The sequence below is a fragment of the Cryptomeria japonica genome, chromosome 2 (genome assembly GCF_030272615.1).
Source record: "Cryptomeria japonica chromosome 2, Sugi_1.0, whole genome shotgun sequence".
Taxonomy (NCBI): Eukaryota; Viridiplantae; Streptophyta; class Pinopsida; order Cupressales; family Cupressaceae; genus Cryptomeria; species Cryptomeria japonica.
Genome location: NC_081406.1, coordinates 32987026 through 33131204, shown reverse-complemented (window position 1 = coordinate 33131204; position 144179 = coordinate 32987026). Strand labels below are relative to the sequence as shown.

General features: G+C 37.6%; 2 protein-coding genes across 3 annotated transcripts; both read left to right on the top strand.

Annotated features, from left to right (window-relative positions):
- The first annotated feature begins 31890 nt into the window (after window positions 1-31890).
- Window positions 31891-120024, top strand: LOC131047405 (pumilio homolog 5). Of its 2 annotated transcripts, none has more exons than XM_057981290.2 (11): window positions 31891-32096; window positions 33439-33527; window positions 33642-34366; window positions 38953-40571; window positions 40683-40824; window positions 41088-41195; window positions 44421-44633; window positions 44729-44839; window positions 57500-57694; window positions 58556-58730; window positions 119283-120024. In XM_057981290.2, exons 3-11 carry the CDS (start codon window positions 33725-33727, stop codon window positions 119303-119305), a joined length of 3228 nt encoding a protein of 1075 aa, XP_057837273.1. In that variant the 5' UTR covers window positions 31891-32096; window positions 33439-33527; window positions 33642-33724; the 3' UTR covers window positions 119306-120024. The 2 variants fall into 2 exon arrangements, with proteins under 2 accessions (XP_057837273.1, XP_057837274.1); XM_057981291.2 differs by having other exon boundaries at window positions 33435-33527.
- Window positions 107695-108948, top strand: LOC131047406 (uncharacterized). Its single transcript, XM_057981293.2, has 2 exons — window positions 107695-108389; window positions 108481-108948. Exons 1-2 carry the CDS (start codon window positions 108069-108071, stop codon window positions 108859-108861), a joined length of 702 nt encoding a protein of 233 aa, XP_057837276.1. The 5' UTR covers window positions 107695-108068; the 3' UTR covers window positions 108862-108948.
- Window positions 120025-144179: the final 24155 nt, after the last annotated feature.

The window sequence follows — 144179 nt, the reverse complement described above, 5'->3', positions numbered from 1 at the left end:
TAGCTATTTTCTCCTTCAAGGTTTCAAAACCTTTGTTTGCTGCTTCATCCCACTGAAACTTGGCCTTCATACCACCTCTAATGGTATCTAGCATTAGGGCACATATAGCACTGAATTGCCTAATAAACTTCCTATAATACTAAGCTAATGATAGTTCTGATACTTAAAGATAAGTACAAATGCCTAGCTAATAAGATGAGAGGGGGGAGGGTAAATCATACAAACTTAATCTTCCATAATGACATCAGATTCAACCTCGGTAACATATACTTCAGTAATATAACCAAAACTGCTAAACATGCAAACTCAAAAGCATATAAACATCATAACACTCATAACACTAGATTTAACGTGGAAACCCAAATAGGGAAAAACCACTATGGGATTTCAGACCCACTAAGAAATATACTCTTCTAGAGTATGCTCGATTAAAAGCAAATCCTGTTAAAGATTACAAAACACATTGCTAGATGTGACCCGGTTAAGGGATTTCCCTCAGATCTGTTAGGATCTTCACCTTGTTAGAAGTGACCTTGTTAAAGGATTTCAAACACTCAATCAGAATGTCACCTTCCTAGAGGGTTTTACAAATAAGACTGTTAAGTCCACTCGGTTAAGAGATTTTCTGTTACTTCACTAAATAATAGTAATAAAAATCTATCTGCAACTTCACATCTAAAATGCTAAAGCAGATTCTTATTTGCTTAATACAATATAGACATAGAACTAATCTTGTCCATCTGCTGGGCTCTATACTCTGTTATTCAAAATAGATCTCCAAGCTTCTATGCTCGGTATCACTATGTAGCATCCATGTGCATACACTTGCCCGCATACATTGTTTATCAACAGTTCCCTATTTATAAACAATTTGCCAACCGCTTAATCTCCTTGATCACATTTCCCATGATCAATCATAGCCATCGGATCTTCAAACTTTGTCCAAGTTCAATGTATCTTTTGACCTAAAAACATTTTACCCTGCCTCGGAACTTGCATACATTTCTTGGAACTTGTGCTAGGGTATTGCGGTTCAATCTAAGCTATAGATCTTCCTATCGATTTTCCTTTGCCATAGATTCTTTAACAAACTTCATTCACGACATACCAATCATTTAATCATAGCCAGCTCATCAGCTTCCTTCATTAAATAATGCATGTAATCATTTAATGTATTCTGTTATTACTCAGTTGCAACTCGATAAATACTAAACTTCACTTGGTAGACATTCTGCCTTCATTAACCGATAGCAATAACCTTAGGGTTTACCGACTAGGTCCCTTAGGGTTTACCGACTAGGTTCTTTGCTCGGTAACATAGTATAGTATTAACCTTTCAATCAATAACATATGTAGGATATCAAAACAATCTAATCATCATGATCTCATCATTGTCTAACTCAGTAATAGTTTCCCATTGAATAACTTATTTCTCCCCTTATTCATCATATTCTTTTTGTGTCTTTTACCGACATCTTTATACTCATCAAATCATACTTCTCAAGATATGGCAACATCATACTGAATTAGAAAATCAATTTCTTGACATCAATGACAAAATAATAATATTAAGACAGTAAACATCCTTAATCAGTTATATCCATAATCATCAACAACCTTCTCAATATCCTTATTGAAATGCTAACAATCTCTCCTTGTCTGTTATAATGCCAAATGCCAACAATCTCCCCCTTTGGCATTGATGGCAAAACCAATTGATTTGACCTAGTTGATTCGGATTGTTGTGAGATTCTGGAATGCTGAAATGCTCTCCTTCTGTCATCAGAATTCTCCCCCATACATTAGTCTTCTCCTCTTCTCCAGTCTTGCTTTTCTGCTTTTCTCCAGTCTTCTCCAGTCTTCTCCCCCTTTGACAACAATGCCAAAAAGTAAAGAACTTAAAACATAATGTCTTCCTGTATGAAGTGATTTTCTGTTGTTATGTGTCAACTTTAATCTCGGTCAGAGCATTTATGTCTTCAATTCCTGTTCCCTATATTATTTCTTGTACACCTTTAGAAAACATCCTAAATTGTGTAAATCAGCATCAACTCCTAAAAGATATTTTGTAGAGTCATCGAATTGATGCTTTCACCGAACTCGGTCAGTGAGTAGAAGATAGGGGTAGGACCCCTAACTTACCTCTAAGATACTCAAAAGTGTCCCTTGGTAGTGGCTTGGTGAAGATATTTGCTATTTGTTCATTTGTGCTAACATACTCCAACACCACTTTCTTCTCTTGAGCTTCTTCTCTAAGATAATGATATTTGATAGAGATGTGCTTTGTCTTAGATTACATAACAAGATTCTTTGAAATGTTAATGGCACTAGTATTGTCACAGAATATAGTTACTGGCTCGGTAACTTTCTCATTTATACCTTCTAGCAATTGCTTGATCCATGCTATGTTGGTACAATTTAAGGCTGCAGCAATGTATTCAGCTTCTACTGTTGACTGCGAAACACATCCTTGTTTCTTGCTAAGCCAACTCACTAGTCTTTCTCCTAAAAAGAAAGTTCCTCCACTTGTGCTTTTTCTGTCATCAATGTTGCCTGCCCAATCAGCATCAGTATAAACTTTTAAATCAAAATCATTCCTTTTCTGATATACTAAGCCATAATCCTCAGTGCCTTTCAAGTATCTAAAAATTCTCTTGATTGTTGTCATGTGTGTTTCCTTAGGATCTACAGAGAATCTTGCAACTATACCTACTGCATGTGCTATATCTGACCTGCTATGAACAACATATTGCAACTTTCCAATCATGTATCGGTAAAGTGTCTCATCAACAGATGCAAATTCATCATTCTTTGATAGTTTATAGTTGGTAGTCATAGGCGTACTTACTGGTTTTGAATCCGACATTCCAAATTTCTGTAAGATTTCCTTTATGTACTTGGATTGAGTAATGAAAATCTCATCTTTCATTTGTAGTATCTGTAAACCTATAAAATACTTTATCTCACCGATTAATGACATCTCAAATTCTTTGCTATTTCATTTCCAAAGTTCTTACATAGAGAGTCATTCCCACAAAATATAATATCATCAACAAATATGGCTGAGATCGGTATTACATTTTCATCATTCTTCATGTAAATATTGTTGTTTTCACTTGTTCTTATAAAACCAATCTTGATTAAATAAGAGTGCAATCTTTCATACCATGCTCTCGGTGCTTGTTTCAGACCATATAAAGCTTTGTTCAATTTACATACCTGATCTTTATTATTGTCTTCAGCAAATCCTTCAGGTTGTTCAATAAAAACTTCTTCTAATATACCATTCAGAAATGCAGATTTGACATCCATTTGTTATACCTTGAAATTCTTGTAAGCAGCATATGCCAACAATGTAGTCTTGCTACAGGTGCAAAAGTTTCACCATAATCAATTCCTTCTTCCTGGGCATAACCTTTGCAAACTAGTCTTGCTTTATTTCGAATGACCTCTCCTTTTTCATTCAGCTTGTTTCTGAAAATCCATTTTGTACTGATTACATTTTTGTCCTTTGGTCTTGGGACCAATGTCCATGTGTCATTCTTCTTGATTTGATCAATCTCTTCTGTCATAGCATTTATCCAATCTTCACTGTTAAATGCCTCTTTCACTATTCTCAGTTCAAATTCAGATATCAGACATGTGTTCTGTCTCAGTTTGTTCCTTGTCATCATTGGATCATCCTTATCTCCTATAATCTAACTTGGTACATGATGTCTTTTGACATATTTGGCTAATACAGGCTCGGTAGACTCTGTATGTTCTTCTTCATCACTCGGTAACTGGATATTTTCTTCATTTCCTTTTGTAGGTTTCTCGGTAGGACTTGTCAGTTGAACATAGACAAATTCATCATAATCTTCTGGTTCCTTGGAATTTCCTTCATCATTTCTTTCTCCAAATTCATCAATTTTCACATTTGCACTTTCTAATATTTTGTTAGATGATTTGATTAGACATTTAAATGCTTTATTTCTAGAAGAATAACCAAGAAATGTTCCTTCTTAAATTTTCTGATCAAACTTGCCATTTCTATCATCCTTGTGTACATAGCATCTACTTCCAAAGATTTTAAAATAACTTACATTAGGTTTCTTGTCATACCAGATTTCATATGGTGTCTTCAAAGTACCTTTTTTCAGTTGTACTCGGTTCAGGGTGTAAACTGCAGTGCTTATTGCTTCTCTCCAAAATGTTTGTGGCACTTTCTTTTCAATCATCACGGTTCTAGCACAATCCACAATAGATCTGTTTCTTCTCTCAGCTATTCCATTTTGTTGTGGAGTTCTCGGTGCAGAGACTTGTCTTTTTATACCATGATCATTGCAGAATAAGTTGAACTCATTAGATGTGAACTCTCCTCCTCTATCTGATCTAAGACATTTCAGTTGTCTTCCTATTTCATTTTCAACTCTTGCCTTGTACCATTTAAACATTTGAAAAGCTTCTGATTTTTCTTTTAAAAACATTACTGACATCATCCTTGAGTAATCATCCACAAATAATATAAAGTATTTATCACCATAATAACTTTGAACTTTCATAGGACCACAAAGATCAGTGTGCACAAGATCTAAAATTCCCTTAGAAATGTAAGACTTACTTGTAAAGCTTGATCTTGTCATTTTACCCATCTGGCATGCTCGGCACATAGCATTCTCAGGTTTTTCCAAACTCGGTAGACCTCTTACTCGGTGCTTCTTGCTTATTTTGATCAGATTATCAAAATTTACATGACAAAACCTTTTATGCCATAACTAGGTATCATCTATCTTTGCATACAAACATTTATTCCGAGTTGAGTCTGTTGGCAATATTGCATTATAACAGACAATGAAAGATTGTTGACATTTCATAAGGATATTGAGAAGGTTGTTGATGATTATGGATATAACTAATTAAAGATGTTTTACTATCTTGATATTATTATTTTGTCATTGATGTCAAGAAATTGATTTTCTAATTTAGTATGATGTTGCCATATCTTGAGAAGTATGATATGAAGATTATAAAGATTTCGGTAAAAGACACAGGAAAGAATATGATGAATAAGGGGATGAATAAGGTATTCAATGGGCAACTACTATCGAGTCAAACAATGATGAGATCATGATGTTTTAGATTGTTTTAACATCATAAATATGTTGTAGATTGTAAAGGTTAATACTATACTATGTTATCAAGCAAGGAACCTAGTCAGTAAACCCTAAGGAACCTAGTCGGTAAACCCTAAGGTTATCGCTATCAGTTAATGAAGGCGAAATATCTACCGAGTGGAGTTTAGTATTCACCGAGTTGTTACCAAGTTGTAACTGAGCTATAACAGAATGCATTAAATGTTTACATACGGTATTTAATGAAGGAAGTTGATGAGCTGGAGTGTATTAAATGATTGGTAAGCTGTGAATGAAGTTTGTTAACGAATCTAAGGCAATGAAAAGTCGGCATGAAAATCTATAGCTCAGATTGAACCGCAATACCCTGGTGCAAGTTCCAAGACTATTATGCAAGTTCCAAGGCAGGGTAAAACATTTTCAGATCGAAAGATGCATTGAACCTGGACAAGATTGAAGATCTGATGGCTATGATTGATCATGGGAAATGTGATCAAGGAGATTAAGCGGTTATCTAATTGTTTATAAATAGGAAACTATTGATAAACAATGTATGTGGGCAAGTGTATGCATAGGGATGCTACATAGTGACTACCGAGCACAGAAGCTTGAAGACCTGTTAGAATAAAAGAGTATAGAAGCCCAACAGATAGACAAGATTAGTTCTATGTCTAGATTGTATTGAACAAATAGGAATCTGCTTTAGCATTTTAGATGTGAAGTTGCAGATAGATTTTTATTACTGTTATTTTGTGAAAGTGACAGAAAATCTCTTGATCGAGTGGACTTAACAGTCTTATATGTAAACCCTCTAGCAAGGTGACATTCTGATTGAGTGTTTGAAATCCTTTAACAAGGTCACTTCTAACAAAGTGAAGATCCTAATAGATCTGAGGGAAATCTCTTAATCGGGTCACATCTAACAATGTGTTTGTAATCTTTAACAGGATTTGCTTTTAACCGAGCATACTCTAGAAGAGTATATTTCTTAGTGGGTCCGAAATCCCACAGTGGTTTTTCCCTATTTGGGTTTCCACATTAAATCTGGTGTTATGAGGTTTATATTGTTCATATGCTTTTGAGTTTGTATGTTTAACAGTTTTGGTTATATTACTGATATATATGTTACCGAGGTTGAATCTGATGTTTTTATGGATGATTAAGTTTGTATGATTCACCCCCCTCTCTCATCTTGTTGGCTATTGGATCTATACTTATGTTAAGTATTAGAACTATCAGAGTCAAGGTGAAATGTGTTACCTTTTGTTTGTGTCCCGGTAGCAGCTAGCTTTCCATGCTTGTCATGAACTTTGACAATTCCTTTCTGAAATTCTATTCGGTATCTTGTATTGTTTAGTTGTGCTACACTCAACAAATTGTATTTCAAACCTTCAACCCAATAAACATCATTGCATCTTGCATTGTCAAGAAGTGTTATGGATCCTTTACCTCTTACAGGACATGGTGCATCATTACCAAATCTTACATAGCCTCCATCATAGTATTTTAACATAACAAACTTGTGTTTATCACCTGTCATGTGATGTGAGCATCCACTATCTATGATCCAAGAATCATTAGTATTTATGTGAGATATAAGGGCTTTTTCTTCATACCTTTCTTCATCTGATCCATCTTTGATAGCCACATAAACTACTTCCTTTGTATTAGTTTCATCTGATTTATCATCATTGGATTCCTCATCAGCTATTAAGCATGACTTTCTATCTCTTCTTCTGAAGTCTCGGTGTCCTCTGTAATGATTATCTTTCTGTCTATCATCTCGGTAATCTCTCTTTTCAGTAGAATCTTTGTCAGGATAGTTAGAAGCCATATGTCGTATCTTATCACAATTGAAACATTTCAAAGGTAGTTTTCCTTTATACTTACCTTTGCCTCTCAGTAACCTTCTAGCTAATAGTGCTTTAAACTCTTCTTGCTTTCTGATTTCCTCATACAGTTTGTTTACTTCCTCCATGTTATTGCGAAATTTTTCACTTGCTCCACTGTGATCCCCTTTAGTGTACTTACTCATTCTATCATTGTAATCATCAGATTCACCAATATGAAAAGAACTAAATGTAGATTCAACTTTATTTACCGATGACCCACTATTATCAAAGTTACTTAACTCAAATGCATGTAGCTTACCAATAGTAGCATCTAAAGAAACTGGCATATTAGGTACAGACCTCAATTCATTGATTGCAGAGACTCGGATTGCATAAGCTAGTAGAAGGGTTCTTAACAACTTACTTGTTATATCCTTTTCTTCAATAGTTCCACCTGCTCCTTTGATTTGATTGACAATCTCTTTTGGTCTTGTACTATACTAGGTTATGTTCTCACTTCATTCATCCTCATAGATTCAAGTTGTCCTCTTAGATTATCCAATTTTGCTCTTTGAACATGTTTATCTCCTCCATACACAGATATGAGCTTGTCCCACATTGCCTTTGCATCATTGCAGCCTTCTAGATCATTAAACTCTGAATCGGTCAATGCAGATGTTATTTCAATCATTGCTTGGATATGTTCTTGCTTTGCTTTTATCCCTTCCATAGTCAATGGATAGGTTCTCAATGTGATGAAATCATTCTCCAGATAATATACAACATATTCTCCAACTCCCGATAGGTGCAGCTTCATCCTTTTCTACCATGTAGAGAAACTTGACTTGTTCAGCTTCGGTGCATCCCTCTTATACATCTTTGGATCTTTTCCTCAAGTACCTTTAAACTTTTCCTTATGGAGTCCAAAGATCTGATACCAATTGATAGTTCTGATACTTATAGATAAGTACAGATGCCTAGCTAATAAGATGAGAGGGGGGGGGGGGGGTGAAACATACAAACTTAATCTTCCATAATGACATCAGATTCAACCTTGGTAACATATACTTCAGTAATATAACCAAAACTGCTAAACATGCAAACTCAAAAGCATATAAACATCATAACACTCATAACACCAGATTTAACGTGGAAACCCAAATAGGGAAAAACCACTGTGGGATTTCGGACCCACTAAGAAATATACTCTTCTAGAGTATGCTCGGTTAAAAACAAATCCTGTTAAAGATTACAAAACACATTGCTAGATGTGACCCGGTTAAGGGATTTCCCTCAGATTTGTTAGGATCTTCACCTTGTTAGAAGTGACCTTGTTAAAGGATTTCAAACACTCAATCAGAATGTCACCTTGCTAGAGGGTTTTATAAATAAGACTGTTAAGTCCACTCGGTTAAGAGATTTTTTGTTACTTCACTAAATAACAGTAATAAAAATCTATCTGCAACTTCACATCTAAAATGCTAAAGCAGATTCTTATTTGCTCAATACAATATAGACATAGAACTAATCTTGTCCATCTGCTGGGCTCTATACTCTATTATTCAAAACAGATCTCCAAGCTTCTGTGCTCGGTAATCACTATGTAGCATCCTTGTGCATACACTTGCCTGCATACATTATTTATCAATAGTTCCCTATTTATAAACAATTTGCCAACCGCTTAATCTCCTTGATCACATTTCTCATGATCAATCATAGCCATCAGATCTTCAAACTTTGTCCAGGTTCAATTTATCTTTTGATCTGAAAACGTTTTACCCTGCCTCGGAACTTGCATACATTTCTTGGAACTTGTGCTAGGGTATTGCGGTTCAATCTAAGCTGTAGATCTTCCTGCCGATTTTCCTTTGCCATAGATTCTTTAACAAACTTCATTCATGGCATACCAATCATTTAATCATAGCCAGCTCATCATCTTCCTTCATTAAATAATGCATGTAATCATTTAATGTATTCTGTTATTACTTGGTTGCAACTCGGTAAATACTAAACTTCACTCGGTAGACATTCTGCCTTCATTAACCGATAGCGATAACCTTAGGGTTTACCGACTAGGTTCCTTAGGGTTTACCGACTAGGTTCTTTGCTCGGTAACATAGTATAGTATTAACCTTTCAATCAATAACATATGTAGGATATCAAAACAATCTAATCATCATTGTCTAACTCGGTAATAGTTGCCCATTGAATAACTTATTTCTCCCCTTATTCATCATATTCTTTCTGTGTCTTTTACCGACATCTTTATACTCATCAAATCATACTTCTCAAGATATGGCAACATCATACTGAATTAGAAAATCAATTTCTTGACATCAATGACAAAATAATAATATTAAGACAGTAAACATCCTTAATCAGTTATATCCATAATCATCAACAACCTTCTCAATATCCTTATTGAAATGCCAACAATCTCTCCGTGTCTGTTATAATGCCAAATGCCAACAGCTAATCCATGAAAGCTTCTCACCTTTGTTGTTGATCTAGGAGTGGGCCAATTCACTATGGCTTCAACCTTGCCGAGATCCATCTTGAGGTTTCCTTGAGATAACACAAAACCAAGGTAAACCAATTCCTACTTAACAAACTCACATTTCTCCAAATTCATGGTTAGTTTTTTATCATATAACCTTTTTAATACACTTTCCAAATGGCTAAGATGTGTTGCTCTATATTTACTGAAAACGAGAATATCATCTAAGTAAACCACCACAAATTTACCTATGAAGTCCTTCATCACCTCATTCATGAGCCTCATGAAGGTGCTTGGAGCATTGGACAAGCCAAATGGCATTACAAGCCATTCATAAAGAACTTATGTTGTTTTGAATGTTGTCTTCCATTCATCACCCTCCTTGATTCTGATTTGGTGGTATCCACTTTTGAGATCTATCTTGGTAAAGAACTTGGCTTCCCCTAAACAATCCATTAGGTCTTCTATTCTATGAATAGGGAACATATATAAGATGGTGATCCTATTTATGGCTCTAGAATCAATACACAACCTCCAAGTACCACCTTTTTTTGGTGCTAACATAGTAGGGACAGCACAAGGGCTAATGCTTTTCCTAATTAGGCCTTGATCTAAAAGCTCTTGGATTTGTTTGGCAATCTCACTATTTTGTTGGGGAGTCATTTTGTAGGCTGCTTTATTAGGTAAGGATGCTCCAGGAATGAAATCTATTTGGTGGCTTATGGCTCTTTTGGGAGGTTATGCGGCTGGCAGCCCATCACTTACAATGCCTTTGAACTTCTCCAACAAATCTTGCACTTCTTTTGGTAGAACTTGTTGGCATTATAACAGACAATAAGAGATTGTTGGCATTTCAATTAGGATATTGAGAAGGTTGTTGATAATTATGGATATAACTGATTAAGATTGTTTACTATCTTCACAATATTATTTTGTCATTGATGTCAAGGAATTGATTTTCTGATTTAGTATGATGTTCCCATATCTTAAGAAGTATGTTTTGAAGAGAATTAAGATGTCGATAAAAGACACAGAAAGAATGTGATGAATAAGGGGAGGAATAAGTTATTCAATGGGCAACTATTACCGAGTTAGACAATGATGAGATCATGTTGTTTAGATTATTTTGATATCCTACATATGCTATTGTTTGTAAGGTTAATACTATACTATGTTACTGAGCAAGGAACCTAGTCAGTAAACCCTAAGGTTATCGCTATCGGTTAATGAAGGCAGAATGTCTACCGAGTGAAGTTTAATATTTATCGAATTGCAACTGAGTAATAACAGAATGCATTGGATGTATACATGCATTATTTAATGATGGAAGTTGATGAGCTGGTTATGATTAAATGATTGATACAACGTGTATGAAGTTTGTTAAGGATCTATGGCAATGGAAGATCGGCAGGAAGATCTACAACTCAGATTGAACCGCACTACCCTAGCACAAGTTCCAAGAAACGTATGCAAGTTCCAAGGCAAGGTAAAATGTTTTCCGATCGAAGGATACATTGAACCTAGTCAAGATTGAAGATCTAATGGCTATGATTGATCATGGGAAATGTGATCAAAGAGATTAAGCGGTTAGCAAATTGTTTATAAATAAGGAACTGTTGATAAACAATGTATGCAGGAAAGTGTAAGCACAGGGATGCTACATAGTGATTACCGAGCACAGAAGCTTGAAGACTTGTTTGAATAACAGAGTAAGGAGCCCAGCAGAGGGACAAGATAAGTCCTATGACTAGATTGTATTGAGCAAATAAGAATCTGCTTTAGCATTTTAGATGCAAAGTTGCAGACATACTCATTACTATTATTTATTTGTAGGTGATAGAAAATCTCTTAACCGAATGGACTTAATAGTTTTATTTGTAAATCCTCTATCAAGGTGACATTCTGATTGAGTGTTTGAAACCCTTTAACAAGGTCACCTCTAACAAGGTGAAGATCCTCACAGATCTGAGGGAAATCCCTTAACCGGGTCACATCTAACAATGTGTTTGTAATCTTTAACAGGATTTGCTTTTAACCGAGCATACTCTAGAAGAGTATATTTCTTAGTGGGTCCAAAATCCCACAGTGGTTTTTCCCTATTTGGGTTTCCACATTAAATATGGTGTTATGAGTGTTGTTATGATTATGTGTTCTTAAGTTTGCATGTTTTACAGTTTTGGTTACATATATCTGTTAAAGCCATCGAGGTTGAATCTGTTGAATATATTGAAGATTAAGTTTGTATGATTCACCCCCCCCCCTCTCATCTTATTAACAATTGGCATCAGAGTTATCAGAACTTGTTGCTCTTTCTTGCCTTCCTCTTTAGGCTTCATCACTAGTGCAAACCCTACACCTTCACCTTCCTCAAGTGTCTTCAAGAACTGCTTTTCACTCACCAAAAGGACATTGGGACCTGCTACCTTTTTTCCACCTACCTCAAGGATAGACTGAATCTTGAATGTGACTCCATCTTTCTTGAATGAGTATGCATTCTTGGCTCCATCATGGATAGCTTGTCTATCAAATTGCCATGGTCTTCCTAATAGAAGATGGCATGGGTAGGACATCACATAGTACCTTATCCTTATACCTTCCAATGGCAAAATCCACCCATGCTTGCTCATTAACCAGAACATGTTGGCCTTTGTTCAACCAAGTGACTCTATAAGGATCGTTGTGAGGAATCCTTTGAAATCTGAGCTTACTCATTGCCTCTTCTGACACTATGTTGTATGTGGATCTTGAATCAATGATTACTTTGCATACCTTGTCCATTATTTTGCATTTGATCCTAAATAAGGACCTTCTTTGGCTTGGTTCTTCACTGACCGGTTCCTTGATCAAGGTTCTTCTTATCATCAAGTTGTCACCTACCTCTGACTCTAAGGAAAATTCTGATGTCTTGCTCCTTGAAGACTCTTTCTGAAGATAACTCACTCTTCTCTCACCACCTTGTGACTTCTCTGGACACCTATAAGCTAGATGACCAAGTTGGTTACAATGGTAACACTTCATTGTTGCAAAGTATGAGGAACCTCTACCTTGGCCATTGGATCTTCCTCTAGAACCACTGCTTGATCCCCTTCCTCTATTGTGTCCCCCTCTACTAGTGCCACTCTCTTGTTGCTCTGTGATTTTAGACTCTCCTTGTGTTCTTTGTTCGGAACTCCTTCCTCCAAAGCCTCCCCTATGGCCTCTATTATCCTTTCCTCTACCCCTGCCCCTATTACTGCCCGAATCATGTCTTCTTTTTAGTTTCTCCTCCACCTTAAGGGAAAGTTGAAAGGTTTGATGGACTATTTTTGGACTCATCAAACTGATTTCTTCTTGGATGTACCACCGTAGTCCATTGAGATACCTAGCAACCTTGAGACTTTCTTCCTCAACCACTTGAGATCTAAGACTAATTTTTTGGAATTCCTCCATATAGATGCTAACATCAAGGTCTTTTTGTCTTAGGTTTTGTCTCTTCCTATGGATTTGTACTTCATTATCTTCGGGGAGATAGACTTCTTTGATTTTAACTAGCATCCCCTTCCAAGAGGAGATAGGTTCCTTGCCTATTTTCTTCCTCTCATCTTGCACAAAATTCCACCATGTGAGAGAAGTGCCTCTCATCCTAGATTTGGCCACCTTGACCTTTTGTGCCTCAGTTATACCTTCACATTCAAAATGGTTCTCCATGCCTTCTATCCATTCTAGGACCACTTCCACTTCCATCTTGCCAATGAACAATGGTATTCCTTATAGTGACATCCCACTCAGGGCCTTCAATGCTCTGATGAAGGGTTATTGCTCCAAAATAGGATCAGGTGTGGGTACCTTATCAACCTCAGCCACCTCCTTTCCCTTCCCTTCTACTCCTTCCACTTTTACATACACTTCTTCTGCCTTGGCCTCAATATCACCAAGCTTACTCTCCAATCTTTCCAATTTTTCCTTCAGGAGCTTGTTCTCTTCCTCCTGATCTTCCACTTTCCTTGCCAATTCAGCATTGGTCACCATGTTGTCTCCAAATGACTCTCCTGACAACAAGGACATCAACCTTACTAGCCCAAATCTTGTAGGCTCTAATACCAATTTGATAGGATTCACCTAGCCTGCTCAACACTTCACTAAGTTGATGTTGCTCAATTCCACCAACTCACCAGGCCTAGTTGTTGTCTAGACCTACAATTCCTTCTCAATATCTTATAGGGCTTAGCTCTTACTCACTCCAAGGTGTTTGTTTCAAGTGGCCTTGCTAGAAACCCTACCAATTCGCTATGTTCCCCTTATGCTCCATGATGGCTTCTTGGCTCAAATTCATCAAACTGCCCTCCAAAGGTCTTGAAATGTTGCAGAGGTGTAGAGGGTTCTTCTCTCATATTTTTAGATGGTTTTAAGGTCTATTTTTTGTTTTCAATCCAAAGTTTTCTTATCAATTTCAAAAATTGGTCTAGAAAAGGGCTGCAAGGGAAAGAACCCCAATTAGGCCCCCTAGAACCGGTTTTGAGGTCTTGTGCTAAAATGATCCAAAGGACCCCCAAACAAGAGTGGATTTTCTTCAATGATTCACTCAACCCCAAGGGATTTCAGTGGTTTTAAGCTTCCAACCCTTCTTTGCATACACAAACCCCAAAATGAGAATTTCAAGGGCTTCTAGGCACTTGACTGGCAACAACAAGTAAAACTTATTTTTGGACCTTCAAATGGAACTCTTGAGGCTTCCTCCTGCACAAGAAAATCTTTATAATCCTATTACAACTTCCCAAAAGCTTGGGACTTTCATTTACATTCACCCCTGCAGTTTGTGCTATCTTTTCATCTTGCCTTCTCTAGCCTAGTTTCTCCTAGACTCACCTAGGGCAAGACGCTAAAAATATCAAATGACACTTTTAGACCTCCTCCATCCATATGTACACTATACAATGGGTTTCCTACCATTTCCCAATAGGCCGTGATGAACACACAGTGGGATTTTATGGGGCACCCATTTTAGCAAAAACTGGCTATTTGTGAAACAAAACACCACAATAGTAGTAAATGTTAAGTAAAAATATTGAAATTGAAAGTACTAGCCTGGAACACACTACCAAACTTCAATCCATCATTGGATTCATGGATTAAATCCATTAAACCTTCAAGAAATGCAAAATTTGACAAAAATAAGGAAAAGTGCAGTCCAAAATCTTGTGTCTCAATTATTGCTTCCAAAATCCAAGTACACCAACCTTGGTAAACATGCAAGAGAGGGTTTATATAGCCTTCCCACATGTGGATTCCTTCCATGAAATTGGGAAAGCCCTAGCTTCAATGCTAACCCAATTCAGGACAAAAGTTGTCATGACAACTTTTTTTTGCAACTTTGTGTTTTTTCCACTTTTGATCTCTCCAGCCTAAGAGACCTATGTCCAGTCATCACATGTGACATTCCAAACATTCCTAAGACCTATTTGACCCTCTCTAAGGCTTTTGACAATATTTGACACTTTTGACCAGCCAAAAGGCCAAAAGCCTTCTTAAACACACTATTTACACAAAAATGCAAACCTAGGTTAAATGAACTCCACCTAGGCCTATATTGACAAATACTCACTCTTGGACCCTCTTGGAGTCCTTATTTACTACTGACTTGGATAGGGTCAGTACAAGCCAAAAAATTGTAAAGACAAGAAAACTAGGACCTAGGTGCTCTTGCACCAGTTCCCAGCCGGTAGGGGTTACGCCCTACAATTGATCAGATAAATTTGATCAAACGGGTTTACGGGGAGACATAGTGTCAGTATGAACTAATCAACACATGTTACCTATGGCTTTCACCATGGATACAATTGTTTATAGTGGTTCGAAAGAGGATGGCTTTTCCTCGCTACCACTTGGGTCGTCCTCTCCTCACTAGTAGTCCTAATGACCACACGGGGAGACAGGCCCTCTAGAGATTAAACAAACAGAGACTATTGCTCAAGACACAAAATACACTGGTTCAATTTTAGTGCACCAATTGAAGTGTTTGGTAATATATGAAAACAAGGCACACAATAAAGATCAAAAGAAAACCCTTGTCAATGTCCTGCAGCAAAGATTTGTTAGTAGTTTGGATTGTTTCAAATGAACACCCCTTCTTGCAAGCACACAAGTTAGGTAAATTTTATATCCAAAAAGACTTTGTGAAATAGGGGCCTTCGACAAAATGATTTGCTTTCAAGACAAGCTGCACCAATTTTGTTAGCTAGATCACGAGATGTTAGCCCGAAACAAACCAGATTTGAAACTCAAATGACGAAATAAAGCCTCAAAACTGGATCAAAACTAAAAATACAAAATCTGAGACACAAACAGGGTTAAACCTAATGCAGGCACGACAGAAAATCGCAAACGCGTCTAATTTCATTGCAGACGCGCCTAAATCACACAGATGTGGGTCCCGAACGCAAACGCGACTGAGATATTCACACACGCGGTTTGAAATCACAAACGCAACCCTGTAATCTGCAAAATAAGACAAAATGATGCTGAATGCGAACGTGATTATGAAGATCATAGACTCGGAATAAAAACAAAAACACGGTTATAGGATGCTCATACGCAGAAATGTTGAAAGTTGTCGGAAACGTCAGATCTGTAACTTCAAAAACACAAAATCTACAACAACAAAAAATGTCAAATGCAAAAGGGACAAGTGTCCCATCAGGCATGCTAAAATGTTTATGGTAAAAATGGAAACAACAATATTGAAAGACTAAATAAATTCAACCACAAAAACCCTAGCCCAACAACAACAAAGATCCACCATAACATATGAAGATTACCTAAGACATTGCCAAATCAAATAAATCACAAAGATTATACCATCACATGTCCAATAGGTTTGGATCTCCATTCTTCCTATCTCCATTGATCTTGTTTGATATATTTTCTCTCAGATTTTATGTGTGCACAAGAGCTCGACAAAGAACGGAAATGTGGTTGCAAGTAGGCTTGATCGCATATGAAAATTTGAAAGCGTAGTCGGGGTTGATTAGGTGATTAGGGTTGATAATGAAGGAAGCATCTCCTTATATAGAAGACACTATAAGAAATGGAGGGATAAGATTAAGAGGTATAAAAGATAAATGGTCGGCTAGGATTAGAGGGTAGGTAGAGAAAATAAGAAAATAATGAGAGGGTGGGTAGTGTAGGAATTAAGAGATGAATGACATGTATCATGAGTAGAAAAGGTTAATAAATTAATTAAATAAATAAAGATTTATTTAATTAATAGAAGAAGTGGGATCAATTAAATAAATAAAATATTTATTTAATTTAGATAAAGGAAATTTAAATAAATAAATGTATTTATTTAAATGAGAAATAAGGCTAGAACAGGATAAATGAATTAATTAAATAAATAAAGATTTATTTAATTAATAGAAGAATTAGGCTTAAAATAATTAAATAAATAAATATATTTATTTAATTAGACAAAACAATTTTAGGTGTCTACAGTCCTAATAGGTCCTAAGGGGTGCACATGTGTCGCAAGGGGCCTTAAGTGGTCCTAAGGGGTCACGCATGTGTTAGAACACATGTGTGACCCCTTAGGATCACATATGATCCCTTGCGAAACCATTTGGTCTTATGTGGTCCTAATAGGTCCTAAGGGGTGCACATGTGTCACAAGGGGGCTTAAGTAGTCCTAAGGGGTCACGCATGTGTTAGAACACATGCGTGACCCTTAGGACCACATATGACCCCTTGCGACAACATTTGGTCTTTTGAGGTCCTAAGGGTTGCACATGTGTCGCAAGGGGCCTCAAGTGGTCCTAGGGGTCACACATGTGTTAGAACACATGTGTGACCCCTTGGGACCACTTAAGGACCTTAAAAGACCAAATGTTGTCGCAAGGGGTCATATGTGGTCCTAAGGGGTCACGCATGTGTTCTAACACATGCGTGACCCCTTAGGACCACATATGACCCCTTGCGAAACCATTTGGTCTTATGTGGTCCTAATAGGTCCTAAGGGGTGCACATGTGTCACAAGGGGCCTTAAGTAGTCCTAAGGGGTCACGCATGTGTTAGAACACATGCGTGACCCCTTAGGACCACATATGACCCCTTGCGACAACATTTGGTCTTTTGAGGTCCTAAGGGGTGCACATGTGTCGCAAGGGGCCTTAAGTGGTCCTAAGGGGTCACACATGATGTGTTAGAACACATGCGTGACCCCTTAGGACCACATATGACCCCTTGTGACAACATTTGGTCTTTTAAGCTCCCAAGGGGTGCACATATGTCGCAAGGGGCCTTAAGTGGTCCTAAGGGGTCACGCATGTGTTAGGACCACTTAAGGCCCCTTGCGATACATGTGCACCCCTTGGGACCTCAAAAGACCAAATGTTGTCACAAGGGGTCATATGTGGTCCTAAGGGGTCATGCATGTGTTCTAACACATGTGTGACCCCTTTGGACCACTTAAGGCCCCTTGTGACACATGTGCACCCCTTAGGACCTATTAGGACCACATATGACCCCTTGCGACAACATTTGGTCTTTTGTGGTCCTAATAGGTCCTAAGGGGTGCACATGTGTCGCAAGGAGCCTTAAGTGGTCCTAAGGGGTCACACATGTATTCTAACACATGTGTGACCCCTTAGGACCACATATGACCCCTTGTGACAACATTTGGTCCTATGTGGTCCTAATAGGTCATAAGGGGTGGACATGTGTCGCAAGGGGCCTTAAGTGGTTCTAAGGGGTCACGCATGTGTTGGAACACATGCGTGACCCCTTAGGACCACATATGACCCCTTGCGAAACCATTTGATCTTATGTGGTCATAATAGGTCTTAAGGGGTGCATATGTGTAGCAAGGGGCCTTTAGTGGTCCTAAGGGGTCATATAAAATACTTATATACTCCTTAGGATGTATACATACACATACATACATACACCTCAGGACATGCTATGAGGGGTCGTGTGTGGTCCTGAGGGGTCACACATGTCTTGAGGTGTATGTATGTCCTAAAGCATATATAATTATTTTGTGTATTTATGTATGTATGTGTATGTACATGTATGTGTGTATGTATGTATGTAGACATAGGTATGCATGTGTATGTATATTTATGTATGTGTATGTCCTAAGATGTACATATAATTATTTTATATCTATGTATGTACATGTATGTAGGTAGGTATGTATGTTTGTGTATGTTTGTATGTAGGTTTGTATGTAGGTGTATGTAAGTGTATGTATGTATGTGTACGTATGTATGTGGGTTTGTATGTATGTATGTATGTATGTGTGTGTATGTATTTACATATGTATGTGTGTATTTATTTTGTAATATTCTAAACTAATATGATAGAATATATACAAAAATATATATATATATATATATATGTATTTTAAAAACTTAAAAAAAACTAATTTTCTATTAAAAACGATTTAAAAAAATAATAATAAAAATTAATATGTTAAAATAAATACATTTAAAAAAAAAGAAGGTACTTACCGCTGAAACCCTTCCGGCTGGATCTCTGAGACTTTTTGTGCCCTCTTGCTTAACTCCAAGCCGCTCAATGCAAAATGAGCGGCTTGGGCGGATTTTGGCACCTATATAGGGCAAGGGGTTTCCGACCAGAAACCCCTTGCCACGAGAGCGCAGCGTGGCTGTCGAATGGGGCCACATTGGTCCGACCGGAACACTTCCGACCGTAATAGGCATTGTTAGCCTAAAGTGCGACACAGATCCGTACGATCACCCTATAACAGAGCATTAAATTAGAACTTTACATCAAACTTTCTCCCCCAAAGGAGTATTTTGCACCTTCATGAATCCTTAGTGAAAAATAAACATGAAATCCACAAGATTGATGGATCTCCATCATTCTAGTTCTTCCGGTGTAGGGGTCTAACCCCTAGTTTACCTCTAAGAAACTAAAAGGTAGCCTTCAGTAAGGGCTTAGTAAAGATATTAGCTAACTGATCTTTACTCTTCACATATTCCATCTTCACCTCTTTTTCTTTAACTATTTCCCTTAGGAAGTGATACTTCAATTCAATGTGCTTGGTTCTAGCATGAAGTACAAGATTCTTAGAAATGTTTATTGCACTTGTATTATCACAATAGATAGTCACCAGTTCTGACATATCTATCTTGAATCCTTCTAGCACATGTCTCATCTATATTTCCTACGTGCAATTCATGGATGCAGCTACATACTCAACTTCAGCTATAGATTGAGAAACACAAGTTTGTTTCTTGCTCTTCCATGCCACTAATCTTCCTCCAAGTAGAAAAGCTCCACCGGTTGTGCTTTTCTGATCATCCACATTACCTGCCCAATCAAAATCAGTAAAGACATCCAAAGTAAAATCACCTTTATAGGGATACCATAAACCATAATCTATTATGCCTTTGAGATACCAAAAAATTCTTTTCACAGCCACCATGTGACTCTCTTTAGGCTCTTTTTGAAATCTAGCCACTAATCCAACAACATGCGCAATGTCTGGTCTACTATGGACAACATAGAGTGTAGCTTGCCAATCATAGATCTATACTCTTTTTCACTAACAGCAGGGGAATCATCTTCCTTTGACAACTTGCAACCAGTCATCATCGGTGTTCCTACCGGTTTGCAGTATTCTATGCCGAAAGTCTTCAACACCTCTTTGATATAGTTGGACTGACAAATAAAGATACCACCATCCAATTGTTGAACCTGTAAGCCAATAAAGAACTTAATTTCACTTATTAGAGACATTTCAAATTCATTTTTCATTATATCGGGAAATTCCATACACATGTCATCATTTCCACCAAAAATTATGTCATCAACACATACTTCTGCTATCAACATCTTGTCTCCATCAGTTTTCAGATAAATGTTGTTATCCTCACTGGTATGTTGGAATCCAATCTTAATCGAATGTGCATGTAATCTCTCATACCATGCTCTCGGTGCCTGCTTAAGACCATAAAGTGCTTTGTGCAATTTACACATCATGTCTTTATCAACGGTCAAGGAAAATCCATTTGACTGTTCAATGTATACTTCTTTTTCTAGAATCCCATTTAGAAAGGCTGACTTGACATCCATTTGGTAGAATTTGAATCCCTTATATACAACAAATGCCAACAACATCCTTACACCTTCTAATCTAGCAACAGGTGCAAATGTTTCACCATAATCCTCACCTTCCTCTTGAGCATACCCTTTGTAGACTAACCTTGCCTTGTTTCTTACAATCCTTCCTTCTTCATCCAATTTATTCCTAAAGACCCATTTTGTTCCAATTACATTCTTATCCTCTAATCTAGGAACAAGTGACCATGTCTTATTCTTCTCAATTTCATCTAATTCCTCATTCATTGCCTTAACCCAATCATCATCCTTTAGTGCTTCCTTAACTGTCTTGGGTTCAATTGTAGATATCAAACATGAGTTCTCTTGGATATTTCTCCTAGTTTGCACACCTGCATTCTTATCACCGATTATCTACTCTTGTGAATAATTTAATCTGACATATCTAGGTATTGCCTGTGCTAGTTCTGCATCTTCTTCATCAGGTTCTTCATCTTCTTCCTCTTTCTCATTGCTTACCGGTTGAGCACCTAGTTCTGCATTTGCTGGTTCTTCATTATTCTTTGCTTCTAGTTCAATGATCACAAACTTTTCCTCATTATCATCCTTTTTCAGGTTTAGATCTGCTTGTACCTTTAGACTTATCAAATAGATCATTAACTTTTACATTAGCACTTTCAACAATTTTCTTAGTTCTCTTATTGTAGCATTTATATGCTTTACTCTTATAAGAGTAACCAAGAAAAATTCCCTCATCAGATTTTGCATCAAACTTCTCAGTGTAGTTATCTCTCTTAATAAAACATTGACTTTCAAAGACTTTAAAATAACTTACACAAGGAGTTTTTCCATACCATAGCTCATAGGGTGTCTTACTTTTACTTCTCTTTACCAATACCTGGTTTAAAGTGTATACAACAGTACTAACCGCTTCTCTCCAAAACATTTTGAATACATTACCCTGCAATAACATGGTTCTTGCAACTTCAACTATTGTTCCGTTCATCCTTTCTGCTATGCCATTATGTTGTGGTGTCCTCGAAGCAAACATTTGTCTCTTTATACCCTATTCATTACAATACTTAACAAATTCATCAGATGTGAATTCACCTTCTCGGTCTGATCTTAAACATTTCAAGTTCTTTCCAGTTTCCTTCTCAACTGGAGCTTTAAATGATTTATATTTTTTAAATGCTTCTGATTTCTCCTTAAAAAATGTTACCCACATCATTTTAGAATAGTCATCGGTGAAGATCATGAAATATCTATCACCATAATAACTCTTTGTTCTCATAGGGCCACAAAGATCAATATGTACCAAATCTAAAACATTCTTAGAAATACCATTCTTTTTCTTGAAAGAAATAGAGGTCCTCTTACCGATTTGACAATCTTTGCATATCACACTATCCGGTTTGACAAGTTGGGTTAATCCTCTTACAATACTTGACTTGCTTATCTTAACCAAATTATCAAAATTAACATGAAAACATCTTTTATTCTATAACCAACTGTCTTCCATTCTTGCAACCAGACAATTATTAATATTACTATTCAAATGGAATAAGTTACCTCTAGTTTGCTTCCCGGTAGCAATCAGTTCACCATTACCTCCAAGAATTTTGCAGACTCCACTCTTAAACTTAAGCAAATAACCTTTATCATTGAGCTGACCAACACTTAAAAGATTTTGCATAAGACCATCAACCCAAAATACATCATCAACATTACTCTTTCCATTTAGAGATATTGAACCTTTACCTTTCACCATGCAAGGAGAGTTGTTTCCAAATCTAACAACACCTCCATCAAATTCGTTAAGGGTTATGAACTTACTTTTGTCTCTGGTCATGTGGTGTGAGCAACCACTGTCTATAATCCACTCATCACTATTCTCCATATGAGATACTAGTGCCTTTTCATCTGACAGTTCCTCCTTCATGGCTACAAACACAATTTCTTCATTGTCATCTTCTTCTTCCGACTCCTCGTCGGTCACACCTTCATCTACTGCAACATAATAATGTTTCTTGCCCTTTCCTTCGAATCTTCCAAACTTCTCTTTCTTATCGGTGTTAGGGCAATTAGCAGTAATATGACCAATTTTACTACAAGAGAAACACTTCAAGGGTCGCTTTCCTTTATACTTACCAGTGCCTCAAGTTCCATCACTTGATCTTCATTGTCTTCGTTTCCCCAGTTACTTCCATGACTTGTCTTGCACTCATGATTTTGACATATATATTTTCCTTTTCTAGCAGAAGAATCGATAACAGAAGCTTTAAAGGCAAATTTAGTATATTTTGTCACACTATTGTCAAAACTATTTAACTCAAAAGTTGTAAGCTTACCAATCAATGAATCAACTGTTACCTTATCCTTTGAAATAGATCTAAGTTTTTGGATTGTCGATACTCTTATAGCATACTGAGGTTGAAGAGTTATGAGAATCTTACTTACTATTGTATCATCTTTTATTTTGCCTCCAACACTATTTATGTCGCCAACAACTTCTTTGATTCTCTAACCATACTGTGCAATATTCTCTCCTTCAAGCATTCTCATGTCATAGAACTTTCCTCTCAAACTTTCCTCTTTGTCTCTTTGAACATGCTAATCTCCTCCATAGATTGTCTCTAAATTTTCCCAAACCTCACCTGCAGTTTCCAATCCTCGAACATCAATATATTCTAAATCAGATAAAGTACTTACAATAGCTTCTAAGGCTTGCATGTTATTTTGTTGTTCTCTGAGTTCATCCGGTGTCAAGGGAGTAGTAGTAGGAGCAACATATGTTGTTTCAACTTGCTTCCAATATTGTGCACCAAGACCTTTGATGTAGATCTTCATTCTGTCTTTCCAGATCTTGTAGTTATCCTTGTTGAACTTAGGACCCTCTTTCTTCATCATCTTGAATTCCTCATAATCTTTTCCTCAAGCAGTTAGGCTTTCTGCAAACAAAGGACCAAATCTCTGATACCAATTGTTAATCCTATGAGGATTCCATTAATACTGAGAGGGGGGGTGAATCAGTATTAAGACCAATTGAAACTTTAACTCAAAATCAAACTTATCTTAGATTTGAAACCATTTAACAAATTTCTCAACTTCTTTAATCAGATCTGATAACCTCTTTATCAGAATTGCATAACACATTAATCAAATCATTTACCACATCAATCAATACTTTCACCACCAAAGCAATCATATAAACTTGATCATTTACCAACTCATTAACCTTATCAATCAGATCAAATACTTTCTCAAACAACTTCTTATCAGTACTGGTAACCGCTGATAAACTTATGATAAAACATCATAACCGACGTCTCAGGAATAATGCATGAAATGAAACATAAACAAGAACATCACATGAAAAACATTCCACACATGAACACCATAAGTTTTTGATGTGGAAATCCAAATAGGGAAAAACCACGGTGGGAGTTGGCACCCACAAATATTTGTACTCTTTCGAAGTATGCCCTATTAGGTGCTTAGCCCTATTAGGAGCTTACAATACTCCCGGTTACGAGCAGACCCTGTTAGGAGTCACCCGGTTAGGGGATTTGCCTTGCAACCCGGTTAGGAGCTTGATGATATGTTAGGATCAACCTCATGAGAGGATTTAACACTTTTTTGAGAGATGCCCTATTAGGAGACTTAAACATTTAAGGCTTGTTAGAACCTACCTAGTTAAGGGATTTAACCTGCTGCAAATGTTAGGGAACAACAGTGAAAGAATGATTTGTTACTTGCACTTCTACTTGCTTGATCAGATCTAGTTATACACAACACTCTGCAACTCTCAGGCAGATCTCACACTTCACTTGGACGACTTAACACGTTCTCGAAGACCACCAACACAATAAACATCAATTGTGTCATCTTAAATAGCCATCTTAACTAGGTCGTCCATAAAACCTAATTACATCATGAATTTATAATTCAAATCATAAGAGATCATCATAGATCATTATACAGATCATTACAACAAATTACAATGCAATATCAACCATTGGTTGATCATAACCCATCACAAAAATACAATCTGTATCCTCAAAATACTCTACTAAGCGTTTCATTGATTCCCAAGAAAATATTCCTTGAATCACGCCAAAACAACAATTAAATCTTTCACGTGGGTTGTGCCATGTTACCAACTTCATGTAGACTCGTCGTCGATCATCGTCATAACAAAATCATTACCGGTTTGATGATTTATTCACGGTCCTTAAACCCTACTAAAACCTTAGCAAAACTTCATCAGAAATTTGAAACATGCCTTCCGGTAATCTTCACAAGTTCCGATTCCGGTCATATACATATTTCCATGATACAATTTCACCATCCAAACCACAAATCACCAATCATTGCCGATCAACCGATCCAATCATAACAACTCTGCTTTACTGGTTAAAGTCCTATTTCACAGACTTTAGTTCACTGCCAGTAAACCCTGTCTTCCGGTAAACCAAATCACTAAGATGAAAAAAACAAGACATCAGGAAAATCAGTTGACATGAGTTGCCAGCAATGACAACACAAATAACTGATCATGTCATCTATTCATAGAATCTCAATCTCTTCATCACAAATAGACTTCTATCCTTTACCGGTGCAGTCATCCATTTTCAACTACATCACTTGCATCTGTATCAGTTATGCCAAATACCAATAGGCATAGCTTTGTCCATCTACACAACAAGAAAGAGTTTCACCAAAAGATGAAATTACACCGAAAAGGAATTGGTAAAGGTTTTCGAGTAAATATAATTAGCAGGTGTAAACCTAAAACTCTGCCAACCCTACATAGTAAGGAAGCGATGAAAGATGAACAAGACATATATACAAAATATGGAAAGGAATAGATGCAGCAGGCATAATATATGTAATCTCATAGAGTGCAACTATTATAGCAATACACAAAATGAATATGGTAGAAACCTTCGAGTAAAAACAATTGAAAGTCTAAAGCTAAGATTATACAACTTTGCTCGTATCCTCTTGGCCTGCATATACCAAAATGAAAGCCTCCACTAGAGTCGTATATGGGAGTCCGTGGAAGGTGTTGGTCCTCGCAATTGGAATAGCAACTAGGTTCTAAAAACTCAACTCAGGGATTGGACATCCTTACTGAGCAGCTACCTCTCCTGTAGCAAAGGTTCATGTACTTTATCGACCAGGGACGTAAACCTGAAATGGGTCGGCACTGTATGTGCACTAAGCTCAAATTGCAACCATTCTATCCTACTGCTGGAAAAGGAAATTCTTTGAAACAAATATGCAAAAACATGATGACTTAACACTTTATTAAAACTCACAATTGAAAGTAACTTAAGAAAATGCTACTAATGACAACGTTCTGGTCAGTGGACAAGAACTACTCTGCCTGTTTTGGCCACAGGAACAGACACAAGAACTATTTTCAGTGGCTGCAGGAACGGTTGAATACCAAAATAACAACTATAACAAAACATAAATTAACTGAAAAACACACAGGGACTACTCACTAAGTGGGCTCACTTGAGTGAGTATATCCAGAACTCAGATAACAACTGATAAGCTCAAAATATCATCATCTTCTTTATTTCAAATTGATTGCACATACATAAGTCTGAAAACTGAATACTACTAACTCTATGGTCATTTTGTCTACTCTCGTGAGGAGATAGAGACCTTTATTTATAAGAAAACTTATAACAAACTCCTAATTGATGAAACCACGTCCTAGAGGAATAGGTGAGCATGACTTATTACATTAGAAGAAGAAGTCAACACATGAATGCAGAACAACAACAACTGTCCTGCTACTGAGAAAATATAGTGCAACCTCCTTCCTAGATTTATGTTCCATCATGAACAATCATGAGTGCTCCACAAATTGCTCTGCTGAGGAAGCGGTCAATTGGTTATGACCTTCTTCAATGCTGCTCCACTTTGACTGGGTCTACATCCAGCGACACGTTGATGTGTCTTTTAACTGCAAGCTTAGTCATCCTTTCATCTTGGCCGACCTTGCATCATGGCGTTAATGTGCACAAAAGCGTGCGTATCCATTGATGTTAACATAACATAAATTAAACCATATTTTAAGATTAATTCAGATAATTTGCATAGATTGACTGTATGAAGATCATTAGATAACAAACTTAGGTCTAGGATAAATCTGGTCCAAAAATACTAAAAAGACATCAACCAGGAAAGTCCTATGACCCATACATTACCCAAACATATGACCAAAGCAAGAGTTCTATGACAAAATTTGACAAAATGGAGCCATTATTTTGGCTCATCAAAGGCACCAAGCTTGGACGACTTTTGTCAGATGGTACCATTGATGCACGTGAAATACATATGGAAGCATACACACAACATGCAAATTGATTAACAAAGATGTTTCAATGAAATGTGGTCTCACATATTTGTTATGATCGCAAGATATGCAGAAGACGGATGTACTAAGAAAGCCTTGCACACTTACGAATCTATACAAATACACTGATGAGCTTTTTAAAACATTAAGAATTGAGGGGTTTTGTTGAATGTCATAGTCACAGACAACCTCACAGAGATCATGGAAAGCAAAGACAACATAACTGTGATGTTCACCACATCCTTGCAAAGATATCTAATGGATTGCAATAACACACTACACAAAATGGATTTGTTGAAAAGGTTTTAGAAACTTCGTCTACCACCATCCTCCCGGTCCACACCAAGATGATAGCATTGGAATTAGTATGGACACTCACTAAAGCATTAGGGAAAGAAGAATTATGGAGAGTGGTTATGGTCGACGTGGACAAAATGCCGAAGCATGGCACGTGAATTGTTTGAGGTGATGCCCTAAAGAGATGTCACCACGCGAAATACAATATATGTAAATAAATGTTTTGATTCAGGCAAAGGGCGATTGATAGATGTGAACCGTAATCCACCATCTTTGCCACCATTTTCTCCATACGTGTTGCGATGGGAACAATAAATCTAGGATACGTCTAGAATGGATCGATTGGAGAAGCTGTTAAGCGAAAATTATAAGGCGGGAAATCTACAAACTTTGCTAATACAATAGCATTAGAATAAGGTATCGATAGGGGTCAGAGCATTATAAAGGGAAACTTTGCAGTTTAGAATACTCTTGTATTAATGAACACGGAATGTAAGAGCATACGTATTGTGTGAGAGTTTTTCACAATGTCTTAGGGAAACATTGAATCATAGTTAAGACAGCAGTGAAGTTGTGACTACAACTGCCTTAATAAATGCGCATACAAAATTCAGAATCATAGCCATCATATATAAAATGTTTCACAGTCACACACAAAATATAGAACTATAGATAAAAGTGTGAACCATAAAGGAACAATACATTTTTGAAAAAGGCTTATTGGAGATCTTTGATGGGTAAAAGGGGAATGCACATATTTAAATATTTAAACGGTTTAGAGTTTGCATTAGAAATAAAGTAAAAGGATCAAACAATAGGTAGGTGAAAAATGAGGGAAGAATTTTCCCAAGCAAGATAATTCAGCGAAATATGGAGGTTGGCATCCAGTATATACATTGAAATGAAATTAATCATCACAAGGGAAGGAGGAATTTATTCAAGAAGACCAAAATATATCTCACAAAATAAGACACGAGAAGGAGTGATAGTCATTGCCAAATATTAAAGTTATAAAATGATTTAGTCATAAAGTATTATTCACTAAAAATACAAATCAAAGAGTGATTGAAAAGGCATAAAGAATTGTGGAGCCATTTTTGGAAGATACAACCAGAAGATCACCATCGCAGCCTTCTGCTATTATTTTGAAGATTAAAGTAATTAAAATTAAATATTTTAGCCACATTAATTAAATGTAAAATGTGAAAGGTCACAACCCTAAAAGTATAATGTATATATGTAAGAAACAAAAAGGAAAGATGGGGTGGGGTAGATCAAATTTTTGTAATGTAACCAATTATCAATAATATTATTACTCTTTCTGCTTATATACTGTATTCAGATTATTGTGGGTTACCTTTTGAATCTCTTGCTATTTCGATACTGAGAAGATCGAAGGCTGCATTAAAAGTTCTTTCTGTATACTGTTACTATCTTGCTATTTTCATTTCGTGAACAAGAAGGTATATATTCTTGGATAAGTTACTGTGTGAGCTTGATTGAATTCACCATATAGTAACTATCATAATAAGATTAATATGTGTAGGAAGACCAACAGTGGATAGTTATGTAAAACTTTCTAGTAAGGAGACAAAAAGAAAGGAAGCTCCATAAGACTTAGTACCCAATTAAGAGAAAGACACTGGTCTATATTGCATGTCCAACATTGCATTTCATAAAAATTAAAAGAACACAATTCCATTTCAATTTTCAATAAAATAGGAAGTAAGATCTCATTTCAATTCTAGTTTTGTAAAGTAGGAGTAGAAGATATAAATACAAAGTCATTCTCACTTTCATGCCATTTGAGATTGACCTAAGATAGGAATATTGTAATATAATCTGCCTAGATATCACTGGCTGATTGTAACACATATAAGGTGAAGTTGGTGATAAGGTACACTCGCCTCGGTTCGGTAGAACCAAAAGTGAAGGGAATTAAGATCGAATTGATCATTCCATTAGTTGGCCAAAATCAATTGCTGATTCAGATCATAGAAAGTGGCATATTCTTAGGGATCATCAAACTAGTGATTTTGAGCTTCAACATGTCGCATTACATAAAAATCTCACCTACAAATAGTAATGAAATAAAATATAAATTTTTGTACATTTGTACCTTTTAATATTAATATAAATACTTTTTTTCTATTATTATTATTATTAAAAGGGTAATCGAATGCATAATCATAGCTCTTATTTCCAAATAAATCTATGTTAATGGAGTAATACAATCTTAAAAAAAACAAACTTAAATGCAAATTTCCTTTTTAAAACCCCAAGGCACTCTATATAACTTTTTCCAAGTGCCTACCTATAGGTACTTCGATTGGGGTCCCAAAATAATAACAACACAAAAATTTTTACCTTGAGTTTCCCCTTATATTAGGATAATCATTCACATACTTAGCATAACACAATCTAACTTAATTATTTACGTAAGCATCATGATGACATTCATAGGATTAACATAATTGTCTTAAAAATTGACACAATTAAGCAACAAGTGGAACTTCCAATTTAACTATAAACATATATAAAACAACAATCATAAAAGTCTATAACCATGTTTTGGTATTTATACAAGACATAATAAGTTTTACACTAAAGGGAGAATCAAGTAATAACTATGCAAAATATTATAACAAATAAAAATTCAAAATATAAAGTATAATATACAAAATATTTATAAGGTTCATTCAAGGCTTGATGTTGTTGAAGGTATATTAGGACAAGAGTAACAAGGTTCACAAAAAAATTTCAACTAGTTAGTAACATCAAGGCCAATTTAAGGAAAGGTACCACAAAAACCACATTCAAAGTTGGTCCTTAAACTATTAATGTTCCTTTGGTGTATTTACCGCCTGAAGATTTAGAATTCAATTATCCTAATTATTAATAATGACTTATGAAAGAGATTGCAAAGGTTACAAATAAAGTGGAACTATTTAATGTAGAAATCTTTAATTTTATCTAATAGGGCAAAAAATTCTCAATTTTGGATTGTTGTATATTGGTACTAAAGTTCTAAAATAATTAGAGGTGAGGATGCTTGATAGGAGCTTTTTAAGTAGTACAATTTCTCCCAACATCAAGAATTTGTGAAATGTTTTGTAATTATATCTATCAAATACCAAAGAGATTTAAAAGAGTGAATAACAAAGGGAACATAAGGGTTTTCATTGTGGCTTGCAATAATCCGGGATTGAAGATAATTATATGCTCCAATCTGGATCAACTTTGAGTTTGTTAGAAAAATCATTTAGTATTGACATAATTGTTTGGTATTCCTCTACAATTGCATGCATAAAAATTTAAGGCTTTAAATTTTCACATTCATAGGCTTTAATATTGATCAATCACATCACATACAACTCAACATTTTCATCTACTAAAGTTGTTTGATGGCCCTTTGAAGTATAGTATGTTACCTATGTTTTGAAAGATAATAACATATAAATCTCATACCTACAACGTGCATCTTTAAATAAAATCTGTTGGTGTTCATTTTTCATGATTAGATTTTTCTTAGAAATGTAAGAAAAGTTTATACTATTTTGAGGGAGCCATTGAGAAGGTGGTGATTCTTCTCAAGCCTTTGCCTCCCAATCTTGTCCCCAAAAATCATTTATTTAGAGCAAGAATCCTTCTATCTAAGATTGTCAAACAAGTAGTCATGCTCGTCTATTATACATGTATAATCGATTTCCTATTTTAAACCAAATTAAAGTTGTTATAGAACATTCTTTTAATTGATTATAAAAAATGTATATAATTATATTTCAATTAGCACCTTGAGACACATGTTTCTCTTCATTATTAATGTAATCTACAAAGGAGGATTTTCTATACACAATTCAAATTGCACTTTCTAATAGATTAACTTACACGTTTTTCTATCAGTGCCATAATTGCACCCATTCTTATGCATGTACTAGTTTATATACACTTTATAAAAGATTAAGATTAATTGTTAACCACAATTTTAAAAATTACTTTTCATAATTTTAAGTTAAACTCAAATTAAAATATGATTTTTAAAAGTTGAAGTTATTTTACAAAGAGCAAGAAAATTCCTAGAATAGGACGAGTTGGCAAAAGGGGAGGCAAATGGAATGAATTTAAAGTGAAATAATAAAATGTATCCCTTGTCTAGCATGCCTAAAGAAATCATGGTCATCCTCATGACACATTCGATTCTATTAGAAAACGAAAGCTTATGGATAAGAATAGCAAATATTACTCCTTCTAGATAAATTTATGATAAAACGGAGACCTTCGAAATCTCTACCAAATCTAGAGTTGGTGTAAATTAAAATTTTCCCAAAAATGAAAATAAATCCATGCATGAAATTTTCATTCAAAAACTATTACCACGAACTTAAAATTAAAAAAAAGCTATTAAACCCACCATCCCAAAACAACTCTTTCCGGCATCTCGGCCGGCCGGCGGCGAAGTCACTACGCGATAAACCCAAATTTCCGTCATGTCCACGGAATCTCGTTCTTATACCAAAGATTCTGCCACGTAAGCATGATCGTACGGTTGATGTAAATCGTATCTTATACATGTGACGTGTACGTATATACGGGTAATGTATTCTGATGTGGGCCTTTTTTATTTTTCAGCAAAATAGCCCTAACATTAAGACTAACTGGAAAATAAAAGTTATAACTTCGAGCAAGATCTGGGCCGTCAGATATTCTAATCGGGCGGCTGGGAATCATATTCTGCGTTTCTTGGCGACTAGACTTGTTTGTAAGAGACACCCTTGTTTCTCTCACCATGTCTGACTTTTTTCTGTGAATTTTCACGGCAGTCGGCAGCTGCCCGGAATGTGCAGAAGCGGCCGGAATTTGCTCAATTTTCATGGCGATTTCCCAGCGGCGGCGACCGGAATAGTGAGAATGGAGTTCTCGCCGTAATTTTCTACGCCTTCTCAACATTGTTTTGTGCTCAAAATGACCAATTTATTTTAAGGAAATTAAAAAAGGAAAAAAACCAATTTACTTTTTATAGATATTTTGTGTTGATTGTTTTTCTTTTAACTAGACATGCATTAAGATTATAACAGACTGCAGCAGGTGTCTATATTTTGATAGAATATTCAGTGTTGAAATCATAATTCCTTGATCACTTGCGGCGCCAGTAAAATTTCGTCTGTGGACTTTTTTGGTGAATTATCTTTCTTGTTCTTTACTTTGTTTTTTTTCCTAAATTGAAATTTCACGGAAATTCACTATTTTATGAGCAGGGAGGGCGAATTTAGGAGGTCTTGATGTGTTTTGATGTTAATTTTTTTTGTGTTTGCAGTTTTTAGGTAAACTATTTTTGCCTTATTAAACTTTCGTTTTGTCGGAAGAGTGAAATTTGACCTTAAAAATTGTAATTTGTTCTTTAAAGAGTGAGGAGGGTAAATTGCTTTGCTTTTCTTTAGTGTTTTTCGTTTTCTGTGAACTGGAATTGTGACCGATACTATACCAGTTGGAGGTTGAAAATTAGGTCTGGATAAGGTGGGCAGTTGAATTTTTATGTTTGAAGTTTGTAGGTAAATTATTTCATTTTCTCTTTTTTTCGTTTGAATTTCACCGGTACAACAAAATTTTACAGTCTTAAAACTTCGAAGTTGGAAATTAGGTTTGGATCGATTTGGTTGTTAAATTTCCATTCTTGGAGTTGTTAGATGAATTATCTCTTTCTCTTTTGTTTTATTTTGTTTGTGAATGAGAAGAGCGAAACATTGTCCACAATATTTACCTGCAACTCACAACAATTTTTTTTGCATTTTGGGGCTTTGAACTAAAAAATCTGGCGGATATTAAAATTTGAGCTGAGCATTCCAACATTAAAATGTAGATGATTAGCTTAGATATTCTAAGAATCAAGACGTACATATTTTGCTAAATGTTTTGAAGTTGGATGGTTATTTTAATTATTTAAATATTTTATAGGCTTCAAAGTGGGCACACTATAATGGTTTGACACATTCTTTTGAGTTTGAGGTTGAAAATTAGAAGGTTTGTGTAATTTTTGCCATTAAATTTCCATGTTTAGAGTTCGTAGTTGGAAATTTCTGCACAAAATTGGGGATTTCGTTCCAGTTCTGCTGGTGTGTTGGCGCACATATTCTACCGGGTCTTTTATAAAAATAATTTTATTTTATACGCTGTCTTATGGAAGCTTGTTTGGAGTCTAGAATCTTAAGACTCTAATTTGTTTTGTGGCAGCCATTTTCTAATTATACACTGTTTTATGGCAGCCAGTTTGGAGCTTGGGTTCTTTTTAAGGAAGACCTCTGCCACCATTTGTAGTCTGCTTTTTATTTTTGGAATAAAGTAATAAACAGTTTCAGGTCAGTACAAGTCTTGGAACCCTGCCGCAATTCACATTTTAACTGAGGTGAATAATCAATGGTCTTAACTATTTAACTTTTGACTGACAACTAAAGTTTGCGTTTCTTTTTTAGCCAAACTATGTGATAGATAGTAAAGGAATTTGAGCCCTTGAACATAATAGAATCAAAGACAATCTAACAGATATATAGTTACAATGGCCACTGAAAATCCTATGAGATTGATTAGTGGTGGAGATGGAGCGAGGAACTGGTCTACAAGGAGTGAGAATTTAAGGTTTGCATCATTTGGTGATGGAGCAGAGGAGGAATTAGGTTCGTTACTGAAAGGGCAGAAGTTTGGTAACAACAGACAAGTGATTCCAAATCGAAGTGGAAGTGCACCGCCGACTGTTGAGGGATCACTGACATCCTTAGGGGGCCTTTTTCCTCATCAAAACTCAAGCTTTGAATCAAATTGGGATGGAGTTGGTGATGCTGTTGAAAACTTGCAGTTGGAAGATAAACTTCGAGGAGATCCAGGATACTTAGCCTATCATTATTCGCATAACTTAAATCCAAGACTTCCAAGGGGAGAGAATCGCCGTTTAGCACATAATCTAGGTGCTTTAGGTAACAAACAGAAGTTGAGATCTTTTGATGACAGTAACAGCAGGTCATTGTTCTCATCTCGACCTGTTCTTCCCACACATAAAGAGGAACCTGAGGAGGAAAGGTATCCTGGTGTTAATCCCAGGCAATTCTCCACTGAGTGGTTGGAAATGGGTTCTGATTATTTTTCTGGTACATCTTCATCATTGTTGGGAGGCCGCCCTAAAAGCTTAGTAGATTTGATTCAGGTAATTTTTTTTCTGCTTATTCAAGAATAATTTTTTGGAAACTTGTCATTTGACTGCATTTGTTTCCGATGGGTTACTATTGTAACTTCCATAGTTATTTTCATATGCAAGTATCGGTGATGTGATAAATATTCTGTAGCACTTTGAACTTTGAAAAGCAATGATAACTTCTGAACTCAAATTTATTCTGATAACATTATTGTATTGCCTCAGCCCTCATTGCAGATTGAGGTGTGAACTTGAAAGGCTTCAGCCTTACCTATGCTATAGCTACTCAAGTTTTGTAGTTCAGCTAACATGTGGTTGAATGCAGATATATATTTATGATGTATTCTTTGTGGTGCTGGGCTGTCTCTATATGTTCTGTATCTTGTTAGCTTGTTCATCTATGTTGTGCTGATTTATGTTTCTCTATTTTATTTTTCATAGATTAACCTTTTCTACATATGATGCTGTATATTTCTGTACAGCAGCATTTACTGTTTTATTAGAGTTCAGCTTGGTTTGTTTGAGATGTTAACAAGGAAGACAGTTACCAACATCTAAAAGAGCTTCTCACTAAGATTTAGTTTGTTGGAGGAAATTGGTTCAACTTTTCTTAGGAAGTCGTGCCTCTGTATTGACTTTAATTTCATAATATTTATATTGACAGTGACTCTGAAGCGCGGGTTTCAGTAATCCATGGTCACTCTAAAGTTACTGTAGCAGTCTCTAATTGGTATATGTTTGTGGAGTTTAGTGGAGTTCTTATTACAGGCCTAAATTTTAATAGATCATGTTGAGGAACTTAAGTAGTCAAATATACAAGTTTGCACTACAGTTTCGTTTCCTACCATAGGATTACTGTGAAAGTCGAGAGACATAAGCCAACTTTTCAGTTCCCTACTCAGTTTGGTGGAGTTGAGGTTTTTAGTTCTATTTTACTCTACTTGTCAAAGGCAAGCTTGCTTTTTTCTGTAAGGCCTTGTGAGGTGCAGCTTCAGATGTAAACTTTATTGCATTTAAAAGGATATATTTTTTATAACACTGTTGCAAGAATGAGAATCAGGATACACAGAGTAAAATAAAAATATGACAAGAAGTGGAGTTTGGAGTCGGTTGCACGTAAGGAATGGCCTAGCAACAACTGTTTGCATATGTTTTTATTGTAAATTTCTGAGACCTGAAGCAATATTGCAACACCTGAGATGACTTAGAAATGATAAAAAAATAAAAAAATAAAAAACAGGCCACAACTACTGTTGAAATGCTGTTGTTGCTGTGGGAAAACAAGAATGCTGCAGCAGCCAAAGAAGCAGCTGTTTGGATTGTGATCACAATTAAGGCTATTTTAATGCACAACAACATTGCATTTCATGCGACATAGGTTTCCCAAAAATGGGTAAATCCAATTGTTCTAAAAATCAAGACATTACAAAAATACATGCCCCAGCTTGGCAAATTTACTGAGGGTAGAAAAGATACACTAGTTATTGGTGTCAGATGAGAATCTGTGTAATCATCAACATGGAGTAGACCTTCCTGGATTTAGTATAAACTATAAAGAATAAACCAACAGTGAATGTCAGAGAACAGTGGAGATCTTAGTGATAAAATCCTAACTTGTGAAATGTGAAGGCTTATTAGAGATTTTACTGATGGCCTTGGAACTACTTATATTTGGGACAATCGCTCTTTTTGCTGTCTAATTGGTTTAGGCCTACACGATCATCCCCAAATTGTCCAGGTAAAGTGAGATTGAATATATTATTATGTGTTTAACTTCACAGTAGTTTTGGGTTAGATTACCATTATATAGGAACTGGAAATGGGGATTTTATGGGGACCTTGTGTACGGTTCTTGTCTTGGAATTTTCTACATTAAATTTAAATAAAATTAAAGACTTCAATATTGTGTGCATAATTGGCATTAAATGTTTAAAGGTTAAGGGTTAGGTTCGGAGGTGGGTGGGGAGTGGGGTGGGCTGTTGGAGATGATTAGAAATAGGCTAGGTTAGTTTACCTTAAATTTCTCTATTTTCTTTTTCCTAATTTTTTAATATTTTCTTTAAATTTCAGAAGAGTCATAACAGTTATGTTTGGGAATGGCCAGGTCCTTACATGGTGGTCTCAAAGAACCTGGTACATTTCCGAGGGGAATCAAACCTGGGGTCAGGGCTAGACGTGGACTTTTTTGGGTACAGGGGTAGATCCGAAGAATTCTAAAATGTAGCTTTTGGAAGGTATTGGGATAAGCTTGGGTAGGATATTTGAATTTCTAAAAGTTTTTTGGTGATTTTGTTTTATTTTAAAAGAGAGTCTGTGGTGGCCTTATTTGCAAGAAAATGTTTACCATTTTGTGGATTTTATGGTCAAATGATACATATATAACTTAAGGATTTTGTGGCAGGGCTTCTAAGCTTAATTTGATTTGGCTGGGCTTGAGTTTTGGATAACAATTACCATTTGCAAACTCAATTGATTTTCCATCAAAGTAGTTTACAGGCTATAATATTTAGTATTATTCCAAGACTTATACTATATTAATTCTTTCTATGCCAAATAGTAGGAGACCACGTAGCTGAAGAAAGATCTGTATGGTAAATTTTGAATGAACTTATTCCAAGGACACTACTTGTATTGTAGCTGCCACTTTTCTGTTGTCTTTTTGTAAGTATCAAATATGAAAAACTCTTAATCGGCAATAAATCTTTTGGCCGAAATTTTATAAAAAATCGGGAATCGGCAAAAAATCGGGTAAAAAATCGGCAATAAATCGGCAAAATTATCGAACATTTGAAAATATATGATTTCTTAAAATATTCTAAAAAAACACAATACATTTGAAATTTTTACCATTTCTTAGCAATTTCTTTCCCAAGTCGCAATACATTTAAATTTTTACCATTTCTTAGCAATTTTAAATTTTAAATAGCCTTATAGAAAATGCGTTGAGTGGCTAAATACACTTCTGATTAAATACATTGCCATGAGTGCAATACATTCAATGAAATAGCTACAATTTTGAGTTAAATGTAATAGCTAAATACATGTCTGATTAAATACATTAGCCACTTAGGTTAATGTATTGATTTTAAATTTTCATGCACTTCTGCTTCGATGTTGATGGCAAATCGAGGCAAACCCGTCGGGTGTCGACCGTCGGGGAGGAGGGAAGCCGCAGTGCCGCAGTGCCGCAGTCGCACCTTTCGATTTACCCGAAAATGAAATTGTTTTTTTTAAAAATTTCGCCCGACCCTTTTTACATTTTAGGGTTTGCAACTTTTTTTTTAACTCGCTTCTATAAACGCTGATTTTCTGTGTTTTAGTTGCAATTTAATCGCTATTTTTTGTGTCTGAGAATCATGATTAAATCGTCTGGGCGAATGACTCGTGAAAAATCGCGGTTTAACCGATTTTTTGACAATTTTTACATCCATGATCACTAATTATAATGATTGCAAAAATCCTTATAAGTGATCTAGGTTGCCAGAAAAGCTTAGGGGTCTGGGATTTTACAGTTGCTCTCTAAAAGGGGTGATCATAATGTCATCCATCCTTTTCTTGTATTTTTGCCCATGCTTTGTACTATAAGTTGCTTTTACTTGCCCATTTTAGCTAATTCCTGCTTTTTAAAAAAATTGCCGAGGCACAAAAATGCAAATACATTGTAAGATCCGAGATCTGAAATAATATGATTCTTGATCAAAAGAAGTATTCAGTGATCTTCGAATTGATTTGGAGTCAGCAATTAATGTAGCACTAGGGGGTGAGAGTGGCAGTTACTTTCCTGAAGGAAGTCTCTCTATCTCCAATATTTGTGAAGATCCTGCAGACTTCAATTATGTAGCACTTCAACATGATCATGAATGTGTACTATTAGATGGTTAGGCATCCATTTAGTGTATGGTAGGACCTCAATTATGTGGCAGTTCAAGATGATCATGAACATGTATTCTTAGATGGTTAGGTATCCATTCAGTGAGTATGATACATTGATATGTATTTGAATATCTAAAACTACATTTCTAGATTGTTGAAGTAATCTATATAGCTTTATGTACTTTGAATTCATCAAAATAACGCTTTCCAGTCTTTATTTGCAAAAAATGTATATACTTATACATTATTATTTAACATTGTATATATTTTTCTCGTCTTATATAATTTTTATATGGATAGTTCTATATTCTATCGTATCTGGGGGTTCTCAAGACTTCTGTATCTTGGTTTCCATTTCTGTTGTGAGTGATATAGTTTACAATGAATCCTAATAGTTAGAATGTCAGATGATGAAATTTTAAACATATGAAAAGCATGGTGAGCATTTTCCAAAGTTATATGTAATGAGTTGGAAGAACTGTAATATCTGATATGTGTGAAGAATGTTTGGCTGACATTTTACATTCGCTAAAAGTCTAAAGATAATGAAGTGGGATATCACTAAAAGTTTAATTAAAGATAAAGATTTGTTTTGTATCCTTATTTTTCTATGATATTTTATTTGTGGCATGGAAACAAGTTTGATGAGGACCTACCATTCCTTGGTTCAATTTCATTCAGAAATCATTTTATTTAAATACTAACTAGTGCTTTTTCTTTTAAAGGAGGACTTTCCTCGAACGCCCTCCCCTGTATATACACTTTCTCGTTCCTCCAGTCGTGCAGCAAATGATGAAGGAATTGATGCTAATTCTTCTCTGGAAGCTCTTATGTATATTAGAGAATCTGCCATGTCTTCTGTTAAGGGGTCTGAACTCTCATCTACACGTCCGGGGTCCCGTTCAGCAACACCTACTCCTAGTGGAATACACATCCTCAGCGTTGGTTCAACTAGTGATTCTCATCCTGCTGCTCCAGTTGCAAGAATTCCATCCCCAGATTCACCAATGGGAAGCACAAAGTCTGGCAGCCAAGGAGAAGCTTTGATAGATGAGATTGCAGGTTTAACAGGTGGTTCTATTGTTGGTAACTCAGAGTTAAAAAATACAATGTTTAGTGCTGCGAGCACATCTGAGGTATCAAACCTTGCGGAGACATTACAAGGCTTCAATATTGCTGATGTGCATAATGTAGAAGACAATTCTCAGAAAAAACAGCAGCAATTGCAACAGGAGCATGATGAGGATCAGCCTCATCATTATAATTTGGCACAAGAACAATATCAGCGTCAGCAGCGGGTTCTTCACGTTCCTTTGGTTCAAGGCCAAGTTCAATCCCAGGCTTCAACACAAGTTCATCAACAACATCAACATCATTCTGGCATTGATCATGCTGTGCGGAATCAATCTAAATTTGGTGCACCAAATATGATGCAAGGTTCAGCTGTGGGGCTTCAACCAACATTTCAACCAAGTACACCACCTGCAGCGCATCTGTATCCAGCTGCTTATTTGGCCTCTGGAAATCCATATTACCAAAATGTACAATCTGCTTTCTATGCTCCACAGTATGGCATAAGTGGTTACCCAATGAATGCCACCGTTTTTCCTTCAATGATTTCGGGATATCCTCATGGTTCTATGCCAATGGCATTCGATAATACAGCTGCCGCTGTTGCTGCAAGCATGAATGCACGGGCAGCTGCCACAGCTTCGCCTGGTGGAGGGATGGGGATTGGTGTAGATATGCAGCAACTTTATAAATTCAATGGCCAACTTGGAGCAACATTGCAACCATCCTTTACAGACCCTACATACCTACAGTATATGCAGCGATCATCCGAGGATGCATACAATTCTTCAATGCTTGGTGATTCTTTAGCAGGGAGAGGATTCATTGGTGGAAGTCAGATGGATGCCCTCGAGCTACACAAAGCCTCAATACTTGGCTTTGCTAATGAACATAAATCTCAGTTCACAAGAAATGGAGCATTGGGTGTACCAATTGCTGGTAGGAGTGGTTCTGTAAGTCCTGCTTATTATGGGAGTCCTCCTAATCTGGGCTTTTTAATGCAATATCCTAGTTCACCATCAGCAAGTCCAGTACTTCCAGGATCTCCAGTAATAGCAGCAAGCCTTCTGGCAAGACCAAATGAGAGGAACCTTCGCCTTCCACTAGGAGCAAATAGGGTAGCAACAATGGGAGCTTATTCTGGATGGCAGTCACAAAGGGGAAATGAAAAATTAGATGACGTCAAATGCTCTTCATTTCTTGAGGAACTAAAGAATAACAAAACTCACAGATTTGAGTTATCAGATATTGCTGGACACATTGTTGAGTTCAGGCGAGTCTTTAGTATGTTATGAGTTATATATTATTTTATTTGTCAATCTGATTTTATTAGCAAGGCTTTACATTTCTATTGAAAAATACAATATTTCATGTTTGGTATCAGTGCTGATCAACAAGGAAGCCGGTTCATACAGCAAAAACTAGAAACTAGCAACTCTGAAGAGAAAGCATTAGTTTTCCAAGAGGTGTTGCCACAAGCATCTACACTGATGACAGATGTGTTTGGTAACTATGTCATACAAAAGGTAATGGGCTAATGGCCTTGTTGAACAAAGCTTTTCTGGTTTAGAGATTCAATTTTTCTTTAGATAATGCTTGAAACTGTCTAGCTAGTTGTGAAATATTTATTTTCAATCAGTGAGGCATGTTTTTGCACATTTTCAAAATTTGGAAGTTACCTGCAAGTTATTGGATTTTAATTATTGAAGAAAACTATTTGCTTATAAATTTCAAATGTAGGCATCGATGAGTTGGTTGATTTAATCTTAAGGTACACATTTTCCTGCAGTTTTTTGAGCATGGTACAGATCAACAAAGACAGGAGCTTGCGAATCAGCTTGTTGGTCATGTCCTGACTTTAAGTCTTCAAATGTATGGTTGTCGCGTAGTACAGAAGGTAAGCCAAATGCCATCAATTTTTATGATAAGCTATAAACTCTGAATCATATAGGTTTTCACCATTTACATTCTAATTAGAAAAGTTAATTTACTCGTGGTTGCATGTTTGTCTTTCTAGAAATTACGGAGTCTTGAGGAATGCAAAGAATCAATGCGTGTTTTCTGTTTTATTGTTTTAAAATCAGCTAATTATTAGCTCTTGAAGAAAAACATTCTTCCCAACTTCAAGTGTAGTAAATCATGTAATGAAAGAAACAGCTTTTTAGATTGCATAATTTTTTTATTCCAAAAGAACAATGGTTTTGGAATCTAACAAGACAATAGATAGACTATCCTTATAAACATGTAGCTGAAAAGGACAATATGGAAATCTGGTGGTGCACCCACCTCACTCATCTCTCTTCCCTGCCTCCACACCAACATTATGTGTAAAAGTTAATACAGACGGAGCTTCTCATGGTAATCTTGGTTTTGCTGGTGTTGCTGCTTTATGTTGGAAGATGAATGGTGATTTAGTCTCCTACTTTTGTTGGGCTTTGGTTGGGACTACTCAAATATTTTGAGGCTTGTCTATATGATGTGCTTTTGGGCTTGCAGTTTCTTATTGTTTTATGAGGATCATCATTAAATCAGATTCTCAAATCCTTGCTACTTCTCTCCTTTTGAATAAGAACATAAGGGTTTGGAAGTTAAAATAGGAAATCTTTGATATTTGTTGGCTCTTCGATCCACATGGCATCCTGGGTCATCTAAGTGGCAGTTTTGGACAGAATTATGAAAATTCCCGATTATCTACATTTTCATTTTTTTTGTTTTTAGAACCCTTCAGTGTATAATTTGGCGAGGTACCAGTTGGAGCATGTTTACACTATGCTCCCAGATTAATTAGTTTGTGGTCTAAGCTTTTCAGTGCATGTATGAATTTTGAATTTCGAGTAACATGCTAGTAGTTATGACCCCAACAAGGAGGCTACCAAAATAAAATTACTCCAGAAAACATTCTCAGATTTCTAAAAAGTTCTCTTATCTGATTGCCCATTTGAACTTCCAAGGAGGACATGTGTCACTTCCAATTTTGGCAAAACTTCTGATCTTACCAAGAACCTTATTTACTATTTTTAGTAAGTTTTCTGTTTTTTGTATTGTACACAGTACAGCTATATAATAGCTGAATTTGAAGCTTATAATGGCGAAGAAGACATGCATATCAGAATTTTACCCATTCTGTATGTGCTTTCAGTTAAAATAAAGATCATTCAATTTATCTATTAAGTAATTATTAGTTTGATGGATATTATTCAATTGCTGCTTATAATATATTAATTTCCTCAATTAGTGTATTGTACCCTGAATTACTAGCTTAATTCAGATCACTATTTGAAAGATAACGTAGAATTGCACATGCTGCATATTGTGGGAGGCAAACAGAGCCATGGGCATCTTAATCAAGAAGGTGACGTCTCTTGATTCAGGTCTAGATTTATTTTTTGAATTGGTGATGCTCAAGAATTTTCTTTTTTGAGCTGGCAACACTCTAGACTTAATGCTTTCACCTGCGTTGGAATGGGATAACTTAGAATTGCACATTCTGCATTTCGTGGGAGGCAAACAGAGCCATGGGCATCTTAATCAAGAAGGTGACGTCTCTTGAGTCAGGTCTAGATTTATTTTTTGAATTGGTGATGCTCAAGAATTTTCTTTTTCGAGCTGGCAACACTCGAGACTTATATGCTTGCACCTTCTTTGGAATGGGTTGGCAAAGTTTAGTATCTTCCTAGCAAGTCTTTTTAGTATTATTAATGAAGGAAGTAAATAGACTAATAGTTCTATTTTGGATGTAGGGGATCTCCTCTAAGCTTCCTTGTTACAGAATTTATAGAATACATGCCCTAGGTTCATGGGGTGGCTTGTCTCCCATGTCCTTCATGTCTCATTATAGCATTGTAATCACTCCTTCCTTGTTCTTGCATGCCATCCCCACTTCTATCATCACTATCTTGCTGTTTTGTCATTTGTGACAATCTAGGAAGCTTATGTGTGAAGCACATTCCTTTGTGGCAGGTCATCTCTAGATTTTTTATTTTCAACATTCCATCTCTGATGCCTTACTGTTGTTCAGTGGCTATTGTGTGTTGGTGGTCTGTTGCAATGGTCCGCTGTTCCTTTGGATGGTGAGCAACAGCTATGGTGTGTTGATCTGTCACAATGGGCTACCCTTGCTGCGAATGTTGATTGCGGGTCTTTTGAAAAACTGGAGAGCCTTCCAGTACAATGCTTTTGAAAGGAAAGAGGTAGATATCAGATTGTGGCTTTTTCCTGCTTATGCATTAGTTCAGGTTGGCCTTTCAACTTCTTGTTTCTCAAGCCTTTTCTTTTCAAATCATTTCTCTCCATTTGCGTTATTGGGACGTTCCTCCTCATGGGATGCCCTGATCCACTGGTGGGTAATAAAATTAGTGCTTCTAAGGATGTTAATTCTGTCAAAACCTGTGCCAAGGTCCATGTTTGTACTTCCAAATCTTTGGTAACTAATCTGCTGGGGCCTCTGCTAATTGTACCAAGAAGAACAGACTTAATATTAAGGGACATTTCCAAAAATGGCGGGAAACACACCATTTTGCCCCCCTTGCTCTTGGTAATAACGATATTGAAAACGTGGATGTTCTTGGATTGTATAAGCATTCCAAAAAGCCCATTGCTCTCAATGTGTCTGTAATGCTTATCTTTGTTTTGAATTTTCATGCCACAAGGTAATATGATCTCTATGAGCTTTGTTTAAATGTTAACAGTAAAATAATAGGACAATTCTCTTAGTAGTGTTGGCCTAGCTAGCATCTTAAAGCATTTAAGGTTATGGTTATAATCAGTATTTTTGGTTTTGTGCCGGTGATGATCACAGGACAAATAGTTTTCCACTTTGGGCTATTTGGGTTTACCTAAAAACTTGGATTTGTGTTTCTGCAACCTGTTGGAAGGCTGCTAGACTGCTATTCTGATTTTGTATGGTTTGTAGCTTTGTACTGAATAGGTGATCTTCTTCCTGTTTCAATAAAAAGAGAAGACAGCAGGCAGATTGAAATTGTTTTTTCTCCTCAATTATTTTTTTGAAAACTTAGAATAGCCATGTCTCAGCACAGTTAGTACATGCAGAATCTGAAATCTTTTTTTTAGAGTAATTGTTTTATTTCTAATCATATCTTGATATTACTGAATTTTGAGCCAGGCACTCGAAGTAGTTGATGTAGATATGCAGACGCAGCTTGTTTCAGAACTTGATGGAAATGTCATGCGATGTGTGCGAGATCAGAATGGAAACCATGTCATACAAAAATGTATTGAAAGTGTGCCTACAGACAGAATACAATTTATTATTTCCTCATTTTATGGTCAAGTTGTAAATCTTTCTATGCATCCCTATGGTTGCCGTGTTATACAGGTGATCCACTTTATATGATATATTTTCCATTGACCATTTATTTCATTCCATCTCAAAATGATATGGAGTGTACTTGTTTGTATGACTGTAAACAGAGGGTCTTAGAACACTGTACAGAGGAGCAAAAAGATCACGGGATAATGGAAGAGATTTTGCAAGCTGCTTGTAGCCTTGCTCAAGATCAATATGGAAATTATGTGGCACAGGTATTTCAGATTCAGTGGCTGGCAACTGCTTTCTAAATTTTTTCCCATTTTAATACTCATCAGTAATCTTATTTTAATATTTAGTTTAGATTAGTTGCGATGGTGGTAATAATGAAGGAATCTATATCTTCTGTATCCTATGAATAAGTTTGTGCATATGATCTTCACTGGACTATAGATGTTGTATATACCACGGATGAGCATTTTCGACTGTACAGGAAGATGAGTTCCTGAAATTGAAATGAGAACTAGCTCGAATCTTTATTTTCATTCTTTTTTGGAAGCAGAATGATTTGGAAATTTTCCTTTGGCATAAGTTTCTGCAATGTAAATTATCATACAATTGTGTATATTCATAAAAACCAAATTTAACATTCCACTGTTACATACCACAGCTTGATTCATGTCTGTAAAATTTATGTTTTTTTTGTTTTGAAGTTCAAACTATTACAATCTTGCCCTGTTTCTTTGTTATGTTTCATTGGGGTTATCCTTTATATCTTGCCCTGTTTCTTTGTGGTACTTGGGCATCTTTTGTAAAATGGTAGTTGATTTTAGTTTTTCATTTACATTTTATTTTCAATCATTTCTTTTCAAATTAGGTTTGCTTTTCCTTTCACCCTTTGATAACTGTTTTTCTTTACTTTTGAACTTATGTAGTTACTATAATGTTTATAAATCATTTAGGTCCCAGTAAATGTAACTTAATATAATGAACATTTTCTGAAATTAATTTCATATCTTTGCATTCCTGTACTCAAAATCATGGCATGGTTCAGAAAGACTGAAAGAAATGAGTATTATTTCTACTACATATATTTGATAGTAAAGATCAATAAGACTTGAAGAGTACATTCAATTACAGTAGAAGAAGTACAAGGGTAAAAGTGATCCGTCAATTTGGATCTTGACACAACTGAAAGGCCAGTTTCTTTCACTATCAGCCAAGAAAGTGTTTAAGAACCTAGATAACTCAAAATGGCAGTTTTATATGGTTTGTCTTATTTGGAAGAGCAACAGTTGCAAATGTGGTCTCTTCCACTTACAAGCAGATTTTATGATGAAACATTTCTATTGTGACTTGTTAAAGTTTTAAAATTTATAAAGGTCATTTGGAAAGGGCCTTGGCTCATGATTTTACCTTCCTAAGCATTCAAAGAGAGAGTTGCAGGCTGATATAAGGAGTTTTCACTCTTGCTGCAGTTTTTTTTCCTTTAAAGGTTTTTCCAGGTCTATGCATATGTTCAATCACATTTTCACTCTTGTTTTTTTGTTATTTCTGTGTCGTTATAGTCATTTTTCAGTAGTTAAAAGCTGCAGGATTTGTTTCCTTTTGAATTATGCAAGTTTATTGGTCAAATGAAGGTTTTGTGAAGCTCGAGGAAATATAATCTATAATTGTTGAACTTTGAGGTGGAATCTTTATTTTAGTTTACAGATCAGATTGGTATTGGAGCAAGGTTCACTTTCCTTCCAAAGCTCGTGTGTTTAAAAGTAGACAAAGGAGACAACTTGCAGGTTAAGCTAGTAATTAGATCATTCAACCATTTGATGTTCAGGTACATGCACCGAAGCTAGATCATTGGATAGCTCAGTTGGTAGTCTATGTCAGGTTGCCACTAATTTCTAAGTAGGAAGAGTTCGAAGTGCTGCTCAAGCAGGAATTTTAGCCAATATGCTATGAAAAAGTGAGGCTCAGCCAATGGTTCTTCTATAGGTAAAACAAGGCCAAAGGGTGCAAGATTATACAAGTAAATTATGAAAGAAGGCGTTTCAACTTGGGAAAGATATGATGGATTTTGAAGTTCTAATGGAATACATTGGTGGGATGTTTGGGCACTTGAAGAGGCCTGTCTTGATGGCCAATGAGGTTTGTGCTCAAGTTCATTATTTGGAGACAGTCAAGAAGAAAAATGCGTTTTATTCCTCTCTTAAATCACAAAAAGTGTGAAGTGGCAAAGGAAAGGGGAATGGAAAGTTGAGGAAGAAGAAGAATGCCATAACCATAATTACTTCGAAGTGCAACGAGAAGCATTATAGCATATGCTCAAGAATAACAACAAAAAGACTTCATTTGTGAGTAAAATTTGATTGCAGCCTCGAAGTAGATGATTGGTTGTTATGTGCCACAATAGGAAAGGTTTGTGTGTTGGTAGTAGTGGGTCTCAAGAGGAGGGTGAGTTGAAAAAGATTTTTCATATTAAGATAAAACTCAAAGAAAGGAATATAAATGTTGTATTTGATGCACGTCCTCAAGCTAATCTTATCTTCCAAAAGATAGTGGTTGAGCTTGGCTTGAAGACAAAGAATCATCCAAATCCAGGTTCATTGGGTTGGCCGAGATGAGGGATGGACATCCTAGTCACTAAGAAATTTAAAATCAGATTTGGGCTCAACTCAGAGTCATGGGCAAAGTGCTGGTATATGTCATTCCATTGGATGTTTGTGGGGTCATCTTTGGCAGTCCATATTTATATATCTGAGATGCTATATCCAATATGAGGGATTAGCTATCATTTACCTTAGCCTATTATTTTATTTTCTGTAGGTTAAAGGGAAATAATTTAAAATAATTAACTTAAGTTGTCTTAATGACATTATGTTATCTTTATTAAAAAGACAACTTATGTTTATTTTGAAAAATTTCCAAATTATTAGCCTAAACTGTCATTAGGGAAGGGGGCGTAAAGTAAAGCTTATTTAAATGGTCTTTCTAGACAGTTCTAAGATTAAGTTTTGGAGGGAAAAGGGAAGAACAATTTAATATTCATTTATTTTCCTCAAAGAGTCTATTGGGTCTTGAAACCACTGCTCCAAATCCCTAGAACATGATTTCTCTTTCAAGGCCAGGGGTTGTCATCATGAAAGTAAAACCAAGGTTCATCCATAGATTATGAAGGTTTAAAGGCCAATTGATGGAAGTGGGTAATCTCTTTTACACTTCGATTTCAACTTGTCCTCGAGAGGGTGTTCCTAGAGGCAACTTAATAGGTATTTAAATCAAACAAAATGGACAACCAGAACAACAAACAATAGCTATACTCAAATTGCATACTTGACCCCCATTTTTGTCAATAGGTCGAGATTGACTACCTGGAAAGACCTCTTTTATAACCCATTCGATATATTGCACGTTTTTGTAGATAATAACAGTGTTATAAGCTCCTGAGATAAGTATGGATATATTGAAAATGATTCTTTGAGAATGTAACAGTTAGGTTTTGCTTAAGATTTTCCTTGGTTTATGTTGTTGACCTTTGAGTAGCATATGTTAATCCTACTCTGCTTCTCACGACTACCTATGAATGATCTTTGTTGTTTTAAATATAGGTGGAGGGTCAAGCTTGTCAAGGCCAGTGCCTTATTGGGTAGAGTTATACTCAGCCATGAAAATATCAATTAAGAAAAAACAGCAAAGATATGACATTGTGTAATCAAGTCTACCTAATTATCCTTCTCCAATTTTGAAATCATTCACATGTAGCATGAAAGAGGTCAATACAAGCAACAATTCTGTATTGAACTTAAAGTGCTACAACATTTATCCGATTCACATTACAATCATACCAGGAAATATGGTCAGGGAGAGATACAAACAGTGAGGAACCTGTCACTCCTTTCTACTTAGAACTTTCCAAAATACCTTCAACAAGCCAAGGAGACACAAGACTACAAATATCTGCTCCAGTATATATCTTTCTGCGACCTCTTAGATGAACTGCCAGATGGTGAATTGATATACATCTTGTTGATATCTTAGAATAATTATTCATCCCTGTATGGCTTGAGAAAATTGAAATTGATAAAGTCCCTTTAAAATATGAATAAACTTGTCAAGTATACCAATTAGGTGAAAATTTCAAATCGTAGCACTATAGTAGGCCAAGATCGACAGCCTTAGACAAATACTTCTCAAAATCAATGGAGCAGATCAAAGTAGCACGTTGGGGGTTGTTCAGAAATAACTCATATTCACGGTGAATGCATTCATGTAGGTGGAACATGAACAATAATGCACGACCTATTCCGTTCCTTCTATGTGGCATTTTGCATGGTTAAAAAATATAAAAATATTCTCCACATTTATTTGGGCACCTTGGGCTCTTTACAAACCTTGAAAATTATTATTACAATATTTGCTTTTAATATTATTGAGACCCTTAGTATGTTCATCACTGTTGCCTCACTTTTTCCCTCTCTATTGGCACTTGAACCAGGTCTGGGGAGCCAATAAACACACAAACTGCCCTAAATGACTAACACTTAGATTTGTTAGGATTTTATGATTAAAGTCAAATTCTCTCAATGTCAAAGGAGGGCAAAACTAGGGCAAAAACACAACATGAGCCAAGATACGAAAAGATTTTACAATTTTTTTGAAAAGTCCCAATGGAGTATGTGAAAGGAGAAGTTGGGGACTGGAAAGACAATGTATTGTGTTGTTGCCAAAACCCATTTCTCGAAGATCGAGCACCTGGTGTAAAACCCTCATAGTTTCTGGATTGGATTTGGGGACAAAAACCCTCATATCCATTATGAAAAATAAATTGAATGAATGATTCAATAATCGGATAATCTATTCAACAATATAAAGCGTATATATAGAGATTACAAGATGACGTTCTAAATTAAGAACAAGTCGTTTAAAGTGAACTACTAAAAAGCTAAACGCTAAATAAAGCTTAAAAGCTAATTAACTAAAAAGAAAAAGCTAAATGCTAAATAAAGCTTAAAAGCTAATTAACTAAAAAGCTAAATGATCATTAAACAAGGAACTAAATATAGGTGACTAAAATATAATTAAATATTCTAATACCCTCCCTTAATGGTCATTCTATCTACTAACTACCCTACAGAAGACACTGCAGGTCTTTTGATCACAAATGAAAAGAACACTCTGTTGCAGTGGAGACCCTCCTTGGATCTGAAAAGTGTTAATGACCAAGAATACCAGAATCCATCCAACCTAACGTTGGGTAACCAAACTGAAAACTGAAACCATGATTTTGAGGAAAATCGGCAAACCCTTTTGCAGAAGAGTATCAACTCCACAACTGACTGCAAGATACCACGGTTGCAGATGTTCGCCCTGGCAGGTGCGACCCAAACTAACTGAAACAAAGCACGATTTTGAGGAAAAAACCGTCAAACCTTCAAATAGGAACCCTCGAAAAGAGAATTTACGATTTTGAGGAGAAAATCGAAAAACCAAGAAATCTGAGGTTACAAATCATCGTTTTTGTGGAAAAAAACGGTAAAACCCAGATAACTAAAATCTTACGCGAATATCGCGGATTACAGATGAGATAATTTTTAAGGGAAAATTATAAACCCTGCGAACAATTTTTGAGGCAAAAATCATGAAAACACTCCCATGATTTTTTGTGGAAAAAATTAGTAAACCGACAGACAATATTTCAGGAAAAAATTGTGAAAACCCTGGGACCTGTAAGATGAGGTCTGGCCTAAATCAATCTGATCAAGGCAACGATATTCAGATATCGTGAACATGCACTGTTTCCAGGTGTTGTGACAGTTGTTGAACTTCTATCTGTGTTCCAACATGATGTTAGTCAAAGATGCCATCACAAAAATGGAGGTTGAACGAGGTCAACCTAGTGAAAGCATGAGACAGAAAAATCTGATTAAAAAATCAGAATAGAAGCAGCTGCACAAAAAATCTAAAACCCTGGAGGTGAATTTTGACACAAATTCCAAGGTGCAAATTTCAAGGTTTGAAAGAAACCCAGAAATTAAAATTTTCTGCACACTTAAAACAGCATAAATGGTGCCCAAAAAACAGCAAAAATCCCAACGTCCACAGAAATAGCAGAAATTGTGAACTGTTTTTAAATTCCAAGGCAAATTTGCTGGCACAAAAATCGAGGCACGGAAAACGAGGCACCCAGAAAAATCTGAGACCAACCCAAAAAAGCTCTCGAAAAACCCACCAAGAATCTGAAAACAAAATGCAGATCTGACGGCTCAAAAATTGAGGCACGGAAAACGGTGCAACCAGAAAAATCTGACGACGACCTAGTTGAGCTCTTGAAAAACCCACCAAGAATCTGCAACCAAAATAAAATTTCGACTTGAACAAAAGGGTCAAAACCCTAGTCGAAAATTGCAGAAACCCTAGGAAAATTTTCAACCTGCAAAAAAAAACTGCCCAGGAAGAGAAAAAAATCTGTTTTTTAAAAAAAATCTCTTCGGTAAAACTTCGAAAAATTTTAATAACAAAAATTTTCAAAATTTTTAATTTCCATGTTCTGATACCATGAAAAATAAATTGAATGAATGATTCAATAATCGGATAATCTATTCAACAATATACAAGCGTATATATAGAGATTACAAGACGATGTTCTAAATTAAGAACAAGTCGTTTAAGGTGAACTACTAAAAAGCTAAACGCTAAATAAAGCTTAAAAGCTAATTAACTAAAAAGAAAAAGCTAAATGCTAAATAAAGCTTAAAAGCTAATTAACTAAAAAGCTAAATGACCATTAAACAAGGAACTAAATATAGGTGACTAAAATATAATTAAATATTCTAATACATTAGACACGATTCCATTCAAGGATTGCATATGGGTAGAAAGATTATATTAGGAGCATATTGAAGATTTCAGAAGTTGTGTGTTCAGGTGTGCCAATGTGTTTTCACTCAGTGTTTAGTGTGTGTGTATATTAGTTTGGTTCTAAGAGTTTTAGATTTCAGCATTGTAATTCCTGATGAATGTTCATATTTATATAAATAGTGCTATTGATATTCCAGCAATAATATGTTTACTTTTGTACTTGCGAAGATGTTTTTAGATATTAAATTATAATATTTCTGGCACTAGTCAGAAATTATATTATAATATTTATTTTGGAGAACTTTAATGTGAATCACAGCCCCTAGAAGATTTAGACTGCTGTAAATGTTTGGGAACTTGCCATACTAATGATTTGTATTGAAATTGTTAGTAAGTGTCTAAGTCACAGGTTACGGCGATTTTCATGGATGAGGTTCGAATTTAATCGAATTTCAAACTTCTATAAAAAAATTCGAATTTCATCGAATTTCCTCTATAAAGCACTGCTATCTGCCTCTAAACACAACTCAGCTGGTCATGGGTATTCTTTGTATATCTTTTTTATCTATTGGGTCATGGGTGTCTGCAACTGCTGGGTCGCCCTCGGATTTTCTCCAACAAGGGTCGCTATTCTGATAATTTATTAAAGTATACATATATTTAAAAATAAACAAAATTATAGAAGGCGAATTTTATCCGAATTTTTTTTCGAGTTTTTCCCTTGTCGAATTTCATCCGAATTTCATGGCTGTCGAATTTGAATTCGAATTCGAACCTTGTGACTTAGGTAAGTGTTATAGTCCCTTGGAGATGCCATATAGGAGACAAAGTTTGATGCATTTACCTTTTGGTTTGCTGTACTATTTCTATTCTAGTTGTAGCGATTCAAGTTTTGCATTTTCAAGCTGCCATACAGCATTGAAAGACATTCATTGGAAAACAATGAGGACCCATACATAACATAGAAGTAATTTGTTTGTTTGTTGTAAATGTGCAAATCACAAAACAAAGTAGTAATTTAAGGAATAGCATCATCACTTGCTGCCATACAAAATCTGTTGGCTGTGCTTCATATGTAGTTTATTTATTATTGTGACCGTATGGCCAAACTTAGTGTGATTTTTTAATTGTTGGTCAACTGCTGGGAGGTGATCACTGGCTATTAATTTCTTCAATTTGCTGCTGTACCATTAAATATCTGGCTGCACCAACTACAGTATTATATCTGGTATTGTACCATTAATGATCTGGCTGCACCAACTACAGTATTATATCTGTTTTTCATAAATTCCCTTTGGCTGGTATTGTGTATATATTGATTATTATTGCTGTTGGTAAACTTGAAATTTTTAAATTTCATTATATGCACAATTTCCATCATATTGATTTTTGATGGAAATTTTTGTATGACTCCAACTGACATTGATTTTACATTATTTTGAAAGGCTTGCCGCCAGAATTAGTTTCCAATCATTTTTACTATAGAGTTTGTATTCTGTTCTAGAAAGCTTGCCACTAGAACCATTATTGTAAAGGTTACAAATTATTATTTGCATGCATTGTAGGTTGTGCAGCTTTGCCACCAACAAGAATTATAATTTAGTAATATTTAATCCTCACCTTGCAAAAAAATCAGAAAAGTTTCAGTTGTCAACATCACATTAGCCTTTGCCACCTCACAGTTTTAGGCAAGTGGAAACAAGAAAATGAGGTGGCTGAAATTAAATCAGTCCACTGCTTGCAAGAAAGAAATGGTCATGGACTAGCTGTTATAATAGTTCAGGAAGCCCTTCTAAGAGTCTAAGGGGTTGCCACCTGGGAAAGCTGTAGAGTATGAAATCCGATTGCTATCCTATTGTTCTCTTTCTAACATAGGTTTGTACTGTCAAAGTCTAGTTGAAGCCAATGAAGAATAGCCACAACCTAAGAGCTCTCATTGACTAGGGAGTGAGAAGACCAAGCACCTTGCATTGTGGTTCTTTGATAGTGGTGGTGCCTGAGAAAGATGGTAGTTGGGGATAGTGCGTGGACTACAAAACTCTAACAAGATAACCATCAAGAGTAGGTATCCACTGCCATAGGTAAATGATCTCTTTGATTATCTACACCATGCTAATCTTTAAGTAAGCTAGTTCTACAGTATCGATATCATCAAGGAAGGATCAATGAACATGCATGAAAAACAGTGTTTAAGACAAAGCAAGGGCTTTATGAACTGTTGGTACTTCCATTTGGATTGTGAAACACATCAAGAAGTTTTTGAGGCTTATGAGTGAGTTATCGAGACCATTTCTTGACTCTTGTGTGATAGTCTACTTGAATGATATTATACTATTCAGCAGGTTATATGAGGAACAGTTTGTGCATCTAAAACAAGTCTTGCAAGTCCTAGAGGAGAACAAATTGGTACTGAATGGTAAGAAGTGTGAATGCATACAATGATTAGCTGTCTACTTAGGATATGCGATTGGAGATGGAGAGATAAGGATAGATCCATCCAAGATAGAGGCCACAATGAGACAGCCTACACCTTCTAATGTCACTGAGACTAAAAGCTTTGTGAGAGCAGTGCAATATGTGAGGAAGTTTGTGAAGTCTTTCTCATCCGTGGTGGCACTGTTATATGCCATTACAAGAAGTGGAAAGTGCTGCAAATGGGGAAGCAAACTATAAGGGCTTTTGAAGTTTTGAGGAGTCAAAGCACAAAATCAGCCATGCATTAGTTTTGCCTAATCTTAAACAGCCTTTTGAGGTACAGACAAATGCTAGTGACCATGCCATAGGGGGGTTCTCCTACAAGAAGGAATATCAATATGTTATCATTCCAAACTCTTATACAGATCAGTCCTTAAGTATTGCATATAAGGCAAGGAGTTGCATACTTGAGTCCAAGTGGCGAAGAAATGGAAAGACTACTTAATGGGCAAAGAAACAATTATCCATATGGATCATTAACCTCTTCAATAGTTGCAAGCTCAAACTAAGTTGTAGCAGGCTAGGCATTATAAGTGGATGAGATTCTTGCAAGAATTCCACTTGGACATCGAGTACAAGCGGAGAGTGACCAAGAAGTTAGCAGACGTGTTGTGTAGGGCTTAGGCTACCCCTAGTTTCAGCAGTGTGCACTTTTTTTTAATTGAAAACCTTTGCCGAAGAGGTATGTGTGGAGGATTATGGGAATGATGAGGATTTTGGAGAGATCTACAAGCAAGCTACAAAGGTTAAGATTGCTGGTTTTGAACCAAATCTAGAGTACTATTTCCAAGATGGAGTCCTCTACAAATTGGGCAAGTTGTGTGTTCCCAAAGAAAGGAGGTTGTTCTTTTTTTTGAGAGGCCCACACGTCAAAAGTGGCTAGTCACATTGGGGTGACTAAGAAATTGGCATATCTTCAAAGGTATGTGTGTTTGCTGAACACGCAAGTAGATGTCTCAAAGTTCATTTGTGGGTGCAAGTTGTATGGTATAGTTTAGCCAAATAATCGAAAGTTGGGACTGTATAAACTCCAAACCATTACTAGTAGGTTTTTGACCATGGGAGTGCGTATCAATACTAGACTTTGTGGAAGGATTCCCCATTTCAAAAAGAGGGCATGATTATCACTGCTCATTTTGTGCAAGTAGACTCTTTAAGGGTATTGATGCAGCTGAGTTATTCTTTTCACATGTGCCCATTCACATTAGATTACCTGAAGTCTGAAAGTATTATATCAGACGACATTGCAAGGCTTTTGGGGAAGTTTTGGTGTGTTTGTGGGAATCAATGGATATTCATTTGGATTTTATATCCATCTCTTTACGTCCCCAAATTGATGGGCAAGTGGAAGTAGGTAATCAAACACTTGTACAACTCTTGAGGGGGTATAATTTGTCTAACATTTAAGCATGGTGCATATTATTCCTATAACAGTTAATAATTTTGCTTCCTATTGCATAGTCCTTTGGATGTTGCCTTAGGAAAGACAATCACACAATGATAAAGAACAAATGGACTAAGAAGTTCTCAAAGATGATATGTTAATTGAAAATGTCAGGCAAACTCATCTCTATGTTATGGAGAAACTAAAGGAGTCATAAGCTAGGTACAAGAAGAGGCATGACCAACATCAAGTTGAACATAATTTAGGGTTGGAGACCAAGTTTTGTTGTATCTAGGCAAGAATGGACTCCAAGGGCAAGTAAGGAATTTTAAGCCTTTAAGGTATGGCATTTATCAGATTCTAGAAAAAATGGGTTAGAATGCAATTTGCCTTGATTTGCTACCAGAATCTTTGATTGTTTGAGCCTTCGATGCTTGATGAAGAAGGAGGTTCTTTCTTGCCTCCTATTGATGATCTTGTAGCAAACAGTCAAGAGGATTTGGGGGGGCAGTGATATTGTTCTTTAAAAGGAGAGGGCTTTTAGGGCTAAATTGGATTGAAAAGACAATTGCCAAGCAAAGCAAAAGGGTATCCAAATGAGGATGTAGGGAAGAAATTTCCTCACTTGATGAGTTTCTAAGCTTTTGGGGACCAAAGTATCTTCATTCTGGGACTTGTAATCCAAGCTATGGGATCTTGGTGCATAACTAAAAGGTCAGTTTCCTTCATTACCGATTGAGAGAGTGCCAAAGAAACTAGAAGACTCAAAATGGTGAATTTACACTGTTTCTCTTATCAGGGAGAGCAAAGGTTGTGAATTTGTTTCTTACACTAACAAGCAGATTGTGTGATGAAACCCATCTATTGTGGCTTGTTAAAGCTATAAAAATGTATGAAGGTCATCTGTTGGCTCAAGTATTTACCTTCCTAAGCATTCAAAGAGAGATTTGCAGGCTGATATATGGAGTTCGTATGGTCTTGGAGGTATGTTTGTAGGGTTTGAACTCTTTTTGCATCTTTAATGCGCTCATGAAGGTCCCAGTGAAAGTGAATTTATTTGTAAAAGGCTGAAGATATAGTGACATGAGGAGTTTGCAGCTTATTATTGATGGAACTTTTTTTCGCTATAAGGGTTTCTCTAGGCATATGGTTGTGTCTAGTCTCATTTTCATGCTTGTTTCTTGTTATTTCTGTGCTATTACAGTCATTTCTCAGTAGTTGAAATCTATAGTGTATGTCTCCTTTTGAATTAGACTTTTGTTTTGGGTGCTAGTTGCAAGTTGATTGGTCAAGCAAGGGTTTGCAAGCAAGAGGAGATAGAATCCATAATTGGTGAACTGTGAAAAGAAATCTCCACCTGTGTTTAAGGATCAAAAAGAGATCTACGTTATCAATGTAAAATAAAAAAGCACTTATGAAACATAAAAAATTCAGAGGGGATACCTTTAAGTGGTTAACCTTAAACCATAGAGAGTAATATAATTCCTACCAGACATATATGTATGTTGGGCAAACCATTAAACATCAAAATACTACCAAAACTTCAAGTAAGAATACTCTTCACAAGAAATGCATATGATTTATTAATATGGGAAAAACCCCTAAAACAGCATAAAAAGTCCATGGGCTATCTAGGGAATTGATAGCACAAACTTTTACTCACATATTACAATATATTATACCTCAATTGGTATCTTTGAGACTCTTCCAAGTGTTATGTAAATCTCTCTGTAATTGCAACGGGCCATTGAATCTTTTAATTTTCCGTCATTGGATTATTGCACATTGTTTCCAATATAATAAATAAGGTGGTTCCACCCGTCAAATGATCTTGAAGTCCCTTCGCCATATTAGCGTCTTAGGGGATTATTATTATTTCAATAACCTTAGGCTCCAACGACCTAATATACTTTATTCTTGAGTATTAGCACTATTTGATAATTTGTTCACTCTTAGTGGTTCAATATCATCTCCATTGTACAGTTTCATTTCCTTTTGTATTTTTGGAGGCAAGTTTCAGTGTGGTTAATAATTTGTAAACATTCTAGAGGTTGCATGACTATCCATTCCTATGAAATGCATTAAGGAATTTGTGAATTTCTGCACAAATTTTCAGCCAAATTGTATGGGGATGTCATAATGAAATGGAAGATATGTTTGTTTTAGAATTGCTTTGTTACTATTTGATTTCTCTCTCTAAAACTTTGTGATGGATGTTTAGCATGTATTGGAACATGGGAAGCCACATGAAAGAAGTGAAGTCATCAACAAATTGGCAGGTCAATTTGTACAAATGAGTCAGCATAAATTTGCATCCAATGTTGTTGAGAAGTGCTTGGAGTATGGAAACCCAACAGAACGCCAAATGTTGATTGATGAAATGCTTGGTCAGACAGAGGAAAATGACAATTTACAGGTACTAATGTTCTCTATCATTATTTTCAAATTTTGATCATGGTTAATTTACATTGTTAAGATTTAAAGTTTGTGATCAAACTTTTCCATAACATAAAGTATCTTTCAATTAAGTCGTTATGCATGCATCAGGTCATTTATTTTGTTTTTTGATTCCGATGCAGTAACTTTAAAATTTAAATAGAGTGGAACTAGTAGTCTAACAAATGAATGACTGTTTTGTTGGCTTATTATTGATAATAGCTTAATGAAGTCTGATACAGTTTTAAAATTGTTCATGAGGGTAAATGCTAAATACCTACTTACATAGATTATGCGCAGTGGCATTTTTTCTGCACATTTCGGTGATTTTGAAATCATAAATTCATGAAATACATTTTCCAGTAAAAAGCCTGAACTTGCTGAAGATCTACACCAAACTTCTAGTAGCAACAAAAAAAGACAAGGTCATCTGTGGAGTTTTTAGGAAGAAATAATATTGAGATTTGTAAAGGAGAGAAATCTTTGTATTTTGAAAGTTTCCAGAGAATGAAGGCCATTATTAATGTCCTTATTTTTTTTAATTATATAGGCAGTGCTTAAATATCTTCTCTGTCTTTCTGATTCGGTCTTGACTTTATGAATTGACTAATCATAAGAATGAACATATGACTGAAGGATTACATTATTGGAAGCAAACAAATATGAATGCAAACTTTGTTAATGTTTTTGGATATTCAACAGTTCTTGTATATGAATGATTTGGTGGTCCAGATAATGATAAAGGATCAAAATGCAAATTGTCTTTCAGAAAGATTGCAAGGTTTGTTAATTTTTTTTGATATTTCAACAGTTCTTGCTTATGAATGATTTGGTGGTGCAGACGATGATGAAGGATCAGTATGCAAACTATGTAGTTCAGAAGGTTCTTGAAACTTGTGATGATGTACAAAGAGAAAAGCTGCTTGCTCGCATCAGACTTCACCTACATGCATTGAAAAAGTACACATATGGGAAACATATAGTTGCTCGAGTTGAAAAACTTCTTGCTGTTGGAGGTGTGTGTCTTCTGGCCTCTTAAGTGACAACTTAACAAGTGATCACAAGTGATCAAGGATCATGCTTGGACGCTTTTGTATTGTGATTCTTGAGTATTCTTTTTAATTTGGTTTCATTTTTTGTTCCATACTTTAGTTTTTTAACTGTGTGATATTTGCGTAGGATTTGACAAGAAGAGCAACTCCAAAATTAGTAATTACAAGCACATTTTGTGGATTTTTTATAGATTATTTGTCACTTGTCATATATTGAAAGTTGGACTGAAATAATTAGGAAAAAATGGGTGTTCAGAATCTATATATTTATTGATAAATTAAAGCAAATAACCAAGCAAGAAGCAAAATGAATATTCGTTTCCAGAGATAATGAAAAAGAATTCGAACTTCTTCAAAACACCTCTCTAAATGTTCAAGAAATGGTCATAAATAATCTGTAAATGACTTCCTCAACTTGCATGGTTTCTTATCCTTGTAGATGTGATATTTTGTATAATAGGCCCATAAGGTTCTTCCTTTGCAATATTTTGCAATTATTGTTTTGAATTTGAATCCATTTGAAGCCATCTGAATTGTGGAGGAGGTAATACTCAAAGAATATTGAAGCTTTCATTTCATATGTTACTTCATAGTTTATAAGTAGCTTTTTGAACTAGAAGACTAGACTTGTACAAGTGTTCAAACATACATCCAAATAACAAAATTTGTCTTTGTTTACCCTATTTAAATTGTTGTCCAAGATTACATAATTTCTTGTAGTATTTAAAATTAATTCTTATTATAGTTCCAGCATTTATTGTTGCCACAGGGAAATCAAATAGATGTGTATTCACTCAAGGGGGCATGATAGTCCGCCCTCCCTGAGATTTCTTGTCCTGAAGTAACAGCAGATTCGGATGGTTGAAGATCTCTTCTCCTTCCCACGTAGCATCCTCCTCATGTAGGCCCTTCGCCCTTCCATTTAATAAAAAAATTAGGGATAGTCTTATTACTTAATTGCTTCTCCCTCATATTGAGAACTGTTTCAGGTTCCAAGATGAATTTACCCGCGTCGTCAAGTTGGTGCAACTCTACACATGGGGCAACTTGTTGCTTCAACACTTTCTTGAGTCTTGACATGTGAAAGATGTTGTGAATATGGCTGTTCTCGGGCAAATCCAATTTGTAAGCTACTTCATCAATCTTCCTTAGGATCTTATATAGTCCATAAAATCAGGTTTTAGTTTTTCCACTCGACGTACCTTGATGGATGATTGCTTATATGGCTGTAACTGTAAGAACACTATTTCTCCAACTTCATTGGTCCTCTCGGTGCAGTTTCAATCAACATAGATCTTTTGTTGATTCTATGCTTGATGCAAATTGTCTTTGAGGGTATTCATAATGTCCATAGTCTGTTGTACAAAGTGTTTTGTCCTTGGCACTCGACTTTCTTGTGAAATCAAACTTCCGAAAGAGGTTGACTTGTAACCATACAATGTTTTGAACGGACTCATTTTGATTGACATCTGATGAGTGGTGTTGTAGCAATATTCACCAAGGTGCAACCATTTTATCCATGCGTTCTGTTGTCCGATGACATAATTCCTCAAGTATCGTTCTATCCACTTGTTGAAATTTATGTTTTCCCATCTATTTGAGATTGGTAACTTGTGCTGGGTGTAAGATCATGATGGGGTTCACCTAGTTTGCTTAACACTTTACCTAGTTGGTGTTGCTCAATTCCACCAACTCACCAAGCCTAGTTGCTCTCCAGACCTCCAAGTCCTTCTCAATCTCCTCTAGGGCTTGACTCTTTACCTTCCCAAGGTGTTTGCTTCAAGTGTTTTGGCTAGGAACCCTACCAATTCACAGTGCTTTCCATGTGCTCAATTATGGCTTCTTGGCTTCAAGTTGTCAAATTGACCTCTTACCATTGTGAGATGATGCAGAGGTGTGGAGGTGTCTTCTTTTATGTTTTGAATGCATTTAGGGTCCATTTGAGGTTTGCAATCTTTGGGTTTCTTACCGATTTCAAAATCTTGCCTAGAAAAGGGCTACAAGGAATTTAGCCCAATTAGGCTTCCTAAAACCGGTTTTTTAGGGCTTGAGTGAAAACGGTCCAAAAGACCCCCTAGCAAGTTTGGTTTTCCTTCAATGGTTCATCTAACCTCGATAGATTTTTGTGGTTTTTGCTTCTTATTCCACCATACAATGTGCTAACCCCAAAATGGGGTTTTGAAGGGTTTTCTAGGCCTCTAGCCGACAGTGAATGGTCAAGTTGGGGTTTGAGCATCAAATGACCTTGTCAAGGCTTCTCCTTGCATTGGCAACTCTGTCCCAACTCCATGGACCCCTCCAAAATCTAGGATAGTGATTTGGTGTTCACCCCTGCACTTTGCACCACATTTTCACCTTATTTCCTCTAGCCGGGTTGCTCTTGGATTCACCTAGAATAAGGTGACAGTCATATTGAAACTCTTCTCCAGCATCTGCCCCTGCATATGTACACTGTATAGGTGGTTGCTCTTCATGTCCCAACAAGCCGTGATGGCAGCACGTGTGGAGTTCATGGGGCAACCATTTTTACATGAAACTGCTATATACAAGCCAAAACTGGCTGTTTGCAAACTAAAGAAAGAAAACACTAATGAAAACTATTTACAAAACTTGAAATTGAACCAACAACATTGTAACACACTAGAGAAACTCAATCCATTGCTGGATCAATGGATTCAATCCATTTTCAATTACAAAATGAGTAAAATCAAGCCAAAATGCTGCCAACTAGTCTGAAAATGAGTAGTTTCAGATTGTTGAACTTACATGACACATTCTCCAACCTTGGTAACCATGCAAGAGAGGGTACTTATAGCTTTTCCCATGTGTGGAGTCATCCTAGGGCGTTGGACAATCCCTAACTCCATCGCTAACCAATTCAGGACAAAAGTTGTCATGACAACTTTTTGCAACTTTGCACTTTTGCACTTTTTGGTCTTTCCAACCTATGAGACCTATTCTAAGTCATCCCACATGACTTTTAAAACATGCCTAAGACTAATTTAACCCTCCCTAATGCCTATACCAAGTTTTGACATTTTTGACCATCAAGAAGGTCAATTACCTACTCAAACCCACTATTTACACAAAAATGCAAACCTAAGAAGAATGAACTCAACTTAGGCCTACATTGACTCAAAACACTAACTCTTGGACCCTCCTGGAGTCCTTATTCACTACTGACTTGGCTAGGGTCAATACAAGCCAAAATTGAAAAAACTAGTTAGTCTAAGTCCTAGGTGCTCCTGCACTAGATCAGTCCTTGCTAATCGGAAGAGCTCTTGCCAAAATTGGATGAGGAATCAACTGTGTCAGTTGCTGACTATGCTCCTTGGAAGACCATGTAATTTGAAGATTTCTTTAAAGAATACTTTTGCTATTTGTTGGGTTAGATACTCAATGGATATTGCAAAGAAGTGTGTCTACTTGGTGAGCCAATCCACTACTACATAAATGCAATCCTTTCCTTGAACTTTAGGTAACCTTGTTATGAAGTTCATCGAGATGCTTTCCCATTTTTGATTTGGAATGGGCAAAGGTTGTAGTAGACTTGTTGGGTGGCTTTGCTTAGTTTTGTTTTTTTGATAGGTCATGCATTCTTGTACATACTTTAGGACATATTTCTCGAGGCCTTTCCAAGAGTCTCTCTCCCGTACCTGTTTGTAAGTTTTATAGTACCCTTGGTGGCCCACTAAGGGATTGTTGTGGTATTGAAAAATCTTTCCCTTCATTTCGAGTTGGGCACAAGGGATATCCTATTTTTATATAGGATAAGCTCTTCCACTACTTTGTACTCTTCATTGGGTAAATTTCCTTCAAGGTTACCATTAGCTTGTGGGTATTTGACATATTCTGCAATGATATTATTCTTCCAATCCGTGGTAATGCTTGTTAGGGTGTTCAAATATGGTCGTTGTGATAAAGCATTTGCTACAACATTATTTGTCCCTTTTACATACTCAATATCGAAGTCAAAAGCTTGTATTTTGCTTACCCATTTTTGCTGTCTATCATTTAGGTCCTTTTGATTCATAAAGAATCTCAAGCTGTTATGATTAGTCTTAACATTGAATTTCCCACAAACTAGATATTGTCGAAACTTGGTTAAAGCGTGCATGATAGCGAGTGTCTCCTTATCATAGATTGAGTAATGTCTTTTAGTCTCAACGAGCTTGTGACTTTCAAATGTAATGGGATACTTATCTTGCATAAGGATCGCTCCAATTCCTTCCTGTTGTGACCTTTTTCACACATCGCCCCATTGCAAATGGGGACCCTCTCTTTTCCTGCTTTCTAGGATTTTGTTAGTATCCTGTGACCTTTTGCTGCAGTTTCACCAAGCCTTGTCTAGTTCAGAACATTTCAGGGCTTGACGATTGAAAGTTAGTTTTTTGCAAGTTATGTGATTCCGAAGTGTGAACACCACCAGAGTGCTTAGAGAGGCCAAAGGACGAAGATCACAATTGATTTGGACGAATTTGGACAACTTTCTATTTTTAGAAAGTTTGCTTTTTCCTATTTTTTAGGAAGTTTCTTTTTTGGCATTTTTAGCCCGATCCCCGGTATGGCTATTTTTAGAAAGTTTTCCCTATTTTTTAGGGATGTCTGCTTTTTGCTTTTTCGAGATGCAAACCTAGGGTTTACACTTGTGCCATTGACCTGCTTCAATCGGAACTCAAAAAATTCCAAGTTTTGACCTAAAAAAGCTAAATCCCTAGATTTTAGGCTATTTGCTTTTTCGGGATGCAAACCTAGGGTTTACACTTGTGCCACTGACCTGCTTCGACTGGAACTCAAAAATTCCAAGTTTTGACCTAAAAAAGCTAAATCCATAGATTTTAGGCTTTTTTCTTTTTCGGGATGCAAACCTAGGGGTTTACACTTGTGCCACTGACCTGTTTCGACCGGAACTCAAAAATTCCAAGTTTTGACCTAAAAAAGCTGAATCCCTAGATTTTAGGCTTTTTTTGCTGCTTCAGATGATCCTCCTAAGCATGGATTTCAAATTTCAAGTTAATCCGGTTAAATTAGATTAAACTGTGAAATTTTGAAATTTCTTTGAAAATTCTTCTAAGTTTGGCTAACAAGGGTTTTGAAGTGTTTTTGTAGGTTCAAACCCCATCACGAAGGTTGAAGAGGCCATGAAGGAGCCTTGCATGAAGTCCGCCATGCCTTAGGAGGCTGTGTGGGTGCTCTCATCAAAGTCCGCCATGAGTTTAGAGGTCACATGGGTACCCACTCTAAAGTTCACCCCACCTAAAGAGACCATGGAGGAGCAAGGGTTGAAGTCCGCCCAAGGCTGAAGAGGCTATGTGGGAGCCAAGCTCCAAGTCCGCCTTGCATAATGGAGGTCATGTGGGTGCTAAGGTTAAAGTCCGCCATGCCAATGGAGGTCACATGTGTGCCTACTCCAAAGTCCGCCATGGGTTGAAGGGGCCATGAAGAGGCCAAGCCAAAGTCCGCCATGTTGGGAGAGATGCTTGAAGTCCGCCCAAGAGGAGGGATGCCTAAAGTCCGCCCTAGGAGGTGTCTCCAAAGTCCGCTCAAGCTGGGAGTATAGCCTAAAGTCTGCCCAAGCAAGAAGAGGGGCCATGAAGGAGCTAACAACAAAGTCCGCCCAAGCTTGCCAAGTGTTGGGAGCAACCTCCAAAGTCCGCCCCACCTAGAGAGGTTTGGAGGAGTCAACACCAAAGTCCGCCAAGGGTAAAGAGAGCTATGAGGAGGGACCTTCAAAGTCCGTCCCATGCCTTAGCCAAAATTTCGCCTTAATGGAGGCCATGAAGAGGCCAAGCCAAAGTCTGCCAAAGCTTAAGAAGCCATGAAGGGGTTAAGGTTGAAGTCCGCCCAAGGTTGGAGAGGTCACATGGGTGCTAAGGCTAAGGTTCGCCCCACCTTGATGGAGGTCGTGTGGGAGCAAGGGTCAAAGTCCGCCCCAATGCCTTAGCCAAAATTTCACCCTAATGGAGGCCATGAAGAGGCCAAGCCAAAGTCCGCCAAAGCTTAAGAAGCCATGAAGGGGCTAAGGTTGAAGTCCGCCCAAGGTTGGAGAGGTCACATGGGTGCTAAGGCTAAGGTCTGCCCCACCTTGATGGAGGTCATGTGGGAGCAAGGGTCAAAGTCCGCCCCAATGCCTTATTCAAATTTTCACTTTAATGGAGGCCATGAAGGAGTTCTAGCCAAAGTCCGCCATACCTTGGAGAGGTTGGCAAAGTCTGCCAAAATTTGAAAAAGATGGAGATAAAATTCGAAAAATCAACCTACACATGGAAGGTCAAACAAAGTCAACATGATGTCACAAAATCCACAGAGATTTCAAAATTAAATCCAAAATGAAGAAATATCTAAATAAAAAAAAAAATCCAAAATGGAAAGTTTTTTTTGAGAATATTGAGAGAATATTAAAAAGTTATTGAGATATTAATTCAAAATGGAAAGTTTTTTTTGAAAGGGAATATTGGAGGATTAATGAATATCTTCAAACTTAAATCAAAATGGAAAGTTTTTTCTTTAGAATTAGAAGTATGAGTTGGATGATTTTAGGGGTTTTGCTTAAACCTTGTCTACAAATACTTTATTATCAAATTCATTATTACACCAAGAAGTTCAAAATTACTAGGGAGAGCTTAGTAAAGTATGTCAGTTTGAAGATCATCTGGAGGAAATTCTAGATATTACTGGAAGTGGGATAATATTTTTTGGCAGAAGGCTTATAGATTTCTGGAGAAAGGCATCTTTTCTGAATTTTCTCAATATTTTGGAGAAAAGTCTAGCCTTATTCCTATCCAAGTCAGAGGTGAAATTAAGATTGTGAATTTTCTGAATATTTTCCAGAATTTAATAAATGATTTTTTTCGAAAATTTTGGATAAAGAAAATCATTTTTTTTGGCTAAGTATGAAATTTTTTTTGAAAATTTTAACACTTGATGGTGACTTCAACTGACCTCAAGACTGAGGGTCTGGAGGTGAAAATTCAATTTTTTTTGGCTAAGTATGAGAGTGAAAAATGGAAAATTTTCCAACACTTAGCCATTTCGCGGCCTCGTTATTTTTTTTTTTTTTCGAAATTTTGCAGAATTTTTCTAACTTAAAGTTTTCATCATTCATCTGCAGGTCTTAAGCACCATGAAGTTCCAGGTAGATAAAGATGCTCCTCCAGAGTCAAGGATGACTTCCAAGTGGAAGAACATCAGCAACACCAACCTCAGACACATCAATCTGAGGGAGTTTAAGAAGCGAATGTTTGGTTTGGACAACCTTGTGCCTACCACCATTGCGTGAAAAATGATGAAGAGTGGTATCGTGCATGCTGCCGGCTTCCTCCCCACCATGCAGTGCAATGAACTAGTAGTTGAATGTGCCAAACACTACAACCCCATCAGTAAGGATATTGTTGCACCTGATGGAAGAGTGTTGGTGAATGTCAGCGATGAGGCCATCAGAGAGGCCTTTAGGATCCCTGAGTACCACAACGCAGTGTATATGACCAAGGATGAAGCTAACAGTCTGTACCATGATCACCTGGAAGAATATGATGCCATAGTTAATCATTCTTGGCTAGACAAGCCGAGGAAGGGTGCCTCCAAACTCCAGAGAAAGAGCCTAGTGTGAGCATACTTCAAGGAGGACATTGGGGACATGATTGTCTTGCTCAATAGAATAATAGGAAATCCTTAGGGAGCTCCATTCGAACCCTGGATGTATTATTTCATTAACGAAATAATTAATGGAGTAAAAATGATAGACTGGGCCCGTATGATCAGCGACAACCTAGACAGCTAGCTAAGGAATCTGGAGGCGAATAGGACTTTCTTCATGAGTTCTTACTTGTTCTATTCTTTAGCCAGGACCTACAGGTACAAAGGTCTCACTTGTAGAGGAGAAGTTGGGAACAAGGAGAACCAATTTCCGGTATATGATTGCTATCCCCAGCTCCATATGGAGGAGAAGTTCCATTTCAAAAGGGTGAATGATGCCTTCCTGATGCACATTACCCGGACCCTTCAAGGTGGCCTGCACCAAAGGCTCTCTCAAGAGTCTATGGACTTCATCGGTCGGTTCGAGTGTTGGTACATCCAATATCCAAAGTTCACTTACCTCCGAATTCAGGGATTCTCTGGGCCCCCATACAAGCTTCCAGCTTACCCTACCGACCGAGTGGTGTTGCTCGAGGTTGTGAGACAATTGGAGGAGTATATAGTGATTCAAAGGGATAAGCAGAAGAAGGCAGGGACATCCTCACTTACAATTGGTAATGGGCTGGAAACATGTCCATCATCACAGGCTGCAGCTACCGCTGAGAAAGAACTGGCCTGGTATCCCTTCTACCAATACAAACCAAGAAAAGATTTCGATCCATTCCATAGGATAAAGAAGATCGAAGGGACAACGTTTGAGCACAGACTGGATCTGGAAGACTACTGGGTGAATGCAGCCGATAGCTTCGAGATCCGGAAGAGTTTCTGGTCAAGAATTCCTTTAAGTATGGTGAGAGCAACGGAAGTGTTCAAAGTTGCCGATCAGGTGGAAGAAAGCCTAGAACTTTAGCAGCCGAGTTTTGAGAAGATGAAGAATGAACCTCTAGTCTTGATAGATTGGACAGAGGGAGAGAAATCAGATCTAGCAGACCTCATGAGGTCGATGGTTGAGTACTCAAGGTGGTGGGCGTCTGAGAAGACAAAGCAATTGAAGGCCAAAGGTGTGGTTCTAACTTATGAATTGATGGGAGTAGATGATACTTTGTCTGTCCATCCTTGTACCTTTGTCGGTGATGCTCGGAATCCAGAAAGTGTTGGATCTCGAAAGAGAAAGGAGTTGGGTGGAAGCTCCACTAAGGTCACAGGGAAAAGGGCTGTAGGTGAGAGAAGAGAATCCAACGAAAGTCACTCCATCCTAAGTGCTGCTTCCATTGCGCCTGATCAAAGTACAATTGGGGAACAAGAGATGAACATCTATGTGAGTGATGATGAAGTAAGAGTGCTTTCCCAGCCAGTTGAGGAAGTGGTGGAGAAGGTCTTCCGAACTCCAGACAGGGGGCAGGATGAAGCCCCTACAATCTTCTTGGATGGCATACCAGCGAACCCAGGAGAAGCAGACGATGAGTTTGATCGGAACACTGTAGAACAATCAACCATTCCTGATTGGCTGAGAGCAAGGATAAAGGCCAAGGTTCCCAAGGATGCCCACTCAATCGAGGAGGTCACCGCAACATTCCCGGAGAAGGTGAATGAACCTGCTATAGCTAAACCGCCCAAACCAGCCAGGAAGTTCTCCTTGATTCAGAGAGACAGTGCCGGATTCAGGACAGTCCAGATAGCAGTGCTCAAAGAAGGGAAGACTAGGGACAATGTCACCGCAGATGACTACAAGATTACCACCATAGAGATGGGTAAGCCTACCCAAGACCAGGAGATCCAATTGACGACTCCTATAACGTTCTAAAGATGAGGCCCGCTCAACCATGAAGTCCCGACTACTCCACCACAGCCTCTTCAGCAGGGATCAATGAAGGACTATGATGAGATGAAGGGATCATACACTCAAGAAAAGGAGTGGATTTCAGACGCTGTGATACATACTGACACCTTGGTAGAAAACTTAGTATCAGCACATGAGGCAACTTCTTTGTTGATTGATCGTATCCAGGATCTATCATCCAATTGGGAAGAAGTGGATGAAATTTAGAATGAAATACTCCCTCACCTGAATGTTATTCGAGGCATGTCAAAGAAGAGCTTAGTGGATGCAGGCATCATACAAACAGGAGACAGGTACGACTTCGGCACGTGGTACTATGCTCTGGTCACTCGGATTGAGGTTCTGAAGAAATCCGAGACCAAGTGTTTTGAGACAGAGGCAAGGGTTAGAGAGATCCTGGGCAAGGTATTCCGTGTGGTGTCAGAGATCTGGCAGAAGGAAAGCCTAAGGGAGAAGCATTTACAAGCAGAGAACCTGAGAGCCAGGATTCAGGCAAGCTTCTTCTGAGATTCAGGGATGATTAACAAGGGCGATCTTTCGAAGATTGCAAACTTCCTCTCCATCAATGACTACTTCCTCACCCAAGCAGTGGAGTGGGAAAGCATCCTTGCCACATGCGCCGACGATGTGGATCTCATCGACTTCTTGATTGGCGGTTTGCCAAGTGTCACCATGGAGGAGGTCAAGCTCGTGGTGTCCAGATACGTTGAATCTCTGAAAGAGGAAAGTGGCCACTCACCTCAGTAAAATTAGCAGCTGCGCCACTTGTCACTCTTTCGTTTGCTTGAACTGATAGTATTTCAGGAAACCCTAATTAGGGTTTAGGACTTTCAATCTTGGCCCTTGATCACTGTTTGATCTCGGCCATTCATTTATTTTTGAGAAACTATATAAGGTTGCCTCCTCTCATTTGAAAAGGTGAGGTTTTTGATGTATTGTTGCTTAAGGTCATTTCCAGATAATATATTGCATGTGCGCTGCTTTGTAATCTCTATTATTTGAATGATTTGCATGGTTTCAATTGCCTCAACACTTAGTTAAAATTAATCTAGATTTGCTTTCATTGTTGTTAATTTGAATGAAGGATTTGATAAGTATCAATTGATGGTGTATTTCCGCTCATACTTTTGGTAAATGGATGATTTCCATTCTATCGTGCAAAGTTAGTCTGAGCCCATCCCCTATGCATCCCAACATCTCGATCATAAGCACAACCCATTGAAGATTGCACCGGCCTTGTGTAGTTGTCCCTAGTGTGGCGAAGCAAGGTTTGGTTTCTCGAGAGCACCCAGTTGATACCATCTCCGAAATTCGCAGATTAGATTAGCCTTTCTAAACCCTATCTCTTTTTCCCTTTCTTTTGAAAGTCTAAATCCCAGAAAATTCCCCCAAAAAGGAAGAGCCTAAAATTGCTAAATCCATCTAAGTCCAGCAGTTCAAGAATACTTGTCAAACGTAAGTCCCCCTTGAAAATTTCAGCATACACTACCCAAAAAGCTATTCCACTAAAGTCGTTTGTTCGCACATATAGACCTTGGAATCAGTAGTGGTTTTTCAGGAGAGGATAGAATACCTTCGGGTATCCTATCCTAAAGTTCGGTAGATGATAAAACAGACACCAACACTTTCCTAGAAGCATCACACTGTAGTTCAAAGGGTAATGTGAAGTCAGGGATAGCTATAACAGTTAATGAACTCATTGCTTCTTTTAGTCTTTTAAAAGCCTGTTCGAGACAATTCACTCTATACAAAGCCCCCCCCCCCCCCGCCCTTTTGGTCAAGTTTGTGAGTGGGGCAGCTATCTTGGAGAATCCTTTTACAAAACGCCTATAGTAACTACATAGTCCCACGAAGCGCCTTAGTTGTGTTAGGGTTTTGGGATTTGGCCATTCCTTAATGGCTTTGATTTTTTCTTTATTTACGCTTACCCCTTGCACATTGATCTTGTGACTAAGTAAAGGATTTCTTCTAGGCCAAACTCACATTTTGAAGCTTTAACATACAAGGATTCTTGTTCCAAAATGTTTAGGATTTCCTTAATGTGTTTGAGATGTTCTTCCCATGTCCTATTGTGGATAAGAATGTCATAAAAAAATATGAGTAGGAACTTAATAGTTTTTGGAATGTGTTTCATACACGATTGAAATTTCGCTGGGGCATTGGTTAGTCCAAAAGGTAGGTCTACGAACTCAAAGTGCCCATAATGACACCAAAAAGCGGTTTTTGGAATATCTTCTTTCCTCATCCTTATTTGATGATACCCCACTTGCAAATCAATTTTGGAGAAGTATTTAGCTCCATGGAGTTCATCGATTAACTAACTGATTCTTGGTATAGGATAACGGTTTTTGATTGTTTTCTTGTTTAAAACTCTATAGTCTATACACATTCTCATGGTATCATCCTTTTTCTTGACTAGTACTACAGATGATGCGAAGGGATTGGAACTGAGTTGAACATGACCCATTTCTAGCAGTTCCTTAATAGTTTTTTCAATCTCTTCTTTGAATTTAGGGGGTTGTCGATAGGGCGTGGTGATTACAGGTTTTGTCCCCTCTTCTAATTCTATTGTATGCTTAAATCCTGTTTTTGGGGGTAGCCTCGGGGGAATATCATCAAATACTTTATTATATTTGCTCAAGATAGGTTGGATGTCAATGTGGATTGTTTTTCCATGGGTGGAGGTCTTGTCAAAGATCATAAATTGTGCAGCCCACTCTCCTTGCCCATGTCTAAAGATCCTTTCTATACTTTTGCAGGAGACTACTTTTGGCGATACGTTGGGTAACCCTTTCAAGGTGACTTCTTGTCCTTCATGTTGGAAGCAAATTGTCAAGTTTGGGAGGTCAATAATGAAGAATCCTAGGGAGTATATCCAAGGGGTGCCTAATATTACATCGACATCTAATGTTACCACATAGAAATCTTCTTTAATGGGGTGTTTCCCTAAAGTTATTTCTAGTTGGGGAACTATTTTAGTATATTGAATTGAACCATAGCCCCTATAGTAGTGTTTGCAGTAAATCCCTTAAAGTTCTCGATTCCCAACTTCATTTTTGCGACTAGTCTCTTATCAATAAAATTGTGGGATGCCACACTATCCACGAGAGTGATAACCTTCTGCCCTTTGAGGGTGTTTTAATTCGGAATGGACGATGCTTGGAAGTTTTAGAGATGGTGGCTAAAGTTACATACTCTTCATCTTCATACCTTCCTTTCTTGCTAGGATTCTCTTCAACTTCCTCGTCAATGGTTACTTCTATCTTATGGGCTTGACCTCCCCTTCCACATGGCCTTCCACATATATGCCCAAGTCCCCATGGTTCTCTGCACTTGAAGCACAAATTCCTCTTTTTAGGTCATCTCGTTGTTGACATACATGTTCGCATTCCTATTTTTCATTATAATGAAAACATGGTCTTCCGTAGAGTTCCTTCTTATGCCTTTCACCTTTATGAGTGTGCTTGGAGTGTGTGTTTGATGCAAATCTCTTGGGCTTGTCTTTTGATGGGTTGGTCTCAAATTTCATTGATTTTTGAATTGGCTCTTCTAGATTTGTTGGGTCTAGGGCACGTACTATGCTCTTGATTGATTCTTTCAATATCGCCATAAATAAGTAGGTGAGTCTCCTTTGAGAGATCTCAAGTACCATGACGGCCAATTTTTGGAATTTGGTGGCAAATTCTTCCATTGTTCCTTGTTGCTTAAGTTGAGTTAATTCTTTGAAATACCATTCTGGATGCTTTTGATCGAACCTTTTGATGAGTTTCTATGTTAATTCGTCATAAATGGTTACATGTTGATGACCTTGGGTAATAAGGCCATGATGCCACCACTCATGGGCTATTCCCTTCAAATGAAGCATCACAAACTTAATGGCATTTTCCTTGTCATGGAGCTTACTGAAAGATAAGTGTCCAACTTTTGGGCCCATGAATGGGCCGTGAATTTTCTCGATCCTTTAAAGCTAAGAAGGGTCATCTTCCTCATCCTTTCCTTTAGGTCTTTGTGTTGCTATTTTTTCTTGTTAGGGGCAATTCTCATTTTGGTATCATAATAATCCTTAAAAGAGACATTTCTCCTCAATTCGAGGTCAAGTCGATGGTATGCTTGTACGATCCTGTCAACATTATCCATGGGTGGTATGTTTGCATTTTCCTCTTACACGTGTTCCTCCCTAGGTATTGTTGGTGTGTGTATATGACACACTGAACATAGAATAAAGATGCCCAAAAGACACTCTATCCTCTCTTGAATAGAAAAACCACGTATGCTAAGATTGCAAAGAAGATCATATGGCGATTCCAATGTTTTCATTGCGAACTAGCGACTTTAATGATGGATATAGCTCCTTTGGTGATGTATGCTGGTTATCCAAGGGAGACTTACAAATTTCATTCACAATGAAAACTTTCAGCTACGAAAACTATTTTTTGGGATTTTCTCGATTTTGGATTTCCAAAAAGGGAAAAAGGAAAGTATTGATATGTTTTTTTAGAACAACGTCTAACACAGAATAAAGTTCCCAACAGTCACATCACTTTCTCTTGATCAAAGTGCGATTGTATGCTAAGATTGCAGAAAGTTTAGACAATCGACTCCAATGTTCCTTTATGCTACGGATGTGACTTCGTTGGTTGATGTGATTGCTGGTAATCGAAGGGGCCTTATGTTTGGATCGTACTTTCATCTCTTTGCTGTGGCTGGAACTCCATCATCGGATATAGCGATTATGTGATGCTTTCGTTTCAAACGAACTAAAATGAACTGAAAAATAAAGGGGAAAGGGTTTAGAAGGATCTAAATCTACTCCTAAGGGCAATGATATCAATAGATAGTGCTCTAGTGGACAAATTCCAAAGAAACCAAGCTCTGCTTCACCAAGATAAACTACAACTCCGCAAGAACTGATGCAATCTTTTGAGGATGTTGAAGGATTTTCATATTGAGAAAGTGCATTTGAATACCTAACACGGTGCAATCCAAACGACTATTCACAATCGAACTTAGCACAAATTTGGGGGCTTAGGCTAACTTTACACTGCAACTTACAATCAGCAAAATACAAAAAGTATGAACCATGCAAATTCATCAAACACCATTACATTCTCCATTGAAATCAAAGCACTATTCTACTTCTACTCTAAGTGAGGAAGGTGAAACCATGCAAGTTTTGAAAAATAAATTAAGTGGACACCATCAGAGAACAATGTTTCATTGTTATTATCTCAAAACTTGTTGCAACAATTTCATACAAATCTCGCTCTCTTTACAAATGAGGGGGGTCACCCCTTTATATAGGTTTCATGCCTTGAGGATGTTGGCGGCAATATTGTACACGGAAATAAAACTAGTTAATTAAGTTGTAATTGTCTTGGTTAGTTGGCAACTGCGGGGTGGTAGTTGCGGTGCGACAGTTGGCACTCGCACCCCCTCAGTACCTTTATATACTTCCGAATGTAACTTGTGTAGGATGACAACGATTGGGGAACGATTATGAATGGAATAACATATCTGATACTTGTCTGATATCTATGGCATTATTCTGCATTACGTACTTTATGCTTTAAGTATTCACCCGAGAGGGTAAACATTTGGCGCCGTTGCCTAGACGTACTCGGGAATGGAAGACGCGGATGGCGCACGAACGCGATGGGCCTACCCGTTGGTGAAATAAACCCAGAGGCCGACGACGCGTGAACAAAACTTTACACAGGAGAAGACACGACAACGAGAGAATTTTCAATTTTGCTCCAGGTAGCCATCCAGACCTACGTCTGACGAGAGGCGGCGGAGGCGGAAATTCCACCAAGTGCCGTGTGGACAGCGTGGGAGGTTAGCCTGGCAGTAAACCGGTTGATGAACCACCTCCCCCGGTTGCTTGCACAGGCATCGCTGGCACAATAGGCCCGCCTGGAGGAGATTGCCCAGGAAGAGCGATGACAACAAATCCTGCAACACTATGAAGAAAACAACCGACAGGAAACGGGACGAGATGGCGCCAGGCAAGGAGGGAATTGAACCTTGAACTTTTTATATTCAAATAAAAGTGTCATTGACACGAGTTGTATTGGAGGAAATGAATTAATAAAGACGTGTTTTGATTTATGTATTGTGAGTTATGGAAATGTGCGACAATTAATGCCAAACCTATTGAATAAGGATAGAAATAAAAAAGCGGAAACGGACGAGTGGGAGGCCGCGCAGAGGGCCTTGATTCTGGAGCAGCAAGTAGAACGTAGACGGAGGCTGAGGCAACTTGCTGAAGGACGACCTGTCGAAGGGTGGCCCGAGGGGAACCAAGGAGGTGTCATGGGGGGTGCAGAAGCCGACATAAATTTCTACGCGTCACCAGAACATCGTAGGACGCGGAGCCACGAAGAGTTTCTGGAAGAAACAAGGTTACGACGAAATCTAGTTGAGGAGACTCGGGATCAGTTTAGAAACTTATCCCTTACACCACGGAGTGAAGATCACCAACGGGAACCAGGAGTGGGCGCGGGTGAGAGCGAAGGGGAGGGCAACCGTACGGGTGTAGGTGCCACACACAATAGGCAAAACACCGTACCCCCAGTCGCCCACGCAGGACACTCCACCGACGCCGAAGGAAGCAGCGCAGGGCCACAGGCACAACCGCCCCCAGGAAGACGATCCGGGATGGCGAGTAAACAAAAATTGCCAAAGTTCACAGGGGACGGCAAGGAAGACCCCTTACGGCACTGCCGTACATGTGAAACCATTTGGTCCGCCAATGGAGTGACAAACCAAGACGATTGGGTATAGCAGTTCCCAGCCACGTTATGTGGAGTTGCCATAGATTGGTACTCCGATGTGGACAAGCAAAAAGTGGCCACGTGGGCCAACCTACAGAAGGAATTCACAGAGGAGTTTTAGTTGCTCCGTGATGACAATAAAATTGTAACGGAGATATACAGTACCAAACAAGGTACCAAGGAGACAGTACGGGCATACAGCAAGAGGTTGAAGGAATTGCTGGGTAAAATGGAAAGCCAACCAGCAGATGGATTGAAGAAACGATGGTTCGTTGAAGGATTGAAATCCTCCCTACGAAAAAAGATGAAAATTGTACCCTCGATGTCATATGATGATGCTTATAATAGGGCGATGGACCTAGAGAGCTAATACAAAACGTCAAAGAAGAAGAAAAGTAATAAATATTCATCTGACGATGATGAAGACTTTGACGGGGAAAGCAGCAGCAGTAGCGAATCGAGTAAAAAGGTGCACGCTCTCCAAAAGGACATGGAACGAATGCTGAAAGAATTCAAAGCCATGAAGGGGAGTACAAGTAAGACTGAAGAAAACGACGTGTGGTGTATCGACTGTAGGAGTGACGGACACACCAAGGGGTCCTGCCCCAAGAAGGCTTTTTGCAACATTTGTCAGATTGCGGGACATTTGACAAAGGAATGTCCCTACAATATGAAAACCAGGAGCCAACAAGTTCTCTTCACGCAAGAGCAGCCGGCCGTCGGAACTTCGCAAACCAACACAACGGCATCATTTGGAGGTTACCGGGACAACAGACGCGGCGGCGGAAGGAATAGCAACAATAACAATAACGGAAGTCGTATCCAGTATGATGCCAAGGGCTGGCCAATTATCCAATGTAGGGCCTGTAATCAGTGGGGGCACTTCGCCCGTGATTGCACGAAGGAAGCCACCCCTCAGCACCTCTGCCGATGGTGTGGGCTAGGCGACCATGAGGATGCAAATTGCCCATAGGCAAAGGTTAATCTCCTCAACATTGAGAAGGCTGAGAAGACTGGTGAGAAAGAAGTATTGGCGATCACTTGCGCCCAGATGAAAAAAACCACTTATCCCGACCCCCGTACGGAGAAGGAGAGATTACGGGAGGCAAAGGCCAATATTGAACGTGAGATGATGGCCGAATGATAGGACAACGAGGTGGCGAGTACATCATCCCGTACGGAAGCGGAAAATAACATCATTGGGCAAGTACTGTAGATGGAAGTACCTATAAGGGTAAAGGACCTTCTAGAAACAATGCCATAGTTAAGAACCGCCATTTTTAATTCCATACAAACCACTGCGCAGGCACCTTTGCGTGCCACACGAGCGGAAGTTTCGGTCAGCCCCTCGACTGACCCAATGTTGTTGGCCTTAAATAGTGGTCGGCATCCTGCTGTAGTAGAGATGGGAATTCTCGGGGCTATCCTCAAAGACACCATCGTGGACGGAGGTTCGGGGGTGAATGTATTGCCAGAGGATACGTGGAAGAAGCTGGGGAAGCCAACACTATGGCCACCCACGTTCAACTTGGTAGGTGCAGACCAACACAACATCAAGCCACTCGGCACCCTGATGGCCCAGCCGGTCACCATCGGCACGCAACCTTTCATACTAGATTTTGTGGTAATCCCACTCAAGAAGAAGGGGTACGACGCCATCTTAGGCAGAGGGTGGCTGGTTACAGCAAAGGTGAACCACGACTGGAAAAAGAACACCCTTTCTATGGAGAAAGGGGGGTGGAAGTACACCATTGATCTGAGGACCCAGGTTGTTGACGAGGAACTGGCATCATCTTTGGAATCGGAGGATGAAGGAAAAGGCAACCTGAGGAATAAAGGACGAGGCTGCAGGGAGCCCAACGGCGAAGGGATTCTCAAACTGGGAGAGTGCTCCGAGGATGAGACAGGGTCATTGAACGGGCTCTTCCATTGGCAGATGGAGGATTATGAAATGTTCCAGAGCTGCAGGCTCGAAGTAGAGGAACCAGAGAAAGGAACAGAGGAGGTGTACCTGCCATAATACATAGAATATTGGAAGGGAGATGCCCCAAACCTCGGTGACGTAGATAATCCGAAGATCAATTGTGTCGGCAACGATTGAAACCTTGTGTGGAAGGCTGCAGCTTTCAAAATCTTTATTATTCTTCTTCTTCTTATGTACGGGAAGGAGGCCGTGGTCCCTGTAGAATTTGTGGTTCCAGGTCTTCGAATGGCCATTGAGAATAGACTTGCCACCAACGAGTCCAAATTGAAACCCTACCACACGAAGCACGCAGGGGACCTGAGAGGCTGGAAGGGCACTTGAGAGCCTGGAGGGGGACCCAAGAGGATGGAAGGGGACTCGAGAGGCCGGGGCAGGTGACACAAGAGGCACAGGACCCCGGACCCCGCGAGGGGTGCTGCCCCTCGACCCCGCTGGGGGCACTGCCCCAGACCCCCAATTTATTTTTGAGCTACAGTACACTTGTTGGAGTTGGGCGAAGGGCATTAGAGATGTCACGGTAAGTGTTGTGGTTGTCCGTACTGTGAGAAAGAAGCTTGCAGCTAAGCATTGGCGGGGAAGCCATAAGCCATAGAGGGAGACGGATTTGGAGGTTGGGAACAAACAGAGTTTGAGGGAAGGCATTGCAGGTCTGCGCAATTGTATGACAGCAGAGAGTTATTCAGTTCAGTTAGCAGCCTTTGGGGAGTGTGATGGAGGATTTGAGGTGTCTCCTAGCCTTTGTGCTAGCGGGTTGTGGCCACCTCCAGGTAGGAATGGTACGCTTTGAGGAACTTGGAGTATGTCTCGGCTAGACATAAGGTTGCCTTGGTGGATGCAGAGAGGGCTTGGGAGGAGCTGACCACCAGGTTGGAGGCAGTCCTAGCGTGAGACGTAGCTCCGCGCACCCAGGAGTTGGATGCCGAGAGGGCAACGCCGGTGGCTATCGAGGACAAATTGGCTAGGGAGACAGTATCATTTGAGTAGCAGTTGGTGGAGGCTGAGACTGAAAAGCATGTTTTGCAGACAAGTTTGGTTTAGGCACAGGAGGATTGTGATGTCAAAGGAAGCAGTGTATAAGTTCTGAGCTCGACTGGCGTCAGCAGTTCTGTTTTGTATTAAGTCGTCCGGAGACGACTTCTTTTCTTTTGGGGGGGATGATGTTGGCGACAATATTGTACACGGAAATAAAACTAGTTAATTAAGTTGTAATTGTCTTGGTTAGTTGGCAACCGCGGGGTGGTAGTTGCGGTGCGATGGTTGGCGCTCGCACCCCCTCAGTACCTTTATATACTTCCGAATGTAACTTGTGTAGGACGACAACGACTGGGGAACGATTATGAATGGAATAACATATTTGATACTTGTCTGATATCTATGGCATTATTCTGCATTACGTACTTTATGCTTTAAGTATTCACCCGAGAGGGTAAACAGAGGACACATGCAAACCCTAATTAGGGTTTTCCCAAAAAGATTCCCCACACATGATGCGACAAGGTGGGAATCAGCAATTAATGACCCATCATGCCCACATACAATTAATTTGATGTGCCCAAAATGGCATCCATGGTGCATTAAATGCACCACTTCTTTCAAATCGTCCAATGTGTAATAAATGCTCCATCTCTTGAATACGATAGTTACATGCGAAAGATGCTCCACCACTGCATTAAGTACGACAACTGCCATGAAATGAATTAGCCGCCACCATGGTCAAATATTCCAGCAATGAATGCACCACTATGCCTTCACGCGATGGTTGCACGCAAAAAGATGCTCCATTGACTCAACATGCGCTGACTTGATTGCCACTTGGTGAGAAACCCTTGGAGAGAGAAAACTTCAGGAGAGAAAAATTTGATCCATGAATTTTCTTGAAGTTTTTCGAACTTTTCTTGCTTTGGAGGAGATTTTTAATGATTTTCCACCATGTCCTATTTTTAGGAACTTTCCAAAAATAGGGTTCTAGGATTCTCACACGAATCCAAATCTGAAAGAATTTTGAAATTTGGGTGTGATTTGATGTGCGAAAATGGATTTTTCAAAATTTTTCCTTGGGGGGGGGAAATTTCTTGTTCAGTTCATCCTTGCCTTAGAAATTTTATCTTCAATTCATCCTTGGGTGTGATTTCTTCCTTACTTGGAATTTCGTCCCGAAGGAAGGAATTTCCAACAGTTTGTTAGTTTTTCACCTTTTCTGGAATTCTTCACCTTGGGCGCATTTCTTCCTCGAGGAAGGAATTTTTTGAATTCTTGAAGTTTCCTTTTTGAACCTTGATTTTCACGTTCTGCTTCCAACCTTAGGCACATTTCAGAATTGGAGAAGAAATTTTGGAAATTTGTTCCTTGAGGAAGGAATTTTTTGTACTTTTTGAGTTCATCTTGTCCCAAGGAGGCTTTTTCATCAATTTGCCACATTTCCTATTTTTAAGGAATTTTCCACAAATTAGGGTTTTGGGTCCAGGAGATAGAAAATTCTCCTATGAATCCAAATCCATTAAAATTTTTTCCCGAGGGGATTTATTGCTTTTCAATCCATCCTTAACCTTCAATTTTCCTTGCCTTAGACAATTTTCATCTTCTTGACTCGGGTGTGGAATCAGTATCTTGGAGGAATTTCTTTCTTCTTCAAATTTTCCATGATTTCATCCTTTTGAACTTTCAATTTCATTACGTGGTGGAATTTTCAATGCATGTGGAATTTCCCTGACTATCTCAATTTGGTGCCCCACCTTGACCTGGGCACTAATTTGCTTGGAGGAAGGAATTTCGTCCTTTTGAAGTTTTTCAAGCCTCAGTAATTTTGGTGCCTTGTCCAAGATTGGGGTGCTATTTTGATCTTGTTATGGAATTTGCACATTTTTGGGTTTTCCTTGAAGACTTGGATTTGGCACCTTAACTCCTTCTTGGGCACCATTTTGTGTTGGGCAAGGAATTCAACCTTTTCACTTTTTCCATGGAGACCCCTTTTGGCACCCTACTACTTCACTTGGGTGCTAAATTGACACTGAGAAGGAATTTTGAATGTTTTGGATTTTCCATGGCCAGCCTTGGCACCCTACTTGGCCCTCGGGCGCTATTTCCACCTTAGGAAGGAATTTTCCATTTTTCAATCTTTCCATGCCTTGATCATTTTGGTGCCCTGTCCAAGGCTTGGGTGTTGAATTCACCTGGGCAAGGAATTTTTGATTTTTTGCATTTTCCATGGAGACCTTGTTTTAGCACCCAACTCCATCGTTGGGCGGCGCTATTTTCACCATGTCATGGAATTTGACATTTTCCCCTCCAAACTTAGCCAGTTTTGATTGTTTTCGGATCAAGATGCCATTTTGAGGAATTGAAGTGATTTCCATGTGCCAAACTTAGAGGATTTTTGATGCTTTCCACTTCCTAGAATGGGCGTCCAACTTAGCCGTTTTTGATCCATTTCGCCTGCTTTTTGACTTTTCGGATTTAGGAATGTTCATGAATATTTAGTCTCCAACGTTTGCCTGCGAAGAACCTGCCACAAATAGACTTTCCAAAAATAGAAAGTGTTTCAAAATGTCAAAGTTAGGGCAAAACAGAATGCAGAGGCACTAAAAATAGTAAGTTTGATTTTTGGTGAAATGAAGACAATTCGGGAGGCAGTGAAATTGTTGGTGTAAATAATTATTCATCTTGGATATTTTTACGCTATACTTAATTTTACTTAGGTACATGCATTTAATAGTAGTTTGGGTATGCGACACTTGGGTGTTTGTGCCACATTGGGATAGTGTGTGTAGGAGAATTTCCACCTTTTATGGTGTTGATCTTATCTTGTTGTTACATTCCATCTCATGTGGAATATTTTTTTGTTTCTCCTACCTACCCACACCTATTTCCTACCTACCCTTGTTTCTTATTGAGCCACATGTCATGTTTGTGTGCTCACATATCCCTAGCCTTGCCTATATAAGAAGGCTCATCTACATTGTTTTGTATAGACAATCACGGACAATTCATTGAACATCTTGTAATGATCCAGTTGATCATATTTTGCATCTTGATAGAATACAGTTTATTCCTATCATATATTTTCTCTCTCTTATTTGTGCTTTCCATTGCCTCTAGATCTTGGCAAATTCTCACAGAAATCCCTAAAAAATAGGAACTTTTTAAAATGGAAAGTTGCTCAGAATTCGCTCAAATTTCACGTGCAGGAAAAACCCTGAAATCTAGGACTGAAGGAAAAACCCTAAAACTAACAAAATTTGCTCAAACGAGCTGCGGACTTGATCAAATTGACTCCCAAACACTTGCAAACTAGGGGGGCTAACGAGATTGCCATAAAATGACCCGAAAACCAAGACCGAGATCAAACAAAGATCAACGACCGAGATCAAAATAGAGATACCCTAACTAGGGTTTATAATAGTTATCCAACAAGAGCAAATAAAAGAAAGACACGTGTCACATGGAGCTTTCTTCTAGAAGAATGCATCCCTTATCCCCTTTCTGTGGCAACATATTCGATGAACCTGGACACAAGAGGATCAACCTCTTCCATTTTGACATGTAGCAACATGTTTATCTTGAATTTGATCACGTACAAGTCATCAACATAGGTGGCAAAAGCATTCTCCCAATCCAATTTCTGTTTTTGAAAGGCATCCTTTATGGAAAAGAAGGTGGACGCCTTAGTCAAATTTGGCTTAAGGATTGGTCCTGTGAAAGTGAAGAAATTCCCTCGAGCTTTGACCTTCAGATTTTCCATTTTCATTTCATTTTCTCGAATTTCTTCTTTGATATCAACTTCTCCAAGGGGACTTACGTTTGGATCGTTCTTTCACTTCTTTGTTGTGGTTGGAACTTCATCATCAGATATAGCAATTTTGTGATGCTTCTACTTCAAATGAATTGAATTGGAATCAAAGTTCCCAGACTCGGACTCGGCTCGGACTCGGCAAGGCCGACTCGACTCGTGACTCGGCTATGACTCGGCAACGACTCGGCAATGACTCGGCAAAATTAAAAAAACCTTGAAATTAAGAAATTTTTAACAATTTAAAACTTGTTTCCTGCACCCATTATTGAATAAAACCCAATTATAATGTGTGCTAGCTTGTTATGCCATGAAAGGCATGCTAGTAGAGTATCTACTTGTTTGGGGCTTCTGTTTAGTATTTTCTTTGGCCAAATTGAAATTTTGGGAGCACCAACATGAGACATCATGAACATCTTCACTTGGAAACTGTAAGGAATGCTTGTGTATGGTAGCATTAAATAGTGTGCTTTTTGAACTTAGGTTTTACCTTGGGACTATAGTTGACCTTGGTCTTTCTTGGACCTCTTAGTTTTTAGGCTATATATATGTTGGATGGAAGGGGGAATTGTGAGGCCAGAAGGGTTTGAAATATGCTCCTCAAAGACATGTCCCTTGCCAAAAATAACCTTGTGCCCCATGGAGGGATTTTTTGGGATGTGGGGATAGGTAGGAAATATCCCCAACTCACCCCCTTTTTTCAAAATTTTAAGAAACATCCCTGTTGTGAGGTACTCACACATCGCCCCATTGCAAATGAAGACCCCCACTTTTTGCTTTCTAGGGTTAGCTCTTTTAGTTTTGTTGTTGGTCGTTTTAGTGTCTTAGCCTTTGCATTAAAGGGATTGAGTTTCTCAAAGGTCATCAAATTAGGTGGATCTCCTCAAGGTGGAGTGAAGGAGGTTAGGTTAGTTGAGTGATTAGGGGTTATTTAGATCATTCCTAGGGTTTTTGTGTACTATTTGGTCACGCTTCAAGTTGCTAAATCAAACCTTGGTTGAATGCATAGTGTCCTCCTAGGTCCCATCACTTACATCATGGTCAGAGTGAACTCGCCTTAAAAGTCTGGAATGTCATCCTGATCCTGAAATGGCCTGAAATTTGACTAAGTCTGGAAATTTGAAGGATCCTCCAAAAACTAGATTTTGCATTATAACTCATGGAGGTCCGAAACCACTCTCAAACATCCTGACAATATATATGGAATATAACTTAAAGTATAAGAAAGAGAAAAGACATAAGGAAATGTCACTTATACTTAAATGTTATATTCCATATATGAATCCTGACGAAGATACTAACTTGTCAAACAAGTCAAAACATTGACCTGTGGTGGCCGAGTTTTGGAGCTTGGACTCGGCGAGTTTTGCCATAACTCGCCTGACTCGCGAGTCAGGCGAGTTATGGTCAAAACTCGCCGAGTCCGAGTCCCGAGTTAGCAAAACTCGCCGAGCTTGGCTCGACTCGCCAACTCGGCGAACTCGCCTGACTCGCGGCGAGTTTGGGAACTCTGATTGGAATGGACTGAAATTAAAGGGGGAAATGGTTAGAAGGATCTAAATCTACTCCCAAGGGCAGTGACATTAATAGATAGTGCTCTAATGGATGAATTCCAAATAAACCAAGTTCTGCTTCGCCAAGATTAACTACAACTACGCAAGAACTGGTGCAATCTTTCAAGGATGTTGAAGGATTTTCACATCGAGAAAGTGCATTTGAATACCCAAAACGGTGCAATCCAAACGGCTATCCACAATCAAACTTAGCACAAATTTAGTGGCTCAGGTTAATTTTACACTGCAACTTATAATCAACAAGATGCAAAAAGTATGAACCATGGAAATTCATCAAACACCATTACATTCTCCATTGAAATCAAAGCACTACTCTACTTCTACTCTAAGTGAGGATGGTGAAACCATGCAAGTTTTGAAAAATAACTTAAGTGAACACCATCAAAGAACAATGCATCACTGCTATTATCACAAAAACTTATTGCAACAATTTCATACAAATCTCCCTCCTTTACAAATGAATGGGTCACCCCCTTATATAGGCCTCCAACCTTGATTACATGCAAACCTCAATTAGGGTTTGAACCGAAAGATTCCACACACATGATGCAATAAGGTGGGAATAAACATTAATGACCCATTATGTCCATTAGCAATTGATTGCGTTCCTACCAAAAATGGCGTCTATTGTGCATTAAATGCACCACCTCTTTCAAATTCACTCAATGTGTGATAAATGCTCCATCATGCAATCAATTGCCCACAATGCTTTGAATGCTCCACCATCTCGCCATGCACTGACTCAACCGCCACTTGGTCAAATATTCCCCATCAATAAATGTGTCACCATGCTATCATGCAATTAATAGAGTCTCGTCCAAAAATGGACGATCATTATCTCGTTTATTTATGGTGAATGCACCGAATCTGGCGACAACGGCTTCCAGCTCTCCTACGAAGACACTTGGCATAGCCCCTAGCTTGAATTCCAGCAATGAAATATCCTTTTCACACTTGGTCGCCTTAGAAGAATTTCAACAATTTTGTCCACTTTTGAAGGAATCCTGCACATCTGGAATTCTTGAAGAGAATTTTCCATCCTAAAGGAAATTTTTCGTGTTTTTGTGTTCATCTTGTCCTAAAGGAGTTTTTTGATCAATTTGTCACTTTTCCTATTTTTGAAGAAATTTTTTATTTTTGAGCTCCGGAATCTAGGAGAGAAAATTCTCTTTGATCGATTTTTTTTCCCATGCCTTGAAATTTCTTCATCTTGGGCAAAATTTCCTTCTCTGAGAAAGAATTTTGAAATTTCTTCCTTGATTGGGATTTCCACGCCTCTCTTTTAATGTCAATTTCATGTTGTGGAGGGATTTTTCATCTGGAAAGAAATTTCTTCCTTACCCATGTCCAGCACTTCATCTCCAACTTGGGCGCTAATTCACTGTCATGGAGGAATTTGACTTTTGTTGACTTTTCTTTCCTGACCTTTATTTGGCGCCCCTCTCCTGGATTGGGTGGGATTTTGATCTTGGGAAGGATTTTATTGCCTTTGGAAGGAAATTCCTTCCTTGTACCATTTTGGCGCCCTGATGCATGACTTGGGCAGAGTTTCAATGCTATGGAGGAAAGTTGGCTTTGGAATGAATTCCTTCAGGACCCTAGTTTGGCACCTTGATACCTAACCTGGGCGTTGGATTGACCCTGTGGAGGAATTCTTCCTTGGGAAGAAATTTCTCCTCCTTAGTTTGGTGCTCATCTCCTTAGATTGGGCGCTAGAATGGTATTCTGCAAGAATTTTGGCCAAGGAGGAAAATTCCTCCATGACCTCACTTTGGCGCTCCCTATTTGGACTTGGGTGTGGATTTGATGTGGTGTAGGAATTTTGGGTCGGAGGAAAATTCCTCCACAACCCTTGTTTGGAGCTCTCCACCTCTACCTAGGCGCTGAATCCACCCTTTGCAGGGATTTGCCATTGGAAGGAAGAATCCTTTTTTAGTGCTCCACCTCCTAACTGGGCGTTATTTCCATGTGCTTCACGAATTTTGGTCATGGTGGAAAATTCCTCCATGACCTCAATCTAGCGCTCCTATACTATGCTTGGGTGTGAAAAAGACATGGTGAAAAAAAATTGATCATGGAGGAAAAATCCTATATGACCCCAATCTAGCGCCCAACCACTTTTGATATGCATTTTTTGATGCAAGGATTCCTACTTGACCTTTTCTCCAGATTTAGCCATTTCTTTGCACTTTCCAGATTGGGATGCCATTTTGGATTGAAGTCGATTTTTGTGCCTTAGGAGATTTTTCAATGCCTTTCCACTTCTGGAATGAATTCCACACTTAGTCATTTCTTGATCGTCTGTCTTTTCAAACTTTCCAGATTTAGACAAATGTTTAGGAATACTCAGTCTTCAGTGTCGAGACCCTTGCTTGTGCTAAACCTGCCAAAAATAGACTTACTAAAAAATAGTAAGTACTTCAAAACATCAAAATTAAGGCAAACTGAGACAGGATGACACTAAAAATAGAAACTGCTAAAAATATTAAGTTTGATTTTTCGCAAAATGTAGAAAATTCGAGAGGCAGTAAAATTACCTAAAAAATAGGAACTTTCTAAAAATAGAAAGTTGCTCAGAATTCGCTCAAATTTCACTAGTAGTTTCCTTGAAGGGCTCTGACTCCAATGCAATGCTCAGTTTTCCAAAACCCTAAGGAAAACGACCTCAAACCTAAGTTTGAAGGGCAAAACCTTAAAATAGACCAAATGAGTTCCAGATTTAGCCAAATTTGCTTAAATGACTTGCAAAATTTATCAACTTTCACCTAAAACACATGCAAATCGAGGAGACCGAAGAGACTGTTGCGAAAGGACCCAAAAAACCAAAACCAGAAGACCAAGAGGACCTAAAAAGTAGGGGTCCCCATTTGCAATGGGGAGATGTGTGAAAATGCCACAACATGTCCTACTCTTATTATCGTTGCCATAACTTCCATCTAATAAGAAGAATTTGCCAATGGCATCATTTGTCTCATCACTATTTCAAACATTGAATAACTTTGGCATTTTGTTTGCAACATCACTAGTAGTCATTCTATGTTTTCCCCTAGGCTATACTGCACCTGAATTGATGGAAAAGAAGTAGAATGAACTGAAACTAGTGGATCTTGGGCAGTCCTAGTACTAGTTAGTATGACCCACCCCTCAATGTTAAAGTAGCAAGAACAAGTGTTTGGTCACACCTAAACCCCACAATCTATTTAAGTCAATTCTTTTTTCAAGTGACAACAACCTACATGTTGCTACACCTTTGCTTGAGACGTGAAGAAGGTGAGCTTTAACTCATGAGATGCTTCTTTAAAATTAAAGTTGATAGAAGTTACATCTCCACAACCTAGTTGCCCCCTTATTGACCTAGGTTTTGCTTGTAGTTTAGTTGCAAATTGCCTTCAAAGGGAATTGTTGTCAAAGGGACCCTTGGCAAAGTCTTCTAATAGTTTGGAAGGGCAACTAAAAGCAGCACTACCAACAGAACTAGTTGCCTCACCTCCCTGCTCTTACCATCTATGCTCAAAGTCTTTGATCCAACCCCCGTAGGATATTGCTCATCCTCTTCACCACTCATGCTGTGAGAAGAAGAACTCATAGTGACACCGCAAGAAATGAAATTTATGGTTACCCTACATATTTGATAATGTCATTAAACTATGCCTGGGCTCAAGACACAAGGATATTCTATTGTTTTTCTTAATTCAAGTCACACAAGTGCAAAAGTAGTGGATACACAAAAATATGAATCCTTGTTCTTCAAACTTCATCAAACAAGAATTCCACTTTTGTTTTTCTTACTTTAGATAGCACAAAAAACACAAAGCAAAGGATACACAAGACAAAATCCTATTTGACATTTAAAAATAATTTAATAAATAATTTTAAACACCTAAATATTGCTGTTATAAAATTATAAATTGACAAAATTTGGAAATTATAAAACTAAAACAAACAAAAAAAAAAATTTAAAGAACTGTCAGTTATTTAAATGAAGTATGAAGGGCCAAAGATTACCTTGAGGCTTGAATAATACACTGGTTCAATGGTTAATTGATGAAGACTTTACACTTGTTCTTTGTATTGCTCTTACTCCCACTCTTCCTGTTGCTCTTATTCAACCAGTGAAGACTTGGCAAATGCTCTCACCCTTGTTTCTCTCACTATCCTATCCTGATGTCCTCACACTCGCAATATTTCTTACTCTTGCAGGCTTGTAGCTTGCTATTGCAACATTCAACCATGTGTTGAAACTTGGGAGTGATTTGGAATGAGGCCTATTGCTTATTGTGTAGGTGGGGTCCATAGACCATTAGGTTAGGGCTATAGGTGCAAGGATTCAAGAAAAAAAACCTGATTGAAAATAAAAACTATATATGAATTTCAGTCATAGGATTGAATGGCTCTTGAACTTATAATGGAAAAAGATTTCACCAAAAAACAATTATAGGAATATCCCTAAAGCTCAAATGTAATGTAACTTAAAAAATTCTAACCCAAATGTGGAATGTTCCTTTGTTTTTGGAAGAAAACCATTTTTACTTGTGTCTTGTTTACCCCAAGTTTTTCCTTTGGGTACCAAATTTCAACATCTAGGCCAACTTAAAAAATTCTAACCCAAATGTGGAATGTTCCTTTGTTTTTGGAAGAAAACCATTTTTACTTGTGTCTTGTTTACCCCAAGTTTTTCCTTTGGGTACCAAATTTCAACATCTAGGCCAACTTTGTCCTATATTCCCTACTCATAACAGCTCTAAATCATCCAAAAACATCTTTGGGTTCGGTTTAGAAGTCACTTATGCATGGCTTTGAATTATGTCTCTGTATGAACCCTAAATTACCAGACCTGGAGGTCCCAACCCTATACCCAACCAGTCCAAGTAATGGCTAGGCAATGGGAGCACTATGGGAGTAGCCAAGGTACATTCTTGCCTCCTCAGGTTCTCTATGGGTCTGTCTACAAGGAACTCAAAGTGGCTGGGATGCGCCCAAGCCAATCCCATGACAAATAAGTGCAGCTTAAAAAATGTCAAAAACAAAAAATAAATTTAATTTTTAAATATTATAAAAAAACTAAAATGCACCTATTATGTTTGTTGTTTGGACAAAAACAAACCCTATTTCACACAAACTCATTCTTGTTTTTGTTGATTTTAGTGATCAGAATTTACACGACTCAGAAATAAATAAATACAAATACACAAGAACACCAAGATACCTTGGGAAAACCTCCCTCTTGGAGGTGAAAAACCCAGCAAGCAATCTGATATCAGATTAGAATATACACAGAAGCAAATTACAACTTTGTCTTCTCAAGACATAGATCAATTAGGGCACAACTTATCTGAGACAATCTGATCAGAATATCCTTGAAGTGCAGTTCGCTGTCACTGAGTGTCTATCTGGCACCTCTAGGATAATATGCCAACCCTTTGACAAGTTCTGCAACCTTGGAGAATGATTCGCTCAGCCTTGAACCAAGAAATCGCTATTCTTGGATGATTTGCTCAAGTGATCGGTTGCTGATCTAACTGAAGTAATTCACTGCTGATATTTAGGAGAAATTCGCTGCTAATCAGAAGTAGATTGCTGAATGAATGAATGCTTGAGTTGTATGTTTGATCGCCCAAATTACATTGCTTATATAGGTGATTATGTCCTTAATCACCCTTGGTCGGCCTTGTATATTTTGGAGCCAAGTTACATTTCAAATATGGGTCAAGGCCCATTCACAAGTTACATCAATTGTTGCTTATTACAAGTTTCATTTGGGGTAGGACTCGATATGAGTTTCACTTAATTACAAGTTACATATACCAGTCAGTTATACAAGTTACACCCATCGCCCAAATAGGGACGGACCCAAATAGGGTTTACACAATAAAGTGATATGTCAAAATGCTAAGGTTGACATGCCTCAGCATTTTATGTACTAGGTCGGCCCTAGAAGGGATCCGACCTAGCTACAAATCAACACTCCCTCTTAGCTAGGGAGGATTCCTTCTGAATAACCAAGTCACATAGTGACAACCATCATGGCTACTCCCATGAAAAATGCAAATGAACACAACCACCATGGCTACTCCCATGGAAGGAAACCAAATAAACATGACGTCATCTCAACATGACGTTCACCATAGCTACTCCCAGAGGGTGAACAAACACATCATGGAATTTCTTCCATGACATCCACCATACCTACTCGCAGAGGGTGGATCCACCATGCCTACTCGCAGAGGGTGGAAGAGGGCTTTCACCTCACACTTCTCCCAGAGAGTAGTGCATTACCACCATGGCTACTCGTAGAGGGTGGATCCACCATGCCTACTCGCAGAGGGTGGAAGAGGGCTTTCACCTCACACTTCTCCTAGAGAGTAGTGCATTACCACCATGCCTACTTGCAGAGGGTGGATCCACCATACCTACTCGCAGAGGGTGGAACGAGGGCTTTAACCTCAAATTTCTCCTAGAGAAGAATGCAACTCCACCATGCCTACTCGCAGAGGGTGGATCCTAAGTACATCATGGACTCTTTCATGATACCCATCATGCACACTCGCAGAGGATGGATCCACCTTCCATTGCCCGCAGAGGGTGGAAGAGGTCTTACACCTCAAAACTTCTCTACAGAGAAGTATAAACTGTCACCTTGCACTCTGCAAAGGGTGGAAGAGGTATTACACCTCAAAGAAACTACCACCTTGCACTCCGTAGAGGGTGGAAGATACACGCAATGTTATCATAGGAGCTGAAAACTCCCTCTTGGCCAAAGTATATTTCAGAGAAACAAGGAACACATTCTAGTTCTATCATAGAATAATAATCAAGAACATCCTTGCAATAATCTTATAAATTCAGAACTGATTTGAATTCAAATGGTTAGCCATACTTCTCAAATCCAACACCAGAGATATCAATTTGTTTGTAAATCAGTTTTCAACATCAATGGTTAGAAAACAGCAACATGTTTAAGCTTTACTAAATATAATCAACAACAATGCATTCACTGAGGATTATGGGGAACAGGTAACTCCCGCTTAATCCTTATCTAAGTAATAAGTTCACACAATTCAAAAAACTAGTTGATTTACTCCTATCATAGTTTTAAGAATCTATCAACTATATCCTTATTGAAAGTGTGAGTTGAAAGCTTGTATAGGCTTTCATATCTAATCCCGATGGCACAAGCTGATTTGATGTTGGATTCCTTAGGCCATGCAAGAACTCTTCCTTCAGAAAATACAACCTGATAACCTTTATCTTCAAGAGCAGATATAGAGATTAGATTCCTTTTTATTCCAGGTACAAACAAAACATTACTGAGATGAAGGGAAATACCAGAATCTAAGTTTAAGGAAGTAGAGCCAAAACCTCTTACTGCATAACGAGCATTGTTACCAATAGTCACATGAAGGTTGGACTCCTTCTCCACCAAATCTAAGAGATGCTCCCGATAGCCTGTGATGTGTCTAGATGCACCACTGTCAATCAGCCAAGTGTTATTTTCTGACTGAACATTGCTTGACAAGGCCGAGACAAAGAGGAAGTCTTCATTATTCTGCTGTTCCGAGACTTCATTTAGGTTCGCTTCTCCTTGCCTAAGCTGAGATTGACAGTCCTTTGCAAAGTGACCAAACTTGTTACATTGGAAGCATCGGATGTGAGACAAGTCCTTTGGTTTCTTCCTTGAATCAAGAGCAGAGGGTCTGAATCTCTATTTCTCTTGAAGTTATTCTTCTTCCAATGACCACCTTCCTTCTTAGCTGTGAGGACATGATGATCACTGTCATGAGGACTTTTAATTTTTCCTTTCGCAGCCAAGCGAGATTCCTCTTGAATGCAATCTCCTCTCAATCGATCAAATTGAGGAAGCTCCACTCTTGCACTGACTCCTTGAATAAAGGGCTCCCATGTAGAAGGAAGACCATTTAGAGCCATCATAGTTACGTCGTTGTCTTCAACATTCTTCCCAATGGTAGAAAGCTGATCCCTTAGCTCAGAGATCCTCATGAAGTAAGTAGCTACAGGTTCTCCTTTCTCCAATCTGATGTGAGAGAGTTGATTCCTTAAGGCAAGTATGTAGCTAGTGTTGTTGACTTCGTACATCTTCTCCAATGTGTTGAGCTTCTCTCTCGCAATCTTCTTCTTGGAGATGGATGACACAATGTGATCTTTGACATAGTCAATAATCATCCTTTTGTGCTTGGTAGTCCTTCTTCTTCCATTCTTCCTTCTCCTTTTCGTCTTGAGGTTCAGCAGCATCCTTGCCAACGTATTCAGCAAGGTCATTTAAGGTCATCGTTATTTTGACCTTCCATGAAGTGTAATTGGTGGAACCTTCCAACCTATCTTCAGCCCTAAGATAAGAAGCCATGTTGACTTGAACTTGAGCAGTAGGTTAGACTGAAAAATGACTATAATTGATGAATCTGATCACAACTATTATGAACCAAGCTCTGATACCATGTTGATTTTAGTGATCAGAACTAACATGACTCAAAAATAAATAAATACACATACACAAGAAGCAAATTACAACTTTGTCTTCTCAAGACAGATCAATTAGGGCACAACTTATTTGAGACAATTTGATCAAAATATCCTTGAAGTGCAGTTCGCTGTCACTGAGTGTCTATCCGGCACCTCTAGTATAATATGCCAACCCTTTGACAAGTTCTGCAACCTTGGAGAATGATTCGCTCAGCCTTGTACCAAGAAATCGCTATGTTTGGATGATTCGCCCAAGTGATCGGTCGCTGATCTAACTGAAGTAATTCACTGCTGATACTTAGGAGAAATTCGCTGCTAATCAGAAGTAGATCTCTGAATGAATGAATGCTTGAGTTGTATGTTTGGTCGCCCAGATTACATTGCTTATATAGGTGATTATGTCCTTAATCACCCTTGGTCGGCCTTGTATATTTTGGAGCCTGTTGACGTGTATTTTGTACACTATCAAACACAGAATAAAATACCCAAGGGTACCTTATCCTCTCTTGAATAAAGCCTCTGATTGCTGAAGATGTCGCGAAAAGGATCAATCAGGATGACTCCAAGGTTCTTCGATGTAGGATCTCTACATGTGGATAAGCACCAGTGGTCGTTGTAAATGCTGTTTCTTCAAGGGGCCTTACGTTTTCGAGCTGCAGGAACAGAAATTTCCTAAAACTAACAAGTTCTCAAAAAAGATCAAAAGATGGGGTTTGCAAGAGATGAATTCTAATCTAATCCTAAGAATGACTCAATGTAGGCTAGACTTGGTAAGATTCTACCAATTTTAGTATTGCCAAGCAATTACAACTCTACTGGAATTGATGCGATCTTCTAAGGTGATTAGTGATTTTTCAAACCATCAAGAACTATAGACACTACCATAAAGGTACATATCAATAGTTCGATAATGATTGAAGGTTCAAGCAATATGGATATCTCCAGTTGACCACACAAGGCGTCCTTACAATCAATAAGAAGCTAGTGGTTTGGAACGTGAATCTCACCAAAGAATAGGCCCAACACTTAGTCCTTCAAACTAAAATGCTACTTCGACCGAGAATGATTCAAGAAAGTAAACAACCATGAAAATAGCCACAAGAATTGCAATAAAACACCATAACTTCAATATTTTATTGATCTCAAAGCCAAAATAGACAACAATTGCTTGAAATTCTTTCTTCAATGCTCAATCTTGCTACAAAATAACTTTCTCTCCAAAAGCTCTAATCTTCTAATTTCTACCTGCTTCTCTCTAATATCTAATTGCTAATTTCTAATCACAAAATGAAAATGAGTGAGGGTATATATAGCATTTTCAATTACAATGAACGACCCAGATCAAAAGAAGATCAACGGCTGAGATTCTGACACCTAAACCCTAATTAGGGTTTGTTACAAAAAGTTCCCCTTTTACTTGAACATTATTAAATGCATAGCCAAATATTTAATTGGCACAAAAATCTAGGAAACATAGACCAATGATAATTAAGGTGCCACATCATCTACAACAACCTCTCTTCTAGAACCTTATTCCCCTTCCAATGCTCTTTCTTAGCATATGCAATGAATCTGGACACAATTCCTTCAATCTCAGCAATAGGAATCTCGGGAAGATTCCTCATTCGTTCCTCCAAGTGGATAACCTGATCAAAGGCCTTGAGAAGAGCCGCATCCCATCCAGGTTCGAGTTCTTTGATCTTCTCAATCAGGAGCATAGTAGTGAACATTAGATCCCGTTGTTCATCCGTGATGACATTCTCATCTTTGCAAAAGATGACCTTGACTTTTTCTTCCAACTCTTGAAGGTCCACATCTGTCTCAACTTCGATCCTTCTGCCGAGAATGGTCCATAACACCTCAAACACCTTGTCCTGAATTGGATGGATGACGCCTTCAACTTGATTGCATTTGGTGCTGATGTCCTCGAAAAGAACCTCCTTCATCTGAAGTAGAGTTGACCACTGGAGTAAATTATGAGCTCCTCCATCCATTATCTTTTCTTGTGCTAGGATCTTCCTTGGTGTTTGCCTGATTACTTGCAGAACAAGAATGATAACATCTCTAGTGTGAGCGAAAGCGGCTACTGTTATCATTAGGTTGTGGATGATCTCAAGGACCTGGATAGCTCGGTGGATTGTCTGCATCATTCTTGTTGCAAATTCAACGACAACTGTGGGGGATTTGTCAATCCAAGAGCTCATAAGCTGAACCAAGCTCTTGACTCTCTCTGCCTCGCCAACTGATTCAAGGGGAAGTGCTTGCACAGGAGACACTGCTAGATCCTGACGTCCCAAGGGCTAATTGAGATGGCTAAAGTAGCCTCTCCAAGCACCTCTCTCTCTCTCAAGCTTTCTATTCTTTTCCATTTCTTCCTTAAGCTTGTCTTTAAGTACTTCAAATGAATCGGTTGCCTCATCCAGTGCCTGCTCAGCAGTGAGTGGAACAAGCTCAAATGTTTCTACATCATACTCTTCTGCAAGGATTTCACCTTCATACTTGTCCACTGCTGGTGTAGCTATCTGCAACTTCCTGGACCCTGTCTCATCTCTGATCATTTTGGACATCTTGGTGGCCTTCTTCTTCTCCGTTACTTCCTGAGAATTTCCTACAAGGCTCTCTAAGTCAATTACATTATCTTCATCCTCAATCACAATCACCCTTGTCAATCTCTCCTTCAACCAATCTTGAATGGCGGATCTCGTCTCTCCAACTTGTATTTCTTGAGGCAATGGTTTGTCTTCTCGGAGAGGAGATGTCACTTCATCATCATTCTTGTCTTCATGTAGCTCATTGACTTGGGGAGATCGATTTGACGAATGTTGAGGTGCCTTCCCTTTTTCAGGTCTATCATTCTGTACCATTGACTACATAGACTCATCCACCTCAGGCATCGTCATCTCTTGTCCTTCAACTTGACTTGTCCTTTTCTCATGTCGAGATGATGTACCTGATGAGCGATCTCGATTGGCCTCTTGCTTCTTCTTGGAGGGTTCCCTTTTCTCAGATCTTTCTTTCCTCTTCGCGCCTCTAGGATGAGAATTGTCTTCACTTGCGCTTGCTCTTCGTTCTTCTGGTTTTTCCTCCAAAGTATAAGTCATTGGTACGTTCTGTTCTCTTAACTTTTGATGTTGCACATCCACCCATCTGTGAGTACATGACAAAACTGGAGCCATCAAATCTCTCAAGTCTGTAATCTCAGGCTCGTCCCAATCTATCTTCACTGCTTTGTCTTCTTTGTCATAGGATGACTGGAGATGTCTGCCACTGTCCTGAGCTTGATCGGCCACCTTGTAGACTTTGCATTTCCTGATGAAATCTAAAGGTAATCTGGAATGCATCTTTCTTTTCACTTCTAAATCACTTGAGAGATTCATCGAAAAGTCTTCTACCTGAAATTCGTGCTTGTACTTCCTACCATATGTCTCTTCTATATATCCATAAGGATCAAAGTTCTCCCTTAAGGCAAAGAATGTGAATGAATATGAGGCCAACTCCCTCTCTGCATCATCCAAGGCTAGAGCATTAGGATACACCTCAACTGAATTCCCCAATATGATGGGCACGGGAATTCCATTTCTATGCCTGTGTCTGAATGCCTTCGCATAGTCTGCCAATTGCCTAGTCACCTCAAGTAGCACTATCCTGTCTGTCGGATACCTTGGCAACATGTAGGGAGGTGAAGGACGCCCATGAACTCTGATATATGTAAACTTTGGAAACTGGATGAACCAAGCACCATACCTCTTTACAAGCTCTTGTGCATCCAGAGATAGTCGGTTGTGAATCCCGCCTTGCAATATCCTGGTGATGTTCATCGTGAAGGTATCATTGACTAACTTGTAGTCACTTCCAGGTGGATGATGCAAATGAACATAAGAGTCACAAACTCTGACCTCTCCGGGTCCTCTTCCGATCACTCCTTTGTGAGGTAGTCCTGCATATTCGAAACTCCTGATCAAGGCATATATGATGTATGAGCTCATGTGAAATGACTTGGTAGGCTTTAGTCTTCTCAACTGTACGTCCAAGCAATGGCTAATAATTCTAGCCCAATGAATCGTTCCTTTTCCTTGAACTATCACTTGGATGAAGTAGAACATCCACTTCTCAAAATAGAAGGCTTGAGGAGCCCCTGTAACTCGATTGAGCAAAGTTATCAAATCTCTGTACTCCTCCTGGAAGTCGATCCTATGTGGTGTGTTGGGAATCTTGCTCAGGCGAGGACGACTTTTGAGTAACCAATTCTTATTGATGATGCTCAAGCAAGAGTCTGGATCATCTTCATACATCGACCTGGCTCCTTCTAGGCTTTTGTAAATCATATCTTTATGCTTTGGAAGATGGAGAGCTTCACTTATAGCCTCCTCCGAAAGATATGCCAAAGTGCTCCCTTCCTTGGATACGATTGATCTTGATTGTGGGTCATAATGGCGAGCACACTCGATTATCAGCTCATGGCACTGGACTACTGGAGGGAAACCGGCCGCCTTGATGATGCCGCTTTCAATTATTCTCCTTGCGACAGGTGATGGCTTTCCAATGTAAGGGACCTCTCGAAACTTCTTCACACTGAAGTTTCCCAAGTTGGTATCTCCAATGTTGCTCCACTTGGACACGATCTTGGTCTCCAATTCTTCATTCCTCTGATCTTCCTTCATGAGGGCTGGACGACTAGTGGATGCTCTTGCCTTTGGAGTCGCCATCTTGACACCTACACAACATTTCATAATGAGTAACATATTTCGAAGCGAGTAGCAATGAAGATTAAAAAGATACTACTTAGGAAACTTCATGATAAATCTTGAGTTATCATTTCCTAATTGGCTTACATCAAACTTAGAATTTTCAAAACAAAGTGCAAAATTCAAATCTTCAATAATGGTGTCAAGGATGATCTCGTCATACTTCCCCATAGGCCGACTTGGCAAAATAGGCCAAAAAATAAATAAATTTGCAAAAAAAGAGGGGCCGACTTAATAAAATAGATAAAAATAATACCTCAAAGCGCTCCATTTTAATTTTTAATTTAATAAAAATTAATTTTAAATGCCTTAATAGGAATTCGATTTTCTAAGGCTCAAAATTAATTTATTAAATGCCCATGCGCCTTTATTAAATGCCAATTTAATTTAAATTTTTCAAATATTTCGAAGTTAGTAATTTTGGCATTTCATGCGATTTGGAGGATATCAACGTTGGGATATGGCAAAAAATAATGAATGCCAATGACTTCGCTCTGGTCCCTTGGAGAGGGATAGGAGCGCTTTTCTCAATCTAGGCCTTGCATTCCTCATTTTCACGTTCAAAACTTCATCTAGGCATTTTAAAATGGCATTTTTGATTGGAGTCTTGAGTTTAATTCACTTGATCTTTAGAAGGAACGTGACTTTAGGACATTTTTGCCCTGGAACCTGGGTGAGGGACAGGAGCGCCTTTTCACTTTTGCTCTTATTTCTTCATCTTTCATTTGTCGATTCTCGTTGTGGAGTAAGCAATGATCTCTTTCACTTGTTCCATGCATGCTTAACTCGTTTTTGCAAGGCAAAATAAGCTCTCCCAAGATTTTCGCCCTGGTCCTCCAGTGAAGGACAGGAGCGCTTTTTCATTTTTAGGCTAGGATTCTCAAATTTTGAAGTCAAATCTTTGTTCACCATGCTTTAGAAGATCCTTCCCATCTCGCACAACCTTGCCTTAGCATAATCTCGGAGGGAAATTGTTGATTTCATAAAAATCGCCCTGGTCCTTCAGTGAGGGACAGGAGCGCTTTTGAGTCCTTGTGCAAATTCTTGATCACATTAATCTTCAAATTACCCTCAAGGCGTAGAACATCATTCCCCACTCCTTCTTGAGTCCTGGAAACAAAAATAGCATTTCAAAATGTAAGGTAAATGGGCATATTTGGAAATTTCGCCTTGGTCCCTTGGAGAGGGATAGGAGCACTTTTGCAAATTGTTGTGAAAATTTGCAACTCTCGCATCTCAATTCCACCTCGAAGCATTTTAAACATCATTTCAAACTTGCGCCTTGGCCTAGATTTGTCCAAAATTGGAGAGGAGAGCTAGATAACATGTTTTTCGCCCTGGTCCCTTGGAGAGGGACAGGAGCACTTTTGCAATTTCAAGCCTATCCGTCCTTTGCTAGCTTTCCAAATTATCTTCAACGGGCTAATCATGTCCTCTTCCATTCATTTCAATCACAAACTTGCCTTGGCTTTGCAGGAAATTTACACTTTTTAGAAAATTGCTTTGGACCCTTGGAGAGGGACAGGAGCGCCTTTTACATCTTGGTGTATTTCTTTGTTCTTTAAACCCCTCAATTGCGTCTAAGGCATAAAACATCATTCGTCCTTCCCATCCAAGTCAAGTTTTGCCATAAAATATCAAACAAAGAGGAGAAACTTGAAAAAGCGCCATGGTCCTTCAGTGAGGGATAGGAGCACTTTTTGTCATTTGGGTTGATTTACTCCTTTGTAGACCACTTAAATTATATTCAATGAACAAAACATGCTTCCCTTGACCTCTTCAAATCGTAAAATCACTTTAATCTTGCAAAAATAGTGCAAATTTGAAATTCAAGCTTTGGTCCTTTAGTGAGGGACAGGAGCACTTTTTGCCTTCTAAGCCAAATTGTCTCACTTTTCATCTCGAAATTCTTTTGCTAGGGAAGATTTCATCTTACTTCATGCTACGAATAAGAGTTAATGTCCAAGAAAGGTCTGAAATTGTGCATATAAAGAAAATCGCTCTGGTCCTTTAGTGAGGGATAGGAGCACTTTTGACCTCCTAGGCAAAAACTTCATCATTTCATTGTTTTCAATCAAGTCTGGATGTTCTATCACGTTCATTTTGCCGCCCACCATGTCTTTGATGTTTCAATTTAACCAAACAAGGCCAGGAATGACTCAAATAAGTCTTTTCGCCCTGGTCCCTTGGAGAGGGACAAGAGCACTTTTGATGATTCAAACAAAATCCTTCACCTTTCCAAGCTAAAACCTCTTCAGGTGGGTGGAGAAAATCACTTGTTTTCCATTCATATCCAGCACTTGGCCTATTTTCACTGCAAGATGAGGGAATTCAAAATTTCGCCCTGGTCCCTGGGTGAGGGACAAGAGCGCTTTTGTCCTTTCTGGCTAATCTATCCAAAATTTAAGTCTCGAATCACTTCGCAAGGCAGAGTTAGGTCATCTTCAAGGCCAGGAACCAGTTAGCAAGCCCTCGCAAAACAAGAAATTGCACTTAGAATGAAATTCGCCCTGGGCCTCCAGTGAAGGACAGGGGCGATTTCTTTGTTTCAAGCATCATCTTGCCTCCGAAAAATGATCAAAATTTACCTAGGCAAGAATACACAATTTCATCTTCAAAATGCTAACACTTAGACAAAATTTGAATTTTCCCTCAAAAACCCTGACTAGACCTAACCTGAGACCTATCTAATCTCCTGACAGACTTACCTTACTTTGACAATCTCAATCTTCGGGAGGATGCTTAATAACTTCCAAAATTTGTCTGGACTCAGCTTGAATAACATCCAAAAGAAACCCCTAAGGCTTAGCCCTAGCCCAGCCAGACCACTCACTCACCCAAAACCCTAAAAGCAGAGAGAAGAACAGGGAAAACAAAAGTGAAAAAGAGGGGGTCCCCATTTTAATGGGGCGATGTGTGAAATGGTCACAACAGAGCCAAGTTACATTTCAAATATGGGTCAAGGCCCATTCACAAGTTACACAATTGTTGCTTATTACAAGTTTCATTTGGGGTACGATTCAATATGAATCTCACTTAATTACAAGTTACATATACCAGTCAGTTATACAAGTTACACCCATCACCCAAATAGGGTCGGACCCAAATAGGGTTTATACAACAAAGTGATATGTCAAAATGCTAAGGCCAATAGGCCACTCAGCATTTTATGTACTGGGTCGGTCCTAGAAGGGATCCGACCTAGCTACAATTCAACAGTTTTGCCATTTTTTCATTTCTGAACATTGCTGGTATTTTTCAAAGGAGAACAATTGAAAAGTACCAGAGAATGAATTTAGCTTGCACAAAGGACATCTATTAATCTAAGGTATGTAGTTTAATGATTTTTTCAAATTTTTTATGATTTAAAAAAATTCTCTTTTTTGGTGTTTATTTTGAACTTTTATAAATTTAAACATTGTAGGATTGCATTTTTTCTTTAAATTTAAAATTTTGTAATTTCTTATAACAGCAATTTATTTGGAATGGGCACTAGTTCAAGTCCAGTGGGCCTTGAGGAAAATAAATAATTTAAATATGATCAAGCATCTGCTCTATGGAAATATGTCACAATGCTCAAACAACTACTACAATGTGGTGCTTTTTGTAATGCCCACATGTTCATTGCCTTGAGATCTCAATTTTCAGCACTGTATTTTCAGTTATGTAGCATGTGATACATAAGTCCTACTGACAACTACTAAAAGGTGGTGCTTTTTGTAATGCCCACATGTTCATTCCTTTAGATGTCTATTTTCAGCATTGTATTTTCAGTTATGTAGCATGTGATGCATAGGCTACTGGTATATGTTGCTCTGAATGCTTATTGATGTTTCAGCTTTTCACCATTTTTATTATTAAATATTGTTTGGAGTGATTGTATGCATTGAAGATGTGAGGGCCTTATGGATGAATATCATGAATGGTATTTGAATGCTGTTGTATATTTTGAGATGCTCATATTATGCATCTATAATTGGGATCACCATGGTGTTTTAATTAGGGAACCTAGGGATGCATCCCCAACATTTTTTTGGGCATCCCCTTTCTAGACCATTTTGAGGATGGAGGGATGCCTAGGAGACGTCCTTGGGCCATCCCCGATTTTTGAAAAAACACAAGGGACACAAAAAAAAACAAAAGGGGATGATCTATTGTCCCCAAGAGAGAGAAAATTGACTTCACATGCCAACAACATCCACACCCCAAATCGCCCTAAATGAGGAGGAAATAAAATTAAACTTTCTTTGTTTTTTGTATCTTCATATTGTAGTTTAATGTGAAACTTGTAGCCCTTAGGCATTTTGTTATAACTTGTATACTAATTTTTAATATCACATGCATATTAACAATGAATTTTTAACAAAACTCCAATGAAAAGGTGAGTCTAGATACTAATTTTTGATATCACATGCATATTAACAAAACTGCAACACGATTTTTTGACTCCAACATAGTATCTAGACTCACCTTTTCAAGACTCCAATGAATTTTTAGGACACTTGGGCACTAGTGTTCTTTCTCAACATCGATGTCCTAGCACACTAGTGTCCTTCTGGCACACCCGTATCCTCTATTTTGTCAAACAATAGGTAATTCTCATATTGTTGCACTTTGTTGAAAAGTGTCATAATCTAGAAGTTATTTCATCTTTTGCATTGGAAAGTGTGCCTTTGCTCAAAAGTGACCCATTGACATTCTATTTGTTGGAGGGCTTGTACCTCCCAATGTTGTAACTTCTTAAGGAGATTTGACCCATGCATTTGAGTGTCTTTGGTTGGGAAGTGTACGGCATCCAAGGAAATGGTGGTTGTTCCAACTAGTCGAGGTATGGTATCTCCTTGTGGCGTTGCCTCTTGCTCAGGTTTCCCTTGGTGTTGCAAGTGTCATCATGTGTGTGTAGGGAATTGGATTGAAGTAGATGGTTCCATCATCCTAGCCTAATGTTTTGTTCGCAAGAGAACATGATCACGGGGTAGGACTATTGTCATCATGGTGTAGTCCCACTCTCATAGATTCATCATTGTAGTTTCATTCCTCAATTGGTAAGTCCTCTGCTTGTGCCACTTTGCTTGGAGCAATAGTGATGTCATTTGTGTTGTTAGTGTCTATGTGTCCATTGTGTTTGATACGGTACTAGTGTGTGGGTTGATGTGTAGTATATGTCAACAACACATTGTGAATGTTAATGTTGTTCTTGTGTTATTCTTTCAAAAACATTGTTTGTTTGGCTAATGTCCTATGCGTGTGGCTTGGGGCATTATATTTAATTTGAAATTTTAATTACTGCAAGGTCCAATTTAAAGTCTCAAATAGTCAAGTGAAAGCTCACTTATGGTGAGTGAGTGTGGAATGAGAATATGTGAAATGTGAAACAAGAAGGGTTGACAAAAATAAAAATTATGTTATTCATTAGAGAATAGAAAGAAGCTTATGTCATGCATGACAATGCAAAATTACAATTCCATCCTTTAGCAAAGAAAACATCATTGATGCCACCTACAAATTCTCTTTTAATAATGCCTTCCAAATATCCTCTCTGAAAGATACCCTCTATTCAAGAAGAAGATCCTTCTCCTTATTGCAAAAGAGGCCAATTGGTTAAGGTAATTTAGAATTAAGCAAGAGACATTGCACATGAGAAAATTGCGCATTGCGTTTATGTCAATGGTCTTCCTTTCAATTTAGTGAGATTGCCATATTGGCAAGAACTGGTTACGATGATCAATAATGCACCTGAAAATTACAAAGTCTTGGGTATGAAAAGGTGTGCACCAACTTATTGGCAAAAGAAAAATAATTGTAGAGACATCACTCAAACTGATTAGGGGTACATGGATTGAAATAGGAGTGTCCATCGTTTTTTATGGAAGGAAATATTGCAAAAGATGGATTTTAATAAGTGTTATTGTGGTTGTTGTTTATAATTAGGGCCTGGCAGATTCCAATTGCCTTGGGCAACATTGGAATCCGTCTAAGGGGACCAGCCCCTTCTCCAATATATGGGGCTAGGTCCTATACTCGTCGGCCACTCCAAAAGGACCCCACGCTACACCTAAAGGTCCCCACGCCACTCCTTGATAGGGCCGACCTATCCTCTACAAACAAAGGAAATTAAATAAACTAATTTGCAAATTAATTGGGTAAAGCCGACTTGGTTAGGGGTGTTTGATCTCCTATAAATAAAGCATACATTCTTCATAACATAATCAAGCAGTTCAAGTAAAAAAGGCGAAATACAAATGCAAGATAAGCGAACTCCTGTTGTATGTAGCAGAACATAGCGAACTTCCTTGTGAACAGCAGCAAACTTCATTCATGCACAACAGATCACAGCGAACTCCATTTGTCACAGCAGATTACCAGTTAGGTGGCAGCGAACTCCACTTATGTGCAGCAGATCATCAATTAGATCACAGCAAGACAAGGTAGAAGGGCTGCAAATCATAATCACTGCTAGCAAGCTAGTTGTGTAGTTCTCTGTAGCATCTTCTCTATGACTGCAACTTCGATATTTCAGATAAGTGTGTAACTATCAATTGAATCAAAACCATAATCAGATCTGAGGATCTTTTCTGGTTGGGTTTTTCCTCTTAGGAGGTTTTCCCATGGTATCTTGGTCTTGTCTTTATGCATTCATTTCTTACTATGCTTAAATCTGAAAATCAATAAGTCTAATTAAACCTAGTTAGAAACAAATTCTGATTTTCTGAGTGTTATCTAGTCTGAAAGTACTAAAATTAACATGGTATCAGAGCTATAGGTTAGATCAATCTTCAGATTTAGAATTCGGTACGCCTTTATTTCCAGATTGTTGTAGCATTTGCAGGTCAGGTCAATGGGGCTGAAAGTTGAAGATAGGCTTGATGGGAATCTCAATTTCACTGCATGGAAAGTTCGAATCAAGTTGGCCCTAGAGGAAGAAGATCTTCTCCAATTCATAGAAGCGAAAGAGCTAACTGAGCCTATGGATGCTACTGAACTAAAACAATTCAAAAGGGATGCTGTCAAGGCCAGGAAGATTCTCATTGATTCAGTCAAAGACCACCTAGTCACCTCTATTGCCTCATTTACCACTGCAAGGGAAATGTTCAGCCATTTACAAGGTACATATGAAATTAACAATCTCAGTAGGGCAATTACTTTAAGACAACAACTACTTAATATCAAAATGGCTAAAGAAGATTCTGTTATTTCCTACTTTATGAGAATTTCAGAACTAAAGAATCAGTTAAGTTTAATTGGCCATAACCTGGAAGACAAAGACCTTGTCATGATTGCCCTAAATGGTCTACCTCACTCATGGGAGTCATTTATCCAAACCATAAGTGGCAGGACTGAGTTGCCTTCCCTTGATCGTCTTAAGAATGATTGCATCCAAGAAGAGTCTCGCCTCATCACAAGGGGGCAAATCAGAAGTCCCCATGTAGATGATCATCACATGCTTGCAGCTCAATGCAAGAAAGGGGGAAATTGGAAGAAACTTTATCCAAAAAGAAATAGCGATTTCAGACCATTTAGTTCCCAACACCCTTGGAAGAAACCAAGAGATACCTCACGTGTCCGATGCTTTAGATGTGACAAATTTGGTCACTGTGCTAAAGAATGTCAGAATAACCCTAACCAAAGTGAAGCCAACCTAAATGAAGTCTCAGAACAAAATGATGACTTCTTATTCATCTCCGTTCTATCTAGCAGTGTTCCTTCAGATAACAATACATGGTTGATTGACAGTGGTGCCTCCAAGCATATCACAAGTTACTGTGATCACCTTTCAGGCTTAGTTGAAAAGGATACTAGCCTTCACGTAGTAATTGGTGATGACGCTCGTTATTCGGTAAGAGGTTCTGGCTCTACTTCCCTGAATTTAGATTCTGGTATTTCCTTGCACCTCAGTGATATCTTGTTTGTTCCTGGAATTAAAAGAAATCTAATTTCCATTTCTACTCTAGAAGATAAAGGTTATCAAATTGCATTTTCTGAGGGAAAAGTTCTTGCTTGGCCTAAGAAAGCTAGTTTTAAATCTGCTCGTATAATTGGTCATAGATATGATAGTCTTTATAAGCTCTCTACTAACCCTATTCAAGCCCTCATTAATGATGCTCTGGAATCTTGTGAGTTATGGTATAGAAGACTTGGAGGACATTTGCATTATCAAGCTCTTCCATCCCTTGAAAGATTAGTCAAAGGTATGCCTAAACTTAGTCAAATTCATGATAACACTTGTAAAGGTTGTGCTATAGGCAAAAATGTTAAAAGTCCATTTCATAGTTACCGGTACTTCACATTTTCCCCCCAAATCCGGATACAATACGTATCGGATTCGGATTCGCCCTGGAATCCCTGTGGATTCGGACAGGGTACTGATTTTTTCCTCCTGAAACGTATCCGTTTTTGGAGTCATGATTCCAGACGCATCCGGTGTAGATGTGGCGATTCCATAGGGTTTTTTTGACGAATCCGCATCGGTCACAAATTTCGAGGGTTTTTTCATGGGTCAAATCATGTCTTTTAACGTTTTAAACCCTAAAGCAAAGCCAAAAGTTAAAAAACTAGAAACCATTCCATGCCACGCACAGTGAAAAAGGAAAACTGAAAAACGCAGGTGAGAGGAGGCGCTACGGCAGGAGGCGCGACGGCACAGAGGCACGACGGAGGCGCGACAACGACACAGAGGAGGCGAGACGGGAGGTGCCGGGGCAGGAGGGCGACGACCGACGACCAGCTCCCATTCTTTTCGGCGCATCCTCCATTTTTTCGGGCTTCCCTGCAGGTTTTCAATTATAAATTTTATTACATTTTATTAAAAAAATTATCATAGTTTGTTAAATTTTATTATAGTTTTTAAAAAAAATTTATTAGTTTGTTAAATTTTATTATAGTTTATTTAATAGTTTATATAAAAATAAATTTAATAATTTATTTAAAATGAAAGTAATTAAATTTAAATTTTTAATTACAAAATTTATCATAGTTTGTTTAATAGTTTGTTAAATTGTTTGTTAAATGAAAACAAACAAACTATTAAAAATATAATTTTTCATTTTTAAATAATAAAACTATTTTAAATTTTGCTAGTTAATAATAATTATTATTATAAATATGAATATTTTTAAACTATTAAAAATATAATTTTTCATTTTTAAATAATAAAACTATTTTAAATTTTGCTAGTTAATAATTATTATTATTATAAATATGAATATTTTTAAAAATATTCATATTTATAATAATAATAATTATTAACTAGCAAAATTTAAAATAGTTTTATTATTTAAAAATGAAAAATTATATTTTTAATAGTTTGTTTGTTTTCATTTAACAAACAATTTAACAAACTATTAAACAAACTATAATAAATTTTGTAATTAAAAATTTAAATTTAATTACTTTCATTTTAAATAATTTTTTTTTTTTTTTTGATAGGTAATTAGCCGAATCCTGAATAGCTTTTGACTAGAGCTATGAACCAGTGGGGCCACAGTAGGGGGCCTCATCCCCATTACATATCTTTGAATTATTATTATTATTATTGTTGTTGTTGTTGTTGTGTTTGATTAAATTGACCCCAAGACCTTCCCCATCCTATGGAAGGCCAAGAGTCACAGCTTAGAATTCCTCTTTAAATGTCCCTATTGGGAGTTGAACTTGGATCTCCACCATGAGAACCCAGTGTTTTAACCGGTTAAGCTCAACCCCTTGGACTTCATTTTAAATAAATTATTAAATTTAATTTTATATATTTAACATTTAGAATCTATTGTTTACTATTAATTTATTAAATATTAATAATTATTTTTTAATTTGTTGTAGAAATCATAATGGCAACGACTACTAGCTCTACTCCTCAAAGCTCTACTCCTCAAAGCTCTACTCCTCAACGGACTTTCAAAACTGACCCAAATTCACCTTTATGGAAATATGTCAAAATAATAGACCAAGTAAAAGGTGGTGGAACATTTTTATGGATATGCAACTTCTGTAGTGCGAAAAAAACTAGCTCCTACAGTCGTGTCAAAGCCCATGTTTGTGCCATTCCCCAACAAGGAATCAAACCATGTCTAGGAAAGGATGGAAATGGGATGTCACCTCAAGAAATAGCAGGATATATTAAAGAGCAAGAGGAAGCAGATGCAAGAGGTGGTCATGCCTCAAACCATCCTTTGTTGACAAGAAGAGGAAGTAGATCAAAGAGGCCCCCTACTTCTCCATCTTATAGCGATTTTCCTGATATCGTGGTAGAGAGCCACCCATTCTTAGACCCAATTAGTGAAGAACGTGTTATTGTGAAGAGAAGCAGGGGACCATTAGAGAGAGCATTTAAGAATGATGCTAGAGAGATTGCAGATCAATCCGTTGGAAGATGTCTATATGCAAACGGTTTGTCATTTAATGTGGTACGATCACCATATTGGCAGGATATGTTGAGAAAGGTAAATGAGGCTCTACAAGGGTACACAGGGCTAGGTTATGAGAAGGTGCGTAGCACCTTACTAGCAAAGGAGGTAAAAAACATAGACAATGCATTGGCTCCCATTAGAAATTCATCGAAACAAACAGGGGTGTCCATCATTTCAGATGGATGGAAGGATACCAAAAATCGGCCATTAATTAATGTAATTGCAGTGTGCCCTAAAGGGGCAATGTTTCTGAAAGCTGTGGATTGTGAGGGACAGGTGAAGGATGCACAATTTATTGCTAACATCCTTATACAATGCATTCTGGATGTGGGACCTCAAAATGTTGTCCAAGTAATAATGGACAATGCAAAGAATTGTAGAGCTGCAGGTATGTTGATTGAGACACGGTTTGAACACATATTTTGGACACCTTGTGCTGTCCACTCTCTCAACCTCATGCTACAAAAGATAGGCAGGAAAATACATTGGATCAAACAAATTTATGTTGAGGCTGAAGAGATCCAAATGTTCATCACAAACCATAACATGTCTCAGGCCATTTTCAGATCATTTTCACAGTTGGAGTTGCTAAAGGTAATTGAAACACTTCAATTTTTAAAATCTATATTTGACTTTGATGGTTACTTAATTTTTATTTTTTTGTCATGTCTTCTTTGTATTCTAATTTTTATTTTTAATTTTTGAATAGGTTGCCGAGACTCGATTTGCATCCAACACAATCGTCTTGAGGCGACTTGTGAAGGTGCGACAGCCACTTGCTAGCATGGTAATTAGTCAAAGTTGGTCCCTATGGAGGCAATCCAATACTGAAAGGGCAGCAAATGTAAAGCGCATGATCCTAGATGACACTTGGTGGGATCGAGTGGAATATCTTTTGAGTTTCACTGAGCCCATCATGAGTATGATCCGTTATATTGACATGGATCACCCATGTTTGGGAGAGGTATATGATGGCATTGACTCGATGATTGAGAAAATGAAAGCCATCATCAATGCAAAAGAGCAAGATCCCGAAGAAACTTTCTTCAAAGAGGTTTAATCAATTTGTGTTGAGCGGTGGAACAAAATGACCACCCCACTACATCTTCTTGCATTTGCATTGACTCCCAAATTTTATAGTGATGAAATGCTTGCTAAGCCATCAAGGGTACCACCATATAGAGATTCAGAAGTCAGTGAAGGGTGTAGGACAGCACTTACTAAACTCTTCCCCGATTCTGAAATGGAGGATTTAATAACAAGTGAGTTTGCTGATTTTGTAGCCTCCAATGGTCAAAGTGTTTCTGCTCTCCGTGACAAGTATAAAAAGGATTCTCATGCTTGGTGGTACCTCAATGGCCATACATCACCAAACCTTCAAACTCTTGCAATCAAAGTTTTATCGCAAGTAAGTTTCTTAATTTTTATTGCTCTCTAAATTTAGATTTTTTACTATTTTATAATTGTCACCCTCTCACTTTGTGTCAATTATTCAATAGGTTGCTAGTTCCTCTTCATCTGAGCGAAATTGGAGCACATACTCCTTTATCCACTCAGTGAAACGCAGCCGACTGGCAGCAAGTAAGGCGGAAGAGCTCGTTTATGTGCATTCAAACTTGCGCCTTCTTACTCATAAACAAAATGAGTATAAGGATGGGAGCACAAAGTTTTGGGATGTAGATCCAGAGCGAACTGATTTGGATTTTTCGGCTGCCACACAATCTTTACTTTCTGGGGAGTCTGATAGCCAATGTGCTGCTAGTGCAAGTGGCAGTGAGGCTGCATGTGGTTCCAGTACTCTACCTACATCATCTAATGTCAATGATGATGTTGATCTTGATCTTCCTAGTGACCCATATGATGCTATTGCTGATTATTAGTTGTGTTATTTTATTGTTGAACGGTTGAGCCAATGAACAATGAATTCGATATCTATCATAACATTCAAAGTTTGACAAATGGATATTTCATATTAGATTAGACTTATAGTAAATTTGTAATTTTGTTATAGTTATATCAATATGAATCATATATGATAGTTCCAAGTTTTCTTTAGCATATGGATGATATGTGAGATTCTAAATTTAATTTTGTTTCTACTTATTAGATTGTATATATGTATATATTTATGATTTTTACATTTTTTTGTACGGACGTACCCATACGTACCCAGCCCCCCCAAATTGCCGTACCAGCGTACTGTACCCCCGTACCCGTACCCGTACCCGTACCGGCAACTTAGCATAAAAGTGAAAATAGAGCTAAAGACAAACTAGAATTTGTTCACTCTGATTTATGTGGTCCTATGTCTATAGCATCTCCTAGTGGATTTCTGTATTATGTAATCTTCATAGATGATTTTTCTAGGAAAACTTGGATCTACTTCTTGAAATCTAAAGAATCTGATGAAGTCTTAAGTAAATTTAAAGAGTTTAAAGCATTAATTGAAAACTCCTCTGGTAAAAGAATTAAATGCTTAAGATCTGACAATGGAGGTGAGTACACCTCCGGTAGCTTTTATGATTTTTGTGTTGAGTCAGGAATTAAGAGGGAGTTTTGTGTTCCATACAACCCTCAACAAAATGGTGTTGTTGAAAGAAATAATAGGACTATTATGGAAGCTGCAAAGGCTATGATCCACGATCAAGACTTGCAGATCTTTCTATGGGCTGAGGCTTCTAGAATAACAGTGTATATCCATAATAGATGTCCTCATCGTGTTCTAAAGAACATGACCCCAGAAGAAGCCTTCACAAGATCTAAACCAGACATTAGTCACCTCAGAATCTTTGGAAGTCCCGTGTATGTTCATGTGCCCAAGGAAAAGCGATCAAAGTTGGAACCCTCCGGAAAGAAAGGCATGCTAGTCGGGTATAGTGAATCCTCCAAGGCATTCAAGATTCTCATCCCAGGTCAAAGGTACGTTGAGGTAAGTAGAGATGTTACATTTGAAGAAGACATTGCTTTTAAGAAATCGAAAGGTTCTTGTGTTATTGATGAGCTAATGACAATCAAAATATAAATGTTGATTCTAACCCTGAGATTCAGAGGGAGCAAGTTGAACCTCCTCCTCAAGATGATCATGATGATCCTCTAGAGCCCATGAATCCCACTGATATTCCTAGTGACATTGTCATTACCAAAAAGAGGCCTCTTTGGGTAAGGAACACCATTCAAGAAGCTGAAAGATTTGCTACTTCCAGAGGCACCTTCCGTGAAACTAAGAGACCTCAGGTATTCTCCAACTACGTTTCTTTGATGTGTAATCTCATTGAAATTGAACCTTGCAATGTTGAAGAAGCCTTAATTCATCATGCCTGGAAGCTTGCTATGGATGAAGAATATCAGTCAATCATCAAGAATGATGTGTGGGACATTGTGCCCAGACCCAAAGGTAAATCTGTTGTTTCCTCTAAATGGTTATTTAAAATTAAACATAATGCTGATGGTATTATTGAAAAATATAAGGCTAGATTTGTAGCTCGTGGTTTTTCTCAAAAGGAAGGCATAGACTATGAAGAAACATTTGCTCCTGTTGCTAGATATACTTCCATTAAAAGGATAATAGCCATTGCTGCTGCTAGGGGTTGGAAACTACATCAGATGGATGTTAAGACTGCCTTCCTCAATGGTGTCATTGAGGAAGAAGTCTATATTGAGCAACCTGAGGGATATGAGATTCAGGATAGATTAACCCATGTGTGCAGGTTAAAGAAAGCTCTGTATGGTCTTAAACAAGCTCCTCGTGCTTGGTATGAAAGAATTGATAAATACTTGCTAAGTCTAGGTTTTTGTAAAAATGATGCTGACTCTTAACATATATTTTAAGGTAGCCAATGATGAAATGCTAATTCTAGTTCTTTATGTGGATGACTTATTTCTTATTGGTAAAGATGAACTTATTATTAAATGCAAGAAAGAACTAGCTTCAGAATTTGAAATGAAAGATTTAGGTCTAATGCATTATTTCCTAGGTCTAGAAGTATGGCAAAGATTTAACGAAAATTTTCTAAGTCAAGGAAAGTATACTATTGACATTTTGAAAAAATTTAGAATGATGGATTGTAAACCCATGTCTACTCCTATGGAATCTAATTTAAAGAAGTTAAGTGTCTGCAACTAACTCTGAATTTGCAGATCCATCCGAGTACCGACAGTTGATTGGATCACTGATGTATCTAGTTAACACTAGACCAGACATATGTTTTGCTGTGAATGCTCTCAGCCAGTTCATGAGCTTGCCCAAACATGTTCATCTTGTTGCAGCCAAGCATATCCTAAGATACTTGCGAGGCACAGTTGGTTTTGGGCTGAAGTATCCACTTAACACTCCAATAACCTTGGAAGGTTATTCTGATGCAAACTGGGCTGGAAGCGTCAAAGACAGGGAAAGCACCTCCGGTATTTGTTTTAGCTTGGGTTCTGCAGTGATCTCTTGGGCTTGCAGAAAACAATCCTCAGTGGCATTGAGTACTACTGAAGCTGAGTATATTGCAGCAAGTGTAGCTTCCAGAGAAGTAGTGTGGCTTCATAAGCTTCTTGCTGGGCTGTTTGGTCAGCCATGGGATCCTACAGTTATTCACTGTGATAACCAGAGTTGTATTAAAATGTCTATCAATCCAGTGTTCCATGACAGGTCAAAACATGTGGAAACCCATTATCATTTCATTCGGGATATGGTGCAAAGAGGTGCTATTCAGCTGAAGTATGTCAGCACTGATGAGCAGGTTGCAGATATTCTTACCAAGCCTCTATCCAAAGTGAAGTTTGTGTACTTCAGGGACAGACTTGGTATTGTGGAAAATGAAACCCTAATTGAGAGGGAGTCTCAATTTCAGCGATACTTTGTGTTGTATAAAACCACCCTCTGCGGGCAATGTAAGGTGGTATTGTAAACTTCTCAGGGAGAATTATAATTATTAACCATCCTCTGCGGGCAATGTAAGATGGTATTGTAAATGTTAACCACCCTCTGCGGGCAATGTAAGGTGGTATTGTAAACTTCTCAAGGAGAAGTGTAATTAGTAACCATCCTCTGCGGGCAATGTAAGATGGTATTGTAAAAGTTAAACCATCCTTTGCGAGCAATGTAAGATGGTATTGTAAAACTTCTCAGGGAGAAGTGTAATTGTTAAACCATCCTTTGCGGGCAATGTAAGATGGTAGAAAAGATCCTCTCCACCCTCTGCGGGCAATGCAAGGTGGATCCAGTCAATGCTTGTGTGCAAGACAGAAGATTATGGTTATGATTCTCTGCCCTTATTAAGAGGGAGTGTTGTTTATAATTAGGGCTTGGCGGATTCCAATTGCCTTGGGCAACATTGGAATCCGCCTAAGGGGACCAACCCCTTCTCCAATATATGGGGCCAGGTCCTATACTCTTCGGCCACTCCAAAAAGACCCCACGCTACACCTAAAGGTCCCCACGCCACTCCTTGATAGGGCCGACCTATCCTCTACAAACAAAGGAAATTAAATAAACTAATTTGCAAATTAATTGGGTAAAGCCGACTTGGTTAGGGGTGTTTGATCTCCTATAAATAAAGCATACATTCTTCATAACATAATCAAGCAGTTCAAGTAAAAAAGGCGAAATACAAATGCAAGATAAGCGAACTCCTGTTGTATGTAGCAGAACATAGCGAACTTCCTTGTGAACAGCAGCGAACTTCATTCATGCACAACAGATCACAGCGAACTCCATTTGTCACAGCAGATTACCAGTTAGGTGGCAGCGAACTCCACTTATGTGCAGTAGATCATCAATTAGATCACAGCAAGACAAGGTAGAAGGGCTGCAAATCATAATCACTGCCAGCAAGCTAGTTGTGTAGTTCTCTGTAGCATCTTCTCTATGACTGCAACTTCTATACTTCAGATAAGTGTGTAACTATCAATTGAATCAAAACCATAATCAGATCTGAGGATCTTTTCTGGCTGGGTTTTTCCTCTTAGGAGGTTTTCCCAGGGTATCTTGGTCTTGTCTTTATGCATTCATTTCTTACTATGCTTAAATCTGAAAATCAATAAGTCTAATTAAACCTAGTTGGAAACAAATTCTGATTTTCTGAGTGTTATCTAATCTGAAAGTACTAAAATTAACAGTGGTGTCCTCCAAAGAAGCAATGTTTCTAAAGCTGATTGATTGTTAGGGGCAACTCAAGGATGCAAAATTCATTTCCAAAATCCTCATTGAGGCCATTGAGATGATGGGTGCTTATAACGTTGTTCAAGTCATTAAGGACAATGCAAAAAATTGCAAGGTTGCTTTGGTTGAGCAAAAATACAAGCATGTTTTTTGGATACCATGTAATGTACACGCCCTTAACTTGGTGCTGCAAATGATTAGCACTCAGAATGAGTTGGTGAAAAATATATACACGTGTGAGGAGATCCAAATGTTTGTGACAAACCATCATGTCACAAAGCATCTTCAGAACTTCCTCAAATTTGGAATTGTTGAAGGTAAGTTTAATTAATTTTAAATTTTATTTATGCCATATTCACATTTTAATGTATTATTAACTTATTTCTTACACAACATTAGGTTGTTGAGATCCAATTTGCGTCACAAAATCATTTTGAGATGACTTGTGAAGGTGTGAGAGGCATTGGGTGCCATGATCATTAGCCACCAATAGAGTATTTGGAAACAATCAAATTTAGAGAGGGCCCAAAAGGTCAAGTCATTGATCCTCGATGATGATTGGTGGGCTCATGTGGACTATGTCTTGAGTTTCATCAAGCCATTCGTGACTATGGTCAAGTTTGTTGATATAGATTGGTTATGTTTGGAGGAAATCTATGATGGCATCGACTCCATGATAGAAAAAATAAAGGCTATAATAGCGTTATCCCCCAAATATTATAGCATAGATATTGTTTCTTTGCCAATGAGTATTGCACGATATAGAGATAGTGAAGTTGCTAATGGATGCAATTTGACATTCCAAAGAATTGTGTTGGATCCTAAAGTGGTGGATAATGTCATGGAAGAGTTTGGCAAGTTCATCTCTAGATGAGATCATAGTATTTGTGCTCTTTGAGACCAATTCAAGGAAGGATGAAAGGGCAATATTGTTTGTTCCTCCAACCTCTTGCTATCAAAATTCTATCACAAGTAACTATTCTTTTATTTTTTAACATTCTTAATATTTACCATTCTTTTACATTTTTTTTTAATTTGTATTCACTTTCCCTCCAATTTCAATAGGCTGCAAGTTCTTCAACTAAACGAAATTGAAGTACATATTCCTTTATCTACCCAGTGAAGCATAACTTGTTGGCTACAGAAAAAAGCAAAAGACTTGGTTTAATCCATTCCAACTTGCCTCTTCTATCACCTAAGGAAGTTGACTACAAGGAAGGGGCAACATAGAATTGGCATATAACCCCTCCAACTTGAATGTATCTATTGTAGAGCTTGTCAAAGTCAATGTTGATGATGACGATACTCTTAGATATGATGTACCCAGTGCGAGTGCCACTCCATTTGCTTGTGGTTCAAATGATGACTTCGATCTAGATGCTTTCAATGAAGATTGAAGATACAAAATTTCTATTTTATTATTTTTATATTTGTAATTGTAATGATTTCTAATTGAATCTTGACTCCAGAGTCAGAAACATATATGACATGTGACATAATATTGAAAATTTGAACTATCAATTGACAATTAATATTATGTCTATCGCTCATTGATCAATGATGAAGTATCATAATATCAAAGATTCAAATATCATTGTTATTATAAATTTATATGATATATCAAAATGTATTTTGAATTCTGTATATTTTTAATTTTTTGCATATATGTATACAGCCATATCATACCTAAAGGAAAACAACTTGCTACCAGTGTACCAGAATCCCATACCATACCCAACTCCCTACCAAAACTGGCAACATATTCGAACTTTCAAATAGAGCTAGTGTCATGAAAAGCTGCTCTCTTTGATAATTCTGCCAATTCGCCTACGTGCAGAATCTCAAATTAGTCAATCTGTTGAAATACACTTTTGCATATCGTTTATGGGGAGAAAAGATTTCATCCAAATTTTGAACAAGCTACAAAAAGATACTTAGCATGGAGTTACTAAGTTTTTGCAATTGACAAATCATTCCTACAAAGTTGGGATAAGGTAGATAAGGTGGGAAAAGCAACACAACCGCTTGGATAAGCTCATACCATGTTGGGGCAATGCCCCTTGTACTGCTAACAGGGTGCCACCAGCCAATCAGGCTCCAAAAAATTACCTGATACACAATCAACAGAAATCAAGAGGTCAATGGAGCCACTCTTACATTGATATCCAGCCCCTGCGATCATCCCAGAGCATGAAACAGGGAAGAAAACTCACAAGATAATAGACGGTATCTAGATAAACATCAATGAGACACAATCTAGATAAACATATGGGATGATAGACAGTATCCTCCACCAAATGCAAGAATGGTGTTTCCAGTACTTGAATTTTTGCTAACTCAGCTTCTGTCATTAGGGTTCATGCAAGATTTAAATGATTTGATAGTTGAAACGACCAGTGGGATTACCTAGGTCCTTTTGTCTCAGCGTAGTGCCTTCTGATAATTTGTTGGCTCATTTGAACTTATTTTTTTATTTGATTATTAGAAGGTTACGTCAAAAAGGACACATAATATTCTAGGGAGATTCCTATTTATCCAAGAGGGAATAAAATCCTATGTTGTGGCACATGTTACAGCTTAGAGGTAATTAAGACCTAAGATTTTAGATGCAATCCCCCCAAACACCTAAGACCTCATTTTAACATTACAAATATGAAATATGTGTTTTTTCAAGAGTTCCGAGACTTGCTAGAACTTGCCAGGAATTGGTGAGTCCCGAGTCGGGTGACCTTGGGTGAGTCCTAGGGACCCAGATTTGGGCTCGTTTGAGTCTAGAGCGAGACTTGTACATACCTGGGACTCGCGGACCCAACTCAAACCCAATGAGTCCCGATGCCCGAACTCAGCCAAAATCAATTTTTTTTCTTAAATCTCAAAAAATAACAAAACAAACATTATTTGATGTTTTTTTCAAAAAAAAAATTGCATCCAAAAACCCTAAAATTTCCCCTAAAAGCATCATTTCGTCCAATACAAAGATCATTTTTCTCTCTTCACCCTCGCTTTTCTCTTTTTCTCTAAAATATTGTTGAGACCATAGAAATGAGACTTGAACTCGGCGAGGGTGACTCGACTTGGGACTCGAGACTCGGCAAGTGAAAAACCCAATAAATTTAGAGATTTTAAAGGATTTAAAACTTGTTTCATGCACCCTTTATTAAATAAACCTTAAAGACACTAACTATCAAGTCGAAGCTAATTTAATCACATGCCCAAGTATACATCGTTCACATAATTATAGATGCAAATTATATTTGAAGGAAATAGCACACTTGGATATTTAAATATTGTCAAATGTATACAAAATTCATGGAATATGAAATCCATGACATCAAATGTTCCAAACATGAAACAAATATCAAAACAATAACTAAATTCTATGGCTCAGAGGAGCTTGCATCCATCCTACGAAGGCATCTAAGGTAGGTCCCACTAACTAGTGGGTTTTTGGGAGTGGAGACATTGATGGGTTTGAGGGGTAGCAATGATAAGTTGCACAAGGTGTTAGATGTGAGAAAAAACCCAACGATACAAGGGGTACAGGGAAAAGAGAGAGTGAAGAGAGAAAAATGTTGTTTGTATTGGGCAAAATGATGCTTTTAGGGACATTTTAGGGTTTTTAGATGCAATTATTTTTGAAATAAATGTCAAAAAATGTTTGTTTTTGTTATTTTTTGAGATTATATAAAAAAAAGATTTTGGCGGAGTCCGGGCATCGGGACTTGCCAGGTCCGAGCCGAGTCTGCAAGTCTTGGGTCTCAGTGATTCTTGCTTTGGACCCAGACGAGCCCAAGTTCGGGCCCATGAGATTTGCCTAGGGTCACCCGGCTCTGGACTTGCTGAGTTTTGGCATGTTATGGCGAGTCCAGGACCTCTATGATATACTAATCAATCTTATAATGGTTACATCCATTTCTGTAACTGTTTCTAGCAAAATGATTTCCATCCTGTTTCCCTTGATGCCATTAAAATTGCTTGACAATCACATGAAATTCTACACCATTGTCTAAATCTGGTCCTATCCTCACCACTATATGATCTGATACTAAATCATGTGGCACTTCCTAATATTCTGAGACAATAGTTATCCCTCTTGTTACAGGCCTGAAGAGGAATGTTAGCAACAGAATTTGATGAAATGGCTGGCTGGCTTGTTGCTGCAGAATATCTTATCAGATACATGTGCACAGGAAGAAAGCTCGATCTGCTAGCAACCTCTATACTGAACCAGGAAGAGCTAACTAAGTGGGACCGGCTAAATTAATGCTATCACAAGACCAACTGCTATCTATCCAATGTGCCTCTAATGACTGGGTAGCACGACTTACGCACATGAGAATGGATTATTAGGTGGCCAACCATTGAATCTTTGTCTCAAATTTCTAAACTCGCAAAAGATATGGATTATCTCAGAAAAAAGCACATGGAGACAAAACAAACACATTACAAACAAGAAATAAAATGGTTTGCCAGATAAAATCACCTCATGGAACAAAATATCAAGTTGCATTAAGCTGTAAAATGTCCAAATATAATAAGCCAAATTATAATGGAATAAAAAATCAATTTGCATTAAGCTATAAAATATTCAAATATAATTAGGCAAAATATAGGCCTTCATGTTTTTCCCGACTTCAATCAATATAGTCAGATAGCCACAAAACAAAAACAGATGGAGGCGAAACAGAAACATTCTTTAGGTTTGCTCTTACATATTTATATGGATTGACATAATAATGTTTCAGGTTTGTGTGTGTATCCATTTGCAAGATGATTTCCATCTGTTACTTCCTAAATGAGCGGACTTGAGTGTTGCCATGCAATTATTGCTTTTGTTTCCCATCAACACCATGTGAAGATTATTACCAAGTTCTGACTTCAACTCAAATTTATCAATGCTGTTGGATATAATTCCAAATCTTCATACCTCATGACATTGCTGGATATTAATGCTATCAGATTTTCACAATCCATGCGAATATCATTTGTTGTTTCTGGATTTTATTGTGTGGAAATTTTTTATCATTAATATTTCAAATCACACTCCATGATGGATCTGATTGTGTTTTAATTTCTCTTTGAACTGTCTTTTGTCCTGGTGATGGATCACAGAGTGTGATTCAAAACATTGATACAAAATTTACTCAATCAAATCTGGAAACAACAAATGATATTGCTGGATATGTTGTCAACGCTTCACTATGGCTCAAAAAAGTGATGATTCTGGTAGTGGTGATTCAGAGTAATTGGTTTACTTTGGCACTATAGCCTACTCTGACATTGTTAACATCAACATGTGATTTGCTCAACTTGCTCTGAAGCTTAAATTCTTGACACCAAACTCGGCTCACTTCTAGATCTCAACTAGTCCTCTGAGCCCTTTTTTTCAACAGCAACTGAATGATGGAAATGGCCTTTATGCCTGTGATGCCAACATCGATTTTTTTAATGTCAAGGATAGGTATTGATATTGAACCGAGACAGTTTCGGCATTGAAAATTTTCACCTAGACTAAATAATTGTTTTAAAAACTAGGTTTGTGGGATTTCTATGGAATCTGATCCCTTTATGGGTCAATTTCTACATGAGCCCTATGGTGGTCTCTAGTTTTGAGGAGAGAAATTTCTGTGGAAAGTGTATGTTATACATCAGCAGCACACCATTGTTTGCTATTTAATGTAGTGAGCTTTCGTTTGTCTTTAAAGAGGCCTACTTATATGCAGACCCTTCGAGTCAATAATTAGGATTGTCACAATAAACAAGGGCTTAATGGTAACTTTTCTTTAAGATAGGACCTCTTTTTCTTTTTGTGTAATTAGGTGTTTTCTCTTCATCTTATGTGTTGATCTTATTGATATGATTAGCCTTTGCATATGGTTTGAATTAGATCTTTTGCATATATTTTCAGCTGAGTTTTGTTGTACTTCAAGTTTTTTGCCTAGTTTGCCTGTCTCATCCATACTTTTCTTAATGGTTTTTTGGAGCTTTCACTCTGTTTATGATCACATTTGTTTACCAAAGGAAAACAGGTTAATCAGAGACCAGAATTAATGAATTTCCATCATAGAAAATACTGACTAGGATTGCTTTTTCATGTCTTCCTGCATGACTTGCACTATAACTTAACTACTATGGCATTTTGTTACTTTGCAGAAAAATGGAGTTCTCAGACATGAATTTCAACTTGAAATTGGTAATGGAACAGCAGATATTTTCAAGCTGGCCGCAACAATATGTATATTTCTTTCTTAATTTATACAGGATCTTTCATTTGAATTGTCTAATAAGGGGGGCATTTGTGACAAAGCATAAGGAGTCTTTGGCAAATATATATGTTTGCTTGTACCAAAATGTGTATCATTTGTGGACAGTGTTTTATGTATAACCATTGGTTAGTAAGTAATCAAAAGATTTTAGCATTCTTTAGAGTTTAGTTTACTCCATTTGGTGTGGAGTAAATAATAGTTTGTTCCAAGGAGTAGAGCTCTGGAATTCAAAGATAAGATGGTTTCATATTTCTCTGTAAATAATTAGTTTAGTTCGCAACTGTACAGTGTCAAGAAAAAAAGTAGATTGTTAGGACATGTTCTAATTATATGTCACAGTGGCCTCTTTCAGTTTTTCGCATCTTGTATTCCCCTGCAATAGCTGAAGGTTAAATTAGGGTCCATATCAAATGGCTGGATCACTGAACAGTGCTAATACTGCAAGATGACAGTAGGTGCATTGTAACCAATTTTATACATTTTTGGTTTATTAGGATCAAAGATTGTTGGCCATGTAATTTTTTGTGTGTTGTAAATGGGATTGAACGGCACTGTGGATTTGATATTATTGTCTCAGGAAAAGTGCTATGTAATACATAAATTTTGTTGCTATTAGAGCATTGGTGTTAGGAATGTTGTTTTGAATTATAGACATGGATGCTGTGAGGTTGTTGAATCATCGTTGTTATTCAGAAGGTCTTTATTCATGCTGGTAGTTAATTAAAAGTTTTTGAAGGCAGAAATGACATCAATTTATTGCCACATACAAATAATTGTGTGATGCATTGCAAAAATCGAAATCTGGCATATGAAAGACAGATTCAGCATAAGAATGCTATTAATATGACATTTTTGGGGAATATTTACTAATTAAAGCATGCCGACCATTATGCATTTTCAAAACAAAAGCTGTTTTTTTGTTTGTGAGATTTGCTGTGGCATAAAGTACTAAAAAATGTATCATGAGATTTTTTTTAATATGTTTATTTTACAGCAAGAAAAGATTTCACGTTTTTTCCTCACTTCCCATTATTGTGATTTTCACTAAACAAAAGTATTATTCTCCTTTTTGGTTTCGTGGGTCACAAAATTTGAAATGAATCTGTTTTGCATTCGTTGCCTAGAGTGTTAGGAATGGTTTGATCCGGATTTGTTATGGTGCTTGATTATAAGTAAGGCATACACCTTAAAAGTAAATTTTTTTTAATGCATGGTTCACAAGTTATCTACAGCAGGGAATCCATGGACAGTGCCCCAGTCTAACTAGAAGTAAGATCTCCCTGGAACACTGCCAATCTTGTTCCGTCGCATTCCTCCTTTAACAGTTACAGATCGTTGGGCATCGTCTTCTAAGGTCAGGTGATGTGTTACTGATGATCTGGTTTATGCCATTTTTTGCAATAGTACCTTGAACATCAAGGGATACAAATTGAGCCTTGTAACCTCAGGGGGACACATGTTCGGAATTATCCAGATTGCAGGTCACTGTAACATGCAGTGGGTATTTGAATTTTGGACTATTAAACGCACCTGATTTGTCATTAAATCAAAACCCATTGATTTACTTGGCATTTATTATGGTGGTGGAAAATAAAACTGTTTGTATTTTTAACATATCTTACATTTTTATCTCCTTGAGCTCTCTTTTTCATCCTAATGATGGATCATAAAGTGTGATCCGAAACGTTGATGTGAAAATTCTTTACACAATCTAATGCAGAAACATCTACATTAAGTCTAAATGTAGGTTCCCACTTTTTCCTTTGTAAATAAACACACGAGATGCTTCGGAAGATGGCTGAAACGACAGTAATGCAATTCGATTGGGCACCTCATCTGGTAGTAAATCATTTTCAAACCTACTGGATATTATACAGATTGTGGGAAGTCAGATGTATTAGTAAATATATGCCATTATAATGTGTAATAGTCATCTTGATAAATTTCCACTTGATGTTATTGAATTACCATGAACAAAGATTGACCTCATTGAGCATGCATAACTAGAATTGATTGGGAACCTCAATTAATGCCGAAATTCCTACTTTTATTTTCTAGTCCCTATAAAGTTAATTGTTATAGGAGGATGATGCTAATAACAGTGGAGGAATGGGATATCTATGTGCAATTGATTTGTATTCGCTTTAGGATTATCTCAGGTAGAACGGGAGAAGGTTTTGAAAAATAAATGCATAAGATAGATGATGCAGTTCAGTTTCAGAGAATCCATTCAAAGATTGGCAACCAAGCGTTACAATAATAGACACACAACAAAACGACACAATCATATAGAGAATTGAGTGGAAACATTAATTCTTTTATTAATTTGCAAAATTTAATACATATTGCAAGGTGCAAGGCCGAATCATAATTGAACATAATGATCTCTTTATAATTCACAAGCTAGAATTCATGCTAACCTTTCAGGGATTCGGACAATCTTCAACTTCTTTTTTCTTTTTTTCCTTGTATTGAAGAAGATTTGAACTCAGCACCATTTAGATGACCATAATATGGACTTTGCTATTAAATCAAGTGCCTTTTGTCGTCCTGTCAGTTTTTTAAGTTTATTTGCTCAATGTAGATCAATGCAAAGAATAATCCGAGACATCATGATGTTATGAGTGCCCAACACGTTTTTTTGTTTTGATTGGTCTAATAGGGCTTTCAGAATTCTGTAAGCCAAATGTGAGTGAATGATGTAAGGATCAGTTGACCAATGGTCCCTTAAATCCATGAATTATTGGTGCAAGCTCTCCAAGTAAAATATTTGAAATTTGAACTTAAAGATTGGGCACATACAAATATTCTTTGGATGAAAACTTAAATGCTTGAAGGATTTTTTTAGTCAAGTGAGGCAAGTGAATTCTAAATTCTAAATGATGAAAGGATATTAATTAGAGTAAAATGAGGGATGCTATAATATAAAGAGTTGTTAAAGATAGTTTTTTTTTTTTATTATGTGGGGAATGCATTTTTTAGTCAAGTGAGGCAAGTGAGGCAAGTGAATTCTAAATTCTAAATGATGAAAGGATATTAATTAGAGTAAAATGAGGGATGCTATAATATAAAGAGTTGTTAAAGATAGTTTTTTTTTTTTATTATGTGGGGAATGCATTTTTTATTCTAATTGATTATGGGAATGATGTACAAAGCATAAACACTCCAATTACGAATCTATTATAACATATCTTTAGGTACATTACAAGGTACATATTGTCGGATTAATTACGAAAAGCTATTAGAGATCTTTGATAACATTGCCATTCTATTGTATTGCAATCATTTGTTCTTTATTAATATAATTATACTCTTAATGTTTATTTTGGAAGGGTTTCTTGTGGTAAAACATTGTTTTATGTATTATGGTGCTGAAATTTGTTTGTTTTGTAACTTATTTGTATAGATTCTTTTTCTAGGGTTATCTAGTTTCTTTTCATTCAATATGAGTTAGTTTAACTTGTTTAGATCTAGGGGACGACATGGCATACCCTTGTATTAATTCTTGTTTGAGTGAGAGCTTTGCATAGGTGGATTTTTATTTTATGTAAATATAGCTGGCTAAAATATTTGGAATGGAGATTAAGAACTTTGACAACACAACTTTGAGCTTTGGAATCTCAAGATGGAGTCTTGGTGGATACATATTGTAGACGTATAAAAATGACCACATTCCTAAATGAATATTTTATGTTCATTTCTTTATTTAATTAAATCCAATTTAATTAAATTATCCACATTCCTCTATTTAATTAAGTAAATTACTCAATTTATTTAAATTAAATTCACTATACCCATTTAATGAATAAATCATTTTATTTAATTAAATTCCCCCTATCCACTTTTAATTAAATTCAAATTTAATTAAATAGTTATCCTAAATTGAATAAATCTAATTTATTTAATTTCCCCAAATTACAACCAAATTGAATTAAATCATTTAATTCAATTAAATCCTATTATCCCTCCATCCACTTGCAAAATCCTACATCTCCCACTTGCCTTTCTAAACCTATTTCTAATCCCTTCTAGGCTCTTCTAATCGCTTCTAATTAGCCTAACCAATCTTCTAAACTTTGTCACATTCTTAAGCAAGAGGAGGTCACTTCTCAAACCTTCAAAGTCTTTGATAACCATTAAAGGTTTCAAACCTTCAACCACTTAATTCCTCAAAGTCTTTGATAACCATTAAAGGCTTCAAACCTTCAACCACTTAAATCCCCAAAGTCTTTATAACCATTAATGGTTAACTCAAACCCTCTTACATGGTTAAAGAATTTCTTTTAATTCAACCTTCATCCAACCCAAGGGTCTCATCAAGCATTTAATGCTTTGACCATGATTATCTCTTAATCATTTGCACAAAGGTTTATCCTTGGATTAACTCTTAATCCAGTGGGTAATCTTAATTTAAGCTTGACCCTTACCTTCTAGATAACCCTAAGGTCTTCTCAGGCATTTAATGTCTCCAACCCCTTCTCTCAACCTAGTCTTATGTTGACACTTGTCACCATTTCATTGGTGCAAATTGCAAACATGGATCCCCAACTTTCAAACTCAACCCTTGATCAACTCTTTCAATCCTGACCATCCATTGCCTTGTTTTTGCTATAAATAGAGCTCTCATTCCTCCATTTTCAACAATCATCCTTCAAATTTGTAGTATCACACTTATGCTCAAATACATTCAAGCTTTCATATCATTTTTATACTCATCATTTTAGCCTCTTTTAAATCAGGAATTAGTCTAAATATGCATGTTTAGAATAATTTCTTTATCATTTAGCTCAATCATAGACTAATATATCATGTTAGGATAGTATTCATACTAACCTTGTCATCTTATCATCTAGTTTATTGCATTTTAAAATCATGCATAGTTCAGAATCCATTTCATTCTAAAAATCTATCAAAGCATCCCTCGATCTTACATTTGCCATCCCTGAACTATTTTGCTCAGTGATCTGAGAGTAAAAACATTGGTTTGAGAGACATTGTGAGATAGAGAACCATGGGACCCACCTTGGGAAGCTGAGTAATACTTTGTTACTCCATAGCTTGCACCAAGAAGTCCTCTGTGTGTGTGTGGACTAGTATTTAGCAATATTTTCACATATTGAGTTTTATCAGCCCACTTTTCCCGCATACATTTCTGGCGCCCACCGTGGGGCTAGACCCCATTTATCAAATCGATTTTTGAATTTAACCACTTTTGCAGGTCCGCGGGAAACAAGAATCAGTGCGTGGGAAACATTCCCTGGCGCATCCGGTTAACAGTCTAGCGCATCTCGCTTACTGTTTAGCGCGTGGGGTCTATACTCTAGCGCGTGAAGTCCTTTCTTTAGCGCATGAGTTCCACTAATCTTTTCCTGTAGGTATCAACGCGGGAGAAAAATAGAGTAGCGCACCCGGTTAACAGTCTAGCGCATCCCGCTTACTGTTTAGCGTGTGGGGTCTATACTCTAGCGCGTGAAGTCCTTTATTTAGCGCATGACTTCCACTAATATTTTCCTGTAGGTATCAACGCGAGAGAAAAACAGAATAGCGCATCGAAAAAACAGCTTAGCGCATTGGGGGCACATAATAGCGCGTAGGTGCTTTTTCTTAGTGCATAGACATCATTTCTTAGGGCATAGAGTTGGCAGAGCCAAAAATTTATGACAGAGTCAAAAATTAGGCTTGTGGGAGGCATAATATATATGGAATATAACATTTCCTCTTCTCTTTTCTCTTTCTTATACTTTAAGTTATATTCCATATATATTGTCAGGATGTTTGAGAGGGGTTTCGGACCTCTAGGAGTTATAATGCAAAATCTAGTTTTTGGAAGATCTTCCAAATTTCAGACTTAGTCAAATTTCAGGACATTTTAGGATCAGGATTGTAAAATTTGTAACCAAGATCAGAATTTAGGCTTGTGTAAGCCCACACTAACATTTGATCACTGACTGTGTGCAGGTTCTAATATTTTTTGTGTAGGGGAAGGAGTTAGTTTAGAGGCTTCAAGTTTCTTTTTTTTTACTTTCTTTCAACAAAAGTTGGTTAAAAAGAACTCACTCTCCTTTTTGCACAAGTTAAAATAAACCTCATCATTTCATTTGGATGCATAAAATGAACTTCATGCCTTCTTTTTTGGTGTTTTAAAATAAAACTTCATCTTTTCTTTATTGCAAGGTAAAAAAAACAACAAATTCATATTTGCTTTCTTGTAAGATTAGAGGAAAAACACTTTATTTTGGAAGCTGTAAAAAGAACCAACAATCTTTACTTTGGCAAAAGTTTTAAAAAGAACCTCACCATCCTTTGGTGTTTAAAATGATTCACTTCATTTTGCAAAGTAAAAGAACCTCATCTTCATTTTGTGCAAGGCAAAGAGGGAAAATTTTCCCTATCGACTTTAATTTTGTTGACCAAACATCACGATTTACTTTGTTGACCAGGCTTGTTTTACAAAAGTTTTGGAAATACACACTTTGCTATGAAGGGTTAAAAAGAACATCATGCTTGTTGGAGCAACATCTCCAAATAGAAGTTAGCAAATCATTGTCTTGAAGGCTAAAAAGAACAACTTGATTGCCTTGTCTCGAAAGTGGAAGGTATATGCTTTCTCCATAACTGGGTGACCAAAAAGCCAAACCACTCTTAATCTTTTTGTACTTCAAGCATTTACATCCTTTAGCAGGCCTGCCTTCCCGAGGGGTTGAAAAACTCTTAAAGCCATTCTTTGGCCGGTGTGAAGGAAACGACCTAAGTGGGGAACGACTTTGATGCCAAGTGTTCCAACCCACTATAATCAAAAGTGGAGGGTGACGAAAGTCCCTTTCAACGGTTACGCGCAGCGATTAGCCTTCCCCTAGTATCTTTATGATATGTAAAGCCTTTGTTCTAAAGGTTGAGAAGCCTCCTGAGGGAGTTTATCACTGACGGCCGAACAGGAAGCCTGATTACGAACCATAGCATTAGAAACTTTGAGCCGAGTCAGTCGCCAAACATTGACAATATCATAGTGCAAGGGTGGGGAAGAATCCACCCCCAAGATTACTCACCATATATCTCCCAAGATAACTACTCAATTGTGAAGAAATTCACTTTGAGTTAAATTCTGGCAAAAGGCAAAAAAATGGGCGCCCTCTAGGGGGTGACAAGGCTGTTTGAGTTGACGGAGTATCGAGACTAGTGGGCTATGATATTGTCAATGACCTTTGAATAAAAAGTCTATCTGATGTGTCTTTTGTTGTAAATCAAACCAGTGATAACATCGGGGATTTGAACACATCCTCAAAAGAATATACACTCAATGTTTAGCATTAGGATGATCATTGTCTTCATGTGTGCTATGTATTCTTGTCACAAATGTTAAAATATCTTGCAAAGTATCCAACAATCAAACTCAAAAGTCAGTTCAAACAAGGAAAAATCATAAAGTGGAGAAGATTTCCAAATCCAACAAAGCATCTTTTGAGATGGTTATCAACATTTCAACTATCTTTAGGAAAGACTTTCATCCAACAAGATTAGGGGAATACCAAACCAAGTAATCAAGAGTTTATCTATTCGACTTAGTAAGCTTGAGTATCCAAAAAGAAATCATCCATCAAAATCACAAGTGTTAAAAATTTCAAAAATCACAAAAAAAAAAACAACCAAGTCAAAATATATCAGGGCAGTTTAGCACGTGAGAGCAACTTCTTAGCGCAGGGGGACCATCTTTTAGCACATTAAACCTTCACCTTAGCGCATTAAGTCTTAACATTAGCACTTCATAGAAATCCAATTCTAGCAGTTTCAAGTAGCGCATTTTGAAAATAGTTTAGCGTGTTGAAGCATCAGCTTAGCGAGTGGAAGCCAAACTTTAGTGCGTAGGGTTTAACAGTTAGCGCATTGGCGGCCCATATTGGTGCATGACCTTTTTGAGCAAGGCAAAAGAAAAATAAACCAGTTAGCGCGTATCAGGGGGCAGTGTAGCACGTGGAGTCTTTTCTATAACGCATTGATAATTTTTTTTAGCTTATCTAGTCTCTGGCTTAGCGCATGGTCAAAACTTAGAAAACCAGAGAGCAAAACAAGCCTTTCTAGAAAAAAATTTCAAACTTCTTGAGTATCCTTTCAGGTCCAATATCAAACGCAATCACAAGAAATCAAATCAAAACACCAGAGAAATCATTTCCAAATCAACCAAGTCAGTCTTAGAACAAAAATTGTCAAATCCAAAACTAGCTAAAGATAAGACTTTATCCTATCAAAATCAGGTATTATCATCACCTTGATCAAAAGGTCCATCATCTAAAGGATTCTATCAAACAACATACCAAGTTTAAATCTTAAGTTGTCAAATCAAGTTTCTATATCGGGAGACTTTATCCATATCATTTGACACACTTTGTCGTGAGGGGGCATCTAAACCTTCATTTGATAAAAGTAGACTTAAGTTTCCAAACGAAGTATCTCAATCCAAACATCGAAGGAAACCATTGATCATTCGTGTATGACCACTCCTCATATTTTGAGAAGAACAAGTCTTCATCACAAAACTAAGTTAAAGAAGAGACAACCTAGTCCTAGGGCCCTTATCAAAAGAAGTAAATTTCTCTGCGTCAACCTATCAAAAACATCAACTTTGATCATTCATGTGACCATTCATCATCAAACCGAGAAAAAAGAAACTCAGTCAAAGGAAATGAGTCCTAGCCTAAATCAAGATCAAGATATCATGACTTCCCAATCTGATCCCATCTTCGATCAAGATCCCACCTATCAAGAATCTTATGATGATCCCCTAAAATTTTGGTATTCCATCCACAATGACCCTCTTTCATCTCAAGAGCAGAGTCCCATTCAACATCCATCTCCTAAGAAAAATCATGATATTCCTTCCATCTCCTCCACTATTCTAATTCAAAATCAAGAGAAAAGCACAAACTCAAATGATCCTACTCCAAGTCAAGATCAAGATCAAGGAATCTCTTCATCCTCCAAATCTATCTTAGGTCCTTTCATTCCAAAGTCAATCTCTTCATCCTCCAAATCTATCTTAGGTCCTTTCAATCCAAAGTCAAACTCTTCTTCTTCTAAATCTATCTTAGGTCCTTTCATTCCACAATCAAACTCTCCATCCCTTTCATCCATCTTGGGTCCTTACTTCCCTCCATCCACCAATCCATCACCTCAAATGATCCATAAGAAAGATCAACGAGGAGCACATCTTTGAAATTCTTTCAACCCTCTATCTAAACATCTTTCCAAAACTATTCTTCTATCATTTTCTCTATCTATTTAGGGTCCTTCTGTTCCAAAATTCAATTTTCCTCCATCTCTTCATCACTTCTCAAGTACCAACACTCATCTGAAAAACATTTCTATCTATCCTCGCACAAATCTTCAAACATTCTATCTATTATCCAACACCTCTTTCCATCCCTATCATTCAATCCTTTGCATAAATCTTTCATCTGTGAGATAGGTGTTTGTGTCATTTTGTCACATACTTGCCCATGCTCGAATCTCATGTTTAGTCCTTTTCTTAGATATCTATTCATGAAATGCTTCAGAATCCAAGGTTGTTCCTCTTTAACATTTTCTTTTGGTTGGGATACACACTCAATCCAGAAAAGAACCACTTATCGTATCTTGGTATCGACATCTTTTGATTACTATATCTCATACACTTAATCGATTGCTCTAAATCATTGTGATCTCTTAAATTGAAGACATGGCAAGTGAAAAATCTAAAATCTTGCTTTAGCGCCACTGTAATTATCAGACCCATGTAAGTTTCATCACTTACAAGCCAATGCAAGAAAAATAAAGAGAAAAAAGAGAAATATCAAAAGCATGAGCAAGAAAATGAATATCAAGAAAAGAAAAATGCAATGAAATCCAATATCATAATGATTGGCTATGGGAACATGCAAGTAACTCCATCGGGGCTATGGAGGCCTGGCTGGCAATGGAGCAATATTTGTGAGATTACAGTGATAACCTCATCGGGGCTATGGATGCTCGTTGGCAACGAGGCTTTATCCAGGATGCTTTTGAAGTCAAGTAACTCATGTAGCTAGCCATGCCGGATTCTGAAGATTACAATGATCATATGAGCCAGAATAAACCCACTTGCACACACATGGGTAATCAAAGACTAAGTACCTTGATCCAGTTTGGGATTCTTATTCCCTTTTGAGTCTGCTTCCTAGTTGCTAGAAATGTTCAGTTGAAATTTCCAGAGGTTCTAAGTGTGGGTTGGGTCTCTATCTTTGAAAAGTTCAAGAACACTTATTCAGATGGTGCTAAATACTATGACAATCTTACATATCACCTTTTTGCAAATGGAAACCTCTATGCTTGGGGGCAAAGTTCATCCACTCTATTCTTCCTACCATATCTCCCATGTCCTCTAATCCATATCCCTTATCCTATCTATTCATTTCTTCTATCATCCAATTCTTTCTACAATCTTGCTTCACTCTAATCCATATCCCTTATCCTATCTATTCATTTCTTCTATCATCCAATTCTTTCTACAATCTTACTTCACTCTAATTCATATCTATCTATCCTATCTATTCATTGCTTCCATCATCCAGTGCTATCTATATCCTATCTCTATCCATATCCCCTTTTTCATCCTTGATCTTGATCAAAACTATGGACAACAAATCTATTTCCATCTCAATGGTTTAGTCATCCATTCATCCGTTCCTTGTCTTGATATACACTGGGGCAACCAAATGCATCTTTCTTCTAATCCAAAAAATCAAAAAAATCAAAACATCCAAAAAACCAAAAAAAAAAAAACACAAAATATCCAAAAACTCAAAAAAATCAAAATATCCAAAACTCAAAAAAATCAAAATATCCAAAAACTCAAAAAAAAAATAAAAAAAAATCAAAGCATGAACACATGGACCATCCATCAAATCAGATCAACAACAGGAACACTCTCGAAGCCTAATCAAACTTATCACATGTCTTGTTAATCAATTCATTACTTGAAATCAACATCAACATCAAACATGTCTTATATAGGGATAGGTACACTCGAAACCAGACAGATCAGTCTTATACGGGGTACTCACTCTTTGAAACCAGACATTCCTATCAATCATCAAGTCTTGATAATCAATCCATCTATCAATATCAACATCAACATCAAACATGTCTTATACAGGGATAGGTACACTCAAAACCAGATAGATCAGTCTTATACGGGGTACTCACTCTTTGAAACCAGACATTCCTATCAATCATCAAGTCTTGATAATCAATCCATCTATCAATATCAACATCAACATGTCTTATACAAGGATAGGTACACTCGAAACCAGACAGATCGGTCTTATATGAGGTACTCACTCTTTGAAACCAGACATTCTTATCAATCATCGACCCAATCATAACAATGACATCAATCAGTATGACTGCTGGATTTTATTATAGTAAGCCTTATCTTTATCAATTGATGGAAATACATGTTTCACAAATCATATTGTACATAACATATCCACCCATCTGAGACATCACCAGAAATTCACAAATGCTTATCAATCTTGGACATACTTAGTGTAGTCACTGTCCTTGGTTTATCTGAAACAATTATCCAAATAATATCCCACCATGGCTTGGTGATCAGTGTACATATCCATATCAAATTAGTATCAACAACAAGGGGCAAAATCCTGACCTCACTAGGGGCATTTCACCTTCAATATTTTCAACATCAGACCAAAAATGTAGCAAGACAACAAGGATCAAAACAACTAACAAATGCCAAACGACAATGCGAGAAGGCTAAACATCACAGACTTGAACTAATTTCAACTAAACAAAGATCTATCTGTAAGATGTTTTAATTGACAAGAATACATTCCAAATAGCATGCATGATGACTTATGGTTGTTAATTTTTGCTTATCATATCTCCTAAGTGACTCAAGGATGTCTTATGACTAGAGAAGCAAGGAAGGAATGTGATGTTTTATTTGTCTTCTATCTGTGAGTGAAGTCTTTTACCATGCAAATTTGTCCTATGAAGAAATCAGGTGGCATATCGCTGAGGACATTTCAGATTTGTATGGGACAAAGGTTAACTCTTGTATGTTTATGCAATACACACTTAGGTCATTCTGGTTCAATTATACCTTGACGCTTGTGCTATCTTGCAAAATCAAAAATCATGTAAATTTTTCTCAGGTCATTATGGTTCAATCATACCATTGTGCTTGTATAAATTTTCAACATATCCAAAAATCAATAAATGCTCAATGATGATATATACATAGAAAGCAAACAACACGTGGTTATACAGGGATGACAAATGCAGAATGAGGATGCTAAAAAACAAATAGTTACATATCATTTTACAATTAGTTGCATATCATATCATACATCTCATTTTCAAAATATCATTCATTATTCATCATTGCATCCCTCGCATGCATATCTATCACATCATCATGGAATCTTTCTTCACTTTCATATGTCTATCATTCTTCTAAACTATCTTCTATCATTCTTCCAACCTATCTTCTATCATTCTTCCAAACTATCTTCTATCATTCTTCCAAACTATCTTCTATCATGTCTTATACAGGATGTATCTTTCCTGCAACCAGATGTTTTGATCAGCTCTTATACAGGATGTATCTTTCCTGCAACCAGATGTTTTGATCAGCTCTTATACAGGATGTATCTTTCCTGCAACCAGATGTTTTGATCAGCTCTTATACAGGATATATCGTTCCTGAAACCAGATGTTTTGATCAGCTCTTATACAGGATATATTGTTCCTAAAACCAAGCGTTTTGATCGGTCTTATACAGGATATATCGTTCCTGAAACCAGACACTCGATCATCCATGTCTTATAGAGGCGGTATCATTCCTAAAACCAGACGCTCAATCATCCATATCTTATACAGGCGCTATCATTCCTGAAACCAGATGCTCAATCATCCATATGTTATACAGGCGATATCATTCCTGAAACCAGATGCTCGATCATCCATGTCTTATACAGGAGGTGTCATACCTGAAATCAATCTTAATCTCAATCCAATCAATCTAATCAATCTTATCAAACCCATGCATGCCATCACTATCTACTCTTCTATCTTTCAAACAACATTCTTCTTCTTTCAAGAGATCATTCATGCTTTGTGTGCACAAACGATCTCCCGAGGGGGCATTATCATATCAAATCTCAACATCAAATCCAATATCAGTTTCCACATCAAAACAAAGATATCAAAATCACATTCACATCAACAACATGAAACAATTTGCTCATCTACATCGAGTTCAAAATCCTATCATTTCATATCAACTTGTAAAACAACTCAAGTTATCAAAACCCATATCAAAACTTGTAACACAACTCAAGTCTCCACAATCACATAAACTTGTAAAACAACTCAAGTTTCCCACCCATATCAGCTTGTAACACAACTCAAGTTTCCAACCCATATCAGCTTGTAACACAAATCAGGCTTCACACATTGAACTTGAAACAAGGTATGCAACTCATCAAATCAAATAAAAAAATTTCAAAAAAATTGATTCATCTCCCGAGGGGGCATCACCAACAAAATATCGAATCTGGGGCATCACACATCAAATCAAATCTGGTATCACCATCAAAATATCGAATCTGGGGCATCACACATCAAATCAAATCTAGGGCACGACTTGCAAATCAAAAGAGCGACACAAAAATTGCATTTGATCATAAATCATGATAAGGCATCATTTTCTTTGAAATAACATGTGCACACACATCACTTCAAAGAGGGGCAAAATGTAGACGTATAAAAATGACCACATTCCTAAATGAATATTTTATGTTCATTTCTCTATTTAATTAAATCTAATTTAATTAAATTATCCACATTCCTCTATTTAATTAAGTAAATTACTCAATTTATTTAAATTAAATTCACTATACCCATTTAATGAATAAATCATTTTATTTAATTAAATTCCCCCTATCCACTTTTAATTAAATTCGAATTTAATTAAATAGTTATCCTAAATTGAATAAATCTAATTTATTTAATTTCCCCAAATTACAACCAAATTGAATTAAATCATTTAATTCAATTAAATCCTATTATCCCTCCATCCACTTGCAAAATCCTACATCTCCCACTTGCCTTCCTAAACCTATTTCTAATCCCTTCTAGACTCTTCTAATCACTTCTAATTAGCCTAACCCATCTTCTAAACTTTGTCACATTCCTAAGCAAGAGGAGGTCACTTCTCAAACCCTCAAAGTCTTTGATAACCATTAAAGGCTTCAAACCTTCAACCACTTAATTCCTCAAAGTCTTTGATAACCATTAAAGGCTTCAAACCTTCAACCACTTAAATCCCCAAAGTCTTTATAACCATTAATGGTTAACTCAAACCCTCTTACATGGTTAAAGAATTTCTTTTAACTCAACCTTCATCCAACCCAAGGGTCTCATCAAGCATTTAATGCTTTGACCATGATTATCTCTTAATCATTTGCACAAAGGTTTATCCTTGGATTAACTTTTAATCCAGTGGGTAATCCTAATTTAAGCTTGACCCTTACCTTTTAGATAACCCTAAGGTCTTCTCAGGCATTTAATGTCTCCAACCCCTTCTCTCAACCCAGTCTTATGTTGACACTTGTCACCATTTCATTGGTGCAAATTGCAAACATGGATCCCCAACTTTCAAACTCAACCCTTGATCAACTCTTTCAATCCTGACCATCCATTGCCCTGTTTTTGCTATAAATAGAGTTCTCATTCTTCCATTTTCAACAATCATCCTTCAAATTTGTAGTATCACACTTATGCTCAAATACATTCAAGCTTTCATATCATTTTTATACTCATCATTTTAGCCTCTTTTAAATCAGGAATTAGTCTAAATATGCATGTTTAGAATAATTTCTTTATCATTTAGCTCAATCATAGACTAATATTTCATGTTAGGATAGTATTCATACTAACCTTGTCATCTTATCATCTAGTTTATTGCATTTTAAAATCCTGCATAGTTCAGAATCCATTTCATTCTAAAAATCTATCAAAGCATCCCTCGTTCTTACATTTGCCATCCCTGAACCATTTTGCTCAGTGATCTGAGAGCAAAAACATTGGTTTGAGGGACATTGTGAGATAGAGAACCATAGGACCCACCTTGGGAAGCTGAGTAATGCTTTGTTACTCCATAGCTTGCACCAAGAAGTCCTGTGTGTGTGTGTGGACTAGTATTTAGCAATATTTTCACATATTGAGTTTTATCAGCCCACTTTTCCCGCATACACATATCAATGATTTGTTTTGTTTGGTTAAAAGCCCACTATAGTTAAGGTAGGATTGGGATAAACAAGACATACGACTAGATCTAATATATATCTTTGCCATTCAAATTTAGCACTATTGAATGCATTTGGTTAATGAGATTGGGGATTTATATCAAACCAAGTAATTGATAAATGAGCTTTTCCTATATAAGGTTGGACATTTTAGAGATGTTATGATAGAGCAGGCAGATGCATTTAGTTGGCATCTATTGATGTTAGAATGGACAAATAAGATTAACAAAGTACCTTGCTATGTTCGTTGCTAGATTTGTGGGACAACATTGTGACGAGGTAGTTGGTGCCTAAGGGGATAAGGGAGAAATCCATGGATTTTATTAAAGATGCTTTAATCTTGAGAGACTACTCAAAGGAAGAAGATAATAAGAAGAAGAATGGCATGATCCAAGTCAAAGGAAGATCTATGTGTCCCACATTAGGAAATAATGCAAAGAAAAGAAGACTAGAGAGTTTGATGATGAATAAATTTGAAATCCTTTATTGATGAATCATAAGATTTGTTTCTTGCATCAACTATAATTTACATGCATGCAAAGATCCATGGTTGAGTGATTTTGATGTCTCATTCAACTTGACCCTTACAAGGAGCTTTTTTTAGTATATGAGAGCTATAATCGAGTTGAAGTCTTCTTTAGATACAATGCATCTTAAAAAATGTTTGAGAAATTGTCAAGATAGTATTTAGTGATGGAGGACTGAAGAATCTTTATAATCTATGACACATTATTGTTTACAATGCATTTGAAAAAGTCTTCTTTACAAACCTTGGTTTAAGATAGAACTCTTTAACCCTTTTAACAACTACAAAAAATAGAAACACATTTAAAACATAAAATAAATAATATGCCATAACACATGTACGTGGCGAAAACCCATTTGAGAGAAAAAAACTCCACTCTAAAGTAACCCAATGTATTATGTCGTAAACCATAGTTACAACATTTGTAGAGCAATCCTTCATAGGAGTATGGCTAACTAGATATTTGGAGAAGTTATGATAACTTAATATTTACAAAACTCACAATCAACTTCCATCTTAACAACCTAATATATAAGAGCTATGTTACAAGAAACCATCAAATGGCAATTACAAAATCATGAGCTGAAAGCACCTAAAAAGTGATGTTCAAGATTATCCCCAATCAAAGTTCTCTTATAATTCATAAGTTGGTCGACAAGTGTAGCTCCTCTTTACAACACTTCTATACATCTAACAATTTTTTATATTTCTTATGCTAAATTTAGGAGGCCATAACTTTTGATTTAGTGGGCTCATTAGGCCCATTTTTTTTAAAACTGAAGAGATCAATGAGATATACACAACCACCCCATAGGTGGTGTTGTACAATCAAGAATATTTATTTTGGTAAAAAATCAACTCTTTAGTTCAAAAATTAAGTTTCTCTATTGTATATTCAAAAAATACACTTTTGTAATCTTAACATTAGGAGCAAGGTTGAGACTCCTTTCCCAACATTCTCCCACTTGTCTAACATCTTGCAAGAGCAAAGGGAGGATCAACACCATTATATATTTATCTGATTGCTAGGGTCATGAGGCCCATAGATTTGTAGTACCACCTATTTTTTTTGTGCTCAATAGCTTCATCAGTGCATCTACAACATTTTGCAAAGTGAACTCTTTTTCAACATCACCTTCACACCATCTACCATATCTCAAACACAACTGTTTTGGACATCAACATGTTTCATGCTAGCTCCTCCCATGAGGATGATGTCGTGCCCCCCACGACTCTTGTTGCTCCTACTGATGTTTTTGTGGCCTCATCTTCGGAGGCCCCCACTTCCACTTCTCCTATCCTACAACCCTCCCCTGCTATTGGATTTGCTTCTGCTACTGTTGTTCTGTCACAACTTGCTGCTGTTGCTATTCTGTAGCCCCCTACGGCCCTCTTCCAGCCTTCTGCTATCACCGGTGTTGTTGACCCTGCTGGGGCCCTTCCGGTGGATCTTAGCATTGCCTAGTCTGTGGTTGCTCGCAGGCATGAGGGAAAATCTTCTCCCTTGCCCCATACCCCCCTTGTGGGGGTTTGGGTGGCCCGTCCCCCCCTTGAGTGGGGTTTGTTCCCTTGTTGGTTAGGTTCCCGTGTTTGTTCCTTTCCGCCTTTGGGCTATGGTTCTCTTCCAACATCATCTCTCTTGATGTTGCTTTTTGTTAAGGGTCAACGCCCTAGTTTACACTGCTTTTTTAATCAAAAACATGTTTCATCCTTGCATGATAGGTTGGGTTCTTTGTTAGACATATGACACTTTGGCTCTCACAATAAATTGTAATGGATCTCACCTCTAGCCCAACATTTGAATACAATCTCTTAAGCTAGATGGCTTCCTTACAAGCATGAGTTGTCACCATGTCATTTGCTTTTGTAGTGGAAAAAATGACTATAGCCTATTACATATTCATACAACTTATTGCACCTCTAAATATGGTGAAAACGTATCCATTAATGAAATTTTTATTGTCAATATCTCCAACTCAATTTGAATCCAAAAATCCATGAATACAAACATAATGTTTTCCCCTATAGCATAACTATGATAGCAAAAGGAAACTTAGAGGTACCTTGCAAATACATGAATACTCTTTTTACTACATCTCAATATACTCATGGGATTAACCATACATTGGCTATGCACTACCATTGCTTGAATAATGTAACCTGGTCTTGTGCAAACTATAACATACATCAAACTCTCAACTACACTAGCATAAGGTGCTCTAATCATATCCTTCATTGCATTAAAAAAATATTGATATTTCTCAATAGATAACTTTATCCTCCATCATACCAAGAACACACAATGGATTGCAATTTGTCATGCTAAATCTCTCCAACATTGAGTTTTTATACTTACTCTAACCCAACCAAAGCATCTTGTTAAATTCATCTCTTATGATCTCCATCACCAAGTTGTGCTTGGAAACTGGTAATTTCATCTCAAACTGTGTTGAAAGTTGAGACTTTAAAGCACAAATTAAACCTTTTCCATTACTGGAAATAATATATCAACATATAATGCGATAATGATAATACATTCACCATCCATCTTATTGTAGATGTAATGATCCAATTTAGACATCAAAAAAATCAAACTTAACACAAAAGAATCAAGATTTTGGTACTACGTCCTAAGAGATTGCTTAAGAGCATACAATAATTTATTCAACTTACAAATCAAATGCTCTTTACCTTTCTAAATTTAGTGCTCTATTTATGTTATATAGATTTCTTCTATTAAACCACCATGAATGAATGTTGTCTTCACATCCATTTTCTCAAACTCAAATCATATATTATAGTAATAATACTAATTGAACAGATGTCTACTTTGTTATTGGGTAGGAAATATTAGCATACTCTATTTCCTCAACTTGGGAATAACTCTTTGCAACCAATCTCACCTTATAGTTATCAACGTTGCTATCAAACCCCAATTTTGTTTTGAACACCCATGTACATCCAACAAGGTTTCATCCATTAGGAAAAAGTATTGTATTGTTTCTCTTCAAAATATCCATCTCCTCATCCATGGTCACCTTCTAGGACTTTACATCATTCATATTTATAGCCTCTTTATAGTCTTAGGCTCATCAATGTTAGTAATCAAATAAAGAATCGGTGGGAGAACTGACTTTACTAGAGCAACCATTTACAATAGACATCCATAAATCATACCCTAGAGAGGATAGGTAGACTTCCATTCTGCAACTCCGTATGGAATAGTTTGAACCATCAAATACCGGAGTTAGGATTGACACTAAACAAACTATTGTGTCCTTAAGCCAGAATCTACCCAAGCTAGAGAAATCTTATCAACCGGGAACCTAGGCTCTGATACCAATTATTAAACACAATGTGCCACTGAGAGGGGGGGGTGAATCAGTGGTTTACAAAATTTTCCCTTTAACTATCCTATGTGTGTGTATCGGTTATCAGATCTAATAGAAAACAGACTTATCGGTTAGATGGGAGACTATCACAAATGCAATCACACAAACCCAAGATGGGAAAAACCTCGGTGAGAAATGTTGTTGGAGTCTACTGCTCCAATCCAACCTCATAATGGAAATCTGATTACAATGTTTAGGGAACCAACCCAAAGAGTACTAATCCCTGATTTAGGGCACCAACCCATGGAGCTACAACCCCTGCACCGAGCTCCAACTTAGTGTTCTTGAATAAACATAATCAAATATACAAGTTATAGCCTTGTTACAAAAGAAGCTTCGTAACCCTTATGCAAATCTCTCTACTAGTTCTTCTCTCTTCAATTCTTTGTCAGTTCTCTCCTCACCTTATCACTGCAACAACCTTATCTCCTACTGCAACATACTCTCGACTGCATCTCGCTAATTCAACCTCTTCTTCTGCTCTGTTAGTTCTGCCTTCTGCCAATTCATCTTCTCTTTCAGTTCTCTTTGCTACATTGTTTCTCTCCACCACTGGTCTTGATAACTTAGTCAGATGTCAACTATCTGATTCATGTCGGGTCTAATCTTGCCTTCTCTACAGTCTTTTGCAACTCTTCTCTATCAGTGTGGTCATGACCGGTTTACTCCTCTGTCAGACTCAAAGGCTGACTACCAGTAGCCTAACTGATGTCAGTTGAACCCTTCAACCTGATTCTCTCTTTCTCATGCTCAGTGTCTTCTCAGATTATCTTTTTTGCACTTGACTGATTTATCCTCTCACATGCAACAACATTCTCTCATTCAATGGCAACCTTCATCAATTTTGGCTTGCATATTTATAAACTTGTTTTCCTGCCTAAAACCAATTCAAACTTCATGCGGTTAGGGTTTCTTCTTCGACCCCGAGACAACTAAATCCAATCAGATCTCATTCGATTTGATCTCCTTGATTGATGAACTGTAACTCATCAATCAGTCCCGTCATTGTCATGCCTTCCAGAACACACCTTCCTCATTTAGCAGTCTTCTTTTAATCTGTTAGCTGATTTCTTCATCAATCACCAAGAATGGCTTTGTTGTTTCCTTCACCTACCTCGATCTGCTCAAACTATTAGTCCTGGATCTTTGTTGTCCATTTGACCTCGAGCCGCAAACCTCTGCTGCACATCCCATGAATCACGCAGTCAACATAAATGTTGACCTGCCACCATCTACCTTGCGAACAAACACTTCACCGACCTACGCATGCATGCCACCTCAACTCCATGTGCTATCTTTGTCTATATCCATCTCAACAAAGACCTCTGTGTCGCATCGACAATCAACACACAACAAGATTCATCTACCATCTTACTAACCTTGCCGGTTAAACCCTACCTGGTCTGCCATCACCTTGCACTTGGATTCTCTTCTGGTGTAGTACCTTTGTCGGTTGCAAAACATATCATTCCACCATATGCTCATCTTCATCAAGAAGGAGTACATCACTTATCCTTTTGCTCTCTTACAAGTTCTCATACTTACCGGTAGGCATCCTTGATGACACCATGTCACCAACCTTCAATTGTTTCTATCCGAGGCATCTGCATACCGGTTTCACTCTCTATCTGGAGCTGCTCAACTTTGCCTTCTTCATTAGAAGCCCAAACATCATCTCAACCAGTTTGTCAAGGTGACAAACCCATCACTTCTTTACTCTTCCTTCTCTGGCCTTGTGGCACAACATGCCAACCCTTTCTGATCCTGTGTCCATCTCTGATTTCATACACTCGAGACATTTTTTTGTTTCACCGGTAGATCCGATTGATGAATACTTAGAGGGGGGGGTGAATTAGTATACAAAAAAAATTGAACTCAAACACTTTATCAGTCTAGCAGTAAACCGGAATAATAGTTTAACTAACAAACCAATTAACACAAATGCAAACCAAACAACGAGTAAGGCATTCACCCACAGAAGCACAATCACCATAACACAAGAGATTTTGACGTGGAAACCTAAATGGGAAAAACCACGCTGAGATGAAACTCACAAGTAACTATCTATAGAATAGTAACGAGACCGGTTAAGGTCATACAATGTTCTTTACCAGAGCAGACCCTGTTAGGAATCTCAATCTTTGTTAGGAGATAAGTCCGATTAAAGACTACCTTGTGAGAGGATTTTAGACCCACAGATGTGAATCACCTTGTTGGAGGATTTACAAAGGCTTTTCTGGGCCTACCCGGTTAAGGGTTTCTAACTTGTCAAAGATGTGAGTAATCAACAAGTAAATGATCTAGCAAAATAGCACAGTTTGCTTGGTTAGATCCATGATAGCTCATTGCTAATGCATTTCAGCATTACTTCAGTCTTCAGTAAATCCACACTATTGTACAACACACAAACTTGATCTTCTCTATTAAGATCGCACATTCAAGAACTCATCAACCACCACAAACCCTAACAACTACACACATACTAAAACCCTAGACATGATGTCCTTAAAGGGAATTTGATTTCATGTCGGTCCAATAGGATTACATTGCAAGTTCCTAGGTTCATTGTATCTAGACACATTTGGTAACATGACACAAAATCACCGCCAAAGTGTCGGTGGATGGTAACTCATCACAAAAATATACCAGTTGGTAACTCATCACAAAGTATTACCGGTTTATACAACTTTATCGATTACCGGTTGATAACTTAGAGTAATACCGGTTTAACTATTAAACAGATTATCGGTTGACAAAAATGAAGACTAGCAAAATGATAACTGCCGCTTCTAGGTCCTTTGCTCCATTCCGCTTGAGATCCTCGAACCGCTTGAGGTCCTCATGCCGCTTGAGATCGGTAAACACTTTCTGCAAGACACCGATAGTCTAAAGACTATAACATAATACCAGTTTGAAACAAATACCAATTGAGCATATCTCATACATACAAAAAGTGATCTCATAGCAAGTGTGTGTCTATCAATGACAATCATAATATAATCATAAAAAATGCCAACAATCTCTCCCTTTGGCATTGATGGCAACACTTAGGAAAATTTTTGAGATCTAAGTGTTTTACAAAAAAAAAAATGCCATAATCAAAAAATACTCCCCCTAAGCATATACACTATCCCTTTGCAGAAAATACAATGTATACTACTTCCTTACAGAGATAAACATGAGAGTATACATAGCATGCATCAAAATTTTAAATACCAGAATACTTCTCCTCCTTTGCCAACAATGACAAAATACAGTTGAATAACCCCTGTTTCTATTAGTTGAATAAATGTTTATGACAATAAAGAGTGAAACTTGTCAAAAACTGATTTAAAGTCCTGCATAAATTGCTTCATGGATAAGGACCATGACTCAAGGAATGAGGTAGCAACCTCACTCTCCATTTGCATCTGGGATACCTATTCCTCCATGGCGTCCAAAGTACTCATCTCTTGAGTAACCGTCAAGGCATCTAGATTGAGATAGCACTTCTGAAGCATTTGCAGTCTTGATAGTAGAACCAATTGTAGTTCCTGCAAATCCTTGGTTCGGTTGCTCATCTCCAAATCAATTCTTGCAACCTAAAGTTGAAACCGGTGAATAGTTTTCCCATAAGCGGTAAAGGAATCATATGGGGTCTTGAAGGTGCTTATGAATGTCTAAAAATTAGTTTGTAGTTTGTCTTTCTGGGCAAGCACATCATCACAGAATAGATGGGGTAGACATATCTTACTAAGCAATAATTTCCCCTCATCCATTGCATCTCTGATGTCCTTCTGTGCCTTTTGCAGATCGGACCAGAGCTCATGTAACTTTTTCAACAAGGCAGTGTTCAAAGCCTTTTGATTCTCCTTCTTGGCATTCGCTTCAACAACCTCTTCTAGGCTTTGTACCTAGTCCTCCACAACTGTGCATAAGAGTTTCAACTAAACCAGAGAGGAATCGGTACTAGGGAGGTTGGTACCGGGTATCAAACCGGTAAGAGTGTCCATTGCAGCTTGGATCACGTCTTGCTCCTTCTTCCTCCTTATCACCTCTAGGCGTTCTTGAGCAAGCTTAATGCTTTGTAGCAGCTCTGATTCATTAGCAGATTAGAGGTCAATGGGACTGGTAATGTCAGCCGGTTTGTCTTGACTACCGGTTGCCTTTGGAGTCTCCACTTGAGTGCTCTACGCCGCTTCCTCCTTCTCTTTCACTCTTAGCTTGTCTTCTTCTGCCTTCTTTTTCTCCTCTTCCCCTGATTTTCTTTTCTCTTCTTCTTCTTTCCGCTTCTCTTCGTCCTCATCCTTCTTCTTATTCTCCTCTTCTTTTCTCTTCTACTCTTCTTGCTTCCTCTTCTCCTCTTCCTTTCTCTTTTCCTCTTCCTGCTTCCTCTTCTCCTCTTCCTTTCTCTTCTCCTCTGCCTATTTCTTTTCTTCTTCCTTCTCCGCTTCCTTCTTCTTCTTCTCTTCCTCTTGTCTCTTTTCTTCTTCCTTCTGTTTCTTTTCCGCTTCCTTCTCTTGTCCCTTAGTTTCCTCTTCTTTCCTCCGGTCCTCTTCCTATTTCCTCTTTTCTTCTTCTTTTCTCTTTGCCTCTTCATCTGCTTGTTTCTTCTTTTCTTCTTCCTGTTGCTTCTTCTCTTCCTCTACCTGTTTTTCTTGTCCTGTCGCTTTAGTTGGTGTACTTGGAGTAACATCTTCACCATTCAGGGCATCAACATCAATAGGTTCCATTTGATGAGTGACCGGTACTCCTTCACTATCATATGCTTCAACTGGTTGACTGATTTCCGGTTCTTGCTCAGCTTTTCGGTTGGCTTCTGCCACTTGGTGCAACTTTAGAGTAGATTGAGCAAGGGAGTGGGTATCTTTTACCACTTCTGGGACTTTTCCTTCTAGCAATAGGAGTCTCCTTCTTCTCATGAAGAAGAGGTCCTTATATCTTTCCACCACTTCATAAAGTTCTGTTTTAGGCACATCAGGAAAGTATTGTGCAAATACTTCCTCTCTTATTTCCTGTTCCTTCTCTATGGCAATGCGCCACTTGTTATCTAAAGAATTATATAAAGAATCAGGTGTCTCAAATTTAATTTTTGATGGCCACCGGTCATTAATACATAAATAATTGATGACTTCCTATTCAACTTCCTTCTTTTCATCATCATTAAAATTATCAAAGCACTCTTTCAAATCACCAAGCACTTTTCTTCTAATATTCTTAATAGTTCTTTGACAATGTGTCAAAGGTTTGTAGGAGGAAATATCAATATTTACCGATGCAGATGTTGCCTGTTCATTCTTTGTCTTTTTCCTTGTTGGCCTAGTCTTCTTAGGCTGTTCTTCAGACATAGTGTCCTCTGAGTCCGGTGTGTTGTATTTTGTCTTCCGCTTTCTCTCAAAGACTTTGGTGGGTACAGCTTCCAGTTTCTTCTTTGCTGGTGACCGCTTGGTCACTTTGGGACTTGCTGTAGTAACCGATGTCGATACTGAAGGCACTGCCTTTCCCTTCTTTACTGATGGTTCTTCAACCGATGTAACCCTTTCCAA

Coding starts and splice junctions, on each gene's coding strand:
- LOC131047405 (XM_057981290.2), top strand. CDS start 33,725: ATGGCCACTGAAAATCCTATGAGATTGATTAGTGGTGGAGATGGAGCG. Junction 34,367..38,952: donor GCTTAGTAGATTTGATTCAG/GTAATTTTTTTT, acceptor TTTCTTTTAAAG/GAGGACTTTCCTCGAACGCC. Junction 44,840..57,499: donor ATGGAAATTATGTGGCACAG/GTATTTCAGATT, acceptor ATGGATGTTTAG/CATGTATTGGAACATGGGAA.
- LOC131047406 (XM_057981293.2), top strand. CDS start 108,069: ATGACCACCCCACTACATCTTCTTGCATTTGCATTGACTCCCAAATTT. Junction 108,390..108,480: donor CAATCAAAGTTTTATCGCAA/GTAAGTTTCTTA, acceptor ATTATTCAATAG/GTTGCTAGTTCCTCTTCATC.